The sequence below is a fragment of the Gnatocerus cornutus genome, chromosome 4 (genome assembly GCF_029298725.1).
Source record: "Gnatocerus cornutus isolate USDA-ARS CGAHR chromosome 4, icGnaCorn1.1, whole genome shotgun sequence".
In the NCBI taxonomy this organism is placed as follows: Eukaryota; Metazoa; Arthropoda; class Insecta; order Coleoptera; family Tenebrionidae; genus Gnatocerus; species Gnatocerus cornutus.
In genome coordinates this window covers 16,957,127-17,098,241 of record NC_142236.1, presented here as the reverse complement: position 1 = coordinate 17,098,241, position 141,115 = coordinate 16,957,127, and the positions used below count along the sequence as shown (strand labels likewise).

General features: G+C 32.9%; 16 protein-coding genes and 2 long non-coding RNA genes across 24 annotated transcripts; 5 read left to right on the top strand and 13 right to left on the bottom strand.

Moving 5' to 3' along the window:
- Positions 1-9,533: 9,533 nt before the first annotated feature.
- Positions 9,534-10,957, bottom strand: LOC148176489 (odorant receptor 10-like). The gene is made up of 5 exons (XM_088035116.1): positions 10,383-10,957; positions 10,230-10,329; positions 10,084-10,182; positions 9,886-10,041; positions 9,534-9,593 (listed from the first exon to the last, which is right to left on the bottom strand). The coding sequence occupies exons 1-5, from the start codon at positions 10,955-10,957 to the stop codon at positions 9,534-9,536; spliced, it is 990 nt and encodes a 329-aa protein (XP_087891242.1).
- Positions 10,958-19,213: 8,256 nt separating this feature from the next.
- On the bottom strand, positions 19,214-21,623 carry LOC148176488 (uncharacterized). 3 transcript variants are annotated; one of them, XR_015769954.1, is made up of 7 exons: positions 21,483-21,623; positions 21,107-21,411; positions 20,409-21,060; positions 20,147-20,328; positions 19,708-20,096; positions 19,355-19,648; positions 19,214-19,277 (listed from the first exon to the last, which is right to left on the bottom strand). It is a non-coding gene; the product is annotated as an uncharacterized LOC148176488 (long non-coding RNA). The 3 variants fall into 3 exon arrangements; XR_015769955.1 differs by having other exon boundaries at positions 21,487-21,623; XR_015769956.1 differs by having other exon boundaries at positions 21,491-21,623.
- A 17,393-nt stretch (positions 21,624-39,016) lies between these two features.
- Positions 39,017-50,674, bottom strand: LOC148176487 (uncharacterized). 2 transcript variants are annotated; one of them, XM_088033894.1, is made up of 4 exons: positions 50,590-50,674; positions 48,447-48,561; positions 43,760-48,196; positions 39,017-39,178 (listed from the first exon to the last, which is right to left on the bottom strand). In XM_088033894.1, exons 2-3 carry the CDS (start codon positions 48,477-48,479, stop codon positions 43,940-43,942), a joined length of 4,290 nt encoding a protein of 1,429 aa, XP_087890020.1. In that variant the 5' UTR covers positions 48,480-48,561; positions 50,590-50,674; the 3' UTR covers positions 39,017-39,178; positions 43,760-43,939. The 2 variants fall into 2 exon arrangements, with proteins under 2 accessions (XP_087890020.1, XP_087890021.1); XM_088033895.1 differs by lacking the exon at positions 50,590-50,674 and having other exon boundaries at positions 48,447-48,601.
- Positions 50,675-51,374: 700 nt separating this feature from the next.
- On the top strand, positions 51,375-53,202 carry LOC148176486 (uncharacterized). The gene is made up of 7 exons (XM_088033896.1): positions 51,375-51,892; positions 51,939-52,255; positions 52,304-52,447; positions 52,494-52,620; positions 52,665-52,822; positions 52,868-52,923; positions 52,974-53,202. Exons 1-7 carry the CDS (start codon positions 51,728-51,730, stop codon positions 53,162-53,164), a joined length of 1,158 nt encoding a protein of 385 aa, XP_087890022.1. The 5' UTR covers positions 51,375-51,727; the 3' UTR covers positions 53,165-53,202.
- Positions 53,203-56,010: 2,808 nt separating this feature from the next.
- aft (cap methyltransferase 2) lies at positions 56,011-61,854 on the bottom strand. The gene is made up of 5 exons (XM_088034398.1): positions 61,519-61,854; positions 61,304-61,462; positions 61,076-61,255; positions 57,173-57,293; positions 56,011-57,126 (listed from the first exon to the last, which is right to left on the bottom strand). The coding sequence occupies exons 1-5, from the start codon at positions 61,786-61,788 to the stop codon at positions 56,027-56,029; spliced, it is 1,830 nt and encodes a 609-aa protein (XP_087890524.1). The 5' UTR covers positions 61,789-61,854; the 3' UTR covers positions 56,011-56,026.
- A 4,114-nt stretch (positions 61,855-65,968) lies between these two features.
- LOC148176484 (retinol-binding protein pinta-like) lies at positions 65,969-68,116 on the top strand. 2 transcript variants are annotated; one of them, XM_088034655.1, is made up of 6 exons: positions 65,969-66,122; positions 66,168-66,327; positions 66,375-66,627; positions 66,698-66,784; positions 66,835-66,937; positions 66,984-68,116. In XM_088034655.1, exons 1-6 carry the CDS (start codon positions 65,981-65,983, stop codon positions 67,127-67,129), a joined length of 891 nt encoding a protein of 296 aa, XP_087890781.1. In that variant the 5' UTR covers positions 65,969-65,980; the 3' UTR covers positions 67,130-68,116. The 2 variants fall into 2 exon arrangements, with proteins under 2 accessions (XP_087890781.1, XP_087890780.1); XM_088034654.1 differs by having other exon boundaries at positions 66,674-66,784.
- LOC148176483 (uncharacterized) lies at positions 67,490-68,634 on the top strand. Its single transcript, XM_088034653.1, has 2 exons — positions 67,490-67,906; positions 67,966-68,634. Exons 1-2 carry the CDS (start codon positions 67,490-67,492, stop codon positions 68,611-68,613), a joined length of 1,065 nt encoding a protein of 354 aa, XP_087890779.1. The 3' UTR covers positions 68,614-68,634.
- Positions 67,894-68,725, bottom strand: LOC148176482 (uncharacterized). Of its 3 annotated transcripts, XR_015770023.1 has the most exons (4): positions 68,633-68,725; positions 68,474-68,573; positions 68,225-68,425; positions 67,894-68,071 (listed from the first exon to the last, which is right to left on the bottom strand). It is a non-coding gene; the product is annotated as an uncharacterized LOC148176482 (long non-coding RNA). The 3 variants fall into 3 exon arrangements; XR_015770021.1 differs by having other exon boundaries at positions 68,225-68,573; XR_015770022.1 differs by having other exon boundaries at positions 68,225-68,594; positions 68,633-68,724.
- A 6,964-nt stretch (positions 68,726-75,689) lies between these two features.
- LOC148176481 (acyl-CoA Delta-9 desaturase-like) lies at positions 75,690-81,924 on the top strand. The gene is made up of 6 exons (XM_088034159.1): positions 75,690-75,761; positions 79,819-80,043; positions 80,102-80,232; positions 80,326-80,531; positions 80,624-80,806; positions 80,947-81,924. The coding sequence occupies exons 2-6, from the start codon at positions 79,827-79,829 to the stop codon at positions 81,194-81,196; spliced, it is 987 nt and encodes a 328-aa protein (XP_087890285.1). The 5' UTR covers positions 75,690-75,761; positions 79,819-79,826; the 3' UTR covers positions 81,197-81,924.
- Positions 81,925-84,657: 2,733 nt separating this feature from the next.
- Positions 84,658-85,765, bottom strand: LOC148176480 (acyl-CoA Delta-9 desaturase-like). Its single transcript, XM_088033893.1, has 2 exons — positions 85,552-85,765; positions 84,658-85,496 (listed from the first exon to the last, which is right to left on the bottom strand). The coding sequence occupies exons 1-2, from the start codon at positions 85,763-85,765 to the stop codon at positions 84,658-84,660; spliced, it is 1,053 nt and encodes a 350-aa protein (XP_087890019.1).
- Positions 85,766-89,745: 3,980 nt separating this feature from the next.
- On the bottom strand, positions 89,746-91,283 carry LOC148176479 (acyl-CoA Delta-9 desaturase-like). The gene is made up of 3 exons (XM_088033836.1): positions 91,196-91,283; positions 90,639-90,863; positions 89,746-90,584 (listed from the first exon to the last, which is right to left on the bottom strand). The coding sequence occupies exons 2-3, from the start codon at positions 90,850-90,852 to the stop codon at positions 89,746-89,748; spliced, it is 1,053 nt and encodes a 350-aa protein (XP_087889962.1). The 5' UTR covers positions 90,853-90,863; positions 91,196-91,283.
- A 3,997-nt stretch (positions 91,284-95,280) lies between these two features.
- On the bottom strand, positions 95,281-97,512 carry LOC148176478 (acyl-CoA Delta-9 desaturase-like). The gene is made up of 3 exons (XM_088034383.1): positions 97,405-97,512; positions 96,448-96,675; positions 95,281-96,393 (listed from the first exon to the last, which is right to left on the bottom strand). The coding sequence occupies exons 2-3, from the start codon at positions 96,659-96,661 to the stop codon at positions 95,555-95,557; spliced, it is 1,053 nt and encodes a 350-aa protein (XP_087890509.1). The 5' UTR covers positions 96,662-96,675; positions 97,405-97,512; the 3' UTR covers positions 95,281-95,554.
- Positions 97,513-101,614: 4,102 nt separating this feature from the next.
- Positions 101,615-103,166, bottom strand: LOC148176477 (acyl-CoA Delta-9 desaturase-like). The gene is made up of 3 exons (XM_088033842.1): positions 103,079-103,166; positions 102,522-102,746; positions 101,615-102,467 (listed from the first exon to the last, which is right to left on the bottom strand). Exons 2-3 carry the CDS (start codon positions 102,733-102,735, stop codon positions 101,629-101,631), a joined length of 1,053 nt encoding a protein of 350 aa, XP_087889968.1. The 5' UTR covers positions 102,736-102,746; positions 103,079-103,166; the 3' UTR covers positions 101,615-101,628.
- Positions 103,167-107,163: 3,997 nt separating this feature from the next.
- LOC148176476 (acyl-CoA Delta-9 desaturase-like) lies at positions 107,164-109,395 on the bottom strand. The gene is made up of 3 exons (XM_088034349.1): positions 109,288-109,395; positions 108,331-108,558; positions 107,164-108,276 (listed from the first exon to the last, which is right to left on the bottom strand). Exons 2-3 carry the CDS (start codon positions 108,542-108,544, stop codon positions 107,438-107,440), a joined length of 1,053 nt encoding a protein of 350 aa, XP_087890475.1. The 5' UTR covers positions 108,545-108,558; positions 109,288-109,395; the 3' UTR covers positions 107,164-107,437.
- Positions 109,396-113,500: 4,105 nt separating this feature from the next.
- On the bottom strand, positions 113,501-115,035 carry LOC148176475 (acyl-CoA Delta-9 desaturase-like). Its single transcript, XM_088033933.1, has 3 exons — positions 114,944-115,035; positions 114,394-114,618; positions 113,501-114,339 (listed from the first exon to the last, which is right to left on the bottom strand). The coding sequence occupies exons 2-3, from the start codon at positions 114,605-114,607 to the stop codon at positions 113,501-113,503; spliced, it is 1,053 nt and encodes a 350-aa protein (XP_087890059.1). The 5' UTR covers positions 114,608-114,618; positions 114,944-115,035.
- A 4,191-nt stretch (positions 115,036-119,226) lies between these two features.
- Positions 119,227-121,255, bottom strand: LOC148176474 (acyl-CoA Delta-9 desaturase-like). The gene is made up of 3 exons (XM_088033657.1): positions 121,147-121,255; positions 120,302-120,529; positions 119,227-120,247 (listed from the first exon to the last, which is right to left on the bottom strand). Exons 2-3 carry the CDS (start codon positions 120,513-120,515, stop codon positions 119,406-119,408), a joined length of 1,056 nt encoding a protein of 351 aa, XP_087889783.1. The 5' UTR covers positions 120,516-120,529; positions 121,147-121,255; the 3' UTR covers positions 119,227-119,405.
- Positions 121,256-122,542: 1,287 nt separating this feature from the next.
- Positions 122,543-124,499, top strand: LOC148176473 (acyl-CoA Delta-9 desaturase-like). Its single transcript, XM_088033680.1, has 3 exons — positions 122,543-122,889; positions 123,344-123,568; positions 123,623-124,499. Exons 2-3 carry the CDS (start codon positions 123,355-123,357, stop codon positions 124,459-124,461), a joined length of 1,053 nt encoding a protein of 350 aa, XP_087889806.1. The 5' UTR covers positions 122,543-122,889; positions 123,344-123,354; the 3' UTR covers positions 124,462-124,499.
- A 3,177-nt stretch (positions 124,500-127,676) lies between these two features.
- On the bottom strand, positions 127,677-131,937 carry LOC148176472 (acyl-CoA Delta-9 desaturase-like). The gene is made up of 3 exons (XM_088034311.1): positions 131,698-131,937; positions 128,801-129,025; positions 127,677-128,746 (listed from the first exon to the last, which is right to left on the bottom strand). The coding sequence occupies exons 2-3, from the start codon at positions 129,012-129,014 to the stop codon at positions 127,908-127,910; spliced, it is 1,053 nt and encodes a 350-aa protein (XP_087890437.1). The 5' UTR covers positions 129,015-129,025; positions 131,698-131,937; the 3' UTR covers positions 127,677-127,907.
- Between the last annotated feature and the right edge of the window lie 9,178 nt (positions 131,938-141,115).

Here is a 141,115-nt window from a genome sequence, read left to right as displayed (position 1 = left end):
GTTTTTACATCTGAAAAACTATGTTTGAAAAACTAAAACTCGAGAAAATGTATAAATTAATGCTTTAAAAATTATGAATGCTAGTTGTCTATAACTAGGTAGATGTAAACAGGTGGGCAAAATCAAGAAATTGCAAAAAAACGCATTTACCAACACTAATATTGTTTCCAAAATTTTAACAGCACTAAGATTGTTAAATGTGCCTTTATACTATCTACTGCAAAAGTGATACTCTTACTCTTTACAATTTAGAATAAAATGAAATATTTAACATTATTTTAAAGTGACATAAGTAAATTGCCGGCCTATACTTAGTTACTTACTATTGATCAGAATTAAAAATCGATTGTTCTAAAATTTACTTTTTTAGCAATGAAAGTGAATTGTATAAAGAAAAATGAACGTTAAAATTATCAATAATTTTAAGAAATAAATTAAAATTAAAAATTACATCTATAATTAAAATTAATATTTAATTCCATCAAATGTCAGCAATCAAACTTAATTGCAATCAACTCATAGAAGGATTGGGGTCATTGATTAGGAATACAAACATTGATTCTAAATTTCTTTCAATATTTCTCAAACCATGTCGTTTTGTCGACTCAATCTGCATGAGTTGTCGAGTGAGTTGTAAATAAAATTTGGTTGTCTGACGCACCTCTGTACGAAAACTGACCGCTCAGATCTAAAGCAGACCAACCCAAAAGTTCTAGGGGTAAAATGTATTGTTGGGTGCATATTCTGTTCATACCCTAGTGCATTATTTTTGGACGCAATTGTACTATCGAAACGGCTAACGTCGCTCTATTCTACTTTGCAGTAAGAGAGTTTTATTAGATTTTTAGGTCCTACATATAGGTTTTAAATATTGTTTGAGAATTATTATTATTATTTTGACTAGTTTGCCATCATTTTTTCGAAACCTACTAAAAAATAATACGTTTTTACATTATGTAATAAAATGGTAGTTTTCACAACTAGTATCGAAAGTGAGACATATCATATAAGTGTGAAGTTTGCCGAAGGAGGCAACTCGATTATAGCTTCATACATAAAAGCGATTTTGGGGTGACCTGTATACTAAATTATCTTCAGTTTGAAGACTCACTATCATCGCAGTACTTTCGTCTAGCAACTTTAGCCTTGGTCACTTTTCTAACACTGGGAGGATTTACAGTCAGCGGACAAGAAATTGAAAATATTGTAGTACTCAATGACTTCTTCTATTATTTTCCAAAGTCTGTCCGAGTTTTAGATGCTCTGCTTCAAGTGAAATGGTATCACTGGAACATAACGAGTAGGAAAATGTATGTGATCTTCTTAATGAATGCGGCTCCAGTATGGAAAATTAAATATTCTGACAATATTTCGCTTAACTATGGTATGGTAGTAAAGGTAAACTTACAGAAGCTCGTTGTACTTAACTTTTTAGGGTGTTTTTATTTTAGGTCATTAAACATTTTTTTCTACGGTTTCCATCCTGTATAAGTTAAACAAAGGCTGAAATGGAGCAATGCCAGTTTTACAATAAAACGTGTAAAATACAGACTTAGATGATCTTAAATAAACGTTTTTTTCTTAAATTGTTCCCTTTCTAGAGGTTCTTTTTTTTCGTCGTTTAACCTTTATTCTTAATTTGGGATTGATTTTTATGTTACTTTTATCTGTTTTTGTGGTTTTTCCTGTTTCTAAAAATGTTCTTCAGTCTTCTTGATTTTTAATCGTTTTGTTGTTCTCTTTAACTAATATTTAACCGGGCAATTTGTAGATAACTACAAGGACAGTATATATTCTAAATTTCAGTTTTCTAAAACTTGTATAAAGAGATTATTTTATACATATTCCTATTGTTATTCTTTAAAGAATATAATAAATAAATAAATAAATAAATTACAAACTGTTGTTTGATTCGTCCTCACATAAACAGAAATTTTCTAAATTCAGGAAGAAAGTACAGGTACGATGTTGGTAAATTGAGCACTGCGTAGACGTAACTTACCAGATAAACCTTAATTTGATGATTACTAAAATATTTTAAAGCCGGTTCTGGTAAGTTCAGACAAACCATGATTTATTGATGTGACACGCGCTTGCCGATACGCGTACAAAAAAGATGATAATTAATAGTCAAAATTTCTATTAGTGCAACATAGCCTTATAGGTACAAGGGGTTTATAAATGTTTCTAGCATCAAAGGTGGCTATGAAATGTCAAATAAATTTGCCGCTCATTACAAATATGGATTTCGATTTTTTAACTGACATTTTCAGTTAACCTCAAACATGGAGCAAAGTAAATTTTGAGAAATAAACGGTTCTACTTGTGGTTTAAAACCTAAAAATCAAAAACTTAAACACAAAACTAACTGAAACGTCATGGACGTAAGTAACATTATACATAATTTTCAAGATAGTTATATTCACTATGAAAACAAAGCGGCAAAATAGTGCACAGCAGGAATTACAGAGCTACCCATTGATGCTAGAAACATTTATAAACACCTTGTATAATGGTTTAAGGTTACTTTACCTACGCGTAGTTTTTATGTATTTATTTCATAAATATGCGTTAGAATAACTGATGAACTAATGAGCAATCGTCTTTCGTATTCTATATTATGTAGAAAATATTATTTCTCCAAAGCGCGAGTAATTGTTTCAATCAATAAATATTGATATTGATGAAAGAAAATATCGTATTGTAATGGTACGACTTTGCGATCGCGAACGGAATTTTTTCGGACATAATTTTGTTAAAACTGTACATTTTTGTCACCGCGACAAGTGTTGCAGTTAACACGTGTTTCCCATCTGGAGACGCTGTCCGAACCTTTTTGTTTTGGCCTGCATTCCTCTTGTCCCTTCCGGGAGCAGGTAGAACTGGAAGACGCTCTTTGCGTCCAGCCAGATGTGGTAACTTTCCATTCAATCGCGCTTCGATGACGCGTTAATTGAAATAAGCAAACTAAATGATTTAAGTTTTCAAAGACATGTAAAGCAATTGGAGTCGTAGAAGAACTACTTGCATGTAGAGCGTAGCATGACCTTCTCTTCCTTCGGATTGGCGATTAATTAATTAAATTAATTATTTAATCGTTTATTCTAGTAGTTCTAATAGTGCTTGCATTGAAACCAGTAGGAAAACAGCATGGAAACAAAAGAGTACTAAGCGTGACATAAATTGCATCAGTGTAGTGCGATTACTAATTAATTAATTAGTAATTAATTCTCGTCGAATGCTTCGAAAGCTCCATTGCTGCAGGATGTATCTTTCTTATTACAGGTTCGCGACAAATTGTTTCGTTTGGTACGACCGTACCTCAATTGATGTCACAAATTCTTTGTAATTAATTTAATTAGATAAGCAGGGAGATCTGAGTTGAAATGTTAATTCATAAACCACAGATTGATCGTGTTGCCATTGTGGTACTCGGAGAAGATCTAATTAAGTTTAAACCTTTTTTTTTTTTTTGTAATTTTTGAGCATTGGTCGATCATTGTCAATCAATCAAAAATCAATCGAACAATTTGAAAGAGACACCAACAACACATAAGTAAATTCGGGAGAACTTGAACAGCCAATAGGGAACAGCGTCCCCTTTGGAAGGGTAGTGCTGATTGGTCGAAAGATAGCGTCGGGTACGACCGAGCTTTTAAAAGGGCATTTCGATTCGATTCTGTTTGCTATTTCGGGTCATTCGATTCGGATTCTAACTCGGGATTCTGAATTCGATGTTGGTTCCTTTTCACGATTCGAATTCTGATTCTTCTACACGATTCGATTCATTCGATTTCTTATTTGTGAAGTGTTTGTGCAATTTGCCACGTAAGTTTGATCACACTTCCTTTTCATTTTTGTTTGTTTATAAATCTTATCGCGAGGATGAGATTTTACCTGATTTGGGGTCTCCCATTTAAAGCGATAACGAAATGAAGTAATCAGTTAGGGTGAAGCCAACGCGAATATAATTCGTTAGATAGGGTGAAGCCTTCGAAGCTATAAAACAATAGATTTGCTAAAACCTCGAAGCGATCACAAAACCTTAGTTAGGGTGAAGCCTTCGGGAAAGTTAAATAAATTAGCTAGGGTGAAGCCTACGCGAAAGATTGAGTCAATTAGCGTGAAGCCTTCGGGAAATTCATTAGCTAGGAGAACATGCATTATCTTACGAGTACCGCCAGCTCGAGATGATGACGCCACGAATATTCGGCGCCATTTTGTACTTGCAGTGTGATGTTCTAATACTCGTTAATTAATTCATAGATTAATTAACACAATCATTTTAATTTCACAATTTTTGTGCAGTCGTCAGAACTATGAGTTCTGTGTTTTTTTTGATTCAACAATCAAAATTTATTCTGAGACTAATTTTTCTTGTCTCATTTTCATTGATTCCCTCCATTTTATGCTCCTTCTGAGTGCGAGGCGATCAATAATAAATGATCAGATTCTATTCTAGCGTTCACAAGAATTTCGATTCTAGCCTTTTTCTAACAATGCATCTGACGCTATGAATATTTTGATTTGTCAAACAATCGTACGCTAAGGCGTTTGGCTTGAGCTTGCTCGTCAATTTTACTCGATTCTATTGACTTCTGACCAACTACAATAGAGAGAATTAATCGATTACCATGTAATTCCAATCAAAGACAATTTTTCCTAGAACTTGTCACCAAGGTGCAATTCTAGATGCATTAATTGAGACCGGACTAATCAGCGCTGCTTAGCAAGTCCGATCGTCTCCATGTTAAAACGCATTCATAGTCAAAATATTTGACTGCAACTTTATTTTGTGCATTTTGATCCTGAATCAAACAACACCTAAACCTAATGGCACTAAAAGGTTTTGCACAGTTGTGAGCGTACAGGTCCGAGCCTCTGATTGCCGCCTTACGTACCTTCTGGCCAACCGTTTACTCTTTAGCCGCCTCTGATTGCCGCCACTGGCCGCCTCAGACTGCCGCTACTGGCCGCCGCTTATTGCCGCCGCCACACCGTGTCGCTTTGCCAGGCGAAAAACTGAACATCCCAATAATCAGTACCTTAATGTTACGCGAAAGCTGTAACTCCTTTGCACATCCACAAAATGCGAAACTTTCCAAAACTCTATTGTAGTACAATTTCAAATTTATTCTATTTGGATTCTAATTAATAATCAAGTTCAAGTGTCTTTCTGACACGGCCATTTTCCACGACTGTACACGTGATTAATTTAATTTAATCTAATTTTGACTTTCGAAGTCCGATTCTGTTTGAGTCTCATGCAAATCCATTTGCAGATTTAATTCCATTCGAGACCAAACCAAATTCTATTTTTTTTTCAAAGTTTTAATTTAACTTCATATACTTTGAGGATTGAACATTGCAAGTCACACGATGCTCTGATATTCCAGAGAAGGCGATTGCGACTGAAAACACACGCAGAACGAGAAAAAAAAAGGGCTAAATGAGCTATAATCCAAAACTCTTAAGTTCCGAACCGTTCCAAATTTTCTAAGAATTGCGACAGAGTGGTGTCTCCGACAAAGCGTTTGATTTGAAACAATTCAAATAATTGACGGCCAAAACTCAAATCATTTTGATTTGATTTTGTTAATAAACAATAATTGAAAGAATTTCTTTGTGTTTCATTCGTCTTGTAAACTGCGGCCTCACTGAATTTGGGGTTACACAACATAAATGATTTAGAATTTGATTCTAAATATTTCTTTTCTTTCTTTCTGAGCAAAAAACACAACGTACAATTTGGGTCCATTTCAACCATCATTTCAACCAACGTTATATCATCGTTTACCATAAACCACCTCATCATAAACCACACCAACATCATCGTCCAAGGAGAGCATTTCAATTCTCTTCATTTGGTGCCGTGACCAGGATTTCAAAGGGTCACAAGTTAGGGCATCATAGATAACACAATCCATTTTTGATGACGTCAAAAACTTAAAGGAAGCAGCTACAATTCTCTTCATTTGGTGCCGTGACCAGGATTTCAAAGGGTCACAAGTTAGGGCATCATAGATAACACAACCCATTTTTGATGACGTCAAAAACTTAAAGGAAGCAGCTACAATTCTCTTCAGTATGATCAATATTGTTTGTAATCCAGTCATCCATGAAAATTAATCCGTATGTCTATCAACAATTCTGACAACTGCGCGATCTGACATTGAATGTTGGTAATCGAAACTGTGAAAATAGCGGCAAAAGAGGTTTCAAAAGAAATTCTGAAAGGTGTTAGACACAGAATGGAAAAACACTTTCAACGTTGATTCGCTATTTGTCGACTTTTGGCATTGCAGTTGACAACTATTTGACAGCTGTCAGTACAAATCTATCAAAGACATAGCAACAAATTAATTTGCAAGGCTGACTCGATTACAAACAATATTGACCCATGATAGTTGGTTCCGCAGTTCATACGACTATGGAAGGTATTTTACTTCTCTCAATCAAATAATTGCTAATCTTAATTTTTAGATACTAATTTCATGAAGTTGTGTGAGTTCTTAATAGTGGATTTTTACCATACACAATTTTTTAAGTGTCTGTTTTTTACAACGGTCTTGGCAACTGCTATGTTTGTGACAATACAATCCCCAATTCTCTTTCTAAAAAAATTTGGGTTGGACTATTTTGTTCAATACAGCACCATATTTACGTTAAATATCTATGTAAGTTGTGTCGAAAATCAACCTTATGCTTTTAGAGTGTTTATTCCATAGATGCTTGTCTGTGCTTTGTTTCAACCACTTACCGAAAGCATTACCATAAAACATTTACCGAACGCTGCAGTTTGGAAAATTAACGAAGCACAACCAAAACACCAACGCGAGATTCAGAAGTTTGTCCTTTGGATGAATGGGTACATAGTGAGTTCTCTTGGATGTGGTCTTCTTCTTGTAATTTCATTATGCATACCCTCGAAAGAAAATTACAACATTTTCTTTATGATACCCATAATAGATGCGGTCTTCAAAGGATTAGTAAAAACTAAGACGTTTTTAAATACTGACTTTTTTATATTTCTAGGGAGGATTTGTGTTTTGGTTCGAAAAACTGGTTGTGCTACCGATGGCGGCATTCACTGCAGTTGGTACCCCTACTTTTATCATCCTCTATTATTAGGCCAGTCAACAAGAACATCGGGTATACGTGAAAAATAAACAAAATTCCAAAAGTTTTGAAATTTTCATCAAATATGTATTAAGTAAGAAGAATGATAAATCTCAATTTGCAGCATCGTAGGAGGTCCGGAAGTTACTTAAAAAAATTGAAACGCGTTATTTTCTTTAACTATGCGAACAAAATTACAAAAGTCTTGCAAACTTAATACAATGAAAAACAGTATTCTTTTTGTATCTTGTATTAAATTTGCAGCTATTTTTGACATCCGGAACTTGATGATTTAGTAAAAATTAATGTTTCTTTTAATAACTCAGAGAAAAAAATTGCAAAAGTTTTGCAAATTTGTTAAATTGTGCTTAAAGTGGCTTTGGATATTGACGTAAATTTGCAGCATTGCATTCGATATTAACAATTTTCGATCGAAATAGCCGAACAAAATTCCAAAAGTTTTGCTAACAAGTTGCAAATGACAAGAATTCAATTACAAACACATTCTCAAATTTGCAGCTTCCTATGAGCTCCGGAACATTGTTATATCACAATAAACATTAAATTTTTAACGAATTTACAAGCGGTGTCGCTCGTTACGAGAGTGCAACAAAAACAACAATACATATTTACTCACCTCAGTAACATAAATTACCTATTTCAATTTTTCGTTTCTTTCGCCCAATAATGGGTGGTTTTTTTCGCATAGTTAAAGAAAATAACGCGTTTCAATTTTTTTAAGTAACTTCCGGACCTCCTACGATGCTGCAAATTGAGATTTATCATTCTTCTTACTTAATACACATTTGACGAAAATTTCAAAACTTTTGGAATTTTGTTTATTTTTCACGTATACCCGATGTTCTTGTTGACTGGCCTAGACTGCTGCAATGAGAAGCACGATTTTCGATGTCAAACAAAAAAAAAATCTATCAAATTGGTTGAAAATGTCAACATAGATGCTGTCGAAATGCACGCTGTAATACAGAAAATAGTATCGAAAACTCATTGCAAAGCCCGATTTCAGCACTCGCTTTGCCCAAAACTTGTGCAAGAATATAGGCTATTCTTCAACTTGCTTTATAATATGATTTTTTTAAACATACAATTTCCTTAATTTACTAATTATTGTATGCCAATTGAGAGAGACACGAAATCAGCAATGTGAATTTGCGCTCGAAATAGACACATATTTTTTTTATTTTATCCTCAATTGTAATAGTAACAATAACACGTTAGCAACGAATTGCGTTAAGGCTCATTTAACAACACTAGTAACGTAAAAAAAAACTTTACAACACTGCTTTTTTATTTGTCACAATTCTGAGTCAACAGCATTACTAACACTAACGTTGTCAAGTTCTTCTCGCCTGCAACGTCCAAGAATTCAAAAAATTACAGCTACTTTTACAGCCAAATAGTCTTCGGGGGCATCTTTCAAAAATGTATTGATCTCTTCGCGTGTGAATATACGAGATATAGCTTTAGTGAGTATTTTGAACGATTTCACTTCAAAGGAAGAAATGTCCACATTTTCATGGGAGAGCAACATTTTTGTCAACATGGAGATTTTTGTCCACAGAAGACGGTTTGAACTTTCCTGACTAAAAAAAGTCTTCAATTAAGCATCTTCTGAATAATTAGCACAGAAAAACTTACCAGTTTCCAAACATAGGCCAACATTACATGTTCGGTAATTCCTGTTGCTCTGTTGGTTTGCTGCCACTGTTTAGATATATCCAGTTCTTTTTTATATCTGTCTACAAACTCGTTGGTTATCAATTTTAAGCAGGCTGCATCAGCTTTTTCTTTAATGCTCAATTTACTGCTGTTACTGACACTCATATTGGATTTTTTTTTTCGAATAAACAAACAATGAGTGTCATGGATACTACTTTACACAAGGCCGACTGAAGTATTTACAAACAATTTTTATATAATTTTTTGCCTTTTTTGAGTTTTGAGGATAAAATAAAATGTGTTACGAGACACGTAACGTTATGAGGTTTTACATTACTCGGAAACTTTAAAAAACTCGTGCTATCGCATTCGTTTTTCAAACATATTTCCTCGTAATGTAAAAACCCTAATAACGTTACTTGTTTCGTAAATATCTATTTTGAAAAATACAAATTTACGAAAGAACCCAAGTTTTTATTGGTAGCATGAAAATTTATCACTAATCTGTCTTCTTTTTCTACCAAGATAATAAAACCATTGAGCAAATGAACAAAAAGGATCTTCAAGAGTACAAGTAAATCTAAAATTCTACTTGTTTTAGATAGTCAAGATAATCTAAAAAGTATAAATACATATATTGAGGCAGATGGACTATAATAATATACAAATGCACCTTAAATGAGCACAAAAATTAACGATTTCAGCAACACGAAACTAACAAACAAAATGTGATGTTAATTTTTTGCGTTGACTTGACGCAGCACCGCAAAGTAAGACCAAGAAGACCTCAAAATCTGAAACAAACTACATTTAGTAGAAAATTAAGCTTTGAAATTTGGTATAAACGTGATTCTAACACTCTTTTAATTTTCCTAGTTCATCACAATATGGTACAACAGTTGTGACGTCACATAAGGCGCAAATTTTTAAAATACTCTCGTATTTAGAAAACTCTTATACTATTAGCTACTTCCATTTTTAATCTGTCGTTGATTGGTTATCGTACTATCAATGCCGCTTGCTCGAAATTTTTAATTTTAAATTTGGCACTTTGTAAGTCGTCACACTCTTGAACCTTCCACTTACTGTAGTAAAAGTGGTCAATGAGAGCGAAAACAGACCCACAGCCGACATCCGAATAGGTTTCTGTGCCCTCATTATAAAAATGACTAAATTCTTCTTGGCTTCTATTGGTACTGAGGTCCATTGCGACCCAAAGGCACAATATGGGATCTCATTACTCTAAAACTCTAATTAGTTGTGTCTAAACAAGCAAAAACTCACCTTAAGTTCGACCTCGTTTCCAAACCAACAGTAGAGGAAAATTTGTAGAGCCATTCCAAAGACGTAGTTTAGCAGAGGAACGCTCTCCATCGGCTCCACCTCAAAAAAAAAGACAAAACTCAAAAAGTACCAAAAAGAGAACTCACCAGCGTCAGTAGAAACATGCTCAGAGCCAACACCAAAGAGCTGGTGAAGAACTGAGTTAGCACTATAAAGTTGTACGAAACGTTGCTCTCCTGAGCGAATCTACAAAACTCCACTTTTATACTCCTATAACACAAAAAGAGAGTTTTTCTTACCTCAAAATCTTCTTGTGGTGGACAATTCTCTGAATCAACTTGTTCTGGTAGTCTCTCTCTTCCAACTGACTCAAATCGTCACATAAAATATCACACTGAGAGGTAATAAACGTCATTAAAGCCGCAATGAACGAGTCCATGTTCATATTCGCCGTTGCCAGAACCCAAATACTGACCACCTGGTAAAAATAGGTAATTTCGTACAACGGCGACTTTGTGGCATCGTAAGGATACCACGCAGGCACTGGTAACTCTCTGGTTTTCACCATTAACGGCGAAACAGTCCACATAGACAAACACGTAACTACCAGCCCCCAAAACAACCTGTACGCCACTGTCCACGTCTTCATCCTTTCTTCAACCAACTTCTTCTGTTTTTCGTTCTTCGGTTGGAAAACCTCGCAGTTTAGCGTCTCTATCAAACCGTTGATAGTTTTGATATTTTTGATAAAAATGCAGCTTTTGATAGAAACTGCCACTTCTGAGACTGTTAAGTAAATGGTTGCTGTTAACACCTTTAAGTCGTTATAAACGAAGAAGATGTTGATGACGCGGAAACAGTTGTACACACCCATGATGAAGACCGTGACAAAGAAAGTGTAGAGTTTGTAACAACAAGAAGTTGAGGGCCACAACCCCAACAACTTTAAGAAGAGCAAGTTTTGTTTAAAAGTGAGATTGTAGTTGAATTTTTCCATGACAGTTGCACGAATGAGAAAAAACGGAGATGCTATCACTTTTATCGACTTGTTGAGGGGTATAATTTTCCGGTTTTTTATTATTCATTAGATACTAATTAATGATGTAATTAATTATGGTGGTGCTGTTGTTTATGGAAAACGAAGAATTTTTATTTAGTGGAACGTGGAGGTATTTATTATTTTTAATGAAGGGGTTGAAATCGAAGGGTGGCTTTTAAAAATGTGTGAATTATTTAAAGGGGTGGTTGTTTTAATTGTTTTTTGGGAGCTACGCTTTTAATTATAGTTCTGTTGAATGAAACTTTTTATTTCGTTTGTGGAGAAGTGAATATATAAAGTTTTTCGAAAATTTTAAGACTTTTGGAATCTGGCACAATATGTTAAGGTAATTTTATTAATTGATTAATAAATTTAAGTATCGTAATGTACTATTGACGATAACGAAATGTGTACGACAAAATTGTCTAGCATAGATTTCACTTTAAATCATAGGCGCACTTCTAATTGTCATTTATGACAATTGATTACAGTAGTTACTTAAAATCGGCTAAACATTGAATTAAAATCGAAAAACCAAGAGCCATTTAAACAAAACAAAAACAAAACAAAATTTAATACCATATTACCAATTTACGTGTAATCTATAATGAGCCTCACCTTCCCAAGTGATCACAAGCTGTAATAAGGAAGTTACCAATGTTTTTGATCAGAAAGCTAACCGCTCGCAAGTAGAAGTGCCAAGCCATCGAATTGCCCCATTTGGCTACCTTTTGACACCGTTTTAATCCACAGCAGATCCTCCAAAAGTTTAAGATATATTCTTGTTTTGAGCCGTTGTTGTGAGGTTTTAATAAATAATTTTGAAAAAGATGCTATACAAGATGATCGAAGTGGTAACCACGACGTTGAGGCTGATAATATCATTCTATTGCAAAGATTTGAATTATATATTTTCTTTTATTTTGTTGGTAACAATTTATTACTTATTCTCTTGCCCAGTCACATTCTCAATTTAATTTCAAACCTCACTAGTTCTACTAGTAATAAACTGAACGTAGATTTTTTTTCTGGAAATACTATCTATTCTCTATTCAATCGCTAAAATCAAAGTGTACAATTCGGATTATTTTTTTCGACTTTGGCATGGCTTCAAGAAAACACTGGGTAACAAACTTAAAAAAATTCGAATTTTGTATTGAAATAAAGACAGTGGCATTAGAATGAAGTAAGTTCTTCTGTGCTAACTCAAAAAAAATCTAGTTCTTGCTTGTAGAAAATTGGCATATGAAACTGTTCAGAGTTGTTGGTTTTTACTAGACTTAGCCACTCTGGCTTCTAAATATTTTGGTTTCAAATGGACACCAACGCCTTGAATAAAAAATTTTACATTTTATAATTATTCCAAAGATAAAACAAGTAGCAAACTCCTTTGTATGGACATTAATTTAAGATTTTGGAACAATCCATCAAAAAGGAAAGAAAAATCAGTCTTTGCTGTCCAGTTAATTTTTTACACACAATGTTCATGTTTCATCTAAATAATGAAAAACTAACCTTAGATATAAATATAATACATTCCTGCATTTAGCCATCGTCGCATTTCTCAACTGATTTATGTTAATAAACGTTAATTTGTAATTTTGCTTGTCTTTTGTAGTAAATAAACAAACTGTTGAGGTTATGTACTACCGAAAACATCTTTTCGTCTGGGTTCAGGCTGACGAGAAGTTTTTTGTTGCAGTACCGATAATAGCTGCGTAAGTAACGAAAACTATAACGTCAGTACTGTCAACTAGGATGACGTCATTGACTTGTACACTGACTTGGACAAAAGTTAGATAAGAAATACATGTTCTATGGTACGAACTGTCAAGAAAATATTTGGTTATAATGTTCTAAAGGCTTTCTTATGGTTTTGTTCCGTCCAGACCATGGGGCGGACTTACTCATTTACTTCGTAGTGCCCTTAGACAACATCAATTCGAACCATTTTGCATGTTTTTTAAAAATTTTGGATCGGTTGAAAACAAGGGTGAAATTATCGTCACCTCGAATAATAAACTTTTATTACCAATAAAAGGTCCCAATTTTAGTGGCGGAAGGTGTACTCCTTGTTAAGAACCTATACCTCCGTGCAAATTTTAGTGGCGGAAGGTGTATGTGAGCGCGCAGTGTATGTAGACTTTAGGGTAATTAGCGGCCGTTGGCAATACGTTTAAACTGGGGGTGGAGTGGGGCACTGTCAAAATAAATTTGTTTACTATAACCTGAAAAGTTTTTAATTTTATGTAATTTCACGTAGACTTCGCGTATTCACTCTGATAAGTTGGTTCAAAAACAATCCACGGTAGAGCCATTCCACATCCCGAGTTTAACTACAAGTAGAAAAAATACAGTCAAGGCAAGTGCGCCTAAAGAAAAGCATTATTTTTCATTTATTGTTGTACTGAACCCATCATCTATTGACACTGGCGATGTCTTTTACAAAAACGAGGACTGTTTTTTGAAATTACGACCAAGGTACTGCTGGTACTATCTTCATTACGAACAACGAACTAGAAGAACTTGCTGATGATGATAACCATTTCGTATATCGAGCTACTTTACACTTTCTAGATTTAACAAAAAACTATGCAACTATTCAAGTTTTTGTCAAAATTCAGAACTTCCTAATTTGTATTAACAGGCATTATCACATTTCAAACTGTTCATTGTAAACAATAGCATCACTACATTTGTATCCTTAATAAATGTCTCGTCTACCTAATTTGTTGTGAAGTTAAAGTCCTAAACTTTTAATCACAATGGAATAAAACGCAATACCACTTTATTTGTAATGCAATTCATCGAAAATTGATAAACTTCATCGTTGTTATTATTTCTGTCAAGTGTCTGTCATCTGATGACAAGATGATGACAAACACCAGTGCCAACATACAGTCGTAAAACTACCCTTTCACAGTACAACCCAATACATAAATTCTGTCAAATTTCGTGTACAGTCCCAAAATTTGGACGAATAATGACCTTGAAATGTGGTATTCAAAATAAATGAGGTGTATATGAGAGCTGAGTGTATACGCTGTTTATTTTGAACGTGAGGTCCAAAGTCCAACATGTGCCCAAATTTTGGGACTGTACGCAAAATTGTGCATTGGGTTGTATAGTTTGAGGACTGAAATACTATGTTTATGACTTAATTGGGGTACTCACTGCACAAAGAGACGAAACCCACCACCGTTGTTGATCCCTTTATCTTGTGGTTTTGCCTCTTTGTGGAGTGAGTACCCCAATTAAGTCATAAACACGGTATTTCAGTCCCCGAACTATACCTCCTAGTGATATTTTTTGGTTTATTAGGTCGCCTGCATTGTCTTGTTGACAGATGACTTTGTTTACATTTAACTGAAATGGCAGAAACAATATTAGCAATTTTGAGAAATTATTTAATTTTCTCAAAATTTAGACAAAAATCGTCAATGTTTTTGTTCGTTATGTGTAGAACTTGTTTTGATTGAAAGATAGATCTCCATAGCGCACAGTGAGATTGCAGTGGGTGCAAGTAATGTTGAGTTTATGGCTTAAATGATTCTTAAATTAAAACCGTCACTTTGATTTAAATTAAAACCGTCACCGTCATTAAAATTACCCGATTGTTCCACAAGAAAAAAGAAAAAATTATAATCTTCGAGGATCTAAACGTTGATAAAATAGTCTTTTCTTGCTCATTGAACCTCAATGGTTTCACTTGCTTCGATTCTAAACCCAGATTTGATTAAAAGAATGCAAAATGTTCGCCCAAAGGTTCAATTCGGAAAAATAGGCGATTTGTTTACAAACATGTTTACTAGTCGGAAAAACATCCACATAACGTAGTACAAATCTTTTATTATCCACTTTTCATCAAATTAGACTTAAATCTTTTTGTATTTTCAATAAATTCCTGATTTAACCAAAAGTGTCAATCAAAATGTAAACAAACTTATGTTGACACCCCCCACGCTAAATTAGTACCAACTTTGATGAAAACCCCTAACTTGCCAAAGTTGGTAACATACTAATTTAGCGTGGGGGTGTCAAAATAAGTTTGTTTACATTTTGATTGACCCTTATGGTTAAATCAAGAATTTATTGAAAATACAAAAAGATTTAAGTCTAATTTGATGAAAAGTGCATAATAAAAAATTTGTACTGCGTGATGTGGATGTTTTCTTGACTACTAAACATGTTTGTAAACAAATCGCCTATTTTTTCAAATTAAACCTTTGAGTGAACATTTTGCATTTTTTTAATCGAATTTGGGTTCAGATTTAAAGCAAGTGCAACTATTGACGTTCAGTGAGAACGAACGAAGTTATCATCGTTTAGATTCTCGAAAGTTATATTTTTCTCCTTTTTTTTCTCAAAGGTCTCAAAGTTAAGGTTTTAATTTGAGGATCTAAACATTTTAAACCATAAACTAAACATAACTTGCACCCACTGCACCCTCTCATGTTAATTACAGTTAAAAACTAGCACGATAGGTTATGTTTAATTACAACCCTTATTTTTCAGTCTCACTGGGAATTATGGATATCCATCTTTTCATCAAAACAAGTTCTACACCTAACGAACAAAAACATTGATGATTTTTGTCTAAATTTTGAGAAAATGAAATAATTTCTCATGATTGCTAATATTGTTTCTGTCATTTCAGTTAATTGTAAACAAAGTTAACTGTCAACAAGACAATGCATGCGACCTAATAAACCAAAAAATATCACTAGGAGGTACAACCCAATGCACAATTTTGCGTACAGTCCCAAAATTTGGACACATGTTAGACTTTGGACCTCACGTTCACAATAAATAGCGTACCTACTCCTCATTTATTTTGAATACCGCATTTCAAGGTCATAATTTGTGAAAATTGTGGAGCTCTATGGCAAATTTGAGAAGATTTATCCATTGAATTGAACATAAACGAGTACTGGAACACCCAAAGACCTGTTCGTGATTGTTTTCAATACATAAATCCTCTTAAATTTGTCGTAAAGCTCCACAACTGTCACAAATTATGACCTTGAAATGCGGTATTCAAAATAAATGAGGAGTATATGTGGCGCTTCAATTTTTACGGTTGGTGAAAATCGAAAAAGTAACCAAATGAAATGCTCGGTACCGATAATTTTCATTAGGAGAACCAAAATCGCACCCTATGATTGATGTTTTAGAACTTCAAAGTTTATTTTACATTTGACGGTTGACATTGTCCAAAATTCTGTGACCAAAAGTGTACAAAAATTGAAAGTAATATCACGAATAAACCGATTGCTAAAAATGTCTAAAAATATAACATTTGTTAATATTCATGTTCAATATGTAGAAAATGCTATACGTCATTTTGCCTGCATAGAATTTACCGATTTACAAGAGCAAATCCGCTGAATTTGAAAAGTATAAATTAAATCCCTTTAGTGAATACCTGCCAATTTTGTTTAACAGATGGCTCTACAACTAACTGTCAAAATTTTTACTAACCGTAAAATAAACAAAAACAAATGTGACAGTTTTATTTGACGTTCCGCAGGAACTGCATGAGTTTAAAAACTCAACATTTTGCGTATTAATTTTTCATTTGTATGAGCACACTAATTGAGACATTTTCCGTTATTTTAATTTTGAGATTCTGCATGAATGCTAGTAGTACGTTCAGGTATATTTTCTTGTTCTCCGCGTTCCACATGTACCAATTTAAGTTGTATATAGTATTATAAATGTCGTCATCCTGAGTCAATATTGATCACATAAAGAATATAAAATTTTAATGACTTACGGTATCTTCAAGTCTTTGACCATAGACCATAATCATTGTTGCCAGTACTATGCTGGTGCCACAAAGTGGAATTATTCTATAGACCATTTCCGTTTCTTCTCCTTTAAACTGATGCGGATTGTATTAAAATTTCGTATCGATTCACTTACCATAAATAAAAAAAATACTAGACTTATGATATACAGACCTCCGGCAACTATGTAAAATAACATTAACCACCAACTTTTTTCCATGGAGATATTTCCGTATCTTGTTAAAATTGATTAATTTAGGGAATTCTAAAATATTGCACGTTTACCTAAGAAGCTGACAATGGCGTTGTATCACTGCTTTAAGTATCTTTATAATTTCTTCATGGTGTTCATAATTTAGTTCATCAGAAGTCTTGCTTGGGACTTTTCTCGATGCTAGCGCCACCTCTTCAACAATCGAGAAAGTAGAATATCGAGGATAATAAGTGTCAGCACCATTGAAACTGTGTATGTTCCGCAGTTATTAACTATAAATTTAATCATTGTGTTATGCATTTAGTGCTTGATTTAATATAAACAATAGAGAATAAACCATAAAAATGACGAGTATGTGTATGTTATTGTTCAGTGCCCCAGTGTAGCACATACAAATCCCCTGATGTATCCATACATTTGTTTCCAAATGACACGAAATTATTGAAAAAATGGAAGGACGCTTTAAAAATAGAAAAGCCCATCACTAAAGGAATGTCTGTGTGCAGCAAGCAATTTTTAGAAACTGATTTTACAATTTGTAAGTATCTACCTATGTAAAAAAGAACTTAAGAAGTTTATTTAATTTATATAGTTTCTACCTAAAAGTTTGATCTTTGTAATTAATATCATTTCTGTCTCATTTATTGGTACAATTAATTTTAGCAACAGCTCATACCAAAAGAAGAAGATTGAAAAAAGGAGTTATTCCTTCCCAAAACATCCCTACCAGTAGTTTTCAAAACATGAAAATTAAAATTAATAGAGGAAAACGCAAGTGGTAATGGACAAGACATCGTCGTTACAAATAAAATAATTATATTTGTTTTAGTTTAAAACCTATGGAACAAATGGAAGTAAATGAAGATGAGACAAATAGTATAATCACTGGTTCTGCCCATGAAGATATTGTACCAGATGGCCAAAACGTAAATGAGACTCATCCACTATTAATAATAAATGCTATCAGATCTACTAATATTCCATCAAGTTCATCATATGGGGAATTTAAAGTTCCGTTGGCAAATGCTAATTTTATGGCTGACAAATCTACTCAAACTGATTACCAAAATTTCCAGTTCGATGAACTACTTGATTCTGACAAAAAATTGAATGCTTTCACTGGAACAGATAGTAACATAATTAAAGCTAGTGAAGAGGCCATTGTAAATATTTTAAAATATAACAATAAGCAGCCCAACAGTGATCTCCGGATGAAAATAATTTTAACTTTGATTAAGTTAAAACTGAATATTCCATTAGTTTGCCTTGCAATCATGTTTAGTATTTCATTATCAACTTGTAGTAGATATTTTGAATCCACTTTAGAATTAATGGCTCTTGCTTTAAAACCCCTTGTATACTGGCCATCAAAGGATGAAATTATTGCAAATTTGCCAAAATGTTTTAATAAATTCAGAAGTACTCGAGTAGTTCTTGATTGTACAGAAATTAGTGTGCAAAAGTGCAAATGCTTAACATGCAGATTAAAAACCTGGTCTAATTACAAAGGAACACATACATACAAATTTTTGGTAGGTATAACTCCTTCTGGTTTCATTTCTTTTATTACTCCCGCTTATGGTGGCAGAGCAAGTGATAAAGCAATATTTATAAAGGAAAATATAATAAGTAAGTGTGATTGGCATGATTCTATTATGGTGGATAGAGGATTTGCAATAGAGAAGGAATGTGAAGAAAATTACTTGAAGCTAATTAGGCCACCATTTTTTAAAAAAACACAAAAACAATTTTCAAAAAAAGAAGCAGAAATGACAGCAGATATAGCTCGAGCCAGAGTTCATGTGGAAAGGTCAATTCAAAGAATAAAAATGTTTGCTATTGTTAACAATAAAATTTCGTGGAATATAGTGCCATATGTAAACAATATAATGATAGTGGTAACTGGTCTGGTAAATTTATCTGCTCCAATTTTGGCTGATGATAAATTCGAAAAAAATTATCACTGTCAAGAGGAAGCACAACAAAGTGAAGAGTGTGAAGAAGAAGAATATACGTAAAAATCATGAAAAATTATTTTTATTTATACAATAATGATGGATCATTTTTTCCTTAAATGTACAGTCTAAAATAGGAAACAGCAGGCCATCTTTAGTTGTTACGTATTCCAATTCCTGGACTTGTACATCTCTATCTAAAAAATAAATAAAATAAATTCAATATTTGTTTATTTATACGTAATTACTGTTTTGAACAATAAATTAAACTTACAAGGACACTTGATTTCTATGAGCGTTGTTAATTCGCCGTCTTCAAAAATTAGGCCGTCGGGAGAATATGCAAACCAGGGATATTTCTCACAAATCAATAAACCACATGTTTGTAATTTATAAGAGGGGTTTGCTGCAGCAAAGGCATCCAATGCATCCTTCTCATATGTTTGGCCATGAGTGGTTGCTTTTCCAGTAAAGCTTTTTGGCCAAAAATATGAAATAGCTTTTCTCTCCCAATCTTCTTCATTGTGACTACTCTCACTATATGCATATAATGCATAACATCTTGAGCCTTAAAAAAATTTGTTAATACTTATAAATATATTTATTATAAAATTTAAATTTTCCAACCTGTAACACGCAATTGTCTCAATTTCTTCCACTTCTCTGATCCCTGTGCTGTATCCAATGCGGATTCTAGGCGATCATCAGCTTTTAATTGCTGCAAAAGTTTCACGCAACAAGGATCATTTGGTCTAGTATCTAATTGTAGCTTGTTTAAAAAGGAATTATCACAATTTTCCAATATTTTGTGATAAATATCTGGACAAGATGCATTCCTAAAAACAACAAAAAAACGCACACAGAAAAAGAAACTACAAAGTTAAAATGGTGCAGTTGTCACCATCAATTGCAAAGGCTTGATAATGCCATTAAAAATAAGGAAATGAACAACCTTGAAGAAGTATTGTCGATTCTATTCCTCTTCTTCAACTTCCATAGAGCCGAGTCAAATTTGCCTACAGAAATATTGTTACTTCTATTAAAGTGAATAAATTAAAGGCCTTACAGTTCAAGAAAATTTTAAAATTTTGTTGGTCCACCGATTTACAACTGACAAATTTTGCTTGCTTTTTACGATGTGAAAAGGCTGCACTCGGTTCTGCTTCATACTTCTCTTTAATCGACTTTTTTTCTCTGCCCCAGGCCTGTTTAACGTCTGTGCATGACAACTGGTCCAAGTCAGAAAATCTACAACCAAATGTTAGAATACAATATTTAAAATTTCATAGCCTCTGCAGTAACTTTCAATTTTACTACACCATACGTACTTGTTTATGTATATTTGAGTGGCAACCACATGCTTTCAGAACCCCGATTGTCCCGCCTTACAACTACAAGTGCACTGCCAATTTTTTGGCAAACCTTCTAGTTTTAAATTCACTTCATGTGGACTTGCTAGCAAAGCTGAAGTCTGGAGAACCTGCGAAAATATTTGACGATGTTCTATACATTTAACTTGGCACAAAATAACATGTCCCGCCCTAAAAACCCGATCTCCTTCCCTAATAGGGTTACTTCTATCTCCTACATAGTCCAAAATGTCACTTAAAAGCACTTCAACACTGTACATTTTGAAAATATAGCCGAAAACAAACCACACTGCACAACAGTCGATGACAGCTAAGTGACAGCTAAATATTATCCTCGATATTTCCACCATGTTGTCAAATACAGCGCCCTCTGTTGGAACGTGAAAAGTCCCAATAGGCCAATAAAACCTTTATTTGGTAAGTGATGTGAAAACATCCATATATCAGTTGATATATTGTAACGTTTCTAAAATGAGAACAAGGTCATTTATTAAGATTTTTATGAATTAGGGGATAAACGCGAGACACCGCTGGTATGGGAGGCGATTTAGGAGTCCCATAAATGCCTGGGTACTTTTCCACCGTTGACACGACAACATCAGTGTTCAACCTAAAATGAATAATAGTCTAGTAAGTCTCCACAGTTCAAAACTTACTATTATCGCGTTTATCTTCTTTATCTTTTCTTCGGCTCCAATCCTAGGGGAAGTTGGATCAAGCCTTTGCCCCAAAAAAATTTCGTGTGTTCGCCAGGAAGGGGTTGGTGAGGCGCAGACCACCCCTGAGCGTTTCAGACTGTCCCTCTGGAAGGTGTTGGCACCCTTCCAGTGAATTTCAGAGCCCACGTTCCTTCTTGTATCGTCGCACCGAACCCAGGGCGACTCGGTGTGGTTTAAAGCCCCTTTATGTTGTCCAGTCCAGGAATTCGTCATGACTGGTTCCCGTATCTTTATCTAAATCCCTACAAAAACCATTTTAGCTTTCAAGATCAACCCTCTCGCGACTACTATGTTAGATAACAGTATCACTTACCAACCTACGTTTATTGCGGACATTCACCAACAATAACAAACTAACATAACCTGTCAATCACGACTCTTTGACAAGTGCGACATTGAGAGCGCCCGCGGTACTCGCGCAGAGGTCAGAATCTTCTTATCATCCCTGAAATCACAGGTAGTGCCACCTACGATTCCTCGTGGTATTTTAACTCTCTTTTCCGTTTTGGGCTTCGAAGGAAGTAGACGTATTATTTTACCTTAAAGTACCGTATCTTTACCGTCTAAGCACTTCCTAGTACTATCTGAAGTCCTGTATTTGCGGCTAAGAACCCCAGAACCGCATTAAGTATCGTTCACCCTCAGAGAGGTAATATTTCACGTTTTTTCTTGACGATATACTAATTTAGAAAATTAGGGTCGCACGGACGCCTACAACTCTTGCTCGTAGGCCTACAACTCTCGCACATACGCCTACAATTCTCGCCCGTAAGTCTATCAACGACTACCAGACTCTCGCCGGTAACGCCTACAACACCCTTGCCCGTCGCCTTGAGTCCCCGATCGACCTCGTGGAGTAGTTGAGACTTTCTCGCCCGCTAACAACCACCCCGAGCGGCCACATACAGCCCGGACCAGACGACAGAGGCACCTGGAGCGTTCCCGACGGCGATAAGTACCTTTTTTGTGATAATATCGCTTCGTTGCGTCACCGCCTGAGTCGTACTATCGACGTCGCCGACAGCGTGCTTATATCGACTCCATCGAGAGTCTCGTTTGCCTGTAATTTGATTTTATTAATTTCTTGCGTTCAATTTTACTGATCATTACTATTTTTAATATTTAACCTTTTTTTAACATAGTCATTCTGTAAACCAATCACAGCTGTGACACGGTATCGAACCTGTCATTTAAATTCAACTAACCAACATCATCTCAAATTTCACCAATTGTCAATTTCACATTTTTTATTAAAGCCTATTTTTTTTTAAACCATTTATTTTACTTCCGCGTAGCATTGAGCGACTTGGCTACTTTTAAATCAAACTAAGTTCTTGGCGCCCAGACTCTCTGGCCTACGACACCAGCTCACCAAAGGCTATAAGAGCACCGGTGCGGTGTCACCTACCTTTGAAAGGTGTGACAATATGGAAGCCAGACATATAAAAGTCAAAAACGAACACGATAAACTAACAATAACCATCGATATACTTTGGAAAATCGAGGGAACGAAGTTGTTTAGTAAAGCAAATATGATAAACATATCTTCGTCATTTTTAAGTAAAATCAATCCACTGACAACTCCCAAAATCATGTTAAATATTATAATAATTGTGACTATCTTAGCCTCTTTTTTCATATGTTTTGTTAATTTATGGTGAGGGTCAGCAGGCATCCATATTTTAGTAATTTTTAAAGCATCCAATGTAAATGTGTCGGTAAATAAGATTCCAGCACATCCAAGAGTTCCCTAGTAAAGACAGAAAACTTGAACCACATCAAAAGGCTTTAGAATTTGAACTGCATAGTTGCTAGTATATTCTGAAGTCCTCTTAAAGCCTTATCGATGGCACAAACAGACAACACAAAAAACTTACGAATTGAAGAAGAAAGAACGTCGGAGCGTATTTAACAAAATAGTGGATATCAAACTTCTCCAAAAACAAACACATTTGAATAAAGGAAATTACTAAGCATGCCTGCATGGTCATCACTACGTCAAATTTAACAATTCTGAATTGAAATATGTCTATAATTAAAAACCTCACGAACCATAACAGGTCTCCTAAAAAGTCTTGTTTATATTTGTATTCATTTCTTGTTGTTAATTACGTTTTGGATAATCGGCAATTTCAACAGAAAAATTAGGACTAATCATTTCAATGAAATATTATAAACTAAATGATCTCTACAATAAAGATACGGTTTCGATGTTCTTAATAATTGCCCATAAAATAAATTGCGTCCTTAATTTCAGTAGACATTACAGTGCAATTTGTTTTAGTAGCATTAGGAGTTATTACAAAAGGTAAATTATTATTACAATGTTGTCTTATTTCCTGTAATTGAAAAACAATCATCTCCAAGAAGCATTTTATTTTTTGCCTTTTCAATAATTTTTTTCTATACTTTCGTGTATATCGTCTCATTTTAATCGTCATTTAAGCACTGTTAAATTCGGTTTTATACATACATAATTATGTACATTAAAATGTCTTCACAAAAAACTAGAAATATGTTTTTTAGTTTCCAACAACTTAAAGCAAACTTTGCAAACTTTGTTTCTTTAACCCGGTTTTATAAAGAACTAATAACTTCTTAAATAGCTATTCATGAAATAGATTTACTTTTGGAATAAATGAAAGAATAAAGAAATATCGGTATTATAAAGCAAATTTAGCAATTAAATAACTACACTCCAAGTAAATTATTTGAAGAATAAATCTGCTAACTGAGCGCAAGTTTTTTATAACGCCACTGGATAGCGCCACCAATTTATTGAAAAGTTTGGCAGTTCCTGCAGTCAAAAAAAATGGAAAAAAGTGCGAAAGAGGTAAAAACTATACCGAGCAAGAGAAGGAAGCATTGCTTGAAATCCTGAAACAATTTAAGAACATAATAGAAAATAAACAAACGGATAATTCAAGTTTTAAGATAAAATCAAAAACTTGGGAAATAATTGCTCTCCAATATAATTCTACGGCCCAAACAGGAGTACGCACTGCCGCACAGTTAAAGCTCTTGTACGAATGTATTAAGAAAAAGGCAAAAAAGACAAAAGCTGCAGAAAAGTTGCAATCTACAAAACAGGAGGAGGTCCATCTACAGCACAAGTGAGTGATAACATTGGGGAGAAATGTCTGGCATTGTCATGTGCAAATTTAGTTGAATTAAAAAATATTTATGACAATGATGCATCTTTCGATGACATACTCAAGAACCAAGGATCTGCAGACGAAGAGAGTAATCAAGAAAATCGGTCTGAAACAAATGCAAATCCATTACCGAGCCCTGTACCTACACCAATATCTCATCCTATGAATGGTAAATCGAAAACAACTTTTTTAAGATCTGGTATTCCTTACCACCCCAAGAAAAAGATTGTAAAAAGCAATCCGCGAGGCAATTCTTTTAAAGAAGACTTGAAATTGAATATTTTGAAAATACGGAAAGAAAAAGAAGAACTCAATCGTGATATCTTGCGATTGCAAAAAAGAAAGTTAGAACTAGAAATTCAAGAAAAAATGTTGCAGTTAAAAAAGGAATATGGATCTGAGTTCAATAATTATGATTGTGAATAGGTTTTATGTATAATGTTATCTTGTTTCAAATATACCTAGGTATAATAAAAAATACACATAATACATATGTTTACAATTTTTTATTGTTGAGCGAATATGGTCCGAATGACAGCATTTCGAACAGCAAAATTACTTTGCGCTATTTGAACCTGATTCAGATTATGTCGTTGAAGTTAGCTTGAGATTGGCTTTTTGGTTGCGCCGTAACATAGGCAACACAACGTGCACTCGGCTTTTTTTACAGTAAACCAGACAAATACTGAAATTTCATGGAAATTTTCATGTTTTCGCGTATAGTAAACCCAGTTGACATATACCTAGTAAATTTTATGGCCACATTATGAGAGGGCCGGGCAGTACTAATACTTGCGATTGGAGACCATAAATGAGCACGAAATGAGTCCGGGCCTATTCAACTATCGGTCAACCCTCTACCTAGTAGTTTGTCGGCTGCAGTTTACAACACCCAGTTTTATTTCTATGGATGGTTTGACTTAAGCCATAAAATGTTTACTAGGTATATGTCAACTGAGGTTACTATACTTTTCTTGCAAATTTATGGCAATTTGACTTTGGAATAATAACCTCCCATTGTGACAATCAATACTTTGGTGTAAAATATACAGAAAAGGGTTAATCAAAGGGGGTTGTGCTGCCGCCATTTTCATCACCGTTATCGTAAAAATCCAGCATCTACCCCGGTCGCAGTGATCCCAAAAAATAGAGAAAAATTCACTGATAAATCTCTCATATCAAGTTTGTCTACACCAGCCGTCAGAGGGTTGTAATCTCGCCTTATTTTAATTCACCCTCTAAAAATGTGAAAAATCGAAAATGTACCCCAATGGCATTAGTCTCAAAAAATAGAGAAAAATTCACTGATAAATCTCCCATATCAACTTTGCCTCCACCAGCCGTCAGAGGGTTGTAATCTCGCCCCGTTGTAATTCACCACGTAAAAATGTAAAAAATCGAAAATGTACCCCAATGGCATTAGTCTCAAAAAATAGCGAAAAATTTACTGATAAATCTCCCATATCAACTTTGCCTCCACCAGCCGTCAGAGGGTTGTAATCTCGCCCCGTTGTAATTCACCCCGTAAAAATGTAAAAAATCGAAAATGTACCCCAATGGCATTAGACCCAAAAAATTGAGAAAAATTCACTGATTAAGCTCCCATATCAAGTTTGTCTCCACTAGCCGTCAGAGGGTTGTAATCTTGCCCCATTTTAATTCACCCTCTAAAAATATGAAAAATCGAAAATGTACCCCAATGGCATTAGTCTCAAAAAATAGAAAAAAATTCACTGATAAATCTCCCATATCAAGTTTGTCTCCATCAGCCGTCAGAGGGTTGTAATCTCGCCCCGTTGTAATTCACCCCGTAAAAATGTAAAAAATCGAAAATGTACCCCAATGGCATTAGTCTCAAAAAATAGCGAAAAATTTACTGATAAATCTCCCATATTAACTTTGCCTCCACCAGCCGTCAGAGGGTTGTAATCTCGCCCCGTTGTAATTCACCCCGTAAAAATTTAAAAAATCGAAAATGTACCCCAATGGCATTATACCCAAAAAATAGAGAAAAATTCACTGATAAAGCTGCCATATCAAGTTTGTCTCCACCAGCCGTCAGAGGGTTGTAATCTTGCCCCATTTTAATTCACCCTCTAAAAATATAAAAAATCAAAAATGTACCCCAATGGCATTAAACCCAAAAAATAGAGAAAAATTCACTGATAAATCTCCCATATCAAGTTTGTCTCCACCAGCCGTCAGAGGGTTGTAATCTTGCCCCATTTTAATTCACCCTCTAAAAATATAAAAAATCGAAAATGTACCCCAATGGCATTAGACCCAAAAAATAGAGAAAAATTCACTGATAAATCTCCTATATCAAGTTTGTCTCCACCAGCCGTCAGAGGGTTGTAATCTTGCCCCATTGTAATTCACCCTCTAAAAATATAAAAAATCGAAAATGTAGCCCAATGGCATTAGACCCAAAAAATAGAGAAAAATTCACTGATAAATCTCCCATATCAAGTTTGTCTCCACCAGCCGTCAGAGGGTTGTAATCTCGCCCCATTTTAATTCACCCTCTAAAAATGTGAAAATTTGAAAATGTACCCTAATGGCATTAGACCCAAAAAATAGAGAAAAAATCACTGACAAATCTCCCATATCAAGTTTCCCTCCACCAGCCGTCAGAGGGTTGTAATTTCGCCCCATTGTACTTCACCCTCTAAAAATGTAAAAAATCGAAAATGTACCCCAATGGAATTAATGTCAAAAAATAGAAAAAAAAATCCTAATTAATTCCATTATTCACATTTGCTTCCAAAAACTATCAGATTGTAATGTTTAATTATTTCACCTTTAAAACAAAAGAGAGAATGTTTTTCTGGCAACCCAGAATACACCTTTCTTTGTAATAAGTTGCAGTGTCATTTTTTTTAAGTTTGAATTTACCGGCAAATTGTTTTTTCTTTAGGATAGAGTAACACCAATTTATCAGAAAAATTACATATTTGGTTGAAAACTTTAAAAAAAAAAATCACAAATGAGGGGTTTAAAACTGAGATGAACCAAATTTATTTTAGGTGAGTCCAATTCGAGGATCGCAAAATAAGTTTAAACTTCATAATTTTGTGTAAATTTGAGGTACGATTTCCAATTTCTGTTCAGTTTTTATTTTCAAAAAATGTATTTCAAAAATTAAATTCAAAATTACGCCAGGTATGAGTTTCATGCATCACAAAACACAATCAATTAGTGATAAGTGACAAGCCATAATTTTATGCTAATGTTGTACTGAGTTTTACTGTATTTTCTAAACTTTGTGTTTTTTACGTTTTCCAGTTATTTTAGAAAACACAGAGCTAAGATGACTGAAACGGCCTCCTCCGAGAAAAAAACAGAATATGTACACATTTTACTGATTCTGAATTAAAAAAAAATATGCTTAGATGCCTAACTTTATCTACTTGTGAGATAATTTAAAAATTCTAAATTTAATTAATAGAAAATAACGATGTGCCGGTAAATTCAAAATTCCGAAAATCTAAATAAGCACTATACAATACAGATAGTGTATTATGGGTTGCCAAAAAAAAAAATTAATTTATTATAAGCCTGACAACTCCCTAACGGCTGATGGAAACAAATATGATATAGAAGATTATTCGATAAATTGTTCTCTATTTTTTGAGTCTAATGCCATTAGAGTACATTTTCGATTTTTTACATTTTTACAGGGTGAATTTAAACGGGGCGAGATTACAACTCTCTGACGGTTGGTGAAAACAAACTTGATATGGGAGCTTCATCACTGAATTTTTCTCTATTTTTTGGGTCTAATGCCATTGGGGTACATTTTCAAATTTTCATATTTTTAGAGGGTGAATTAAAATGGGGCGAGATTACAACCCTCTGACGGCTGGTGGAGACAAACTTGATATGGGAGCTTTATCAGTGAATTTTTCTCTATTTTTTGAGACTAATGCCATTAGGGTACATTTTCGATTTTTTACATTTTTCAGGGTGAATTAAAATGGGGCGAGATTACAACCCTCTGACGGCTGGTGGAAACAAAGTTGATATGGGAGATTTATCAGTGAATTTTTCTCTATTTTTTGAGACTAATGTCATTGGGGTACATTTTCGATTTTTTACATTTTTCAGGGTGAATTAAAATGGGGCGAGATTACAACCCTCTGACGGCCGGTGGAGACAAAGTTGATATGGGAGATTTATCAGTGAATTTTTCTCTATTTTTTGAGACTAATGCCATTGGGGTACATTTTCGATTTTTTACATTTTTCAGGGTGAATTAAAATGGGGCAAGATTACAACCCTCTGACGGCTGGTGGAGACAAACTTGATATGGGAGCTTTATCAGTGAATTTTTCTCTATTTTTTGGGTCCAATGCCATTGGGGTACATTTTCGATTTTTCATATTTTTAGAGGGTGAATTAAAATGGGGCGAGATTACAACCCTCTGACGGCTGGTGGGGACAAACTTGATATGGGAGATTTATCAGTGAATTTTTCTCTATTTTTTGGGTCTAATGCCATTGGGGTCCATTTTAAAATTTTCACATTTTTAGAGGGTGAATTAAAATGGGGCAAGATTACAACCCTCTGACGGCTGGTGGAGACAAACTTGATATGGGAGCTTTATCAGTGAATTTTTCTCTATTTTTTGGGTATAATGCCATTGGGGTACATTTTCAAATTTTCACATTTTTAGAGGGTGAATTAAAATGGGGCAAGATTACAACCCTCTGACGGCTGGTGGAGACAAACTTGATATGGGAGATTTATCAGTGAATTTTTCTCTATTTTTTGGGTTTAATGCCATTGGGGTACATTTTCAAATTTTCACATTTTTAGAGGGTGAATTAAAATGGGGCAAGATTACAACCCTCTGACGGCTAGTGGAGACAAACTTGATATGGGAGATTCATCAGTGAATTTTGCTCTATTTTTTGGGTCTAATGCCATTGGGGTACATTTTCGATTTTTCATATTTTTAGAGGGTGAATTAAAATGGGGCAAGATTACAACCCTCTGACGGCTGGTGGAGACAAACTTGATATGGGAGCTTTATCAGTGAATTTTTCTCTATTTTTTGGGTCTAATGCCATTGGGGTACATTTTCGATTTTTCATATTTTTAAAGGGTGAATTAAAATGGGGCGAGATTACAACCCTCTGACGGCTGGTGGAGACAAACTTGATATGGGAGATTTATCAGTGAATTTTTCTCTATTTTTTGGGTTTAATGCCATTGGGGTACATTTTTGATTTTTCATATTTTTAGAGGGTGAATTAAAATGGGGCAAGATTACAACCCTCTGACGGCTGGTGGAGACAAACTTGATATGGCAGCTTTATCAGTGAATTTTTCTCTATTTTTTGGGTATAATGCCATTGGGGTACATTTTCGATTTTTTACATTTTTACGGGGTGAATTACAACGGGGCGAGATTACAACCCTCTGACGGCTGGTGGAGGCAAAGTTAATATGGGAGATTTATCAGTAAATTTTTCGCTATTTTTTGAGACTAATGCCATTGGGGTACATTTTCGATTTTTTACATTTTTACGGGGTGAATTACAACGGGGCGAGATTACAACCCTCTGACGGCTGGTGTAGACAAACTTGATATGGGAGATTTATCAGTGAATTTTTCTCTATTTTTTGGGATCACTGCGACCGGGATAGATGCTGGATTTTTACGATAACGGTGATGAAAATGGCGGCAGCACAACCCCCTTTGATTAACCCTTTTCTGTATATTTTACACCAAAGTATTGATTGTCACAATGGGAGGTTATTATTCCAAAGTCAAATTGCCATAAATTTGCAAGAAAAGTACGCTAAAACATGAAAATTTCCATGAAATTTCAGTATTTGTCTGGTTTACTGTAAAAAAAGCCGAGTGCACGTTGTGTTGCCTATGTTACGGCGCAACCAAAAAGCCAATCCCAAGCTAACTTCAACGACATATTCAGATTCATATTACGGTTCTCCTCTTCTGGATCAAAGTCATTCAGATCGTCCTCTAGGTTGTCATTCCTATTTCTGCATATGTTGTGTAGTACGCATGTAGCAATTATTATCGGGATGATTTTTTCTATTGACACCCTTAGCCCAATAGACAAACACGGAAATCTTCTTTTTAATACTCCAAAAGTTCTCTCAACTGTGTTTCTAGTTCTTATATGAGCAGTGTTGTATCGATTTTCTGGGTTGGTTATTGGATTACTCAATGGTGTTAAAAGGTAAGATCGACAAGGATATCCACTGTCACCTAATAAATAGGTATCGCCAAATTCCTGATTTTCAAACCTCGCTCTTGCTAAGGAATTATCGAAAATGAAACTGTCATGACAAGATCAGGGCCATCTTGCTACAACATCCATTATTTTTAAATCGGCGTCGCATTGGCTATTCAAAGAAAAGTATCCTTTTCTATTTCTGAAATTTTCTGCATGAGGTCCTCCTGGAGACTGTATCCGAATATGTGTTCCATCTAGTGCACCAAGAACATTTGGAAATCCAGCGATACCATAAAATTGTGCGCAAACTTCACGTCTTTCACGTAGTGATTTCGGCATATTAATGAATCTCTTTCTTAGTCTTGCTATACAATGACTAACTTTATGCACAATTCTCGAAACTGTAGCTTTAGTAACATTAAAATGGTCACCAATGTTAATTAGAAATGAACCACTTGCATAAAACCTAAGTGCTATAAGAACTTGGTTCATTGCAGAAATGGAATTGTTCCTTTGAGTAAGCGGTCTTAGTTCTTCCTCTATTAAACTCAACACAAAATTAAATGTATTTTTCGATAGTCTGAATCTGCTCTTAAATTCTTCTTCTCTATAGATGTAAAATGGATGTCTTCTAGTGCGGAAGACACGAGGTCTACGACGACGACGTATTGCATTTGCATATGGTTCATCCAAGTCACTTTCATCGGTAGATACAGACGGAGAATTTACTTCCGAAACAGTTGAGATGGACGAGATGGACGACATTTTAACAATAATGAAAGAATAAAAAATGAATCATACAAATGTCATTTTTGTCAATTTATTCCCAAACTAAAGTTTACTTGCTGGAAAATTGTAGTAATAGTTTATTTGGTTGATTTAATCCCTAAATAAATCTATTTGGCTTTTATAATACGCAAAATAACAGAATAATTAAATCTATTCCTGGAATAATTTTTATTTAAGAAATAAAAAGGTTTATGTCTTACCGTTTAATTATTGGTTCCTTATGGCTCGGATTTGCGGTACGTTAGAGGTACAATTACGCCCTAGGGCATTAAGGTGTCATAGCAACCTCACAACAAACAGCGACTGGCTACGAATCGACTTGCTTTCTTTGTCCGCCAGATTCAAATTGCATTTAAACTTAATTATCATCAAACAGTCAAATTCAAAAGGTACCTTTTAAATAAACTGGTTGTAATGTTTCTTTTCGTCCTTAAATCTCCGTTTTGAGGCTGTAACACATTCGTGCTTTGCAATTCGCTGCGTTGCATAGCCATGCTCCATTCGGCGCGCGTGTTTTTTGAGGTTATGTCAAATGGGTTATCCACGTTGTGACTTTTTCGTATTCTTTATCGTATAAATCTTTAGATTTTGTTGGCAAGAAACTTTCAGTGGCGTTTGCAGCGTTTTCAACAATTTCAGATGGAATTTTACCTGTCATCTTGATACGCTTTCAATTGTTTTGCAAAGCGTTCTCAGATTAATTTCATTGACATGACATTAGATTATTTTAATAACAATAATAAAAATGTTAATAATATAGTTCCTAGTAATTAACGAATTAACTAATGATTAATCATGATTAATTAATAATAATAAATTATAAATCAACTGCAATAGTATTTTGTGGTTTCAATTATCGCAAATAAACAGTGTAGAAATCAGAAATTGTATATAAAGCCAGTAGTAATTAAAATGATTAAATCTTTAAACTAACACAAAACGACATGTGAAGTACTTTTTATAGTCTTTATGTAGATTCAAGAACAGAAATTTGTATTTGTGGAGAAATTATTTATTTTTGAAAAATCAAAATTTATTAGTAAGACAAAACGTTGTATGTACCACGGGCATAACTTGATGTTTATGTATCTCGGGCAACTTACAAAGTCTCGGGCCAAAGGCCCTCGACCTTGTAATCTAGTTGCCCTCGAACATAAACATCCACATTATGCCCTTAATACATAAATAACTATTATAATACCGAGCATAAAGCATATTAAATCGACATTGCTAGAAAAAATATATATTCCCCTGCGTTATCACAAACTTATCCTTGCCTATAGCATATCACCCACTCCCATCAAATGCCGTAATTGATTAGACGTATTGCACAAAAAACCGATTTCTCTGTTCTCTGTACACCTTTGCATAGGCGAACACAATGAACAGAAATACGAGATTTGAAAGTAAAAAGTGTTTTCCTCAGGTGGGTTCATGTAATCTCAACTCCGCTTACTGAAAAATTCGGATATTGGTAAAAAGTGTCTCAAGTCTAGTCATCCTTTAACAGTTTATTCTATCCAGTCTGATTCAATAAATTGTGTTTTTAGGCGATTTAAACTGAAAATGGAATTTTTAGGCCTTAACAGCGGCCTCTTTTTGGTCTTTTTTGGCCGCAACATTTTTGGCCGATCTATGGTGGCGCCATCTATCCATAGTTTTGCATATTACATCAAGATACCGAGAATACCCTTAATTTTATAAATATTTGGGAAAAATCAAATCTACAAACTGCTGTAAAGAAAAGAAAAGTTCTTAATTTAACAAAAAATTGGTATAGACCGATAAAAAATTAAAACGTCTTCAAATTTTTTAAAATTCTAAATTCTAAAAACAGTCAAGTCAAAATACATTTTATTCAAGTATACTAATGGTGTTTACATCGAGTACTTAAGATATTACAGTTTATTTGGCCGCTGGTGAGGCTTTTGGCCTATTCGGCGGACCTGGTTTTTTAGTGAACAATACTAAGGCTTATTCTATAATTCTATAATATAATCTAAAAACAGCTGCTGCATAGATAAAAAACGAAACTGAAGAATCTGAAGAATTGAAAGAATTGGAGAAATATAAAAATTCTAGAAATGTGAGGAATTCAAGAAATAAAAAATAAAAATTCCAGAAATCCAGAGCATCGTAGAAATTCTCTAAATTAAAAAATCGCTTCTAGAAATCCAAGAAATCGAAAGAAGTAAATAAATACTTTTAGATAAATTCTATTGAAAATTTCAGCCATAAAATTCAACATTTTTAAAAAATTTCCAGTAAATGTGAAAAAATTGGAATAAGAAGATGTAAAAAAGGAAAACGTGTGCTAAAATTCTTTCTAATAGTAATTTAGAATTTAGGAGTAAGTATTAAAAAAAATTACGATAATATGTTCCATCCCAATCAGTTTAAAATTGGTTTTGAAAATTTGAAAAAATTTTGATTCTTTTAAAAACGAACATTTACAAAATACATTCCATCTTTTTAATAATATTTTCGCAATTTTACTGAGCAGAATGATAGTTATAGATTAATAAATAACCGAATAAAGATAACAATTAAAATTAAAAAAAAAACCATTTCTTTAAAAAATAAAATACTAAAATAATATTAATTTCCTTTGTTTAATACATAAACTTCATAATTTGTAAAATTATAGAAAGAAGAACGAATATTTATTTAGAAATTTATTTTTAAGATTTTCAAAATTTTTTCAATATTCTAAAATTGTTTTAACAAAATTTTTGCAAAATTTCAAGAAAAAGTCTAGTTTCTTTTAAGTTTCCAGCAAAATTTTACTGAATGATGGTGCCATCTCTGTTGCAAGTCCAGAACTTTAAATATGCCCAAAAATAACAAAATTTTAGAAAAATATTACATTTCTTTGCAAAATTTAACTTCAAAGTGGCGCCACCTTTGTGTCAAATCTAGAACTTTAAATATGTCAAAAATGACCGGACTTTAACGAAAATTGAAGGTTTTTTTAAATTTGTTACAAAATTTGACAAAAAAGAGGCACCATCTATGGGTCTAAAACTTTAAATATGTCAAAAATGACAAATATCAGGTTACTTTTTAAATTTCCCGCAAAATTTTACTGACAAGTGGTGTCATCTCTGTGGCAAGTCTAGAACTTCAAATAATCTACAATTTTTTTGTAAAACGTCAACAAACTAATTTATTTTCTGAAACTTTCATTTTAAACTTGGGTTTACATAATTTGTCCCGTTTTTTAAAAATCTGCAATTTGAAAAGGTAAAAGTTGTAATTTTCCTACATGTCAAAATAACTTTCAACTTATCAAGTTTAAGCCAGTAATTTCCACTTATTTGGGCTCATATTTCAGTTATTAATTCTCAAAATTTAAAAAATCGACGCTCTAAATGTCCAAATGATAAAAATTTCTAAAATCTACCTTGCTCTTTAAAAAAATCTAATACTATTAATCTAATACTGGTGCTAGAAAGAGCAAGTGCTTTTCAAATAAGTTTTTTGTGCTATTTTTTTAATTTTCTTATTAAATTAATTTTTTTACAATATTGTCTGACGCAACAAAGCTATTAACGCATCCTGTGCTGAAATAGTTATTTAACCAACAGGTTGTGTAACGTATATACAGGGTGATTTTGAAATACAGGCAGAAAAAAAATCCATTACAGCTTATTGTAAATGAAGGAACTCGGCAGGTTTCGTTTTTTAAATTGCTGTCTCAGTTTTAAGAAAACAATTAAATAAATTGATTCCAATTTTCATGCTACGCCAATGATTACTAAAGTTACTAAAGTTACAATGCATAGGTACATTATTGACGAACAAAAACGCGGAGGCGTTGTTAAGATTATTTTGTGCATATCAGTTGACATTTTTGACATTTTTTTCATAAACTACAAAAGACGAGAATTTGAAATTTTGGGAACAAAAATAAGCGAATAAGACAAATCGAATGACAATATTCACATATACGAGACACTTCCGGTTATTCCGGAAGTAGTAGTCAACTTGCTCATTTAAAGTAAAACACTCTATATATTATTGCATTTTCAAGTTGTACATCCAAATTAAGGATGACTTTATGTACAATGTACTTAAGTTGAATCATTTCAGAGATATTTTCATTTTTCTAAAAAAAATTGCACAACAAAGGTGAATTTTTTTTCCGAGGTAAGTAGCCTATAATCTATTTCAAAATCGCCACGTTAATTGGAAAATAATCACAATACAAACGTAGAATAAAATTTTGCGTTAAGTTTATGTATTGAACACCTTTTTCCACTAAAAATACGAAAAAAAGAAGTGTTTTTACTCATTTGTTTTCAAGTTTTTTAAGCATGCTTTGGAATAATAACATTTCAATTTTATATAGATCTTTTATAAACAATTATAAACAACTTTGGTGGTCTAATAGCAATAAAAAATTCTCAAAAATGTTTGTAGAAATATATTTATTTTTGAAATGCAAATTTTAATTTTTTTTTTGAAAAATCAAGATATTTCAGAAATTTAACAATTTAGGTATAGCACATTATACAAAAACTGATCTTCAATTTGCATATAAAATTCAAAAATGCAATACAATACAGCGTGTCCCAAAACTCGCGCCCATTCCATTTAAAATAAGTAAGTTGGCTGCTACTTCCCGCAAAACCGGAAGTGTTACGTAAATGTGGATTTATTTATTCGATTCGTCTTATCTGTTTACTTTTGTCTCCAAAATTTCAAATTCCTATCATTTGCATTTTCTGAGAAAAATGGCAAAACGTATACGACAGTAAAAAGATTAATTACACGAGCGACTCTAAGGAACGAGTAGAATTAAAAATTGCCGAGATTGTTAGTCGCCATTACAGCACGTGTTGTTTAGAATATTTTTCCGACGATCCTCCACAATCGTCAAAAGCTATTTAGAACAATATTAATGAGATTGATAATGCAACCAAACAAACCCAAACTTTCAATTTCTTTGACCTTCCAAATTCACTGCCATATTGCATAACTGTCACATTACTTGCAGTCTCCTACATCTCAGGAGGAGTCAGAGCTCCGGTGGACATTGTGTGTCAACATTGAAATGTCAAAATATGCGTGGAAGAAGGTGGATTCGTATTTACATTTAGATCAAGATTTGCATTTGACATTTCTATTGACTTTGTTTTAATTGAACTTTAATGACGCACATTAACGTTCAAATTTGTTGTTAATTTAAACATTAATAAACGATCGTCGATTAACACACTCAAAACAGTATTTAAAGGTGAGAGAATTTGTTCTCTTTAATCAGAAATTTTATACGTTTATTAAACGATTTATTATTTTGCAAAATAATTACAAACTAAAACTAAATTTTGTGCTTCATTATTTAATTTTGTTAATCTTTTTGTCAATAAATAATCTTATACTTTTATTGCGTCGTCCTGTTCTTTTTTTTTAATCAAAACCATAAATTTTATAGAAAAACGTACAATTACAGTAAAATCTTTTTTTTTTAACAAACAGCAACGGTGCTCAAAATGTTATCCCTTTAATCTTCTCTTGTGAAAGATGATTGTCTGATGTACGCATTTGATCCGTTAAGCACAGTATTAGGTGCAGTAAACTGGATCATAATTACCAAATACGAAAGAACCCAAGTAATGATCTAAAAAAAAATAAAAAGAAAATAGAAAAAAAAATTAGTACAAGACGTACCACCACAATATTTGACGGATCGATATTGAACATCCCCGCAATGTTCACCTCAAAACTAGATTTTTCCATCAATAAGAAAAATTTCAGCATCTAAAATTAGCAACTTTACTTTTAATATGTAGGTTTTTTCCTTACCCGTTTGTTTCCCCACCTCACCTGTAGCAACTGCGGTGCCAATGAAACTATATTTTTTACCTGAAACCAAAGTCAGAAGCATGAATCGACTCAAATGAATCAACCAATGAAACGAGTTACAAAACGTTTGAAAGAAAACGTTAAATTTAAAAATCGTGCGTTAATGATCGTCATTAATAAACGATAATGTTTACCTTTGATTTGAGGTGGTGTTGTATTACAATGATCACCAAGACTTGGATAATATACACAGAGGCGAAATTAATCAAAATAAGATACTCGTCTGTGGTGAATAGCCCCATCGTGATGAAATACACACTGTTTGTTACGGTAATACACGTGATAAAATAGAGAGAGAAGATACGAGATGAAAATTGCGAAGATAAAGACAGAGCGACTTTTTTCAAAACGTACAGTTGGTCGATTACAGTTTGGGTCAGCGTCACATGTTTGGTGCCAAAATGGAGCCTCGAGTGTAAAATGTTCTTCAAAATAAACTCTAAAAGTGCATATCTGGGATATAAGAAGGAAAAAGTAACAAAGATGAAACAAGAAGAAAAGTAGATGACGATGAAAGGAATGTAGTAGCTCAACCACAGAAAAATCGAGCTGTTATCAAAGAGTAGATCAACAATAAAAATGTAAAGAAAAAAAAGAAACGATAAAACTAAAAAAATATAAAAATTCCGTTCAATCACTTTCTTTCGGAGTAAAAAACCGCGTTCAGTCCACACGTCATCAAACTCAATTAATTCGTTCAAGCTCTGAATCAGCTTCTTTGAGTTCCTCCACGAAGAGAGAATATTCAGGAAGAATCCAAGCCCGAAAATTGTCGTCTGGATTATCAATCCGATGATGTTGATCAACTGGAAAGATCGTATTTCCGGTTGATACACAAATCTGAGAGTTAGAGTAGACAGGTAGATTATGATCAGAATCACGTTGTAAACAATTAAGGGTCCACTTAAATTTTTTCCGGATTTTCCGGAGCAGAAAAAGAAGAGATTGGTCAGAAGGATCAACTTTTCGTGTAGTTTTTTCATGGTATGACAGGAACTGAAAGCTGAAAGGTTGTGAAAATTGATTTGGAATTATTGGAAAACGATTTTGTAAAAACGGCTTGTGAAATTTCTTGGGAGTTTTTAAGGGTTATTAAACTGAAACTTGGGGTTGCGTAATTCTGATAATAATGGATATTGACGCAAGGAAAAAAACAGAATATTTTTGTTAATTTTGTAGTAGTTTTAAAAACATTTTTTGAACAGTTTTGTTGAAAATTTGCAAGTTTTAATTGTTCTACAAAATTCTGAAAAATTTTCAAAGTAAGGACAAAAAAATTCGAAGCTTTGAAAAATTTGGAAAATCAATATGATGTTAAGATTCTGATAGAAAATGATTGATGGCATAGATGCTATTTATGCCAGTCCCTTCTTTCAGATGACAATAACCTTTAAAATACATCCTTGTTTTTTATGCGACAGACAAATCCTCATCCAAAATTTCGTACTCACAACTGTACATGATTTGTATTGCCCACTAAGTAATATAAAAATCAAAAAGAGTGAAAGAAAAAGATTAGAGATCTAAAAAATACAAATCAAGCGTGTCAAACTGCAGCTACAAAAATTATAAACATGCATGTATTGCATTCGACTGAAACAGCTATGGTCGGCGGAAAAGTATAGTATATCACACGAGCTAAAAGTTGGAAATTTCACACCATTGCATTGTGACTACGCCACGTATGTGTGAAATATTCAACTTTCAAAACTACCCACGTTTTTCTTTGAGTTACAACACATCAATTCTTAAGAATATAATTAGTTAGATAAAGTATATAGTTTATTTTTACATATTGACATTTCGTCACCAATTACAACCATGTTTGCTTCATAATAATCCATTTTTTCTTAAAGCCGCATGATGTCCAAATTACTCTAGTAATAGATAAAACCAGAAATGTTTCTCCATCTTTTCCAGTGATGAATGATAATAACGTTAGGAGTTCCTCTGCAACAAAATTATTGCATGCTCAAACCATAGGTACCTGAAACTCGCAAACATAATATTATGTGAACATACATATGGGGTATTCCATACCAAATCGACTACTTTTAACCCCAACCTTTTCGATTAAGCTTCATCTTTTTCTACTCTATGAAAAACGGTACTCAGAATTTTTTCAAATTTTTGTTCCCAACTCAAAAAAGTTATGAATTTTTCCAAAAAAAGGCTGTTATATTTTCAAATAGCTATAGAACTTTTTGTAAAATTAACTTATTGGAACGTTTTTTTTAAGGTTCGCCATTTTTTATTAATTTTTTTATTTTCTTAATAAAAACTTCATTTATTCTGCGTCATTCCCGCAAGTCTCAAACTGGGCCGATTTTTTTTCTATTTTTTTTATTTAAATTAAAAATTTTTTAAATTCTTAAGTTTTTTAATTTTTTTTTTAAGTTATACAATAAAATGAATTAAATTCAACGATTTTCAGGATTATATACTCATTCTATAGTTTCATTCCACAACTAGGTATAATAAGTAGGATTCAAATTTAATGTATTAATTAGATCGATAAGTTAGGGCATGACAATTACAGACTTACCTACAGACAGTTTACTAGACCCAGGCGAATATGTTTTATGTTATAAGTTTACGGCCCTTTTATATTGTGGACACGAAATATGTAAAATATTTAAACGCCAGAGAAGAAACTAATAAATGATTTGATGCATTATTTTTAAAATCATTGAATGTTAATAATTATATTCAACATAAATCCTAGTTATTATAGTTGTAGAATGAAACTTTGAATTGAGTATAGTATATTCCTGTAAAAGCTTAAAAAAAAAACAAAAATTAAAATTTATTTTTTTCAATTAAATAAAAAAATAGAAAAAAAATCGGCCCACTCTCAGATATGCGGAAATAATCGGTTTTTTTTGTTTTTTGAGAAAATAAAATAAAACATAAAAAATGGCGAATTTCGAGAAAATAGCGGTTTTTCTTAAAAAGGTAAAATTTCATTGAGGTTATCATCATAGATTTAATTTTGTATTTCTTAAAAAAAACGTCCCAATATGTTAATTTTTGAAAAAGTTATAGCTATTTCAAAATGAAAATAACATTTTTTAGAAAAATTCATAACTTTTTTTGAGTTAGATAAAGAAATTTTGAAAAAAACTGTTTTCATGAGGTACAAAAAAATGAAAAACTTTCAACCAAATCGAAATAGATCGGGGTCAACAGTAGTCGATTTGGTATGAAAAACCCCATATACAGGTCCGGAAAGTCGCGCACCACCGTGATCGGACAATGCCATAGATCACCGGAAAAATGTTAAAAAAATCCATGTCTTCAATTTTTTGAGATATGTTGATTGAAAAGTAAAAGTTTAATGCTAAAATTTACGATTTCTGAGCAATAATTTTACGTTCAACTTAATGTATTACATAAAGAACATTTTGCGTAAAGGCATGGCTAAAAACTGTTGAAAAGATTTTTGAATCAACAATGTCAACAAATTCAAAATGGACTTAGCAACTTAACAATCTAAGCCGACGAAATGTCAAACGCGACAGATTGAAACAAATGTCACAGATGTCCAAAATTGATATTCATTTCATTCATTTGTAGTTTGTACAAATATTGGTTTTGTTTTTGCTTTTTTTTTTTAAATTGTACATGTTGGACGGATGATTTTCAGCGAACGCCTGTTATTATTGCCGTTTTATAAGATAAGAGCTTAAGACAATTAAGAGAAATAAAATCAATCTGCAATGACACACACATCAATGTTTACCTCTTCAATAGGGAGAACGCAAAAAATGTAACCTATATGTTTTTGTACCAAATTTTATAGAATATTGTTCAAATAACGCAGTGGTGAAAATTTTTTTGAAAAATACATGACGGTTTTGCCAAAATTGGGTAAAGAAATTTAAATATTCAGGCGGGAGCTAAAACACTTTTTCATTGGTTTGACGTCACATTTCAGCTGCACGCTCCGCCCACTGATAGAATTCCGTATGCAAAACATTTGTTTACCACCAGCGTTGCGATTTATGGTTGTTTTTGCAAAAGAATTTATACACAATGGAAACGGGATTTCAAAAAGCCGACACACAAAATTTGAGACACGTAGATATGCGAATGATATGGGATTTTTTATCAAGATATCCTAAGTTTGCGGTGAAAGTGTCGCGGTAACTACATCTTTCTTTAACTTGATATGTCAGTTTACAATGAATGGTTGGATTTTTATTATCCAAGAGAAATACAACTACATATAATTATTATGTTGATGTTTCTTATTCAACCGGTCTACTTTCACAGTTTATTCACATTTAACGATAATTTCTACAAATACACAGTCAGATTTATTATTTCTTTCTCATGACACCTTTGTAGAAAAAATATGGTTCTTACATTTTGATCTATTCTGATTTAATTGAATTTTATTTATGTATAATAACCATCTATTTTTTTTCTTATATTATAATTAAATAATATTATATATTTTTATATACGGGTGTCCCAGAACTCATGCCTAGCCGAAAACCGGGGATATCGGGAAAAGGTGTGAACGTGTAAATTGCTGAAAAAAAAGTTCCAGCTCCAACAGAAACTGAGAAAAGACATGACAAAGTTGACCAATCACAAGGCCGCGTGGAGATGGTCTGGAGGATACACTGGCGTGTTGCTAAGAAACCAGTTTAAATTTTCTCCTTTGAATTTTGTATGAACAATCTGGTCCACTATAAATTTCACTGACGTTAGAATGACAGGCTTCAATAAATCTAACTCATATTGAACTTAGTGTGCAGAAACGGCTCAGCGTACTTTAGAAATTGACTAGAGGGTTGAAGACTACTGGTTGACGAGCGTTGAATGACAAGAGACACACCTGGAGGACAACTGACACAGTTGAAAATCGAAGTGGAGTGTGAAACGGCGTTTCTTTTGGTTTCCCTTGCTTGCTGGTTTCCTAGTTGGTGTTTGGTGTCAACAAATATCCTAAAACGGTTCAGAAGTACTCGGCGGCAGAATGCCTCGAAATGCGTCTTATTTTTGAAAAGTGCTATCGAAATTAGTATTAGCAGCAAGAACGTACCGAGGACGTTTTCCAGGTCGTGATTATTATCCGGACAACAAAACGATTCTTAGTGTTGTTTCTCGGGCTGGACACACTGATCAGTTATTAACAGATCGGCGCGAAGTTGGTGGAGCACCAAGACAGGCCAGAACTGATGAAAATAAAGAAGCCGTTTTGGAAGCGGTTGATGAACACTCCACGCAAAGTATCTGAACTGTGGCACGCCAGTTAGAAATCGGAAAATCTTCTGTACAAAAAATTCTCGCGACAGATCACCGGCACCCGTACCATGTCAAAGTTTGGTTAGAAGAGCTCATCTGTGTGTCCAAAATAATGGTGGTTTGTTCAAGCATTTGATTTAACCATTACATCATGTGCCTTGTTCTGTTTCTTGTTGAAATAAAAGGGTTCTTTTTAGAACCGTCATTGTGTGGTTTTTATCTGTCAAATTGACATTAGATGTCAGTTATAAAAATGTAGTGGACCAAATCAATTTTCCTTTTTAGGATTTAATTATGAAACCTAGCAACGTTAATATTATTTGTGCTTGAGCGTCTGGGATTGGTCAGTTTCGTTAAGCAATTTCTCAATTTTAATGCACATCAGGACAAAATAAATTGCATTTTTGGCGTCCTGATTGCTGTCGGCATCCGCCCTTTTTCAGCTAGGCGTGAGTTCTGGGACACCCTGTATATATAATTATAAATTTATCATTCAATAATTTGGTAGAAATTAAATAGGAGGTTTACTGTATTGGATTTTTTATAATCATACCAAATTAATAACAATAATTGATCCAAAGCTTTTGTTGTTTTTTTAATTATTAATTTCTATACAATCCACTATACAGTATGTCCCCAGATTGAGTTCACAAAAAAGAAAAAAAATTCCATTTTACAAAAAAATGACAACGGAATAACATTTTTGCTTAATTCAAAACAGAAAAATCTGCAATTAAAATTTCAAAATTATTAGTTTGTACTCTTAAAATTAATTTGTTCATATTTCTATTTATTGAATTTTCTAATCGTAAATACATAATAGTAGGCTGTGGATTCAAACTATCAAATAGTGCATTAAAGATTAAAAAAAAATTACCCAATTAATGGGTAAGTATTAAAAACTCGGATAATAAAAATACATACATGCAAAACTGCAGTTTGCTTGCTGACCGATGTATTCAAACTTCGCGCCAAAAGGCGAACCGTTTTGACGTCATCAACATGGAAACGCGATTAGTGAATTCGCTCAGACTTATAGATTAGGGACTTTGGGCTCTGCTAAGAGCTGAGATCTGATGTCACAAAGCTAGCATCGCTGATAGGTATGTTTTCCAATCTCGCTCGAAACGGACTCTTAACAACGCTTAAAAAATTATAAGCAATTTTTTTGCAATTTTTCCACTAACGACATCATATTATACAACAAGAAAACTATCGATTTTCGTCAAAATTCAAAAATGTGAATTCTCTATATTTGGTTAGACCATGTTAAGACTACTTTTAAATTAAACCCAAATAAATAAATACTTACCCAAAAATGGTTGAAACAAAGTTGTAAGGACGAAAAGTTCAATGCAGAGATTCTTTTTGACGACTCCCTGTTTTAGTACAAATGACGAATGCTTTTGTAAAAATATATTAGATTTTTTGTAGTAAAACACGAAAGCGTACTTCAAGTAAAACAACCACAAAAACAAACTCTTTAAAAATGTTAGTTGACCCCTGCGTTGATAAGCAACTCCACTATTTTATCGTACTCTTTATCACAAGCTATAAGTAAAGGCGTCATTCCATCGTGATTGAAAGCATCGATATTAGCCCCTGCTTTAATAAGCAGTTCTACGATTTTCTCGTTACCACTAAAACTCGCGCGAATTAGTGCCGTATCGCCATTTTTGATAGAAGCATTGATGCTGCATCCCGCATTGATTAGCATTTCCGCTATATTTTCGTTCCCGTTATCACAAGCGATAATTAAAGGAGTGATTCCCTTATGATTTAAGACATTCATGTTAGCCCCTGCATTGACTAACAATTCTACTACATTTTCTTTTCCTTTGGCACAAGCAAAGGTTAATGGTGTCGTACCAAAATCATTAGAAATATTAACATCGGCCCCTGCTTTGATTAACATTGATACTATTTTTTGGTTTCCACTTCCGCAAACTCTTAACAAAGGTGTATTACCGGTTTCACTGCGTGTGTTAATGTTAACCCCTGCGGTAATTAACAATTGTACAACTTTTTCGTTTCCATTAAAACACGCTCGACTTAAGGGTGTATCACCATTTCTACTACGTACATGGATATTGGCCCCTAAGTTGATCAACAGTTCTACAATTTTTTCGTTTCCTTTGAAACAAGCTCGGATCAAAGGCATCTCACCAAATATGTTGGAAGCATTAATGTTGGCACCTTCATTAATTAACAATCTTATAATTTTTTCATTTGCATGACTGAAAGCATGTATTAGAGGTGTATCGCCACTTTTATTGGAAGCATTGACATTGGCCCCGGCACCAATCAACAGTTCAATTATTCTTTCGTTTGTCTTCAAACAAGCAACGATTAAAGGTGTATCCCCATCTTCACTGACGGCATCAATTTTGATACCGAGGCTTATTAAGAATTCGACCATGGTTTGACTACCTTTTTCACAAGCTACATGAAGTAAAGTTTTTCCGAAAGAACCAATTGTAAAACAGTTTAAATACAATTGAAACAAATTTCTGAATCTTGGAACCTCTAGAAGAACAGAAAAATACAAAATGTTGCACTGAATGCTGTAATTATCGGAATTAAACAACTTGACGTGACAGTTTTCTTCAATAGCGGCGAGAGCAAACAAATTATCAGTTGCTTCAGCGTAATTTATCGCGTTCATCTGAAAGATCTGATCGTTTTCATAAACATCGCACTTTGCTGTTAACATGTCGATCATATTCAAATTGTCAAAAGGTGTATCAATGATCTTTTTGTTTCCCAATTCTAAATGAAAGTTGGCAGTGTCTTCTTCATCCTCGTCTTTGACTAATTCTAGAATTTCGTATCTTTGCCCCCAAGAACACGCCAATTGTAAAGGATTTCTTCCAGCTGCGTCTTTGATATCAAGTTTGTCCTCATGCTCTTTTAGTTGCGATAAATTGTTACACAAAACTGCGCAGTGGACAGGACAGTTTTTAGCTAATATAAAATCAAAAAAGTAACGGATATTCGTGTATTTTTCTTTGAAAATAAAAATCTTTGCTTTGGAATTTCTTCGTCGGCTAAAGTACCGTGCGACGAAATACTCCGCGTACGAAATATGAGCAAATTTAATGAAACTTTCAGAATTTGGTTCATCTACTTTAGTCACAAAGCCAAACTTAAATTCATTTCCTTTCTCAATAATATTGTCTGTGTTTATATTCAACTCTTTTAATACGTCCTCTGCAAGAATAGTTTTCAAGGAAAATGCCTCAAACTGTGTAATTAAAGCACTTTTTTCAAAATTGAGTTCATCGATATCTGACTCCTCAAATTTCGGATTTTTTTTGTAATAGAAGTTAATTTTTTCGTCGACAAAGTGCTCGTAAAGATCACCTAAAGGAAAAAGTCCTTCAGTAAATTCATAAATTTTGCTATTATTTTGGATGAAAATTTCTGTGAGCATGTAAATTTGCAAAGGAATGCTTAAAATATCTCTGTGCCGGTAAAGAGTGACATTGTTTACAATTTTTGTAATTATGAGATTAAGTTCGTCTTGACTCAAATTAACACACTGGAGACGCTCTTTACTATATTCGACTTGTTGGTCTTTATTAAACTCGATGACTGTTTTAGACAGAATAACGAATTTTGACTCTAAAGTACGTCTTAAATGTTGCCGACACGTTATCAATTGTACGATCCCTCGCTCCGATAATTTTTGAATAATTTGGATTATCACCTCGCGATTGTTGTCAGAAATAATTTCATCCAAAGCGTCCCAAAGAAAAACAACTTTAACACTTTTGGTTTCAATCAATGAATTGACGGCGTGGTAGTCAAAACGACTCCAATTTTTATATTTCAATTTTAGAATGTGTTCGTTTAAGTCATTAACGTTTTGATTCTTTTTAAAGAAAAGACAGATTTGTTTTATGTCGTAAGGAGTAATAAGTGTCGTTATTCTGTCTGAAAGAAGTCTGTTATTTAAGCTTTTCATCAATGACGACTTTCCTAGACCAGGATCACCGACAATTAGTTGAATATTATTCTCAAAATTTGTTTCGCTCAAGATTTCTTCATCAATGAAAGCGTTTTTTGACACCAATCGAAACCGCCATAAATCAGAAATGTCGCCAATACTTTTGACCCACTCTAATTGTTCATGACAAAAGTTGAAATGGTGCAACACTTTTTTGTTGCTTTTATCAGAAATTTCTTGGATTATTTCCGTCGTACAATTATTTTCACTAACAAGAAAAACTGGTTTCCGTCCAAATTGTCTTGAGATTGTCTTACTCTCTTTGAGATAATTGTTGACATGAACTGGGTTATGCTTGGCTAAAATATTTTCTCGTTTTTCGTCACAAACATTGGTAATTAGAACTAACGTATCGCCTTTTGCCTGGTTTAAAAACTCAAAGTCCACGAAATTTCTGGAAAGTTTTCTAGATATGTACGGAACTGGAAGTTTTTCAGTTTCTTGCCGAATCTCGCGGTCATTTGTTGTCATAAGTAGTAAGTCGTTCGTGGTAATTACATCTTCCATTTCGCTATTTTTAAGCAACTCTGCTAAATTAATTTCCGTCCCCGCAATCAATAATTTAAAATTTACGATCAACTCATTAAAAATTTCCTCATGAATTTTCAGATCGGACACTGTTTGAAACACTGTGGAATTTTCAAAATTTCGATGTAAGTCATTTGTCAGTAAAATGTAATTTTTGTTGCCGCACAAGTTAATTGCTTGTCGAACTTCCGGATTGTCATCCAGGATTAAAGGAAATTTATCCATCAGCCACAACAATTTTGAAGAAGCTTCGTTTGATAAGTCGCCAAGTTCACTCTTTGTCAACTGATAGTTTCGGTTTGTAACGCTCGCCTCTTTCGTATTGAAACAACTTTTGTATTCTTCTGATATTTTTTGTAAACATTCAACATGCTTTGTGTCAAAAATTGTGACGTTAAATTTAGAAATGGCTCTTTGTAAAATTTCATAATTTTTGTTTTCATTTGCGTCAAATGAAAGTGGATAAATAGAGCGTGACACTAAACACAAAGCAAGCAACTGTTTTATCATTGGCATGCACAATTTTTCTTTAGTTCCTTCAATAAGATTCCAGTCATCAAAAAATTTTACAAACTTTTCCGGGACCTCGTCTCTACAAGAAAATTTTTGTTTTATGCTTTTAAGAAGATCTTTTTCCAAAGTTTTCACATCCTTTTGATTTGGGTAAACAAAGAAATTTGCAAAAAAAGTTTGTCTGTCTTCAACTACATTTGAGCTTTCCGGAACAATTTGAAACTGGAAGCAATTTTGACCATTTACATTAATCCCCTTCAATGGGTCAGTATCCGGTTTAGAAATTATCACATCAATTTGTTGATCGTCATTCTTACCAAGAGAAACTGTAATTTTTTTCCCGACTTCAGGATGGAATGCGCGGTTTGTGAATAAAATTAATTTACAACCAGAAAGAGTTGCTTTTTTATCTTGAAATGACTGAAAATACTTTTGAATGCTAAAATCGCCTTTGTTAGCAAGAAATTGTTGTAAAGTTAATTGTCTCTCTTTTGTCATTGCATGCTTAAGCTGAAGTGCGCATTTCGTCTTACTAGTTTCAATAATAACATCGTCAAAGCTACCGAAATCATCGTCATTTGACCACACGTGGAAATCGTCAATGGAATTATCCTCCATCAGACTGAAAACGACATCTGCCATGAAGAGATTTTCGTATTCTTTGCCAACGTCGGTTGTACCCTTCCTCTTTTTAAAAGTCTGAAAAAACAATTTTGGTTTACTCTCCCAAAAATAGCTTTTTTACGGATTCTTATAAGTTCCTAAAATGAGTCGTTTTCGGACCCAAATAACACTGGTCAACAATGATTTTGTTGCCCTTGATGTAAGAGCGGTTTCGAATATTTCTTTGCCAACAATGCGTATCGCCTAAAAACCCCAAACTACTCTCAACAAGCTTTATAGGTGCAATATAGCCTTAGCTCAGTACAAAAGTATACTTAAGACTTACTAGTGTTCGAAGAGGGTCGTCAATTTTCTTCATTTTCTTTGAACAATTCTCAAAATAGGTGTTGTTAGATGCGCTTCTCAGGCAACAAGAATCAGGTAATTGGTTAGTATACAATCTGCAAACAAAGCATTATGCCCAATTTTTTAGATAATATTTTTACAAAACTTCTCAATGTTTTTTATTCATAATATCAAAACAAAAAAGCTTTAAAATAGGCGCATAAAATATGTGGTGTTCCAGTAAAATAAAAACAAGACAAAAAATTGATACATTTTGTACAGATAAAAGGACATCCAGTGCGGAAAGTGGTAAATTGTGCACGAGTGGAAACGTAGATGCACGTGGCGCCAACCGAGTATATATATATATATCACAAAAAAGCACTTTTTAACGAGTTCTACAGGGTGTACCTGAATAAAGTGCAAAGAGTTTAACTCCAATATCGGACACCGCTGTAGATAACAATTCTGCAAAAAAAAATCGAATTTCGAATGGGGCAAAACCTCCTCGGATTACCCGTTATTCGAAGCTTATGGCACCGAATTCAGCAACTGTTTCCCAAAGACTGCAAAAACCGTTCGAACAAAAAACGTATACGCTCGCTTTTATCATATTTGTTTAACTTTCACTTAATTAATGCTTTTAAAAACATCATTTTTGCATTAAAAATGAATTTGTTTGAAATTTTAGGTTAACCACACTTCTGAAAAAAACACTGACAAAGAATAAAAAAAATCTAACTCACAATAATCCAAAATTGAACAATTTGGTAATTAAAACCCACATTTCTCTACCACGATTAATGTTAAACTGATTGGAACTCCGATTAAGACATTTTTTGCCATTTGTTTATTGGGGGCTATTCGGGTGTCAACAGATGGCGCAACTAAACTAGAAAATGGCGGTTTTAACGGTGAACAACAGTATCTAACAAGCAACAAAAATTTGCATTTTTCTTTATTTTAAAATGCCATACGATGCAGATAATTGTCTTAAATATACAAGCATTCTTCGGACGTTTAATAGAAGGCTGCTGTGGACTTATTGGCGGTTCAAATCAATATTTCTTGGCGATTTCATTCTGTTATTCGGCTCTGGTTTTAAAAGAAAGTTACATATTTATATAATAGTCAAGGAAATGATGCACCTGTGGCTATTGAATGTTTTCCAACAATTTTTTTGCAAGTAAAACCTATAAACTAACATCAAAGTAGCTGTATTTGGCTTTTTTCAATTTTATATTTTTAGTGCGTGCGTTTCTGCCATTTTTTAGTATCTCATGATACAAATTGTAACTACAAGGCCTCTTTTAAAATTTAACAGCGTCAGTGAGCCTGATTCGTTGAATTATGTTAACATTTCTTGCCAATTTACTCTTGAACAATATGAGATATTTGACCATTGAAATATTAAACAAAACGACAAATCACTTTAGTCCTAAGCAGGGAAAAAGTCTAGACACAAAGTAGAAGTATTTTAAACTGTTAATTTGCAAAATGCAACAACGAAAACGGTTCAAAAACACTTTTCAAAGACAGGCCGTTTTTGTTGTTCACCGTTTCGGCGTTTTAGACAAACGACAATAGATGTCGCACCCTTCGCCAATTTTCCCAATTAGCGTTTTTATTCCCAACTTTTTGATGACCAGCTGGACTGACTGTGAACTTGAAGTTAGACTCTGCATTGACGCGCATTCATTTCTGCAAAAAGCTTTAATCATTTTTTTTTCGGAAACGGTGACGTTTTGAAACGCGAAATTAGGCTATTATGTCAAACTGTTTTGTCTGATATTGGGGTTAAAATCTTTGCACTTTATTTGGGTACACCTGTATAGATACAAACATTATTTTTTCTACGACCCTTCATTTTAATCAAACAGTGAGTCATGACTCATGACAATAGTCCATTTCTTACTTATTATTCTAAATGTCATTTTCCCACGACTCATGAAAGCTCCACACAATTATATGGCTTTGAAGGATGTTTTCGTACGTAGATCGTTTCTGACATAAGTCAATTTTGACAGGTCTGTGCGAACATATTTAATGAACGAAAACATCAATTTTTGGAGTCACTTTCGTTGAAAAAATATTTCTTAAGATTTTTGTATCATTTTTAATGCTTTTTAGTACTACATACTTACAAACTGAGCGAAAAATAATCCAAAAATTCACAAAAATTACTCGCAATCTGTTTTATTGTTAACTAAACGTTTTAAGCTATTCAGTACGTTATCTTATCATGTCAACTTATCAGTTCGAATGCTTAGTTGAGTTTATGCCATCTGTTATTCAAAATGCCAATTTTCTAGCGTTTTCTTCGTGTTTTTCCTAATATTTGATACTGTGGGCCCGGGGCGCTTTTCTCTAAATTCTTGCATTTTTACAGTTTGATATTTCGGGTTTTTAAAAATTTCAAGTCTAACCGCCAGTTTATGATTGCTATAGGTACTGTTCGTTATGGTTTGAAAAACTTATTTGCTCTTTTTTTCTACATATTCTTGCTTGTTTAAATGTATTTTGATGCACCATTTCGACTTTTCTATTATTTTTAATAACTACATTTATGCAGAGTTCCAGTTTAACTAAAAAAGAACATGCCTAAGGTACAGTTCAGCTCTTCCAGGTTCAAAATTCAATCTGAACGTTGTGGAGCACAAGAGATCTTCTTTCTTCAAATTGGTTGAGTTGTGCAACAGTTAATCCTTAAGAAAAAAACCTTTCAATTACGGCAAACACAAACAGCAAATGGACTCACACACTCGTCGTACTGCACCATGAATACATTTTGACCACAGAAAAGTCGCAATAATTAGTCTCAAATATCCGAAATAATTAACATATCTCGGATATTTCAATTCAAGGTGCAAAAAAAGGTATAAAAAACAAATAACAAAGACCATTTTTTGAAAGCGAATAGTGAAACTACTTGTATTTTCCTAAGATATTTTAGATGTGTTTAATGAATGTTCTTTGGATTTGCTAAAATTTCATCATAATTATCGAATTTTCTTTACAGAAGCAGGGATAAATCCCCCCGTAAGTATTTCGTTACATTCAAATCGTACCGCTATTTTAACGCCCTGTCATTCGTTCAAGCCCAACCAACCACAACAAACTCTGTTTCTGGTACCTCACAAGTGGCGTGGAACCCGAAATGCCGGTCAAAATTAAACCTGTCAAAACACATTATAAACTACAAAATTAACCCACTTTAAACAATGCTCAAATCCACCAAAACTGTGTGTTCTTAAATTTCTTTCAGCGCTTTCTCCCCCAATCATGGCCTCCTACATCAACATGTTTCTCAAATCCGAGCTAACCTTCATCCCCCGACTTCTGGACAAATACGTGGGGAATTACTACAACAACACCCTCTGCAACGGCGCCACATGGATGCTCTTCACTTGGTTCATCCTACACCTCATCTTCGACGATCTTCTAAACGTCTGTACTCACATAACCTCAATCTTTGCTGTCACTGTCATTGTAGGCTCTATTCAAAAAAATGAAATGTAAGGAGTACATTCGCAGCCGCCTCCGCCGCGCTTTATGGTACTCCGGATTTTACACCACCGCCTGCATTTACTCCCTCGCCACCCTCGTCCGCAACGACTTGAAAATCGTCAATTTTAGGGACCCCCTGGACGGGGCGAAGTCGCCTTCCGGCCACTTAATTCTCGGGTTTATCGTTTTGTTGACGTTCCACCTCCACAGCGCCGTGTGGGAGAAGCTGAAGAACAACGACGGAAAGCTCTGTTTGAACTACCTCACCCTGTCAGTTTTACTCTGTTTTTCATACTTCTTAAGGTAACACTCTGGAGGTGATGGCCGGTAGTTGGGATTCTATCATTTTAGATTTGTGGAGGGCGTCTTTAGACTAACAGTTTTCATGTCTTCAGCTCAGGTAGCTTTAGAGTTGTGCAGGTGCGCCGCGGTCCAGAACTGGGAGCACCGCCGACTAATCCTAGGAAGTTTCCTAGTTCTAACTTCAGCGGTGTAGTAAGTCATTAACACCCCCCAAAGACCATCTAAACCTCATTTTTAGTACCTTAAACTACCTCTTTCTAGTCCCGATTTTATTCGGTTTTCCTTTGGCCAGGAAACTAACAGTAGACGTGGGAATCCTCTTCTTGTGCTTGAAGGGATGGCTGCTTCTCGAACTCTCAAATTCTGTACGTCGCCCCCATGAATTTCCACCCTTTACATGCTTGTTCAGGTTTTAGTTAAAATAATCTCCCACTGGGTCTACCACCAGGAAGCTGAGAAATGCACGTGCGAGAAGGACATCTTCGAGTGCTCGCTGTTCTCGCCCCGATGCGACTCCATGTACAGTTTTCTAATTCTGCGCAAAGAGATGGAGGAGCGGGAGCACCAGTAAGACTTCCATTGGTAAAAATAAACGATTTCACTTTTTTGCAGGAGTATGGCGCTCAGGAAACCGAAAACGAGAAATGTCATGTTCCAAACTTTGAAATGTGAGGGCGTGGGGGTTGGTAGTAATGTTTTATACCACTGGTGGTTGCAGGCATGGTCGCTATTAAAAGGAAGTTGCATGATAAGAGACAGGAGAATAAACAGAAATTGGAGGAGAACAAACCACCGGAAAATAAGGAGAGTGTGTCTTCGGACGACTGTGATGAGAGTGAAGAGGTCGTGGGGGGTAAACTGGAGTTTAATATTAATAATAAGAACGATTCTAAGTTTAAACAAGAGTAATGTGAATTCTGTAATAAATTTTCTGTTTTTGATTTGAATTTCCCGCGAGGAGGTTGAATCACAAGCCCGGTGGAAAATTGTAAAGTCGGATCACAAGTCCGGTGGAAATGTATGTCATTCATAAAAATTAACATTTTGGTTGTTTGTAGGCAATCAATAATATAGTTTATCCGGTGAGAGATTGGGATATTTCGACAGTTGACATATAGGTTGGTAGCAAATTATGCTACAAAATACACTAAAAACACTAAATTCCTACGCGAAATGGGTTGACAGAGTTGTCAGTAACTGGGGTTATTTTGTTATTTTAAATTTCGCGCGTATGGTACACTTTTTATCGCGTAGATTTAGTGACTTTTCTGTCATTCAATCTCTCACCGTACAAACTATACAATTCTTGCAAATTCAGCGAAAACTTTTAGATATTACAAGTCAATGGTAAAAAATTGTGGGTTATATTGTGTTTACACGATAAACTTTGGGTATTTTTTGCAAACGAAGAAAGATGTTGGTAACCAACTTAGTTTAGAAAAATTTAGAAAATCTAGAAAATTTAAGCAAGGTTTGAGTTTCCTAGGAAAATATCAAGATTATGTATTAAAAAAATCAAAGATTCTCAAATGAATTTAAAGAATCTAAAGCCTAAAACCATATTAACTCTGAAATTATCTATTTTTAAACTTCCCGCATTGTAGTATGATGAGAAAATTGTAAAGTCGAATCACAAGTCTAGTGGAAATATCTGTGATCTTAACAAAAAAAATTAATGAAAATTTTGGTTGTTTGTAGGCCACCAACAATACAATTTATGCAAGCGCAGCAATTTAGTCCAGTGCTGCCAAAAATGTCCCCCGACTGTTTTGAGCGAGCAAAGCGAGCTATATTTTAAAACCTTCTCAAATGTTACAGTCGATGTTAAAAAATTTGGTCATCAGATTTACTTTTATAGATTATATTGTGCCTAATCAACAAATTTTATGGGAATTTCTTGCTCACGATTGTACCACGTTCTGTCTATTGGCAACCTATCCTGGTAAGCTAAAATTATTTTAAAACGATCTAAGGTATCATTTGGAGTCTAGAAAAATCTAGAAAATCCACAGAAAACCTAGAAAATATAAACAAATTTTAAGAATTCTAGGAAAATATCAATTTTCTGATCTAAAATGAATTTAGAGAATCTGAGGCAATCTGAAAAGCTTAAAAGAATTCAAGTTTTTAAAAGAATAAAATGATATGAATTGAATATCTATCGGAGTAGGGTCACAAGTCCGGTGGAATATCGTAAAGTCATATCACACTTCTAGTGGAAATATCTGTCAGCTTGATAAAAAAATTGAACATTTTGGTTGTTTTCAGGCAACCATGAACACACGCAGCGATCTGTACTTCCCCAAAATTGTCCCAATGATGCCAAAAATGTTTCTCAATTGTCTTAAACACGCGAACCGAGCTATATGTCCAAAACCAATGATATTTGTAGGTTATATCGTGTTTTATACAAAGTATTTATAAATGTTTCTAAGATCAAGGGGGGCTATGAAATGTCAAAGACATTTGCCGCTCTTTATAAATGTGGGTTTAGATTTTTGAACTGACATTTGTAGTTAACCTCAATCATAGAGCGAAGTAAGTTTTGAGACAAAAACTGTTCTAGTTGTGGTTTGAAACCTGAAAATTAAAAATTTGGACACAAAACCGTAACTGAAATGTCGTTGACGTAAGAAACATAAACAATTTTCAAGATAGTTATATTCACTATGAAAACAGTAAAAGTAGTGCACAACAGGAATTCCAGAGCCACCCTTGATGCTAGAAACATTTATAAACACCTTGCACTTCTCGGATTCGAGTATGAATGGGAATCTAGTGGAAAATTGTAAAGTTGAATCACAAGTCTAGTGGAAATAAATATCTTAATAAAAAATTGAACATTTTGGTACTTCGTGCTGCTAAAATCATCCTCTGACTGTTTTGAGCAAGCGCAGCGAGCTATATTTCATTTCGAAAACCTAACGGATGTTACAGTTGATAGCAAAACATTTTGGGTCAAATTTGTGGGTTATTTAAACGATAAACTTTATGGGTATTTTGGCTCACGGTTGTACCACAATCTAAAAACAATCTGAGAAAAGTTTAAAAAGAGATAATAAAAATTTTAAAATCACAATTAATTGCTAAATCAAATTTGAGATAAATTCAAAGAGAATTTAAAGAAAATTTATCGAATCTAAAGAAAATTCAATAAATTTGCAGCCTAGAAACATCTCGAGACTTCACAAAGAATCTAGAAAATAAAAACAAGTTTTAAGTGTCCTACAAAAATACATATAATTGACTATTGAAAGAATGAAATAAAAATATAAAATGAGTTTAGAGAATCTGAGGCAATCTGGAATAAAATACCTATGTATAATTTGAATTTCCCGTATCGAATTATGGTCAGAAGTCTAATGGAAACTTGTAAAGTCGAATTACAAGTCTAGTGGAAATATCTGACAAAATTTGAACATTTTGGTTGTAAGTAGGCTACCAAGAATACAAATCTTGCAAAGGCAACAATCTGTACTTCTCCAAAATTCGTTCAATAAGCGAACGAAGCGAGCTATATTTCAAAAACCTCTCAGATATTACAGTCGATAGGAAAAGTTTTTAAAACTTAAAATTCTACGCCTATCACTCTGTATATGAACAACAAGATATACATATTTTAGAATATTGGCTCAAAAGGTCTTTACTGTATTTCAACACACGTGCTGTAACATTTTATTACCGCACCTCGTATACCAGAAGACCTTACAATTTTTTACAAATTGGTACCTCTGTAAGTGTCAAATAACGCCAAATACAAAAGAAACGGGTTTATTTAAATTTCGACAAAACAATATTGTTGTAATTCCACACAAAATCAAAAAAACTATTATGATGGAGCAGCCCTGGCGCCACGAGCTGAACAATATCACAAGTAAAACCCCCAAATTCTGGTAACGTCCTGTACGCTTCATCAACACTCTGAAGAACCGATCGTACCAACTTAATTTTTTCTCCACTAAAATCGTACAGAACTAAAAACCCACTCTGGTGGAAATACACTTCTTCATATACAGATACTAAAATGTACAACAAACCCACTAAAAAACTAGTCACTAGGGGAATTTTTACTAAAACTAAATGATTTTTACTCGAGTTAAAAATAGTATAAAAAACACGTTTCTGGAACTCGTCGTTTGTTTCAATTTTACTGTCGTGTAAAGTGATCAAAGTCGAAGCTGTTAACCTGTTTTCGACCATGTGGAAGAGTGTGTTTTTCGGACCACCTGTATATCTGAATTTGAATAGGTGGTGCTTTAGACAGAAGAGCGAGGAGTTTACTTCCGAGATTCTCTCTCCGATTTTGATATCTAAGTGGAAAGAGTCGCTTCTGAGCACAGTGGTGGCGGGAAATTTGAAAACTCTCTCCTTGAAGTTCAATCTTTTGGAGTCGATTTGAAGATACCCCCCTTCGAAGCTCCCCAATTTCCTCCCCGGATCGATACTCTTCACTCTGAACCGATTTATGAAGCGATTAGCGACGTAGACTTTCACCTGGTGCACCTTCCCGGACTCCTCCGGAGTCTCCTTCTTGTACTTCGCAATGTTACCACGGATGGTCTCGACTTGTTTCGTCTTGAAGAACACGCAGATCTTCAACAACTGGTTGAGGAAGTCTCTGTTGAGACCACGAAGATCGAACATGGATCTCTCAGGATCGAATCTCCCGTTCTTGTACGGGAGAATGAGGGAGTCGAGGAATTCCGGGACGCCTTTATAGCCGACGCAGATGATGTAGACTTCTGAGTTGCCTCCTTTGGATGATGCGGGTTTGAAAGTGGAGACTTTCTCGAAGAGGGCGGTTAATAAGTAGAGGAGGCAGATCGTGGCGTCTTCGAAGGAGGTGAAGATCTTTAAGATGAAGGTTCCTCCTGGAAATGTAAGAATGAAGACAGGGGGTGGGGGAGTTGAAGGTACCTTTCTTAAGGAGTCGGAGGGCGGTCATTGTTTCGCAGTAGTGGAGGAATTCGACGAAGAGCTCTTGGTTGCCGGGGTCGGAGCTGCAGTCGACGCTGCCGTCGGCAGTCACCAGCCAGATCTGGAAAAGAGGAAATTTAATATTCAAGATTCTCAAATCAGATTTTGCCTAAATTTGAGTCTTAAATTCTTACTCAATGAAGTACAATCAAGATCAATCTTAGAATTTCTTCGATTCTCAGATGCTCAAATCTTCACGGATTCTCATGATTTCTCGTTTTCTCTCAGCTTCTGAGATTCTAAAAGTCTCAGATTCATAAATGCCCGAAACATTTTGAGACTCTAAAAATTCTCATTTTCTCACTAATTCTCAAATCGATTCGCAGATCGTCACAAATTCTCAAAGATTTCTATGCAAATTCTTAGATTCTCATCCCATATTCTTTTATTTATAGATCCTCAAATAGATGCTTAACTTTCACAGATGCTTATATTGTTAAATATTCTAAGATTCTCACAGGTTCTTCATCAATTCTAAAATACTGATTTTTCAAAATCGCCGGTTTCCAAATTCTAGGAATTCTAGAATTCTGACAAATTTCCAAAAAGATTTCGATATTCTCGTGTGTTTGCATTCTTAATTTCTCAGTTTCTAAAATCCTCCATTCTAAAATTCTCACAAATATTGATTTTTAGATTCTCCAATATTCAAAGATTCTCGGAATTAAGAATTTTTGGGATTTTCTAGGTTTCTGAAATTTTCTCAAATTCTCAGATTCAATAATCCTTGAATTTTTTAATTCAAGTTTTTCAGATTATTACAGATTTTCAATTAAATAGTTTTACACATGCACAAATATTAAAAATTCTAATAAATTCTGGAATTCTTGAGATTCCCACATCTTTATAAATGCGAAGATTTTAGAATTTTAAGATTCTACGACTCTCTCAAATTCGCAAATTTTAAGATTCTACGACTCCCTTAAATTCGCAAATTTCAAGATGCTAGAATTCTGAAATTCTTTGGTTTGCAATTTACCACATCTTGGGTTTCGAACAATTCAGAATCTTCCAACAAATATATTTTCCTGTTTATTCTTAGTTTCTCAAATTCTAAGGATTCCCAATTTGGTGATTCTGAGATTATACAATTCTCAAATTCTCAAATTCCCAATTTCTAAAATTCTCAAATACTCAGACTACCGAATTCCTGACAAATTTTCAAATGAATAAGAATTCTCAGAATTTTTGGATTTTCAGATTTTCATAAATTTGCAAATTCCCACATTTTGAGATTTCGAGATCTTAAGAATCATTAAATAAAATATGTTCTCAAGTTTATTCTCAGATTCTTAGGTTTCTCTGTTTTGAAGATTCTGAAACTCAACGATTCTTAAATTCTCAAATTTCCAGATCCTGGGGTTCTATAATTCTTAAGTTTGCAAATTTTCACATTTTAGGATTCCGAGAACTTTAATTTTTAGGATTCCCAGTTTTGGGCATTCTGAGACTACTATTCTTAAATTCTAAACATCCTAAATTCTCAAATACTCAGATTCCCGAATTCCTCACAAAGTGTCACTTGCTCAGATACTAAAAATTCTCAGAATCTTAGGATTCCCAAATCCTTCTTAAATTCTGAAGTTTGCAAATTCCCACATTTTGAGATTTAAAGGGCTTAAGAGTCTTCAAATAATTATATTCTCAAGTTTATTTCCAGATTCAGATTCATAGAACTTAAGGATCTTCAAATAAATTAATTCTCAAGTTTATTCTCAATTTTCGAATTTTTAGGATTCCCAGTTTTCGAGATTCTGGGACTCTACGATTCTCAAATTCGAAAATTCCCTAATTCTTCCGAATTCCTTAAAAATTTCTACTTGCTTAGTTATTAAAAATTCTCAGAATCTTAGGATTCCCAAATTACCATAAATTCGCAGATTTTGGAATTCTCAAATTCTCAAGTTTACAAATTCTTACATTTTGAGATTTCAAGATCTTAAAAATCTTCAAATAAATGTATCCTCGAGTTTATTCTCAGATTTTTAGAATTTCCAATTTTGGCATTCTGCAATTCTACGATTCTCTAATTTGCAAATTCCCAGAACTTGAGTTCTCAAATTCTTAACTTTGCACATTCCACATTTTGGAACTTCGAGATCATAAAAATCTTCAAATAAATGTATTCTAGTTTATTCTCAGATTCTTAGATTTCCAGTTTGGAATTCTACAATTCTACAATTCTTAAATACGTAAATTCTCACATCCTATTGTTATAATATTTCAAATTGACAGATTTCCACATTCCCGTACTCTAAAACTTCTCAGATTCTTGGACAAACTCATTTATTCTTAGATTGACAACTTCTAAGACCCTAAAATTATTTTTCAGATCATTAGATGCTCAAGATTCTTTCTCCACATCGCCATAGTCTTGGAAAAACTAGGACTTCTAATCCTAATTCAATGGAGAGCGGACACTACCGCCTGTAAAGTATGCAACCTCCCACTCTGGAGGATCAACAAACCGTGTCGGTCCATTTAAATACCATTGAGAGCGTTGTTTGGATGCAGTATTTAATTATTTTTGACTAAGTTTTTACTATGGTTGGGTTGAAATCTTTTAATATGTATTATCTATACTGCCACTGAGTAGTAATTGTTTATTTTAGGACACTTTTGGCGTAATTAGTGGCCCAAAAACGGCAACGAATGACGACTTTCCAAATTTGATATTTTAAAAATCGCAAAAAAAGTTACTGGCGTTTGTCGCTTAACGACGAAAATTAAAATAAAATTAAAATATCTGCAGATTAGACAAAAAAATAATACAGTGCTTTGTACTTTAAATGAATAAGCTTTTATCTTCCTTAGTTTTAGAAGAAAAAATTTGAAAATGATAGATTGTCCACGAGTTTTTGAATAAAGTGAACTTATCCTTGGTGTTGGACATCTTCGATTTTTAAGAAAAGTTGCTCAGAATACATTCGTTACAAAATTTTAACTTAAAATTCTTATTTAGTTTTTTAAAATACTGAAATCTTTAAATTCGATCGTTAATTATTGATAAAGAAATATTATTATTTTGTTCATTTCTGCTAAATAAATGATTTTGTTTATTTTTGAGTTCGCATACAATTATACTTAATGGGAACTCAAAATTTAAAGTTGAAAGTGGTTCAACATTGTATGTACTAAAGAATTCATGGCTCATTGTGGTTGGCCAATTCTTATTATACAATGTATCACTGCTTAAAAGAACTGTATGTGATAAAATAAAAATTGGAAATTTTTCGTTTTCGCAACTTCTTTTAGAATAACACCTAACTTTTAGAGATATTCCTAACGCGAAGCAAATTACAAGAAAATAGCGTTATTCAAAAAATCCTCATAGATTGAATTTGGCATATCTGCTGTATTTAGTATCGTCATGGATTATGCAAAGTTGCAAGTTGCATATAAATATCCCTAAAAAAGAAATTTACGATTTTATCAAAATTTAACAAAATATGCCAAAAATTAATAGAGATAGCAGCTTGTATTGTGGCTGAAATTAAACATTTATTATTCACTGATCAAAATTATCATTAAGGCAATACATTTTAAGTCGTTGCAACCCAACTACAATACAAAAAATAATTAAATACTGCATCTAAACAACTCTTTCAATGGTATTTAAATATACCGGCAGGGTTTGTTGATCCTCCAGAGTGGGAGGTTGCATACTTTACCGGCGGTAGTGCCCGCACTCCATGCGGAAAATTCAAATCATAGATATTTTATTAAGACGACCGATTCTCCCTAGACTTGTGATTACAAATTCAAATCACGTAATCAAAGCTCCAGAAAATCGATTACAGAAAAGGCAAGGAAAAGTATAGGAAAATAAAGAAAAAATTAAACCTTATCTTGAAGCTTCTTCACCAGATCCTCATGATTATGGTACTTTGTAATATCCCCCGTAAAATCTACCCCAAATTCCCAATTCTGGTAAGTATGCCTCAACAGTCTATCATCTGGAATCATCTCCTGGAGGGAGTTTCCTTCATGGTCTGGATTGAGGGTGTTAGCCCACCATTTCCACTAAAAACAAATCTGTTAAACCTACTCATAACCACCCCTTGCCATTACCTCCACCCCCAGCCCTTCACTAGCCAAAAAATGATTAAGAGCACTTATGAAAGCCCCAGGAGCCTCACACAAGTGCACACTGGTAAAAAGTCCGGATAAAACTGCCTCCTTTGGAACCACAGCGAAAGTCTTCAGACACTCATAAAATTTGCACCAAGCCTTTAAAAAAAATTCACAGGTTTTGGGGGTACAAAAAAAAGGGCTGTAATAAATACCTGCGTCACGAGCTCCGCATGAAACTTCTTTTTAACAATACGAGCGATGTAACTCGAAGCATCTCGATGTTTAGTGTGCTTAGACCACTCTTCCAGATTGAAATCATTGAGGAGGCTCTTCGTCCTGTTCAAATCCTCTTTCTCGTTTTGGAACGAAGGAGCCGACCACTTCGTTGCAACAAACGCTTCACTGGGAAGATGGAAAGTTTCGTTGTTTTCAAAATCGACGCGCTTTTCGAATAAGTGTTTAATTGCCGGAGACTTCTTCATCTTTGGTTGTTTACATTTCGAGGTTATGTAGTTTGACAGGTGATTCCACTGGAGTTGTGATACGAGTACTGTTTCCAGTGGTGTTGTCACTGCCGAAATAAATTCGGTTTTACCAAAAAAGTTTAATTGTCTTGTGAGATTGTAATTTTATTGTAACACACAATAAGCAAAATGAGATTTTTATTTTAGAGTTTGGGGTTTAGGGAGAATATTATGTGGAAGTTGGCACTATTGATTTCAGTTGGTTTAACAGTGCACATGTCAACATGTAAAAAATGTCTGTTTTTCTTATTTGTGGAACAAGGAAAAGAAGATTTGTTTAAAAGTGCAACATAGGAGAAAACGTTGTGTATAAGTTGGCAACACTAAGTACAGTTGGGTAATTACGTGATGCGCTAACAGTTAATTATGAATTAGAGGTAAAGTCCGTTGTTTTTTTTTTAAAACACCAACACCGCATTTTCACACCACTTTACAACCGGCAACGTCGTCGATAGTGACTTTTTGGTGATAAAATCAAATAGGTTAGTTGCCTAATTGACAATTTGATTACCAAAGCGGGCTTTTCACTATTAAATCCTTTGATTTGCAATCTGTAAAAGAGGCTGTAAAAGAAACGTTTTTAACGGAAACACTGCCTAATTTTCAGAAATGTCAAAAATTTGAAAATTATTTTCTCACCAAAAATCTCCCTAGGCAGCGTTGCCGGTTGTAATGCAGGGGAAGATTGCGGTGTTGGTGGTTTAAAAAAAAAACGGACTTTAGAAGTAATTTACTCGTATTTTATCAGTATAGTATATCCGGTGAGAGATTGAGAGATTTTGACAGTTGACATATAAGTTGGCAGCAAATTATGCTACAAAATACACTAAAAACACTAAATTCCTACGCGAACTGGGTTGACAGTAAGTGGGCTTATTTTGCTATTTTAAATTTTGCGCGTAAATTTAGTGACTTTTCTGTCATTCAATCTCTCACTGAACGAACTATAGACGTGATTATTGTCGATCTAATCGAAAGTGATAAAACACTTATTTATTGAAAATCTGCGAAATAATTCAAGGAATTTTCCGGAAAATATAAGAAACTAGGGAATATATGGAATAGTCTAGAAATAAGGGAGTAATCTAAGGAGTCTAGGAAATCTAGGGAGTTTCTAGGGAATAATTTAGGGTATTTAAATTTAAATTAATTCAAGGAATGTAATCAATCTAGGGATTCTAGTAAATGGTTCAGAAAATCTAGAGTTTGGAATAATCTAATGAATAATACGTAGATCATAATCTAGAAAATCTAGAAAATTGGGAACTCAAAAGGGTAAAAACGGAAATCTGGAAAATAATTTAGGAAATCTAAGGAAAAACTTGGGAAGTAATCTAAAAAATAAAAAAATCTAGGAATTTAAAAAAGTGGAAGGAATTTTCAAACTTTAGGGAATCTAAAGATTAATCTGCACACTCAAGGCACTAAACTATGTTATTTAGAAAACAATTTAGGCAATTTCAGTTAATCTAAGAAATGCAAAAAAAATAGGAATCTGCAACATAATCTAGAAAATCAAGGAAGTGGTCTAAGAATTCTAGGGAATAGTCTAGAATATCTAGGAAGTAATCTAGGGACACTAGGGCTTATGAAGAAATAATTACTTGTTATTTAGGAACTCTAGAGAATAGTTTAGGCCACCTAGAGGAAGTGAACTAGGAGTCTAGTGAAGGAATCTTGTGGGTAATAAAGAAATAATTTGGGTAATTTTGAAAATGTAGGAAACCCTTTTTGGATTCTAGGAAATAATTTAGAGAATAATCTAGGAATTCTACAAAGTAAACAAAGATTTACACGAAAACTTATGGGAAGTAAACTAGGAACTTTGATGCAGGAAATCTTGGGACTGATTTGGAGAATTCTTTGGAATAGTCTAGCGAATCTAGGAAGTATAGAGACTCCGGGGGAAACAGGAAATCTTGGCAATAATCAAAGGAATAATCAATGAATGTAGCGAGTAATCTAGGAACTAATTTAAGAAGTATCTCGGGAATATAAACAACAATCTAGGGAATCCATGGAATAATTAAGAGAATCTAGAGAATAGTCTATGAAATCTAGGGAATTTACGGAGTTAACCGAAGTCTACAAGAAAACCTTTAGAAAATCTAGTGAATTTTAAGGAATTTAAGGAATCTATATCATAATTTAGGAAATGTAAATATGTTGTCTAGAAACTTTAGGAAATTGTCTATACATTAGAGACTCTAAGGGGTAATAAAGATGGAAATCTTGGGAATAATCTGGGAATTTTAGAAAATCAGGAAAGTATCTAGGGAATCTTCCAAGTATCTAAAGAATTAACGGTAGAACTTAGGGAATAATAATTTAGGAATTAATAGTACATGAATAAGAATTAATACAGAAAATCAAGGAAGTAATTTAGGAAATTGTGACCTCCTTTGGGCTTCGGTGGCTGATTTTGGTTGAGAGCTGGGTCGTGAAGGAATGGGAAGAAGAAAAAAAGCAAATGAGCGCCACCATAATTTACGAAACCTAAATATGTAGTTTAGAGGCCCGATTTCAAGTTGGTGGCGCAAAATTGCGTTAACGCAGTGGCTAAGGTAGCATCAGTTTGATTGGGGTTGCTAAGGCGCAACTCTGATTTGCAATGCCGCAATTCAACATGAAATCGGACTGGGAAAGCTCGGGAATAAACTAGAGACTCCAAGGGGTAATGATGATGAGAATAATCTAGGAAATAATTCGAGAAGGAAAGAACCTAGTAAAAATTCTTGTTGATCTAGGGAATAACAATAATCTGGTGAATAAGAATTAAACCGGAAATTCTAAGAAATAGATAATTTAAAAAAATTAGGGAAGAATCTAGGAAGTAGTCTAAGGAATCTAGGAAATTGTCTATAGAAAACTTATTAGAATTAGAATTATTTAGAAAATTAACAAAAAAGACTTTAAGGAGGAATCTATCGAATAAATAACCTATTAAATTCATAGAATCTAGAGAATTGCGATAAAAGCGAAAACCTATGCAATAATCTAGAGAATCTATGGAAATAATCAAAGAATTAATCCAGGAAATCAAGTAATTTAGGAAAATTAGAGAAGAATCTATGGAATAGTGTAGGGAATGTAAGAAATTGTTCAAAAACCCAGAGGATAATCTAAAGAATTTAAGAAAAGAATTAGAGACCTTAAAAAAGACTAAGAAATAACCTAAAAAAATCTTAGCAATTATAAAGAATCTTATGAATGTAAATTCTGTTCTAAGATATTTAAAAGTAAACTTGAAACTCCAGAGAATTAACTAGGAAATCTAGGGAATGTCTATGGTATATAGCGAGGTTTCAGTGACAGACTGCTTTTAGAAGGTTTTCATAAGCAGAGACTTGTTTTTACTTTGTTTTTAACAATTCGAAACGATTGATGTGTGCACCAACAACTCAAAGTGCATTTTAAAAGCCATCCAGTCAATTTATGTTAATAAATGTTTACTCCTGTTTATTTATAAAAACCTATAAGGACAATATTTCAAATAATAAGAGTAGTATTTAACCAGGATATTTAGGACACCGATTATGTTTAAATGTTATTAATGTTATTATTACATTTATCTTTGTTTCTCTATTAATTGCATTTTGATATTTTTCATTCACTTCACTAGTTTTTTGTATAAATACGGTAAACGAGCAAAAAAACTAAAAAAGCTTCAAAACGTGTCATCGAAAGTACTAATCATATTACAGTGGATGTCAAAAGTTTTTGGACATCTAACTTTAGTCAATTTTCTAAAGTACAGTCAATTATAATTCAAGCTAATGCTAAGCTTCGGTGACGTTTACTAAATAAACTGAAAATATCAAAATGCCGTGTGATTGTTCTTCTGATTGCTTACAATTGTGACCTTAACAATTTGTTGACGTCCAAAAAGTTATGGCGGCAAGTGTATGTGAGTAAAATACAACATTTTATCTACGCGCAAATTTTTTAATTTCATTCATTGAAATAAGTGATCAATTTCATTTTTAGAACACGTTTAACGTGTTTACTTACAATGTTTTAATACGTACTTAATTTGTTCGACTTTACATCCAATGCGCATCATTAGAAATCAATTAAAAGAAATTACCTGCAAGGTTAGTGATAACATAAAAAAACTACTAGTTTTATACCAGTCAGCTCCAGAAGAACGATGGAGATTTTCCAAAGCAGTGACGAGCTTTGGGAAAAAGTCCTCCAAAAATTCTACAAAACCATGAAGTCGTTTGATGAAGACGTGACTTTACTAGACGAATGGTTAAAAAATCAACCTCACCTTCCTCAAAACGACTTAAGTGAGTGTTAAGTGCAGTCAGTACAAGAAGTAACGCACTTTTCAGATCGTAATTGTCTACGCAACTTTTTGGTTCTCAATAAGTTTAGTTTGGAAGTAGCCAAACAGAAGATTGATAATTATTTCACTTTGCGAGTCAAATTTCAAGAAGTGTATGGTAAATGTCATCCAAAGTTGGAATTCAATGAGGTTCTTAATAAAACATTGTAAGAAGTGTTCAAAAACTGAAAAAAGAGTTAAAGTGGTGTTGTAGGTTCTTGGTTCTTAGCTCAAAACTCACAAAGGAGATGTACAGAGTGTATTACTTTAAATTCAAAAATGAAGACTTGGTCGATTTTTACGAGCCTTTATCAGAAATTAAGAGACTCATGACAATACAAGATTTGAGGTTGCGAACAGACGTGATGTTGGGAGAGGTTGCTGTAATTGATTTCAAAGGACTCTCTCTTTCTGCTCTTCTGAAAGTAACGCCACTTCTAGTTTACAGAACTGTAAAACTGTATGAGGTATTACAAGCAGATAGTTTTGTTTTCTTTTGATATCATTTTCTAGAAAATTTATTCTATCCCTCTTAAGGAAGTCTATATCATCAATCTACCATCGTTTGGCGCCACTTTACTGCTACTTTTTAAAAAGGCCATGAAGCCGAAACTTTTTGAACGAGTAAGTAATTAAGTAAATAAGTAAATCATCACTATTTATTGTTACTTAAGATCCACGTTATTAAGGACGCGGAAGCTATTAAAAAACTGCTACCGTTAGATTTGCTGTCTAAAGACTTTGGAGGCGAAGGACCATCACTAGCCGATCTTGAAGGTAAACTTTGAGTTGCTTGATTACCTTTGTAAAAAACTGTCTTTAGAGGCTCTATATAAATTGGATGATCATCATTCAGAACTATTTTCAATTTTGGATGAAATGACTATAAACGAAACTCTTCGACCGGAGAAAGTGGATGAGGAGATCTTCGGTATTTACGGGAACTTCAAAAAGCTTGACGTCGACTAAATGTAATTGGACTTATAATATAAAATTTGCAAAAAAAATTGGTCTATCTCGTCCGCCACGAGTGCGATAATAGTATTTTACATGATTAGTGCGGGAATACAATTTTTGCAGATAAGTGCGACTCTTTCAACACGAGTGCGCCCCGCGCACGAGTGAAGGAATGTCGCACGAATCAGGCAAAATTATTCCCGCACGTCTCTTGTATAACATTTTTTGCACGAAGTTTGTAACAAATTTTCGCCATCATATATAGTTCGCATTTGTTGGTATAAAAAATCAAGTCGCTGAAGTTTCCAGTTGACAGTTGTCAATTCTGTCAAGCAAAAAGTTCAAAAATAAAGATTTGTATTGATTTGTACCATGTCTTCGGAAGAAGAGTTTGAATTCGAGTGTACACCACCCGAAGTGAAAAGTGCGGCAACTGCTGCAATAAACAATTTATTGCCGACAAAATCACGCCCCAGATATGAGAGTACGTTTTCTCAGTTTGTCAAATGGTGCGAAGATAAAAAGATCAAAAATTACTCTGAAAACGTCTTGGTGGCCTATTTTGAAGAAATAGCTTCTACTAAAAAAACATTGTGGCCAATTTATAGCATGATACGATCTTGCTTGAATATTAAGAAGAATATAGATATCTCGAAATATCCAAAATTGCTTGCCCTTCTTAAAAGGAAAACGGAACATCACATTCCAAAAAAGTCACAAATACTTGAAGGAGAACATATTACAAAATTTTTGACAGAGGCCCCTAACAAAGAATATTTTTTGATGAAAGTGAGTGGTTTGTCTTTATTCAGAAATTTACATTCAAAAATTTAACATTTATATTTTAGACGATTTTGATTATGGGAATTTCTGGAGCCTGCCGCCGAGAAGAAATTTGTAAGATGATGATTGGTGATGTTATCTTTAAAGATGACATAATTTTGGTTTCTATTCCTGAAACAAAAACTAAGGTTAAACGGGAATTTGCCATAACCAAAAGGGAATGGGTCGAAATAATAAAGCAATTTGTGAAATTAAGACTACAAGTTGTGACTGACAACAGGAGACTATTTCTAACTTATCGTGCAGGAAAATGTATAAATTTACCTATTGGTATAAACACCATTGGGAAAATTCCATCATTGATCGCCAAATATCTTGAACTTCCAAACCCTCATCAATATACTGGCCATTGTTTTCGTAGGAGCAGTGCTACTTTATTAGCAAACAAGGGGCTTGACTTTCTAGCCGTTAAAAGACATGGTGGTTGGAAATCTTCCGCAGTAGCGGAGGGATATATCCAAGATTCTTTAAAAAATAAAATAGAAGTAGCAGACACTTTGACAGACACGGAACCTGTAAGATCCAATTCCAACAATTCGTACAATATTAGTAACGCCGTGAGAACTGAAAACACTGCTGGAGTTTCTGGTGTGTCGTTTGCTTCGTGCAGCAACTGCACATTCAACATAAACATCTATAATAATAAAAATTAAAAGTACTGAGTATACTTACTTGATGACCAACATCGATTACTTGAGTATTTGTAAAATAAAACGTTTCACAAAAGCTTAATTTTATTAATCGTTAAAATCATAAAACTTGTTAATGTTATTTTGAGGTTATGTTTTTACAAAAGAGCAACAATTATTAAGTTGCTAATAGATGGCGCTTATGAACTTTTTCTCAAAAAATATTAATTTTCTTGTAATTTGTTAACTTATTTAAATAAATATTAGGGGAAGAGGATCCCAATGCGTGTTTCTTTAAATTTGTAGTAACTGATATTTTCTATATGGCTTCTATGGCAAAATTTTTGCGTGCATGTTCCCGCACTAGTGCTCGAAAGCCTTAGTTACCGGTGATGGTTGCTATGCGCGAAATCGTTGTTCCTGATCTATGAGTGAAAAAAACTTTATTTTGCGTTCTTGGTACATAGCTAAACCTTCAAGAATTGTTCGGATTATTGACTTATGCCATAAAATTCTCCCTGAAACTGAAATTATTGTTATTTACGAATTAAACGAGACTCTTTCTTCTCAAATAATAATCTCAATTGCTTTCGAATTACCCAATCAATTACAGTACTCTTAACAGTCGCAACGACTTGTTTATGTAACATCAAATTTAGAAAAGAAAGTGTGTAATAACACCGTTAAGCACAACCGAAAATTGAAATCGTTTTATTGAGCATTAAACAAGATAAACAAAACTAACAATTTTCACTCAATTCACAACAGTTCCAAAAGTCACAAAAACTGACTTGAAATTTGCGCAATCACTCCACACCTACGCTGCTGTTATTGCAAGTAACGATTTGAATATCCTCCATATTTAGAATTGAACCTACAATAAAGTTAAATACTCTTCTTGGCCTCTCGAGCGCAGAAAAATTCTTAATTGCTTACACAATGAAAATGAAACATTGTTGCATAAGCGTTATGTAAACAAAACTCTTTTTGGATGTCACTCTACATCAAAGCGGGGATTCTTGCAATTATTTTGAATCAGTGGCATTTATTGCATTATTATCTGCATAGAATTGATGAGAACTGTTGAATGGTTTCGAGTGGGTAATAAAGTAGTAAATAATGAGTAGATGCACACTGTCAGTAAAATGTCAATGATTTAATAAGAATTTATTGTCTTTTTCCGGTTTGTTACCCACAGGAGTACACTAGTCAACTAATTTTGAACTGGATAGGGAAAAAGACATTTTTTAAAGAATTTTTTTGAGTACTTTACGTAAACATTCGTTTTATTTTCTGTTTTAAATAAAAACTATCAAATTTTCACAACAGTAGACTCCTGATTAAACGAGTTAATGTGGACCAGCCCCTGCTCGGATAAGAAAATCGCGGATAATGCGAAGACTGTGTGGAATAAAAAATGTTACACAAAAAACCAACTTATTATTGTTTTTATTTGTTGTACAATTGACAAAAATTTCAAAACTTTTGGAATTATGTCGATTTCATTGTTTTTGTTGACTGTTCTACCAGTTTTATGGCAGTTATATTAGATTTTCATACATACACAGAACTGCAGTTCCAAGAACAATCAAGGCCCTAGACCAAATAATAATAAATACTAATAATAAATAATAAATCTTTATTTGTGGTCAAAAAAAAACAAAAACAAAAAACTTAGACAAAATAAAAATAAAGTATTTCAAAAAAAAACTTTTACCACAAAAAGGGCCAAAAGGCAGTAGAACTGATCAAGGTTTTGACCCTATGACATAATAGAAAATAAAAATTTCTTAATAATGAACATTCGATATACTTTTTTAAAAGTGCTGATTTTTAAGTTTTTTAGCACCGAAGGAACTTGATTATAGATTAGGCAGATATTATAAGAAAATCCACGACGAAATAAATAAAGCGTTTTTTGTGTAAATTATTCATTTTCTGGATAAACTCGGATAAAATTTTGGATTAGATCGGATAAGGCGGAGGGATATGTTTGTTATTTATTTGTGAACGGAATTTAATCTAATTTAACATTTAAAGAATCTAAAGAATCTAAAGAATCTAAAGAATCTAAAGAATCTAAAGAATCTAAAGAATCTAAAGAATCTAAAGAATCTAAAGAATCTAAAGAATCTAAAGAATCTAAAGAATCTAAAGAATCTAAAGAATCTAAAGAATCTAAAGAATCTAAAGAATCTAAAGAATCTAAAGAATCTAAAGAATCTAAAGAATCTAAAGAATCTAAAGAATCTAAAGAATCTAAAGAATCTAAAGAATCTAAAGAATCTAAAGAATCGAAAGAATCGAAAGAATCTAAAGAATCTAAAGAATCGAAAGAATCGAAAGAATCGAAAGAATCGAAAGAATCTAAAGAATCTAAAGAATCTAAAGAATCTAAAGAATCTAAAGAATCTAAAGAATCTAAAGAATCTAGAGAATCTAAAGAATCCAAAGAAAGAATCCAAAAATTAACAAATCTGAAAGATCGAAGAAATCTGAGAAATCTGACGAATCTGAAGATTCTAAAAAATCTAAGAAATCTAAGGAATGGAATCTAACGAGTTTTTTGTTTTGTGACCGCATCTCTTAAACTCATTGTCCTAGTAATATGAAATTTGGCCAAATAATAGATTTTAAGCTGCTCTTTTGATTGGTTTATAATTCGAACGTCCTTTTTGTTTTGGAAAAAGTTCTTGAAGATTATCCTAAGAAGATCTACCAAAAACCTATATCTTGTTTATTTGTAAAGCAAAGTTGCGTAACTGAGGCTCATTCTACGCAGAATTTTACGCTAAATTCAAATCTGTGTTTAAAATTTCGGTACGTCAACAAATAACTGAGTATTTTATCCTATAATCAATAGCTAGTCTAGTGATAAAATGAATCATTTCTATCTCTATTATCATAATTACTAAGCTATTTTTAGAAGTAGGTACGTAGAAACTTGACGAAAAAGACATGTTAAATAATGTATGATCCTTCATTAACAATTTTTAATGATTTTTCATTGCGACACCAAAAATAGTGGTGGAATGAGCCGTTATTAAACGATTTTAGTGACTTTTTATTCCAGCACGATTTTTGGTGTTGCACTGAAAATTGTTTAAGAATGAACCTTGTCCTTTTTTCTCACATTGCAACTATTATTGCAAATTATGTTGACTCCTCCATGCTTCCCCGAATTAGTAATTTTTTAGAATATACAAGAGTCCGATCTGATCAAGCAAAAAATTTTCCATTTCAAACCAAAACCTCGTTGACTAGTAATATTGTCAATTTCGCGAAAAACTTAATGCGAATGTCTACAAATTTCGCGACCAGTAGAAGTATTAAGTTTCACAGTAATTTGAATAGGCAATAAGGAAGATATTAATAAGATAGTATGTAGCTAAATAAATAAAGTTATTGTAGAGATTTTGTGCAACCATCCATTAAAAAAATTAAGATACAAATTTTCGTCAAATTTTTTATCATCTTTATCGATCGATTCTAGTTAAAAATTGCTAAAATGCTACATGTTTTCAAGTCGTTTCTTTTAAACAATTTACGCAATTTACTTTCACTTGTTCCAAAAAATTGTCAAATATGTACAGCAAAATCACAACAGAAATGTAATTTTTTTCAGCGGACATCTTAATCTCAGACAATTTTCAATTTTTTTATGACACTAATGCGAATGTCAACTTGATTTTAGTGACCATATTATTCAAGCATTTTGCTAACGGGAAATCGTCTTAATTTCTTAATCGAAATAATTTAAAAGTTGGAAAGTCTAAAACAGCAATTAAAAAAAAAAAACAGAAAACATCTAGATTTTGGCTTAGAAGAAAAATGTGCTGATAAAGAGTAAAGTTATTTCTGACAGAAAATTATCCTTTGGTTGTGAATCTGAAATTTGTTTTTCTCCATGAGGTCCGAATTCATAGATATTCTTTAAAGAAGATTTTTAAGATTCTACTGTACAAATTAATTTTCATCACGTTTTCTTGAAAACCTGCAAAGTTATGGAGTTGGTCGATAGTGTTTTGGAATAGTATATTGTATAACAGGTGTTGAAAATGGAAGATTTCACACGAGTTTTGCAAAACTGAGCCACGAGCCGTAGGCGAGTGGCTTAAGCAAACGAGTGTGAAATCGAATTTTCAACACGTGTTGTACACAATATTTTTCCGACGACCACAAAAATCGCAGAGTTAATATTTTTTTTTTTTTAATAAAGTTTATGGCTTACGCTCTTTCACTTGCTTATAATGGTGCAAAAACACCTAAAGTTATCTCTGGTCAAGTTAAAACTTAAAATGTCATTCGGCAGAGCACCTAGCCGCGGACAAAATAATTATGCCGTTGCGCCGAAAGTTAGATACCGATAATGCCCGATCTGTGTCAACCAGTGTGCAATGTAAAAACACACAGCTGTTGGCCAATCAGAGATCTCAAATTTTTCATTGCACACGGGTATGCGCTTCGTTCGTCTTCGCGCTGAAATTGTTTGCAATTTTAAATTTTCACTACGAGAAAACTGTATGAAATGTAGCATATTTTATAGTGGTCGTCGGAAAACCAATTTATTAAGCTTTCCAACGACGTATAAAACTCATAGTTACAGTTAGTACTGTCCAAGATAATTTAGAAAAATCTTATGTCCAAAAAAAACGCCTTTTTTAATTATTATCATACACAATTTTGCATATAATTCAAGAATTATTACATCAATTTTCCATTGTAATGCATTATTGACGCTCCAATAAATTCTTATTCATTATTATCTCTTATTGTTTAGAAGTTGCAAGACAAAAAACATTGAGAAGTTTAAAAAAAAAATTATCTGCTTGTAAATTTTAGAGTTTTTTTTTTTAAATCAATGGCATTGTTTACAAAATTGTAATTTCTATACAGCTTGTGCGTTTTAAGATGGCGAGAGTTGGCGCAGCCGGAAAGTGACGAATTGTGCTTCGGTCACCGTTCGGAACTCAACGTTTCGAATTCATCGCTCATGATTGGCCAAACATTCAAAAATTGTGAGCGCGATTTTACTGCGCATCCATCGCTCTCGACATCCTAAAACGTACGGGCTGTATTAAGTTTTAAAGTGACTTCAACGCAAAAACAGGCCAGAATAATACATTTCAGAAAACTTTTTAGTGACAAAATGTTTATTAATTATAATTTATGTAATTTGAGTGTGGAAATTGATTTTTTTAGAAAACACAACTGGAAATTATTTAACACAAATACTCACCAATCTGTTGGAAAACTAGCACAAAATAGGAGGTAGATTGCATCTTGACTTGAATTTTTTTCCGAACAATCGGCTTTTATACATTTTTAAAAATTCACTATTCACAACTTTAAACGCTTTTAATTCAGTTATGTATTGACGTTCATGAATCATTTTCTTTTAGATTTTTCCTAAAATTCTGCGTAAAATGAGCAGCAATAATTTAAGATTGCTCCGTAAATAAGCGCGAAATTGACCTCATTGTATTTAGAAACATATTAAAAAATAGCTTTGTTTCCATAACAACTTTAAATATACAAATTAGGAAAAATAATTTTTAAACTCGAGATATGTGTCATATGATTTTTATTGACAAAAGAACGGAAAAAATGTGAAAACCGCATCTTTTTATCTGTCATAGTTTCGGAGATATTTAGGTTCAAAAATTGGAAAAAATCCAAAGATATCTTCTACCTTCATCTTTCGAAGTTAAAACTAAAGTCAAAATATTTGAAAAAATTTGGAATTTTAAGATTGGATTCTTAGGTAGAAGTGCGCGAAGAAAACAATAGTAAAAGTCGCATCTTTCGCTCGGTTTTAGTTTCGCAATTATAGAAGTTAACTAAAAATTTACAATCTGCAATTTTAAACACTTCCATTGACCATGTGAAAAATTCGTACAATTTTCAATTTTGCGTGAAATTCGGCGTAAAATGAACACAAATAGTTTAAATTTGCTGTATAAATAAGCAAATTAGATTGAGAAAACTTATTATTTCAAAAATTTTGAAACTTTAAATTTGGGATATGTAACAGTTGCGGCATAACTTTTATCTTTGATCTTCCATTTTAAAAATCTAAAAAATAAAAAAATAAAATCTACAATTTCGTGGGCATTCAAATTACAATTTTTATAAAATCTTAGAAAGTTAACAAAATGTTTTTTTTTTAAATTACTCCAAATTCTTTGTCATGCAATTTCGAAATAACCAGAGATAACAACGAGTTTAACACCGCGTTAGAAAGCAGATATTTCAAACTTTATAATGACGCTTCACATTAAAAAATCAAAGTACCAATTTAGAAGTTCCATGCAAATACGTATCAAAAAGTTTTTACAACTGTTTGTTTTTCAAAATGTTTATCAGTTTTTTGCAAATATTTTGCCGACTTCTATAGTTTGTTGGGAAGCTTATTTAATTAGTAATTACTTTTTTAATGATAAATTATAAAGTTTCATGATTTTGCACGTTGTTAAACAAAAGTGAACGCGGTGTACTAAATAAATCGCCCAGTCCTGTCCTGGTGGAACAAAATAGGCTTCGAATTTATTGTTCCAAAAGTGCAAAAAACGTAACAAGCACCACGCAGTGTTCCGTTTAAAATTAGTCTCCAATTAGGTATCAATTCCCATTCAATAGAACCTAATTTCGCGTGATTTTTACTTTCTTACACCTTTCGATTATCACAGTAAACAATATTTAAGAGCCGTAAAAATATCCATTTCAACACTTTCTTATGCAATGATACATCAAGAAGACAAACAGTACATGCTTCACAATGACGAGTGTCAATCTCTGAAAAGTAACAGAGAAGAGGTTGGGCAATTCGTTCTTAAATAATTTCTTAACAGTTATTGTTCTTTTATATATGTCACCTTTTTTTATGCCACTTTCTCGATTTCAGAGCCGATTTTTCAGTTCTTGTAGAGTTTGACCCCAAACTCGAGATTTTCTCCTATTGTTAGCTCCCGGATTCATTTTATTAAGCGAAATTATTGCCTTTTTAGCCCTGAAATTCTAGTGACACAAAATTTAAATACAGAAAAGCGCATGTGCGTTTCGCAATGCACATCTTCAATATATTAAGTAACTTTGAAGAACTTCGCCACATTGTGAACTTCTTTGGCGGGATATAGTTTGGTGAGAGTGGTACGACTGAAATTGAAGGTTGGGTAAGTTTTGATGAATTTTTGTTCCTCCGCTTTTATATTTACATTTTTTTACTTCCTATGAAAATAGGTGTGCTATTTATTACACGTGTGATCGCAATTTTCAAGTACTTTCACGATGACTCATTTTATTGTTGGGTAAATAAACATTTAATTGCTGATGTTAAAAAAAAATTGTTTCGTTAACAATATTTTCGACGTTCTTATTAATAATATAATTAAATGGATACAGTCGTATTAATTATAGAATCATATTTTGTGATTTTAGATGTGCTTTCTCGCAGTGAATCGTAAATCTTAAATGTCACAATCGTAAAATGTAATGAGAAGGTAGTAAAGCTTCATAGTTGTGTAGTTTAATTCTCTATTGTTCTTCTAATCGTGTGATGATTCTGGGAAATTTCTGTAGATTTAGATTTTATGGTTTCACCGATTTAATTTATTTTTTTCTACACTAATAAAAGTTTTTAAATTTTTAATTCATAAGAATGAAATTTGAAGATGTAGCTACTTTCAACTTGCTTATTTTGTCCGAATTTTAAAGTAAACTCTAAAATTTTAGAACTAAAAATAGTATTTTACATTAAAACGAACCAAAATTTTTCAAAATGTATGTATTTTTTGCAGTTTTAGTTCTGCTACAGTGAAATCTGCAAGTTTTACTAATTTTGGGCCTGTTTGGCAACTGTGATAAATTCTAAAACGTTAAAGCAAAAGACAATTAAAAAAATGTGCTTTAAAAACAAACAAATTTTTACAACTATCGATTAAATTTCGTAACTTTGGTTGTTTTAATTCTAATACATATAGTGAAAATTTGAGTTTTTACTATTTATGACCTAATTGTTAACTGTGCTAAATTTCAAAATTTTAGAGCAAAAAACAGATCTGTTTTAGAACATTTTGCTTTTAAACGAATCAAAATTTTTCAAAAAGTATTAATTTTCACAGTTTTGGTCCCGCAACAGTGAAATATGCATATTTTACTAATTTTGACCTGTTTGTGAGTTGTGTTTATTTCCAAAATTTTAGAACAAAAATTTTCATTTTGAAGACAAATCTAAAGTTTTCATTACTTTCTGTCACATTCTGTAACTTTGACAGTTATTATACTAAAACCAGTAAAAAGACAAAATTTTAAAAAAATTTCTACCACTTTCTGTAACTTTGGCTGTTTTATTTCCAAAGCAATTCAATTAAAATAATAATAGAATTTTTAGAATATCTTACTTTGAAGCAAACCAAAATGTTTTTTAAAAAAATATTCGACGGATTTTTCTAATTTTGATAGTTTTAACTCCAAAACAATAGAATTTTGACATCTTTGATTTGATATTTTTGAGCAAGAAACATAATTTTCAGAAATTTTTATTCTGACGGGGAACCAAAAATCTCCACCAATTTGTATTAAATTGCGTAACTTTGGAAGTTTTAATCCTAAATCAGTGAAATTCAGAGGTTTTACTGTCTTTGATTTATTTATTAACTGTGCTAAATTTGAAATATTTAGAGCAAGAGACAGAATTTGGAGAATTTTTTCTTTTGAAGACGAATCAAGAATTTCCAATGCTTTTTATTCAATACCGTAATTTTGGCAATTTTAATCCTAAAATAATAAAATTTGCACGTTTTCCCACTTTTGACCTAAATTTCAACATTTTAGAGATCCAGAATTTTTAAAAAATTTTATTTTCGACAAAAACAAATTTCCATAACTTTCTATTCAATTCCGTAACTTTGACAGTTTTGATCTTTAAATAACAAAATTTAGTGTTTGCTATTTTATACTATATTCTAAAATTTTTGAGCTAAAATAAAAACTTTTAGAACTATTTTTTTTGAAACAATAGAACATTTTTTAAAATGTTTAAATTTTTCCAATACTAATAGTGATTTTTCAAAATTATAATATTTTTGACTTGATTACCAAACAAGCTAAATCCAAAATTTTGGAGCAAGAAACACAATTTTCGAAATTTTTATTTAGAAGACGAACCAAAAATGTCTACAACTTTCTATTAAATTGTGGCAAAACTTTGGCAGTTTTATTCTCAAAAGATTAAATTTGGGGGTTTTTCCACTTTTGACCTATTTATTAATTGAGCTAAATACATTTTACATCGAAACTAGCCAAAGTTTTTCAAAATATTGCAATACTTTCTGGAATGTTGTTTTTTACGTTTTACTCAACTGTGTTTTTCAAAAATTTTAGGATAAAAGACAGAATTTTTAGAACATTTTACATCGAAACTAGCCAAAGTTTTTCAAAATATTGCAATACTTTCTGGAATGTTGTTTTTTACGTTTTACTCAACTGTTTTTCAAAAATTTTAGGATAAAAGACAGAATTTTTAGAAATTTTTATTTTGAAAACAAACCTAATATTTTATGTTAAATTGTGTACTTTTGGCAGTTTGATTCCTAAAACAATAAAATTTGGCTCTTTTACTATTTTTGCCTTGTTTATCAACTGTGCTAAATTACAAAATTTTGGACCAAAAGATAGAATTTTTAATAATTTTTGTCATTAAGACGAACCAAAATTTTCTACTACTTTCTTCCGTAATTTTGACAGTTTGATTCACGAAATTGTAAAATTTGAAATTTTTGCTACCTATACTTTTGACCTGCTGATTAACTGTGCTAAATTCCAAAATTTTAGAACAAAAAACTGAATTTTTAGAACATTTTTCAATGAAATGAACCAACATTTTTCATAATTATGAATTTTTGTAATTTTTACAGTTTTAATTTCCCAGCAGTAAAATATACACGATTTACTACAATTGAAATTTCAAAATTTTAAAACAAAAAACAAAAGTTTTAATAATTTTTATTTTGAAATGAACCAAAAAATGTGTACATACTACTACTTAATACAATTCAAATTCGTAACATTGACAGTATTAATAACAAAACTTTGGAGGTTTAACTATTTTTAATCTGTTTATCAATTGTGCGAAATTCTTAAATTTTGGAGCAAAACACAGAATTTCTAGAAATTTTCATTTTGAAGACGACGAACTATAGTGTACCAATTTCTACTAATTTTTGATAAATTCGGTAACTTTGGCAGTTTCAGATATCAAACCATCAAAATTTTGGAATTTTATTACCTCTGATTTGTTTCTCAAACTGTGCTAAATTTCAAAATTTTAGAGCAAAATAGTTATTTGTGTACCAAGGCCAAAAAGTGTTTCTTTTATGGCGGAGCTTTATTTTAATGGCCGTGACGACACAATAGATTTTTTAGGCGACATAATTAAATTTACAAGCTAATTAAGTTGTATTTATGATTTATTGATCTAATTATTTATAACAACTGAATTATTGTAAATACACTGAGATTAAAAAAAATTAACCACCCTGAAGGAGTAAACACATAACTTTGTTTTTTTCAATACATCTTTGTACCAAATTTGATGATTTTACGTCAACTCCTTCAGGATGTTTTTTCTTTTTAAACGCAATGTATTTATGAATCCTTAAGAAAAGTTTATTAGTTGAAACCTGTTTATCAACTGTGTTAAATTTAAAAATTTTAGAGTTAAAGACAAAATTTTTAGAAAGTCTGTTTTGAAGACAAACCGAAAATTTCTACCACAAATTTGAAGTTTTGTAATTCTTATTCCTGTAATTAGTTCATTAAACAACTAATATGTATGTACAAGGTGTTTATAAATGTTTCTAGCATCAAGGGTGACTCTGGAATTCCTGCCGTGCACTATTTTGCCGCTTTGTTTTCATAGTGAATATAACTATCTTGAAAATTATTTATAATGTAACTTACATTCATGATTTTTCAGTTACAGTTTTATGTCCAAGTTTTTGATTTTCTGGTTTTAATACGCAACTAGAACAGTTTATTTCTCAAAATTAACTTTGCTTCATGTTTGAGGTTAACTGAAAATGTCAGTTGAAAAATCGAAACCCACATTTGTAATGAGCGGCAAATTTCTTTGACATTTCATAGCCATGCTAGAAACATTTATAAACACCTTGTATATGTACATTGTTTAAAGTATTCAAAATCGTATTTTTAAAATTTCTAATTTTTCAGGTTCTAAAATGGCGCCTAACAGCACCATATCTCCAACTCTAACAGAAGAAATTCCGCAAAACCAAAAATCCCCACAAATTGACACCAGTTATAGAACAATTTGGGGATATTTTAAAACACCACTAATATGGCCCAACATTATAGGAATTTTTTTAGTACATTTTATTGGTTTATATGGTTTCCTCACATTTCCTTATTTCTATCATTTGAAGACATTTTGTTGGTGTAATATCTAAAAAAACACTTAATTTTTCAGTTTATTTTCCTTTTTATTATTTTTTAGGTTTTTTAGTTGGATGGGCAGCAGGTTTAGGGGTGACAGCAGGAGCCCATAGACTATGGACCCACAGAGCTTACAAAGCCAGACTGCCGATGAGGATTGTTTTAGCCATATTCTACGCCATGGCAGGACAGGTATTACAATATTACCTACAATTGCGACGAAAAAATATCTGCTAACCAAAATTTTTCGCCCGCGATTGTAGAACTCGTGTCACTTTTTTTTAGAACAGTCTCTACGATTGGGTCCGAGACCACCGAGTCCACCACAAATTCAGCGAAACCGACGCTGACCCCCACAATGTCAACCGAGGCTTCTTTTTCGCACACGTCGGCTGGCTCATGATGAAAAAGCACCCGGAAGTACTCAAACATGGCCGCCAGGTCGACTGTAGCGACATCTTTGAAGATCCAGTTGTAGTGTTTTTTCAAAAGTATGTCACGTTTATAATTGGTTGGCACCATTGACTACAACCGACAGTGCTACCAACCGTAACTTCGCTTTAATAAAACTGTTGGTTTTTAGATATTTTTCCCCTTTGAAACTCTTCTTCTGCTTCGTTTTGCCCACGATGGTTCCTTACTTCTGTTGGAACGAAACACTTTATTGGTGTGTTATGAGTTCCATTGCCAGATATATTTCAACTTTGAATTGTACTTGGTCAGTAAATAGCGCCGCGCATATGTTTGGCAACAAACCCTACAATAAGTGAGTATTTTGTTTTAATACGACCTTGACAACAGTTTAATACAGTAGCGACCACTTTAGGGATTTGGTGACGCTACTGAACTATACTGTGGTACGACAGTCCCACCAACAAAAAAACAAACAATTTGCTAATTTTTTAGGAACATTAACCCTGCTGAAAATTTGACAGTTGCAATTTGTGCAATGGGCGAAGGTTGGCACAATTACCACCACACTTTTCCTTGGGACTACAAAGCAGCGGAATTGGGAAACTACAGAGCGAATGTGTCAACTCTACTGATAGATTTGTGCGCAAAGTTGGGATTGGCCTACGATTTGAAAAGTCCGTCGAAGGAATTGGTGCAGAAAACTGTTTTAATGAATGGCGATGGGTCGCATAAAAATCAGTAAAATTAATTTATTTCAGTTGTCTAGTCATTTTATTTATATTTTTTTGATAAATCTCTAGATTAAGTTAACTTGGGAAATAAACGTGGGATTGTGTTGGTTGAAAATTAGAGTTAGGTTGGTAGCCCTGCTTTGAAGTGTGAAGTTAAATGTCATAATGATTTGAAATGTCAATGGAGGAGTCAAATTGTCACCATTTGCTTGCTTGATGGCTAGATTTAATAGGTTTTTTTTACAACAAGAAATAAAAAAAGAGAAGAAAAAACTGCGCAACAGAATGAAGTTAAAAAAGAATAAAGTCATGTACAGTACAACCTCGATTATCCGTGCTTCTCGCGACTGGATAATCGAAAAATACGGATAATCGAGTTGTTAAATAGACAAACGTATTAAAGCTACAGAATTATTTGGAACGTTTTTTTAATTCAAAATACAGTAAACTCTCGAACGATACACGAAAAATCAACAAGTTGGTTTTATTATTTGTACAAGTGCCAAAAATTCTAAAATTTTTAAAATCATGTCGATTTTATTGTCTTTGTTGACTGGGCTACCAGTTACACTCGAATCGAGAGTCTACTGTATATAAAAACTAACAAAAATTACCAACCTCTTAACAATAACAATTTTTAATATTGAAAGAAATTGAAACAATTAACTTTTAGGTATCAGACATATTACATAAAAGTAACTATGTTGTGATAAAAAAAATCTGGTACTTTTATTTAGGTATTTCTTTTTTGGACGCAAAATTTTCTGTCGCTTGAGTTTTCAGTTTACTTAATTATAAAAGTTTTCATTGCCAAAAAATTTATATCAAGCATTTTTGTTAATGTCTGCAAACACTAACTACTATTCAAAGACAAATATTTTAACTCATAATTTTGTTTTTGCTCTCTGCACTGACCTAAATCTCATTAAACCACACCAACTGTTGTTATTCGTGAAATTCCAAATTTTAAGTTTGCTAATATTGCAAGTAAAAATACGAAGTACAGTAGAACCTCGATTATCCGGACCTCTATTAGCCGGATGCGCGATTATTCGGATCCCCGATTAAAAAAAATACGTAGCAAAAGGTTTTCTGTTATCGCTTCGAATTATTGGTCTCACGCCAATAAAAAATTAGTACCAAAGAGTTTCCAGTTATTGAAGGATTGCGTATTTTTAAAGCATTTCGTTTTTATGGCCGCAAGTAGTTCGAAAGACAACCGAGTACGACACTGTCGCTTTGCTAAACCTCAAGCGAATTCGAGACTTGGCCGCCATCAAGAGAAAAAAATTGTACCAATCAAACAGCAATTACAAAATATTTAAAAAAAACTTAATACGTAGGTACTGTAGTAAATCTTGTTACCATTGGTATTTCTATAGTAATAAAAATCTTGTCAATAACATTTTTATTAGAACATCTCATTCCTTCATGCCCCATTAATTTATAATAGTACATATAGAACATTTGTGTTTATTTAACTTTTAAAATAATCTAAGTTTTGCATCAATTTTTATGTTTTTTCCATATATTCTATTATACAGATTTTCGATTATCCGGATAATCTTTGCAACAATTAGTCCGGCTAATCGAGGTTCTACTGTAGTTTGTTTTCGATTTGTGTGTTTTTTTGTAATGCACGGATAACACTGGTCAACAGTGATTTTGTTGCCCTTGATGAAAGAGTGGTTTCGAATACTTCTTTGTCAACAATTCACGAAACTACAGGGTGATTTTTTTAAAACGGCAGGCGTTGTAGAATTTTTATTTATGAACCGATTTCAAAAATTTAAAAAACAAATTAAATGGTTTTTAATTTACTATAAACTGATGGTTTTAAGATTTTTCTAAATGTCTTAGTATCTTTTGGGCGATACTCAACTTTTTTATTTTAAATTGGAACCCATATTTTTTTTTTCATAATTTGAAAGATATTAATTTTCTTGATTCAAAAATGTGTAATATGTTCTACTTTTAACCAAAAATAATTAAAAAAATATATCAAAATTGAAAAAAAAAGCAATAAAAGTTAATAAAATCTAGGTGCATGGTGTCAAATAAAAGAATGCCGTTTTTGTAATGTCAAATAACAGAAAGGATCGGCATTTTTATTTGAAATTATTAATAACAAAAGACAATAATAATTACAAATCAGAAAAAACAACTACCTAATTTAATTAAAATACTGTTGAAACGCCATCTCGTTTTTTTATTGCACAATTGACACCTACGAGAAATGCATTGTGCATTGTAAGGTGTAGCCCCATCTTGTTGAAAGAAAATTTGTTCTTTCTGTTATTTGCTGCTTTTTGACATTACAATAACGATATTGTGTTATTTGACACCACGCACCTAGATTTTATTAACTTTTATTGCCTACATTGTTTCATTTTTGATATTTTTTTTTTTAAATATTTTTTGTAAAATTAGAACATATTACACATTTCCGAATCAAGAAAATTAATATCTTCTAAATTATGAAAAAAAAAAAAATGGGTGTCAATTTAAAATAAGAAAGTTGAGAATCGCCCAAAAGATACTAAGACATTTAGAAAAATTTTAAAATCACCAGTTTATAGGAAATTAAAAACCATTTAATTTGTTTTTTGAATTTTTAAAATCGGATCATAAATAAAAATTCTACAACGCCTGCCGTTTTTAAAAAATCACCCTGTATGAATGGTTTTGGAAAATTGGCTCTGATTTTTTTTCAATCTTAACTTTTATATTTTACGAAAAATCTGTAAAATTGAGAAGGAAATAGCAAGTATATTCTCAAATATCTTTTTTTTGAAATGACAAATTGTTTCGTTTGAATGGATAATTAATGTACACAGAAGTTGAAAAAGAAAAAAAAATATAAAACTTATGTTAAACTTTAATGAAACTCATTTTATAAACGCGTCTTTTATATTTTTTATGTCCTTATTTACTGAAAATTTTGAAGCATTCCAACTTTTGTTGGTTACGTGTTGGTCACAAAAGCGAATTTTAACATGATAATAAACACTATAATTATAATTCGTGTTCTGAAGAGCTGACTCTAAGTCTAAATTATTAAAAATATAAAATACGCCAAAATCATAAAAACCAGAGCCAATTCAGTACTTTTAAAAATACATTCGAAAACTATGGTCTTAAAAACATAGAAATCCGCAGAGACATTCAGGGCAACAAAAAAAATTGAGCTGTGTAATCGAGGCTTGGATAATCGAACGAATACCGCGCCCAGATAATTGAGGTTCTACTGTATTTGCTTAGATTGAACTATCCAATCAGAAATGCGCGCCATGACTAGTATAAACGATCTTTGTTTTTTGAACCTATTAAAACAATACCAAATTTTATACAAAATTTTATTAAACATACGCCATTCTTTACAAAAGATCTCACTTCTAGTTAAAGTAAATTTTAGACTTTAACTTAAACTTAACACCCAAGTAATAAATTAGTGAGTTAAATACCCAACACTTTATAGGTTCTTTTGGTGCGTGATGATGGCATCCCGATAGTCTTCCTTGGTCTGATCTTTATCTCCCCATCCCCAGATCTCATGGGTGCCATCACCCGTTCTCTCCACCCTCTTCTTAATCATCTCTTCTGACTCCGTCTTCAAGTCATACGCCCATCCAATCAAGGCAAAGAAGTCGATTAAAGCTGCGGAGAAGTTCACGCTGTACTTCCCTAACTCTGAAGTTTTGTAATCCCAAGGGAATGTGTGGTGGTAGTTGTGCCATCCTTCTCCAAGAGCAAGCACAGCAACAGACAGATTCTCCGTAGGATTGATGAACTTGTCGTACGGCTTGTCCCCCCACATGTGCGCCGCTGAGTTCACCAACCAAGTCGCGTTGAGAGTTAAAGCGTATCTGAAGAGATTTACGAAAAAGGCGTTCCTGAAGGTTTCATTCCAGAAGTGCATGGGGATGAGGACAGGCATGATGAAACACACTAATGGCATTAGGACGCGGTAGTACTTCTTCTGGAAGCGCAAAATCGGATCGGCGTAGAGGTCCGAGAGGTCGATTCCTTTTCCTTTTTCTTTGACTTGGGGGTGCTTGCGACAGAGCAACCATCCGATGTGGGAGAAGAAGAAACCGCGTTTGGCGTTGTGAGGATCCGCGTCGGTTTCACTGAACTTGTGGTGGACGCGGTGGTCCCTCGACCAGTCAATTACTGAGTCTTCGAACGCCAAAGTGTTGCAAAAGGTCAAAATGAGCCTCAAAGGCCATTTTGCTTTGTACGACCGATGGGACCAGAGTCTGTGGGCGCCAGCGGTGATGCCAAAAGCTCCAATTTGATACATAAGAATCCCTATAAAAATCGGGTTATCACACTGATAATAGACACATTGGGGTTCACTCCTTACCAAACACAGAAGTCGCTACTTTGGCAGAGGTGAACATGAGCCAGACACCGTAGAGAGCGGCGACGTGGAGATAAGCGAAGAGGATGATGTTGCGCCATACCAACTCTAGCTTGCGGTTGTCGGGTTTGCTCACGTCTTCAGGGATGTTGGCGGCGGCGACTTCCATGTCGCTCTCGTGGAGGACGCCGGTCGGAACAGAAATCTTGGAACTCATTGCAAATCGAACTAAAAATGAAAATTTTAAATTGCGTAATTCTGCTATTCTCGAAGCTAAAGTTATAACGACTATCAATTTCAGAAATTTTGCTTTTAAGACTCTTTGACTTTAAAGTCTTAAAATTATAAAACAAAAATATGTTATAGGTTTAGTTAATTAAACCATTTTTTTAAGTTATAGGTAAGTTCACATGTAGAAATTTCAAAAACTTTATGTGTATTTTAGAACCAAGAAAATTTCTTTCAAATTTAAAATAATTAATTTTGTCAATTATGAAGCTATATAATTAAGGTATTATTTTTTTGGTAATAAATCGACAGATTTTCTGAATCAAAAATTTACAAAAAAAAAAGAATGAATTTAATAAAAAAAAATTAACAGCAGATATTTAGACAAAAAAATGAGAAAAACGGAAAAATAGACCCACCTTTTTAAAATAACCACACAGTCACAACTGACTTCAATTTCACAAAAAAATAATAATTTTTCACAATTCGGCACACTTTAGCACCTGTCGCGATTTGTTTGATTGGAGCTAATTTCCGAATATCTGTTTATATACCTAAGGCAGGTATTGATGAATGATTAGTTTGATTAGATACAACTCGGCTGAAAAGCTGAGGTTCAAAGATTATAACCGATATCTGTTTTGGGCGAATTTGCCGGCATTTGTGGTCTTACGGTCTAAATATCACGCGATATCTTTATAGTTCGTGAGCAAATGGCTCGGTGGCGTGATCCAATTTTCAGAGATTTCCGAATTTTCCAATTTTGTGATCTTAGATTTCCATTTCTTCAGATTTTTAGATTTATTTTTAGATTTTTAAATCCCCACGTGATCGAATTTTTGAATTTTTTTTTATTTTTAGATTTTTATAGGTTTTTCGAATTCTTTGTATTCCAATACGTTCGTTTATCTTTTTTATTCATTCCCATAAATTTCTCCAGAATCATAACATTTCGACAGATTTCAGGTTCTCAAAGTGTTACTTCAAAATTATTTTTGAGTCGTCAGATTTTGTTAAATTCTTGGACACATAGACAGATTGGTTCATTAAGAGTTTATTTGACATTGTTTTCAAAAACTACAAATTTTATAAATTTTAACTTTAAACAAAGTAAGCGAATAAGACAAATCAAATGACAATATTTACATTTTCGTGACACTTTCGGTTATACCAAAAGCAGTGGCCTACTAGGTTATTTTAAATAGAAAAAAAACAAGTAAAATATAATCTAGTCAATACCGCGATTTTTATTTGAAAATAATATGCAGATTGTGATTTGCACGCAGTTAATTTCGGGTTACTTTTAAAAAAATTACTTTTTTCTTCAAACGTCACCAAAGTCACTATTTTTTAGTCGTTTTTAGACAGTAAAATACGCAATTTTGTCATAAGTAATGAAAAGCGTTTGTTGACATGGAAACACTTTGTCTGCTTAGGCAGAAAAAGTACTTTTTGTGACGGTTACTATTTGAGACTTACGTTTTGTATGGCCCTTGCACGATCTTAACTTTGAAACTAATATGTTTCGCAATTTTGCATACGCTATGCTTCGCCTTGCTACTGCAATTCAATTGCTCGACAAAAAGTACCACTTTTCTATCGTATAACAAAATCTACTATTTTATTGCAAATAGAGCACCTATAATTTTTATAGTAGATCGACGTAAAATTAAAATTTGCGTTATCTTTAGATAATGTTGTCTTTCCAAGGCAAATTTGTAGAAATTGGAATTAAACTATTTTTTTACGGTCCCAAAAAAAGTGTTGTATTGCACCGGTTAAAAGGCTCCAAAAGTTTATGTTCTTATACGTCTATGTACGAAAGTCCCCACAAACTTGTCAAAATTCACTTATGTCAGTGAAAACCTTACATAGCCTAAAAATGAACCGAAACTATGTGGACTTTTCATATCGGGTTGTAGGAAAATGACATTTGAAATAAGAAAGAAAAAAATAATCGTGGGAAAAATAGTGTACATAACTCGTTAGAAAGTGTCGAAATTGGCACTTTCCGCAATTGTTATGTAAAAAATTATTTTCTAAAATTATACTCTAAAATAAGTGGTCTCTATGCAAAATTTAATTTCGTTCGTTTTATTAGAGAATATCTCTAGATTCTCTGTAGAAGTTTTGTTTGATTCTTGTTACATTTTCTCGATTATATATGTTTGTATTATTATTCTTCTTTATATTGTTTCAAATTTTTCTAATCGTTCTTTAGACACTTTATTTTTATTACATTCCTTCGATTTTTTTTGCTATATTTGTCTCAGATTTGATAGGTACTTAATTTTCCAATTCTGTTTAAATCTTCTAGGTTTTGTTTTGATTTTCTACTTTTTTATAGAACAAACATTAAGTCTGTCATTGATTTTTTAATTTTTAGCTGCTTCTCACATTGCCAACGTTTTGCAATTACATTTTTAATTTTTACACTTAAAAATTTCTAAATTCCAATGATTTTTTGCAGATTTTTAGATTTTCAGATTCTCCAAAATATTTAAGTTTTCAGGTTAGCAATTTAGCAAATTAAAACATTAATTCAAAAAGAAGAAAAAAGAAAGAACAAGAATAAGTTGTAAGTAAAAATCTTACTTGAAAGAAGTGCAAGATAAGCTGAACTGAAAGCAAAAACAGCCAAAAAAATAAATCAAGAACTAAAATTAATATCAAAAATAAAACAAAAAAGAAATTGGAAGGAACTAAAACACACCAGGATTGGGAAATTATAGTATATTAAAACACCGAGTTTCATAAGGCAACTTTTAAGGCACAAATCCAAGTTTATGGATGAGTGACTTAATAGCCTTATGAACGAGGTTTTTATACTATTTTTCCTAATTTGTTCTTGTAACAGAACTATTTTCGCTATTTCCTCATTCGTTTTCAGTGCTATAATATCCCATTTTGATACGCGATGCTATAATAGCTTTGTTTCCATAGCAACATGCGAATTTTTAAAATACAAATTAGGAAATAGTATATTATGAAACGCGTTTCATAATGAACATTTTGCCGCACGCACGACGAGCGCAGCGAAGAGTGTCATAAAGTAGTAAGTGCGGCAAAATGCATTATGAACAAGTATCAAACGCTATTTTTTCCATTTCGCCTTATTTTAAACGAAAAAACTTGATTTCGAAATCTAGGGAATTTTAAGGTAGTTGGCAATTGGGAAAAAAAACGAAGTAGCCAAATCTAATTTCAGTCAGTTTGACAGGTGTAACGTTTTGAGGTTACCGGAGCGCAAGAGAGCCAAGAGAGCGCAGATGTTGATCATGATCATGATCATGATGGTTCTCTTGCATCCAAAGAGTTTTTCTCTGATAAGTTATTAAGCTAAGTGCAACAAGAAATAATAGTGTATTGATCGATTTATCATGGTTTTTTAAAACCAAAATCTAAATTGTCAACGTTGACGGTAGGGTGACGCTTTGTCTACTGCAAATCTAAGAAAAATATAAGTTCCTGGAAATATTGGCACAAAATTGGTCCATTACGATACCGAAATACGCTCAAACGCGTATCGAAATATCTTCATTATGAACGCGAAATAGAAAAAAATCTTTTTGAAGCACTAATTTGTATTGTCTGCTCAAATAAGCACAACTCCTATCATCAGAGGCTCTACAGAAATCAACTTTGGAACCATTTCTTTTGATCTGACTGCTTTTTTGACTCCAAGTAGGCAAGCAACCATTTAATCGTTTTGTTCATAGAACTTATAAAAATAAGACTAAATACCATTTTTTCTTTAATTTATTATGTACTGTTTTTTACAAAAGATCTTAATTATAGTTATTTAAAAAATACCTTTGGTTCTTAACATTACCACTCAGTTGTGTTTTATCACCTCAATGTATTATATCTACTTTATAAATAAGACAAAAGTGCCTACTATATACAAGAAATAACAGCTAAGAAATAAATAAATTACGTAGTTAAATATTCAGTCAGTTTTAACAACACTTATAAGTTTTTCCTATGCGTGATGATGGCATCCCGATAGTCTTCCTTGGTCTGATCTTTATCTCCCCATCCCCAGATCTCATGGGTGCCATCACCCGTCCTCTCTACCCTCTTCTTAATCATCTCTTCGGACACCGTCTTCAAGTCATACGCCCATCCAATCAAGGCAAAGAAGTCGATGAAAGCCGCAGAGACGTTCACGCTGTACTTCCCCAACTCGGAAGTTTTGTAATCCCACGGGAACGTGTGATGGTAGTTGTGCCATCCTTCCCCAAGAGCGAGTAAAGCAACAGACAGATTCTCCGTAGGACTGATGAACTTGTCGTACGGCTTGTCCCCCCACATGTGCGCCACTGAGTTCACCAACCAAGTCGCGTTGAGAGTCAAGGCGTATCTGAAGAGATTCACGAAGAAGGCGTTCTTGAAGGTCTCGTTCCAGAAGAGCATGGGTATGACGACAGGCATGATGAAACACACTAATGGCATTAGGACACGGTAGAACTTCTTCTGGAAGCGCAAAATCGGGTCGGCGTAGAGGTCCGAGAGGTCGATCTGTTTCCCCTTTTCTTTGACCAAGGGATGCTTGCGGCAGAGCAACCATCCGATGTGGGAGAAGAAGAAACCGCGTTTGGCGTTGTGAGGATCCGCGTCAGTCTCACTGAACTTGTGGTGGACGCGGTGGTCCCTCGACCAGTCAATCACCGAGTCTTCAAACGCCAAAGTGTTGCAAAAAGTCAAAATGAGCCTCAAGGGCCATTTCGCTTTGTACGACCGATGGGACCAAAGTCTGTGCGCGCCAGCGGTGATGCCAAAAGCTCCAATTTGATACATAAGAATCCCTATAAAAAATGGGTTATCACACTGATAAGAGACACGAGGTGCTCACTCCTTACCAAACACAGAAGTCGCTAGTTTGGCCGAGGTAAAGATGAGCCAGATACCATAAAGAGCGGCGACGTGAAGATAAGCGAAGAGGATGATGTTGCGCCATACCAACTCTAGCTTGCGGTTGTCGGGTTTGCTGACTTCTTCGGGGATGTTGGCGGCGGCGACTTCCGTGTCGCTCTCGTGGAGGACGCCGGTCGGGACAGAAATTTTGGGGGTCATTGTAAGTAGAACTAAAAATAAAAATTTGAAATTGCGTAATTCTGCTATTCTACAAATATTGTTTTCAGAAATTTTGCTTCTAGGACTTCTGGCTTTACAGTCCTAAAAATGTAAAACTGAAATTTCCGGGAGTTTTTGTTATCGATTTATTTAATTTAAAGTTATAGATAAGTTCACGTGAAGATATTTCTAAAAGTTTATATTTTAGGACCAAGAATTTTTTTTTCAAATTAAAAAATTTAAAAAAAATTTAGGAACAATAAATTAATTTTTTTTAAGTTAAAACAATTTTTAACGCCGAATGTTTATATAGAAAAAAGTAAAAACGGAATAATAGACTCACCTAGTTAAACAATCCCACAATCACAGTTAACTTCAATTTTACAAAAAAATAATTTTTCACAAGTCGGTACACTTTAGCACCTGTCGCGATTTGTTAGAATGAAGTTAAAATCCGAATATCCGTTTATATACCTGTGGCAGGTATTGATGAATCATTAGTTTGATTAGATATAACTCGACGAAAATCTCAGGTTCAAAGTTCGCAACCGATATCTATTTTGGGCAAATTTGCCGGCGTTTGTAGTCTTACGGTCTAAATATCACGCGATATCTTCATAGTTCATGAGCAAATGGCTCGGTGGCGTGATCCGATTTTCAGAGATTTCCAAATTTTCCAATTTGTGATGTTCTGGTGCCCATTTCTTCAGAATTTTGGATTCATTTTTGGATTTTCGTATGTCCAAATGATCGAATTGTTGAGTTGTTCGTATTCTCACTTTCTTAAATTTTTACATATTTTTTAGATTTTTTGATTTTCAAAAAGTTTATAACATAATTTATTTCTATTTATTCTCACAGATTCCACCAGATTCTCACATAATTCGAAAAATTTTTACATATTCTTACACATTCTTATAGGATTCCAAAAATTCTAAAATTTTCAAAATTTTTAAACATTTACAGATAGTCCACGATACTAAAAAAATACTGAATGTGATCTATAAATATTTATTAGTAAACAGTTTATATTTGATATTATAGATTGATGTAAAATTAAATTTTGTAATTTCATGATAAAAATTTCGAAAAATTTAAATCAAATTTTTTTTTACAAAATTAAACTATGCGGAATGTCAAACAACTGTCGCATTTGTCAGATTGTCACCTAAACGTAGAAACATCAGCAAGAACTTTGCTTTTGTTATAAATAATGCAAATTAGCAAATAATTTATTGTAACTTTATGTTTTTTACTAAGGTGAATTGGAGCAAATTCGAATGTAGTTTAGACTAGTTGATAATTCTCAGTCTCCACTGTATAGAATTATGCATCAATTTTAACAAAATTTAGGGTTTCATAACTTTGATATGTTCTTACATAAATTAAAATGATGTTTCGTTGAATTTCGAATTTATCTCTACGTACTGTCGAGTCAAAGTTTATAAAATAAATTGAAAGTTTTTATTATTTAAAAGTCGGTGCAAATTCAAAGTTAGTACACATTAGACTTAACACTGCTACCTGGGGCAAGTTCGAATTTTTTTTTGCAACAGAAAAACAACAAAATATTAATTCTGACGCAAAGAACTTTCCAGCGGAATAGCAGTTAAGAGGGTGACTGCCAAAGACAATTTCAAGTGTGGACAATCCGCTACAACTATGTTGCTGTCTGCATGTGGCTGCAACTAGCTTCGATCGGTCTTGCCCCACGTTCGGACTTACCCCAAGTCACATAATTATATTTTGTGTTTAGTAAAATACTTGACAGTTGCTTGTGACGCCATCTATTAATCAAAAATAACATGTATCCATTACAGGTATCTAACTTATCTCTTTTAAATCCTGCTGATTTCTAAAACTGCTCCTTTATAAGTCGCAACCTCTCTGCAGGAAAAATGACGTATAGGTTCCAGTTAATTCTATTTAGATTATTTTGAATGTGGATCAAATATAATCAAATATTCTCTTCATTTTAAAGTAACTGTTTTTTTTTGTTGTAAGGATTTTTTAGAATTTTTTGAATTTTTGCTTTTATGAGATACCTCGTTTTTCATTCAGCTCGTATAAGTACTTCTCTTTTGCTATACAGGGTGTTTAAAAAATGACGGAAGAACTCTTTTATACGTTCTTTAGAGTATTTGTTTGAAATTTGATAGACAATTTCTTGGTAAATCTTACCTCATTTTAATATTGCCAAATTCTTTGGGAAAAAGTGAAACAAAGTTTACAATTTACAAGGTATTTAGAAAATCAAAAAAGATAACATAAAGAATTTCGTCTGAATTTAAATTTAATCAAAAGTAAGATGTAAAAATCTACAAAATCTAAAGAAAAATAAAGGAAATCTCAAAAATAACATAAAAATTTAAAGTCGAAGTCAAAAATTGACCGAACACGACAGAAGAAGCAGAACTGAATAAAAAAAAATTAATCACACAGAAAAAAACAAAGAATCTTATAGTAAAATCAAAAGGAAAAAAAGAGATACCACTCATAGTTAAGAAATTTTACATGAAAAAAGAAGCAAGAAGAAGAAGGATTACGAAAACCAAGCTCTAGTACCAGCATTAATTTGAGTTCTCAACTTTGTCCAAGACAGCCCAACTTTTGATAACATCCGGAGTACCTCAAGTTTGAACTTTGGGACCATTTCTTTTCATCTGACCTGTTCCTTTGACTCTAAATAGGCAATCACGAATGAGTATTAACAAATTTGGTTTATAGAAGTTATAAAAAGAAGACAAAATATTATAAAACATATTGCATTTAATATGTACCATTCTTTACAAAAGATCTTACTTCTTAAAAATATTTCAAAACTTTTACCAAAATTTCGAACAGAAGCGAGCTAAAGTTTAAAAACTTTTAAATTAAAAATAAATTTGCTAATAAACAAGTGGAAAAAAATGTCTTTATTGGAGATTCAGTCAGTTTAACATTAATCGTTTTCAATGTCAAATTGTTCAAATTTGGATTATTTTGAGTTTGATGTTTTTATTCTTTGGTTTTTCAAAAGTATTGTGAATAACCTAAAGTTTTAAAAACAGTTTTTTTACGGATTAAACTAAATTGGATCGTCCAATGGAGGGCATTTGATCATTTTTCGTAATTACTTCAGGTAACTTTTTTATTATTTCGTTTCTAATTAATTTCAGTCTGATCCACAAAGTGAATCGGGAAAAAACATTTTCCACACCAATCAAAATAAAGATCGGCCCTTTTGAGAGCCCAATTTATTTTAAACAAATTAATTTTTCGCTATAGGCATTTTTAAAAATGATATTTTTAAAACCCTTAATTAATTAAACTGTTATCATATTAAACAAGTATGATACTTTGAGGGAGCGTAAACGTTTTTTGTTCGAACGGTTTTTGCAATCGTTGGGAAACAATTGCTGAATTCGATTCTATCTCTAGGTGTTTCTTTCGATTCTTTTTACATTTTCTCTATGTTATATTATTTTTAAATGATCTTTATATTTTCTCTAATTTCCATTTTTCCTGCAAACATTTTTTTTAGGCGTCAAATTTAAAATTTGGCTCTGTGATAAGTTGTCCAGCAAATCGAGTCTGACAATGGTAATTTTTTTACTTTTTTTATTCCTGCAAAACGTCAAACCACAATTGTCGCCTTTGTCAGATTGTTATCAAAACGTAGGGCATCAACAATAAACTTGTTTTTGTTTATATCCAGTGCGGATTGGCGGGTATCTTATTATATCTTTTTATCATTATATTTAGCGTTTGTTTAGTAAAAAACTTGATAATTGCTTGTGGAGCCATCTATTAATCAAAATTGACATGTATTCATTACAGATCTAACTTATCTCTTTCAAATTCTGATAATTTCTAAAATTGCTCTTTTGTAAGTTGGTAAATTCTCTGCAAGAAAAATGATGTATAAGTTTCTATTAATTTTGTTTAGATTATTTTGAATGTGGATCAAATTTAATCAAATACTGTTTTTCGACTCTATTTTTATTTTGTTTATTTTAAACTAACTGAATTTTTTATTGTAAAAATTCTTAAAATTTTTTGGAATTTTTGCTTTCCTGTGATTTCTCGTTTTTTATTAAACTCGTATACATCTAATTTGCTATATTTGTCTCGAGTTTGATAGGCAATTTCTTGGTTCTGTTAAAATTTTCTAAATTCTTTTTTTATTTTCTACATTTTTTGTAAGTTATACGATTTGTTTGCATTGTATAAATTGTTTTTAAATTCGACCTAATTAAATACTCAACTTTTGAGAAAAATAACATAAAGTTAAAAATATAACATTAAAAATAGCAGCGAAAATTGATAAAACCAACAAATTTTGAATATGTTGTGTTAAATATTTTTGCAAAATTGATGGTTTTGATGAATGAATCCTTAAAACATGTTTAAACTAGTAGGTATATTTAAACGGAAAATAAGATCAAATAAAAAGGAACAAACTTTTAATGCACTGTGTAATTGATTAAACTACAGAGATTCTAAACCATTATGTTAATTCCCCTAATAAACAACTAAAGTGTTTTGCTACCCCTGACCAAGTAACCCGGTTATGTCACGCCTGCTGATTCTGCTGCTTATGCAAAAATCTTAAGCAACTGCTGTAACATTTTCCGGGTTACTTGGCCCTCATAGATTTCCAAAATAATTTGTTTAACTCATGGTTAAACATAATCGAATATTCAATCTGTTTTATCAAAACTTAGAAATTCGTCTTATGCGTGATGATGGCATCCCGGTAGTCTTCCTTGGACTGATCCTTATCACCCCATCCCCAAATCTCATGGGTGCCATCACCAGTCCTCTCCACTCTCTTCTTAATCATCTCTTCAGAGACCGTCTTCAAGTCATACGCCCATCCAACTTTGGCAAAAAAGTCGATGAAAGCCGCGGAGAAATTCACGCTGTACTTCCCCAACTCGGACGTTTTGTAATCCCACGGGAACGTGTGATGGTAGTTGTGCCATCCTTCCCCAAGAGCCAGTACAGCAACAGACAGATTCTCTGCAGGGTTGATGAAGTGGTCGTACGGCTTGTCCCCCCACATGTGCGCCGCTGAGTTCACCAACCAAGTCGCGTTGAGAGTCCAAGCGTATCTGAAGAGATTCACAAACAAGGCGTTTTTGAAGTTTTCGTTCCAAAAGTACATAGGGATGACGACGGGGATGACGAAGCACACCAATGGCATTAGCACAAGGTAGAACTTCTTCTGGAAACGCAAAATCGGGTCGGCGTAGAGGTCCGAAAGGTCGATTCCTTTCCCTTTTTCTTTGACTTGAGGGTGCTTGCGGCAGAGCAACCATCCGATGTGGGAGAAGAAGAAACCGCGTTTGGCGTTGTGAGGATCCGCATCGGTCTCGCTGAACTTATGGTGGACGCGGTGGTCCCTCGCCCAGTCAATCACGGCGTCTTCAAACGCCAAAGTGTTGCAAAGAGTCAAAATGAGCCTCAAAGGCCATTTTGCTTTGTACGATCGATGGGCCCAAAGTCTGTGGGCGCCGGCGGTAATGCCAAGACCTCCAAGTTGATACATAAAGATCGCTGTAAAGATTGTGTTATCACACTGATAAGAAACATGAGGTGGTCACTCTTTACCAAAAACAGAAGTCGCCACTTTGGCAGAGGTGAACATGAGCCAGAGACCATAGAGGGCGGCGACGTGGAGATAAGCAAAGAGGATGATGTTGCGCCATACCAACTCTAGCTTGCGGTTGTCGGGTTTGCTCACGTCTTTGGGGATGTTGGCGGCGGCGACTTCCATGTCGTTCTCGTGGAGGACGCCGGTAGGAACAAAAATGTTGGGAGCCATTGCAAAAATTAGAACTGAAAGTTAAAATCCATAATTAAATATTCGAATTCGGTTCAATCAGTATAAAACTATTCATAGGAAAATTAAATTATTACAAGGTGAAGCTTAAATATTTTGTTATTCATTTTTTGAAAACTATAGAAGTAGGTATTTGATCAAGTCATAAATTTTTATTATTCATAATCTATAATAGCTAAATTCGCAGACAATGTTCTTCTCAATATTTGCATTAAATGTGTCATTGAACTACAAAAATGAATTTTAAAGTATTAATAAAATATTTCACTAATGTTTTCTAAAAGTCTACATACAATTCTGTTATTTCTGAAGTTATAAAAGTTTAAAAAAATGATCTCATTTATGTGTAGATTTTAGTTCTGAATTTTGTTTAAATTCAGCTTGCCTAGTTTCAAATTTTGTAAAACTGTAACGATGAATATCTCAGCAACCCTGGATTATGAAGAAAATTTAAAAACATCACCAAATTTCTCGCGAAATTCCGCGTAAAATGAGACAACTAAAAAAAAACAAATTCGCGGAGTTAAAGTAAAATGTGCCTATGGACGAACACTCATATTAGTCTAATTGTAAATTGTGTCTTTCCGAATAAAAATCAATAGTCCATTGTGGCTATTGAACTAGACCTTGCCCTTGAACATGACACACATTCGTACTTCTAACTACACACGGAAAACACAAAAAAATAGAAAATGAAAAAAAGTAAATTGTGGAAATAGACCCACCTGGTTAAAACAATTTCACAATGACACTCACATTAAACAGTTTTTCACAAATTAGCACACTTGATTAACTGTCGCGATTTGTTTGACTGAAGCTAATTTCCGAAAATCCGTTTATATAGCAGTGGCAGATATTGACACATGATCAGAAACAACTATTCAAAATTTCAAGTTCAAAGATCACGACCGGTATCTGTATTGGCAGAATTTACCGGCAACGTGGTCTTATCACGCGTTATTTTCATAGTTCACGAGCACTAACAATCTAGTGGTTTGTTTAGTGGCGCGATCCCATTTTTCCAAATTTTTTAAATTTCAAATATTTGTGATGCTCAGATTCTCAATTATTCAGATTATTGGAATTATTTACAGATTTTAGGGTGGATGGCATTTTTGAAATTTTACCGATTCCCATATTCTACGATTCGCACAGATTCTTCAAATTCTTAGTTTTTAAAAGGTGATATTTCGGGTTTATTAAATTTTACGATTCCAGTCTTAAATTTATACAGGGTGGCCCATCTAAGACTTTCGGGCTCAATATCTTAGTTATTTATGAACGGATTTTTCCAAAATTTAAAATATAATTTCTTGAATAGGTAAGGATGAATGTGAGATTACCAACGCCATCCTGGTCTTAAAAATGTAAATTTGACTTGTCTTATTTTAAATTTCAGTTAGTTAAGAGTTATGTAGTTTTATAAAACATCAATAATTATACGCGTGTGCCAAAAATCAACCGTCTAGCAAGTCAAGTTGGCGAGAAAACGACAAAAAAGAACCTCAACATTTCCAAAAGATACAAACTGATAGTCGGCTATGAAATAATCGACTTCTACAGCAAGTTTAGATTTTGGACATCCCTGACTTGTTGATTAATCCGTGACGTTCTTGACATTTGTGACATTCATTTGAGGTTATGTTTATTTTTGAGTATTATGATCAGTACGATTGATTTAAACTTGCACATTCACGATATGTTATCTCGATCTTTTGGTAACTAATCACAATGCATTGTACCGAGCATCGTTTCTCAACATTTTTGATTTTTCTCATTTGAGGTTATGTTTACTTTTGAGCATGATGATGAATATCATTGATTTAAACTTGCGCAGAACGATTTATCTCGATCTTTTGAAATTGGAAACTAATCACAATGCATCAGGCAACGTTTTGGTGCAAAAAATCCAAGTAAACATAACCTCAAATGAGAAATATTACAAATGTCAAGAACGTCAGATTATTGACAGACCGAACGCAGGGATGTCCAAAATTGGGCGTGGGAAATTATTTTTTTCATAGCCGACTATGATTTTGCATCTTTTGGAAATGTTGAGGGTCTTTTTTCTCTTTTTCTCGGAAACTTGACTAGCTAGACGGTTGAGTTTTGGCACACTCGGATAATTATTGATGTTTTATAAAATGACATAAATCTTAACTAATTAAAATTTAAAATAAGACAAGTAAAATTAACATTTTTAAGACAACGATGACGCTGGTAATGTCACATCATCCTTACCTATTCAAGAAATTATATTTTAAATTTTGGAAAAATCCGTTCAAAAATAACAAAGATATTGAGCCCGAAAGTCTTAGATGGGCCACCCTGTATAACATACATTTTTGGATCGTTTGATTTGGTCAAATTCTCATAGATTCTAAATTATTCCTACACAATCTTAATAGATTTTCAAGAAAATTTAAACAACGATTTTTAAACATTCTCAAATTTTTAGAAACCTAATTCCATAGAGAGAATCTAAAGTTTATCTAGAAAGAAGTGGAGACTTCGGAGAAAAATTGGAGATGAATTTAAAAGAAGTTATTGACAAAACTCATTTGAGTAAACTTGAAAGTAAGTTTACACGAATTTACACCGGCTACACTACTTATGAAAACCCTCAAAATAGCCTTTAATTTTAAAGATAAAAATTTCCAAGTTTGCATACGTTTAATAGTTGTTAATTATGTCCCAGAGTCCGATGCAAAAATTTGTTTTTTATTGTTAGTTTGGCATCGCGACGTCTAAGAAGTGGCATGAAGGTCATTTTTGATTGGACACAAGAAATTGTTAATTAACATCAAAAAAGCGACAATTTCACCAAATAATACTTTAGTGGCAATCTAAAACGAATTAAAGATAGATGAGATTTGTGTCTTAATGAGATTTAATTTGTTTTGGTCACAGAGCTATTTTCGCTTCCTGAATTTGATCCAGTCGTCATTGTTGGACTAAGGAAAAATTGTCAACAACCTAAATTTGCAACACAAAACGTGCACAAAACACAATGAGTGATAGCGAAACAGATTTTTCTTGTACTCCTCCTGAAATTAGACAATAAGCAAATGATGCATCCCTCGATTTATTATCAAGAATGTCACGTATTTTATACGAAAAAGAGTATGAAGGATTTAAGCAGTGGTGCGAACAGAAGACCGCAAGCAAAATATTGGAATCCGTTCTTCTAGCGTACTTGAGTGAAAAGTCGAAAACGAAAGCCACTTTTCGGCCAAATAACAAATACTACTTTTTCTCCAAACGTTAAATTCAGTTCCACGACCGATAATGAGTGAACGCAAATTGAACTATAAACATGGATGGCTATGCACGTAGTTGTCATTGATGACATTTACTGTGAAAAATATTGGTTTCAAAGAGTGTCAAAGTTAAGATCGTGCAACTGTCATACAAAATGTAAGTCTCAAATAGTAACCGTCACAAAAAGTACTTTTTCTGCCTAGTTAACGAGCGCTTTTCATTACTTATAACAAAATTGCCTACTTCACTGTCTAAAAACGACTAAAAAATAGTGACTTTTTCTATACGGCCCCAAAAAAAGTGTCGTATTGCACCGGTTAAAAGGCTCCAAAAGTTTATGTTCTTATAAGTCTATGTTCAAAAGTAAATCTTACACATGCCATATGAATAAAGCTCCACAAACTTGTCAAAATTTACTTATGTCAGAGACAACCTTACCTAGCCTAAAAATGAACCGAAACTATGTGGACTTTTGATATCGGGTTGTAGGAAAATGAAATTTGAAATAAGTAAGAAATAAATGGTCGTGAGAAAATAGTGTACATAACTTGCTAGAAAGTGTCTTTTTTGCACTCGTGTGTCTCTACATTCCTCACTTGTGCGAAATTTGGCATTTTCCGCAATTGTTATGTAAAAAATTATTTTCTAAAATTATAGTCAAAAATAAATGGCTGTTATGCAAAATTTAATTTCGTTCATTTTAGTAGAGAATATCTCTAGATTCTCTGAAGAAGTTTCGTTCGATTCTTGTGACATTTTCTCGATCCTATATGTACCTATTATTATTCTTCTTTATAGTGTTTCAAATTTTTCTAATCTCTCTTTAGACACTTATAAAAATTCTCCCAAATTTGATAGGTACTTAATTTTCCGATTCTGTTTACATCTTCTAGGTTTTGTTTTAATTTTCTACATTTTTTGTAGAACAAACATTAAGTCTGTTACTGATTTTTTAATTCTTAACTCCTTCTCACATTGCCAACTTTTTACACACAAAAATTTCTAATTTCTAATGATTTTTTGCAGATTTTTAGATTTTCATATTCTCTAAAATATTTAAGTTTTCAGGTTAGCAAATTAGCAAATTAAAACATTAATTATTCAAAAAAAAAAAAAAAGAAAAAGTTGTAAGCAAAAATCTTACGTGAAAGAAGTGCATGATAAGCAGAACTGAAAGCAAAAACAAGGAATCAAGAACTAAAATTAACATCAAAAATTGAACAAAAAAAAACTTGAAAAGAACTAAAAGACACCAGGGTTGGGAAAATTAAAATTTTTTTGAAGCACTAATTTTTATTGTCTGGTCAAATTAGCACAACTCCTATCATCAGAGGCTCTACAGGAATCAATTTTGGAACCATTTCTTTTGATTTGAACTGTTTTTTTTTACTCCGAAATAGGCAAGCAACCATCCTATAGTTTTGTCTATAGAACTTATAAAAATAAGACTAAATATCATATTTTTTTTAATTTATTATGTACCGTTTTTTACAAAAGATCTTAATTATAGTTATTTAAAAAATACTTTTGGTTCTTAACATTAGCACTCAGTTATGTTTTATGACCTCAATCTATTATATCTACTTTATAAAGAAGACAGAAGTGCCTACTATATACAAGAAATACAACTTAACAGCTAAGAAATAAATAAATGAGAAAGTTAAATATTCAGTCAGTTTTAACAACACTTATAAGTTTTTCCTATGGGTGATGATAGCATCTCGGTAATCATCCTTGGTCTGATCTTTATCTCCCCATCCCCAGATCTCATGGGTGCCATCACCCGTCCTCTCTACCCTCTTCTTAATCATCTCTTCGGACACCGTCTTCAAGTCATACGCCCATCCAATCAAGGCAAAGAAGTCGATGAAAGCCGCAGAGACGTTCACGCTGTACTTCCCCAACTCGGAAGTTTTGTAATCCCACGGGAACGTGTGATGGTAGTTGTGCCATCCTTCCCCAAGAGCGAGTAAAGCAACAGACAGATTCTCCGTAGGACTGATGAACTTGTCGTACGGCTTGTCCCCCCACATGTGCGCCACTGAGTTCACCAACCAAGTCGCGTTGAGAGTCAAGGCGTATCTGAAGAGATTCACGAAGAAGGCGTTCTTGAAGGTCTCGTTCCAGAAGAGCATGGGTATGACGACAGGCATGATGAAACACACTAATGGCATTAGGACACGGTAGAACTTCTTCTGGAAGCGCAAAATCGGGTCGGCGTAGAGGTCCGAGAGGTCGATCTGTTTCCCCTTTTCTTTGACCAAGGGATGCTTGCGGCAGAGCAACCATCCGATGTGGGAGAAGAAGAAACCGCGTTTGGCGTTGTGAGGATCCGCGTCAGTCTCACTGAACTTGTGGTGGACGCGGTGGTCCCTCGACCAGTCAATCACCGAGTCTTCAAACGCCAAAGTGTTGCAAAAAGTCAAAATGAGCCTCAAGGGCCATTTCGCTTTGTACGACCGATGGGACCAAAGTCTGTGCGCGCCAGCGGTGATGCCAAAAGCTCCAATTTGATACATAAGAATCCCTATAAAAAATGGGTTATCACACTGATAAGAGACACGAGGTGCTCACTCCTTACCAAACACAGAAGTCGCTAGTTTGGCCGAGGTAAAGATGAGCCAGATACCATAAAGAGCGGCGACGTGAAGATAAGCGAAGAGGATGATGTTGCGCCATACCAACTCTAGCTTGCGGTTGTCGGGTTTGCTGACTTCTTCGGGGATGTTGGCGGCGGCGACTTCCGTGTCGCTCTCGTGGAGGACGCCGGTCGGGACAGAAATTTTGGGGGTCATTGTAAGTAGAACTAAAAATAAAAATTTGAAATTGCGTAATTCTGCTATTCTACAAATATTGTTTTCAGAAATTTTGCTTCTAGGACTTCTGGCTTTACAGTCCTAAAAATGTAAAACTGAAATTTCCGGGAGTTTTTGTTATCGATTTATTTAATTTAAAGTTATAGATAAGTTCACGTGAAGATATTTCTAAAAGTTTATATTTTAGGACCAAGAATTTTTTTTTCAAATTAAAAAATTTAAAAAAAATTTAGGAACAATAAATTAATTTTTTTTAAGTTAAAACAATTTTTAACGCCGAATGTTTATATAGAAAAAAGTAAAAACGGAATAATAGACTCACCTAGTTAAACAATCCCACAATCACAGTTAACTTCAATTTTACAAAAAAATAATTTTTCACAAGTCGGTACACTTTAGCACCTGTCGCGATTTGTTAGAATGAAGTTAAAATCCGAATATCCGTTTATATACCTGTGGCAGGTATTGATGAATCATTAGTTTGATTAGATATAACTCGACGAAAATCTCAGGTTCAAAGTTCGCAACCGATATCTATTTTGGGCAAATTTGCCGGCGTTTGTAGTCTTACGGTCTAAATATCACGCGATATCTTCATAGTTCATGAGCAAATGGCTCGGTGGCGTGATCCGATTTTCAGAGATTTCCAAATTTTCCAATTTGTGATGTTCTGGTGCCCATTTCTTCAGAATTTTGGATTCATTTTTGGATTTTCGTATGTCCAAATGATCGAATTGTTGAGTTGTTCGTATTCTCACTTTCTTAAATTTTTACATATTTTTTAGATTTTTTGATTTTCAAAAAGTTTATAACATAATTTATTTCTATTTATTCTCACAGATTCCACCAGATTCTCACATAATTCGAAAAATTTTTACATATTCTTACACATTCTTATAGGATTCCAAAAATTCTAAAATTTTCAAAATTTTTAAACATTTACAGATAGTCCACGATACTAAAAAAATACTGAATGTGATCTATAAATATTTATTAGTAAACAGTTTATATTTGATATTATAGATTGATGTAAAATTAAATTTTGTAATTTCATGATAAAAATTTCGAAAAATTTAAATCAAATTTTTTTTTACAAAATTAAACTATGCGGAATGTCAAACAACTGTCGCATTTGTCAGATTGTCACCTAAACGTAGAAACATCAGCAAGAACTTTGCTTTTGTTATAAATAATGCAAATTAGCAAATAATTTATTGTAACTTTATGTTTTTTACTAAGGTGAATTGGAGCAAATTCGAATGTAGTTTAGACTAGTTGATAATTCTCAGTCTCCACTGTATAGAATTATGCATCAATTTTAACAAAATTTAGGGTTTCATAACTTTGATATGTTCTTACATAAATTAAAATGATGTTTCGTTGAATTTCGAATTTATCTCTACGTACTGTCGAGTCAAAGTTTATAAAATAAATTGAAAGTTTTTATTATTTAAAAGTCGGTGCAAATTCAAAGTTAGTACACATTAGACTTAACACTGCTACCTGGGGCAAGTTCGAATTTTTTTTTGCAACAGAAAAACAACAAAATATTAATTCTGACGCAAAGAACTTTCCAGCGGAATAGCAGTTAAGAGGGTGACTGCCAAAGACAATTTCAAGTGTGGACAATCCGCTACAACTATGTTGCTGTCTGCATGTGGCTGCAACTAGCTTCGATCGGTCTTGCCCCACGTTCGGACTTACCCCAAGTCACATAATTATATTTTGTGTTTAGTAAAATACTTGACAGTTGCTTGTGACGCCATCTATTAATCAAAAATAACATGTATCCATTACAGGTATCTAACTTATCTCTTTTAAATCCTGCTGATTTCTAAAACTGCTCCTTTATAAGTCGCAACCTCTCTGCAGGAAAAATGACGTATAGGTTCCAGTTAATTCTATTTAGATTATTTTGAATGTGGATCAAATATAATCAAATATTCTCTTCATTTTAAAGTAACTGTTTTTTTTTGTTGTAAGGATTTTTTAGAATTTTTTGAATTTTTGCTTTTATGAGATACCTCGTTTTTCATTCAGCTCGTATAAGTACTTCTCTTTTGCTATACAGGGTGTTTAAAAAATGACGGAAGAACTCTTTTATACGTTCTTTAGAGTATTTGTTTGAAATTTGATAGACAATTTCTTGGTAAATCTTACCTCATTTTAATATTGCCAAATTCTTTGGGAAAAAGTGAAACAAAGTTTACAATTTACAAGGTATTTAGAAAATCAAAAAAGATAACATAAAGAATTTCGTCTGAATTTAAATTTAATCAAAAGTAAGATGTAAAAATCTACAAAATCTAAAGAAAAATAAAGGAAATCTCAAAAATAACATAAAAATTTAAAGTCGAAGTCAAAAATTGACCGAACACGACAGAAGAAGCAGAACTGAATAAAAAAAAATTAATCACACAGAAAAAAACAAAGAATCTTATAGTAAAATCAAAAGGAAAAAAAGAGATACCACTCATAGTTAAGAAATTTTACATGAAAAAAGAAGCAAGAAGAAGAAGGATTACGAAAACCAAGCTCTAGTACCAGCATTAATTTGAGTTCTCAACTTTGTCCAAGACAGCCCAACTTTTGATAACATCCGGAGTACCTCAAGTTTGAACTTTGGGACCATTTCTTTTCATCTGACCTGTTCCTTTGACTCTAAATAGGCAATCACGAATGAGTATTAACAAATTTGGTTTATAGAAGTTATAAAAAGAAGACAAAATATTATAAAACATATTGCATTTAATATGTACCATTCTTTACAAAAGATCTTACTTCTTAAAAATATTTCAAAACTTTTACCAAAATTTCGAACAGAAGCGAGCTAAAGTTTAAAAACTTTTAAATTAAAAATAAATTTGCTAATAAACAAGTGGAAAAAAATGTCTTTATTGGAGATTCAGTCAGTTTAACATTAATCGTTTTCAATGTCAAATTGTTCAAATTTGGATTATTTTGAGTTTGATGTTTTTATTCTTTGGTTTTTCAAAAGTATTGTGAATAACCTAAAGTTTTAAAAACAGTTTTTTTACGGATTAAACTAAATTGGATCGTCCAATGGAGGGCATTTGATCATTTTTCGTAATTACTTCAGGTAACTTTTTTATTATTTCGTTTCTAATTAATTTCAGTCTGATCCACAAAGTGAATCGGGAAAAAACATTTTCCACACCAATCAAAATAAAGATCGGCCCTTTTGAGAGCCCAATTTATTTTAAACAAATTAATTTTTCGCTATAGGCATTTTTAAAAATGATATTTTTAAAACCCTTAATTAATTAAACTGTTATCATATTAAACAAGTATGATACTTTGAGGGAGCGTAAACGTTTTTTGTTCGAACGGTTTTTGCAATCGTTGGGAAACAATTGCTGAATTCGATTCTATCTCTAGGTGTTTCTTTCGATTCTTTTTACATTTTCTCTATGTTATATTATTTTTAAATGATCTTTATATTTTCTCTAATTTCCATTTTTCCTGCAAACATTTTTTTTAGGCGTCAAATTTAAAATTTGGCTCTGTGATAAGTTGTCCAGCAAATCGAGTCTGACAATGGTAATTTTTTTACTTTTTTTATTCCTGCAAAACGTCAAACCACAATTGTCGCCTTTGTCAGATTGTTATCAAAACGTAGGGCATCAACAATAAACTTGTTTTTGTTTATATCCAGTGCGGATTGGCGGGTATCTTATTATATCTTTTTATCATTATATTTAGCGTTTGTTTAGTAAAAAACTTGATAATTGCTTGTGGAGCCATCTATTAATCAAAATTGACATGTATTCATTACAGATCTAACTTATCTCTTTCAAATTCTGATAATTTCTAAAATTGCTCTTTTGTAAGTTGGTAAATTCTCTGCAAGAAAAATGATGTATAAGTTTCTATTAATTTTGTTTAGATTATTTTGAATGTGGATCAAATTTAATCAAATACTGTTTTTCGACTCTATTTTTATTTTGTTTATTTTAAACTAACTGAATTTTTTATTGTAAAAATTCTTAAAATTTTTTGGAATTTTTGCTTTCCTGTGATTTCTCGTTTTTTATTAAACTCGTATACATCTAATTTGCTATATTTGTCTCGAGTTTGATAGGCAATTTCTTGGTTCTGTTAAAATTTTCTAAATTCTTTTTTTATTTTCTACATTTTTTGTAAGTTATACGATTTGTTTGCATTGTATAAATTGTTTTTAAATTCGACCTAATTAAATACTCAACTTTTGAGAAAAATAACATAAAGTTAAAAATATAACATTAAAAATAGCAGCGAAAATTGATAAAACCAACAAATTTTGAATATGTTGTGTTAAATATTTTTGCAAAATTGATGGTTTTGATGAATGAATCCTTAAAACATGTTTAAACTAGTAGGTATATTTAAACGGAAAATAAGATCAAATAAAAAGGAACAAACTTTTAATGCACTGTGTAATTGATTAAACTACAGAGATTCTAAACCATTATGTTAATTCCCCTAATAAACAACTAAAGTGTTTTGCTACCCCTGACCAAGTAACCCGGTTATGTCACGCCTGCTGATTCTGCTGCTTATGCAAAAATCTTAAGCAACTGCTGTAACATTTTCCGGGTTACTTGGCCCTCATAGATTTCCAAAATAATTTGTTTAACTCATGGTTAAACATAATCGAATATTCAATCTGTTTTATCAAAACTTAGAAATTCGTCTTATGCGTGATGATGGCATCCCGGTAGTCTTCCTTGGACTGATCCTTATCACCCCATCCCCAAATCTCATGGGTGCCATCACCAGTCCTCTCCACTCTCTTCTTAATCATCTCTTCAGAGACCGTCTTCAAGTCATACGCCCATCCAACTTTGGCAAAAAAGTCGATGAAAGCCGCGGAGAAATTCACGCTGTACTTCCCCAACTCGGACGTTTTGTAATCCCACGGGAACGTGTGATGGTAGTTGTGCCATCCTTCCCCAAGAGCCAGTACAGCAACAGACAGATTCTCTGCAGGGTTGATGAAGTGGTCGTACGGCTTGTCCCCCCACATGTGCGCCGCTGAGTTCACCAACCAAGTCGCGTTGAGAGTCCAAGCGTATCTGAAGAGATTCACAAACAAGGCGTTTTTGAAGTTTTCGTTCCAAAAGTACATAGGGATGACGACGGGGATGACGAAGCACACCAATGGCATTAGCACAAGGTAGAACTTCTTCTGGAAACGCAAAATCGGGTCGGCGTAGAGGTCCGAAAGGTCGATTCCTTTCCCTTTTTCTTTGACTTGAGGGTGCTTGCGGCAGAGCAACCATCCGATGTGGGAGAAGAAGAAACCGCGTTTGGCGTTGTGAGGATCCGCATCGGTCTCGCTGAACTTATGGTGGACGCGGTGGTCCCTCGCCCAGTCAATCACGGCGTCTTCAAACGCCAAAGTGTTGCAAAGAGTCAAAATGAGCCTCAAAGGCCATTTTGCTTTGTACGATCGATGGGCCCAAAGTCTGTGGGCGCCGGCGGTAATGCCAAGACCTCCAAGTTGATACATAAAGATCGCTGTAAAGATTGTGTTATCACACTGATAAGAAACATGAGGTGGTCACTCTTTACCAAAAACAGAAGTCGCCACTTTGGCAGAGGTGAACATGAGCCAGAGACCATAGAGGGCGGCGACGTGGAGATAAGCAAAGAGGATGATGTTGCGCCATACCAACTCTAGCTTGCGGTTGTCGGGTTTGCTCACGTCTTTGGGGATGTTGGCGGCGGCGACTTCCATGTCGTTCTCGTGGAGGACGCCGGTAGGAACAAAAATGTTGGGAGCCATTGCAAAAATTAGAACTGAAAGTTAAAATCCATAATTAAATATTCGAATTCGGTTCAATCAGTATAAAACTATTCATAGGAAAATTAAATTATTACAAGGTGAAGCTTAAATATTTTGTTATTCATTTTTTGAAAACTATAGAAGTAGGTATTTGATCAAGTCATAAATTTTTATTATTCATAATCTATAATAGCTAAATTCGCAGACAATGTTCTTCTCAATATTTGCATTAAATGTGTCATTGAACTACAAAAATGAATTTTAAAGTATTAATAAAATATTTCACTAATGTTTTCTAAAAGTCTACATACAATTCTGTTATTTCTGAAGTTATAAAAGTTTAAAAAAATGATCTCATTTATGTGTAGATTTTAGTTCTGAATTTTGTTTAAATTCAGCTTGCCTAGTTTCAAATTTTGTAAAACTGTAACGATGAATATCTCAGCAACCCTGGATTATGAAGAAAATTTAAAAACATCACCAAATTTCTCGCGAAATTCCGCGTAAAATGAGACAACTAAAAAAAAACAAATTCGCGGAGTTAAAGTAAAATGTGCCTATGGACGAACACTCATATTAGTCTAATTGTAAATTGTGTCTTTCCGAATAAAAATCAATAGTCCATTGTGGCTATTGAACTAGACCTTGCCCTTGAACATGACACACATTCGTACTTCTAACTACACACGGAAAACACAAAAAAATAGAAAATGAAAAAAAGTAAATTGTGGAAATAGACCCACCTGGTTAAAACAATTTCACAATGACACTCACATTAAACAGTTTTTCACAAATTAGCACACTTGATTAACTGTCGCGATTTGTTTGACTGAAGCTAATTTCCGAAAATCCGTTTATATAGCAGTGGCAGATATTGACACATGATCAGAAACAACTATTCAAAATTTCAAGTTCAAAGATCACGACCGGTATCTGTATTGGCAGAATTTACCGGCAACGTGGTCTTATCACGCGTTATTTTCATAGTTCACGAGCACTAACAATCTAGTGGTTCAGTGGCGCGATCCCATTTTTCCAAATTTTTTAAATTTCAAATATTTGTGATGCTCAGATTCTCAATTATTCAGATTATTGGAATTATTTACAGATTTTAGGGTGGATGGCATTTTTGAAATTTTACCGATTCCCATATTCTACGATTCGCACAGATTCTTCAAATTCTTAGTTTTTAAAAGGTGATATTTCGGGTTTATTAAATTTTACGATTCCAGTCTTAAATTTATACAGGGTGGCCCATCTAAGACTTTCGGGCTCAATATCTTAGTTATTTATGAACGGATTTTTCCAAAATTTAAAATATAATTTCTTGAATAGGTAAGGATGAATGTGAGATTACCAACGCCATCCTGGTCTTAAAAATGTAAATTTGACTTGTCTTATTTTAAATTTCAGTTAGTTAAGAGTTATGTAGTTTTATAAAACATCAATAATTATACGCGTGTGCCAAAAATCAACCGTCTAGCAAGTCAAGTTGGCGAGAAAACGACAAAAAAGAACCTCAACATTTCCAAAAGATACAAACTGATAGTCGGCTATGAAATAATCGACTTCTACAGCAAGTTTAGATTTTGGACATCCCTGACTTGTTGATTAATCCGTGACGTTCTTGACATTTGTGACATTCATTTGAGGTTATGTTTATTTTTGAGTATTATGATCAGTACGATTGATTTAAACTTGCACATTCACGATATGTTATCTCGATCTTTTGGTAACTAATCACAATGCATTGTACCGAGCATCGTTTCTCAACATTTTTGATTTTTCTCATTTGAGGTTATGTTTACTTTTGAGCATGATGATGAATATCATTGATTTAAACTTGCGCAGAACGATTTATCTCGATCTTTTGAAATTGGAAACTAATCACAATGCATCAGGCAACGTTTTGGTGCAAAAAATCCAAGTAAACATAACCTCAAATGAGAAATATTACAAATGTCAAGAACGTCAGATTATTGACAGACCGAACGCAGGGATGTCCAAAATTGGGCGTGGGAAATTATTTTTTTCATAGCCGACTATGATTTTGCATCTTTTGGAAATGTTGAGGGTCTTTTTTCTCTTTTTCTCGGAAACTTGACTAGCTAGACGGTTGAGTTTTGGCACACTCGGATAATTATTGATGTTTTATAAAATGACATAAATCTTAACTAATTAAAATTTAAAATAAGACAAGTAAAATTAACATTTTTAAGACAACGATGACGCTGGTAATGTCACATCATCCTTACCTATTCAAGAAATTATATTTTAAATTTTGGAAAAATCCGTTCAAAAATAACAAAGATATTGAGCCCGAAAGTCTTAGATGGGCCACCCTGTATAACATACATTTTTGGATCGTTTGATTTGGTCAAATTCTCATAGATTCTAAATTATTCCTACACAATCTTAATAGATTTTCAAGAAAATTTAAACAACGATTTTTAAACATTCTCAAATTTTTAGAAACCTAATTCCATAGAGAGAATCTAAAGTTTATCTAGAAAGAAGTGGAGACTTCGGAGAAAAATTGGAGATGAATTTAAAAGAAGTTATTGACAAAACTCATTTGAGTAAACTTGAAAGTAAGTTTACACGAATTTACACCGGCTACACTACTTATGAAAACCCTCAAAATAGCCTTTAATTTTAAAGATAAAAATTTCCAAGTTTGCATACGTTTAATAGTTGTTAATTATGTCCCAGAGTCCGATGCAAAAATTTGTTTTTTATTGTTAGTTTGGCATCGCGACGTCTAAGAAGTGGCATGAAGGTCATTTTTGATTGGACACAAGAAATTGTTAATTAACATCAAAAAAGCGACAATTTCACCAAATAATACTTTAGTGGCAATCTAAAACGAATTAAAGATAGATGAGATTTGTGTCTTAATGAGATTTAATTTGTTTTGGTCACAGAGCTATTTTCGCTTCCTGAATTTGATCCAGTCGTCATTGTTAGACTAAGGAAAAATTGTCAACAACCTAAATTTGCAACACAAAACGTGCACAAAACACAATGAGTGATAGCGAAACAGATTTTTCTTGTACTCCTCCTGAAATTAGACAATAAGCAAATGATGCATCCCTCGATTTATTATCAAGAATGTCACGTATTTTATACGAAAAAGAGTATGAAGGATTTAAGCAGTGGTGCGAACAGAAGACCGCAAGCAAAATATTGGAATCCGTTCTTCTAGCGTACTTGAGTGAAAAGTCGAAAACGAAAGCCACTTTTCGGCCAAATAACAAATACTACTTTTTCTCCAAACGTTAAATTCAGTTCCACGACCGATAATGAGTGAACGCAAATTGAACTATAAACATGGATGGCTATGCACGTAGTTGTCATTGATGACATTTACTGTGAAAAATATTGGTTTCAAAGAGTGTCAAAGTTAAGATCGTGCAACTGTCATACAAAATGTAAGTCTCAAATAGTAACCGTCACAAAAAGTACTTTTTCTGCCTAGTTAACGAGCGCTTTTCATTACTTATAACAAAATTGCCTACTTCACTGTCTAAAAACGACTAAAAAATAGTGACTTTTTGTATACGGCCCCAAAAAAAGTGTCGTATTGCACCGGTTAAAAGGCTCCAAAAGTTTATGTTCTTATAAGTCTATGTTCAAAAGTAAATCTTACACATGCCATATGAATAAAGCCCCACAAACTTGTCAAAATTTACTTATGTCAGAGACAACCTTACCTAGCCTAAAAATGAACCGAAACTATGTGGACTTTTTATATCGGGTTGTAGGAAAATGAAATTTGAAATAAGTAAGAAATAAATGGTCGTGAGAAAAATAGTGTACATAACTTGCTAGAAAGTGTCTTTTTTGCACTCGTGTGTCTCTACATTCCTCACTTGTGCGAAATTTGGCATTTTCCGCAATTGTTATGTAAAAAATTATTTTCTAAAATTATAGTCAAAAATAAATGGCTGTTATGCAAAATTTAATTTCGTTCGTTTTAGTAGAAAATATCTCTAGATTCTTTGAAGAAGTTTCGTTCGATTCTTGTGACATTTTCTCGATCCTATATGTACCTATTATTATTCTTCTTTATAGTGTTTCAAATTTTTCTAATCTCTCTTTAGACACTTATAAAAATTCTCCCAAATTTGATAGGTACTTAATTTTCCGATTCTGTTTACATCTTCTAGGTTTTGTTTTAATTTTCTACATTTTTTGTAGAACAAATTTTTTAATTCTTAACTCCTTCTCACATTGCCAACTTTTTACACACAAAAATTTCTAATTTCTAATGATCTTTTGCAGATTTTTAGATTTACAAATTCTCTAAAATATTTAAGTTTTCAGGTTAGCAAATTAGCAAATTAAAACATGAATTATTCAAAAAAAAAGAAAAAAAAAGAAAAAGAAAAAGTTGTAAGTAAAAATCTTACGTGAAAGAAGTGCATGATAAGCAGAACTGAAAGCAAAAACAAGGAATCAAGAACTAAAATTAACATCAAAAATAGAACAAAAAAAAAACTTGAAAAGAACTAAAAGACACCAGGGTTGGGAAAATTAAAATTTTTTTGAAGCACTAATTTTTATTGTCTGGTCAAATTAGCACAACTCCTATCATCAGAGGCTCTACAGGAATCAATTTTGGAACCATTTCTTTTGATTTGAACTGTTTTTTTTTACTCCGAAATAGGCAAGCAACCATCTTATAGTTTTGTCTATAGAACTTATAAAAATAAGACTAAATATGATATTTTTTTTATTTTATTATGTACCGTTTTTACAAAAGATCTTAATTATAGTTATTTAAAAAATACTTTTGGTTCTTAACATTAGCACTCAGTTGTGTTTTATGACCTCAATCTATTATATCTACTTTATAAATAAGACAGAAGTGCCTACTATATACAAGAAATACAACTTAACAGCTAAGAAATAAATAAATGAGAAAGTTAAATATTCAGTCAGTTTTAACAACACTTATAAGTTTTTCCTATGGGTGATGATGGCATCTCGGTAATCATCCTTGGTCTGATCTTTATCTCCCCATCCCCAGATCTCATGGGTGCCATCACCCGTCCTCTCCACCCTCTTCTTAATCATCTCTTCGGACACCGTCTTCAAGTCATACGCCCATCCAATCAAGGCAAAGAAGTCGATTAAAGCCGCAGAGACGTTCACGCTGTACTTCCCCAACTCTGAAGTTTTGTAATCCCATGGAAACGTGTGGTGGAAGTTGTGCCATCCTTCCCCAAGAGCGAGTAGAGCAACAGACAGATTCTCCGTAGGACTGATGAACTTGTCATACGGCTTGTCCCCCCACATGTGCGCCACTGAGTTCACCAACCAAGTTGCGTTGAGTGTCAAGGCGTATCTGAAGAGATTAACGAAGAAGGCGTTCTTGAAGGTCTCGTTCCAGAAGTGCATAGGGATGACAACAGGCATGATGAAGGACACTAATGGCATTAGGATTCGGTAGTACTTCTTCTGATAGCGCAAAATCGGATCAGCGTAAAGGTCCGAAAGGTCGATTCCTTTTCCTTTTTCTTTGACTTGGGGGTGCTTGCGACAGAGCAACCATCCAATGTGGGAGAAGAAGAAACCGCGTTTGGCGTTGTGAGGATCCGCGTCGGTTTCACTGAACTTGTGGTGGACGCGGTGGTCCCTCGACCAGTCAATTACTGAATCTTCGAACGCCAAAGTGTTGCAGAAGGTCAAGATGAGCCTCAAAGGCCATTTCGCTTTGTATGACCGATGGGACCAGAGTCTGTGCGCGCCAGCGGTGATGCCAAAAGCTCCAATTTGATACATAAGAAGCCCTTTAAAAAATGGGTTATCACACTGATAAAAGACACGAAGTGCTCACTCCTTACCAAACACAGAAGTCGCTAGTTTGGCAGAGGTGAAAATGAGCCAGAAACCATAAAGAGCGGCGACGTGAAGATAAGCGAAGAGGATGATGTTGCGCCATACCAACTCTAGCTTGCGGTTGTCGGGTTTGCTCACTTCTTCGGGGATGTTGGCGGCGGCGACTTCCGTGTCACTCTCGTGGAGGACGCCGGTCGGGACAGAAATTTTAGGGGTCATTGTAAGTGGAACTAAAAATAAAAATTTGAAATTGCGGAATTTTGCTATTTTACAAATACTGTTTTCAGAAATTTTGCTTTTAGGACTTTTGGCTTTACAGTCCTAAAATTGTAAAACTGATATTTCTAGAAGTTTTTTACATCGATTTATTTGATTTGATCAATTTTCTGAGTCATTGATAAGTCCCATGTAGAAATTTAAAAAAAAAAATGTTTTTCAAATTAAAAAATAAAAAAAAATTGGAGCAATGAATATATTTTTTTTAATTATGAAAATGTTTAACGCCGAATATTAATATAAAAAAAAAGAAAAGTAAAAACGGAATAATAAACCCACCTAGTTAAACAATGCCACAACCAGAGTTAACTTCAATTTCACAAAGAAATAATTTTTTACAACTCGATGCACTTTAGCACCTGTCGCGGTTTGTTTGACTGAAGCTAATTTTCAAATATCCGTTTATATACCTGTGGCAGGTATTGATGAATGATTAGTTTGATTAGATATAACTCGACGAAAATCTCAGGTTCAAAGTTCGCAACAGATATCTGTTTTGGGCGAATTTGCAGGCATTTGTGGTCTTACGGTCTAAATATCACGCGATAGCGTTATAGTTCATAAGCAAATAGCTCGGTGGCGTGATCCGATTTTAAAAGGCTTCCAAATTTTCCAATTTTATGATGCTCTGGTGCTCATTTCTTCTGATTTTTGGATTCATTTTTGGATTTTTGTATGCTCAAATGATCGAATTTTTGCGTTTTTCATATTCTCAAATTCTAAAATTTTTATATATTTTTTTGATTTTTTAATTTTTAAAAAGTTTATAACAAAATAATTTATTTTTATTTATTCTGACAGATTCCACCAGATTCTCACATAACTCGACAAATTCAAGGCTTTCAAATTCTCACAAATTTTTACATATTTTTACACATTTTATAGGATTCCAAAAATTCTAAAGTTTTCAAAATTTTTAAGCATTTACAGGATAGTCTACGATGTCGATGAGTATATTTGTCATAACAAAAAAAAAATACTGTATGATCTACAGACATTTATTAGTAAACAACTTAAGATATTTGATATTATAAATTGACGTAAAATTAAATTTTATTTTATGATAAAAATTTAAATCAAAATCAAATCTCTGCGAAATGTGAAACAAAACTTAGGAGCATCAGCAAGAATTTTGCTTTTGGTTATAGTAATGCAGATTAGCAAATATTTTATTGTAACTTTATGTTTTTTATTAAGGCGAATTGGAGCAAATTCGAATGTAATTTAAACTAGTTGATAATTCTCAGTCTCTACTGAATAGAATTATGAATCAATTTTAACTAAATTTAAGCAATGTTAACTTTGATATGTACAAAGATTAATTAAGTTACTAATATGATGCACCCATTTATATAAATCCAATCAGACGGGAAAAAATCAAAAACATTGCGTTTCGAACTAGCTCGTTAGACGGGGGAACATCGAATTCACGAAACAACTCGTACAAAGTTCTTACATAAATTAAAATGAGGCTTCATTGAATTTCGAATTTATCTCTACGTACTGTCGAATTAAAGTTTATAAAATAAATTGAAAGTTTTTATTATTTAAAAGTCGGTGCAAATTCGACCTTAGTGCACATTAGACTTAACACTGCTACCTGGGGCAAGTTTAAATTTATTTTTGCAACAGAAAAACAACAAAATATTAATTCTAACGCAAAGAACTTTCCAGTAGAATAGCAGTTAAGAGGGTGACTGCCAAAGACAATTTCAAATGTGAACAACCCGCTACAACTCTGTTGCTGTCTGCATGTGGCTGCAACTTGACAGTTGTTTATGACGCCATCTATTAATCAAAATTGACATGTATCCATTACAGGTATCTAACTTATCTCTTTTAAATCCTGTTGATTTCTAAAATTGCTCTTTTGTATATCGGTAAATTCTCTACAGGAAAAATGACGTATCGGTTTCAATTAATTCTCTTTAAATTATTTTGTATGTGGATCAAATATGTATAATCAAATAAATATTCTCTTTATTTTAAAAAACTTAACTGATTTGTTTTATTGTAAGGATTCTTTAGAATGTTTGGAATTTTTGCTTTTCTGAGATTTCTCATTTTTCATTCAACTCGTATAAGTAGTTCTCGTTTTTCTATACAGGGTGTTTAAAAAATGACGAATAAACTCTTAATCAAAAGAAAAATCCTTCTCACATTTTAGTGGATACAATTGACCTAAAAGGTCAGTTTTTTCGCCCTATTTAACAACAATATGAATCGTATACCTGCATTATAATCCTAAATTAAAACACGCAAAAGCGTGCAAAAAGGGGTTTTTAAAACACTAAAGCTTTAAAGTTGTCTCGGTAACAAGAAATAGTGAAATATCAGGGCAAATTTTTATTTATAATATAAATAAACATGAAATTTACAATTACTATTGTTTGAAATTTTAAAGCCCGCCGCTTTAAGCGTGTTACTGTTGTTTGTTGCTTCTAATTCATAACTAGTAGAAGCTTTTTCATTTTCATTCCTCTGTTGGACGTCCATAGCTCTTGATGAAGTTGATTTAGCAACCAATGTGTTCAGAACACCAGCAATGCGTTTGGAAACAACTATTTTATTTGAAGTTGATTCTTCAATATAGCCACTAGCCACACTCGAAGATTTCTATTTCACCTGACGTTTCAACTCATCGATGCTCATACTAATGCTTGCCATAATCGTATGGAGTTCGTCGGAAAGCATGACCAGTATATTTCTCAGCGTCGGGTAGATTCAGAATTAATCGCAGTTTTGCATGTTCTGCTAGCGTTTTAATATCTTCACTCATTTTTTGAATGGATTTTTACAAACGTGAAAAAATGTGGAAATAAACAATTGCTAATCGTCTCTACGAAAACGATTCACAAACAACCTTTGATAATTTTATTGTGTAAATTCACATTTTTTCAATGCTCCTAAAGGATTGTAAATGGATAGGTATAATAAAAAATAGCGTATAACACTCGTTTATAAGCGTCTTTAAAACACTTACAACGTTAAAAGCACTCCGCTGACGCGTAGTGCTCTTAAACACGTCGTGCGTGTTTTAAAGGCTTGCTTATAAACTTGTATTATAATATACTATTTTCTACTTTGCGTTAACAATAAAGACAATAGTTCTTATTATAGCACGCAAAACAGTAACTTTTTTAGGATATGTTGGCTATGTTAATATGCCGACACTCGGATGTTGAATCAAAATCTCAATGCTGATCATCATCATGATTACGAAAATATGCGTTTAGGGATAATGAACCAGAACAAAGGTGTAAACGTTGTAATACCCAATTTTGCAAAATTAAGCAGAAAACGTCAGTAATTATTTGAATTGAAATTTTGTTAGACAAATGTAATTGTATTATATATCATTAACCGAAAATCCCTAATCCAAAATAAACTCTTTCAAATATTTTTTAAATTTATTTACAATGCAAAGTAGAAAAAATAGTATATTACACTCATTTCATAAGACGACTTGTAGCACTCATTCTATTTGACCACTCCTCGCTGCGCTCGTCGTGGTCAAAACTCATTCGTGCTACAATACTCGCCTTATGAAATACGTGTAATAATGTACTATCAGTAAAACGTAAAGTTAATTTGTATGCATTCATTGGCAATGTAGAATTGTTGTTTTATTTGTAATTTATAAAGTAATGAGTGTCTCATTTTGAAATAATTTGTTAAAATTTATTTAGCAACAATGTTGACTGATACTAAGGAAACGTTTCTATTAGGAAAAATTGCGCGTCCATCCTTCCATGCATTATACATTTTAGGGCATTGCAGAAACGCTCAAAGTTGCCAAATTTATTGTAATAAATGAATAATTTTCTTGTATTCCACAACGTAAAGAATTTTTTTATTATTTTTTTTTTAATTTCTTAGACGCTTCTTTACAACGTATACCTGTATCGTATTTGTCTCAAATTTGATAAACAATTTCTTGATAAACAATTTTTACCTCATTTTCATCTTGACAAATTCTTTGGGAAAAAGTAAAAGACAGTTTTGAAACAACTTACAAAGTATTTAGACAATCCAAAAGAAAGTAACATAAAGAATTTGATCTGAATTAAAATTTAATCAAAAGTTAGATGTAAATCTACAAAATATAAAGAAAAATAAAGGAAATTTCAAAAATACCACAAAAATTTGAAGTCATAGTCAAAAATTGACAGAACACGGCAAAAGAAGCAGAACTGAAAACTAAGAATAAAAAAAACAATCACCCACAGAAAAAAAAAACGAAGAATCTTAAAATAAAATCAAAAGGAAAAAAAGGAAATTTTACATGCCAAAAAAAGCAAAAAGAAGAAGAAGGGTTACGAAAACCAAACTCTTGTACCAACATAAATTTGAGTTCTCAACTTTGTCCAAGACAGCACAACTTTTGCTAACATCCCGAGTACCTCAAGTTTGAACTTTTTTAGAACCATTTCATTTCATCTGATCTGTTCTTCTGACCATAAATTGGCAATCAAATATATTATCACAAATGAGTATCAACAAAGTTTGTTTATAGAAGTTATAAAAAGAAGACTAAATATTATCAAAAATATTGTATTTAATATGTACCATTCTTTACAAAAGATCTTACTTTTAGTTATTTAAATAAATATCTTACTTCTTAACAGTAGTACTTTTATCACATGAATCTACTAAATCTACGCTATAAATAAGAGAGAAATGTCAACTTTATACAAGTAATACTACCAAAACTTAACAGTAAAAAAATAAATTAATAAAATTAATAAAAGTCTTTTCGATGCGTGATGATGGCATCTCGGTAGTCTTCCTTGGACTGATCCTTATCACCCCATCCCCAAATCTCATGGGTGCCATCACCAGTCCTCTCCACTCTCTTCTTAATCATCTCTTCGGACACCGTCTTCAAGTCATACGCCCATCCAATCTTGGCAAAGAAGTCGATGAAAGCCGCGGAGAAGTTCACGCTGTACTTCCCCAACTCGGAAGTTTTGTAATCCCACGGAAACGTGTGATGATAGTTGTGCCATCCCTCCCCAAGAGCCAGCAAAGCAACAGAGAGATTCTCCGCAGGATTGATGAACTGGTCGTACGGCTTGTCTCCCCACATGTGCGCCGCTGAGTTCACTAACCAAGTCGCGTTGAGAGTCAAAGCGTATCTGAAGAGATTAACGAAGAAGGCGTTCTTGAAGGTTTCGTTCCAGAAGTGCATGGGGATGGCGACGGGGATGACGAAGCACACTAGCGGCATTAGCACGAGGTAGAATTTCTTCTGGAAGCGTAAAATCGGGTCGGCGTAGAGGTCCGAAAGATCGATTCCTTTCCCTTTTTCTTTGACTTGGGGGTGCTTGCGACAGAGCAACCATCCGATGTGGGAGAAGAAGAAGCCGCGTTTGGCGTTATGAGGATCCGCGTCGGTCTCGCTGAACTTGTGGTGGACGCGATGGTCTCTCGACCAGTCAATCACGGAGTCTTCAAACGCCAAAGTGTTGCAGAAGGTCAAGATGAGCCTCAAAGGCCATTTCGCTTTATAAGACCGATGGGACCAAAGTCTGTGCGCACCGGCGGTGATGCCGAGACCTCCAAGTTGATACATAAGAATTCCTGTAAAGATCGTGTTATCACACTGATAAGAGACACGCGGTGGTCACTCCTTACCAAAAACAGAAGTCGCCACTTTCGCAGAGGTGAACATGAGCCAGAGACCATAGAGAGCGGCGACGTGGAGATAAGCGAAGAGGATGATGTTGCGCCATACCAACTCTAGCTTGCGATTGTCGGGTTTGCTAACATCTTCAGGGATGTTGGCAGCGGCGACTTCCGTGTCGTTCTCGTGGAGGACGCCGGTGGGGACAGAAATGTTGGGGGTCATTGCAATAATTTGAACTGAAAGTAAAGATTTTCAATTAAAATTTTGAATTCAGTTTAATCAATATGAAACCATTCATAGAAAATTAATGAATTAAGTAAATTATTATTAATTGGGGATTTAAGAGAAATTTTGACGAAGTGAAGATCAAAAATGTTATTCATGATACTATATAATCGCTAAATTTGCAGAGATTATACTTCCTAATATTTGCATTAAATGTACCAGTACTAATAAAATAAAAAATTAAAAAAAAAAATTTTTGTACTTCAGCTCACTTTTGTGCGAAATTTTGGAAAAAGTTTTGACGGCGAATATCTCAACATCTTTTTATCGTAGAGAAAATGTAATACGTCACCGAATTCTGCGTAAAATGAGACTATTAAAAAAAAGTGAAATGAAAGTTAAATGTGGAGAGAGACACTCAATGTATGTACACACATATTAGTCTAATTGTAAATTGTGTCCTTGCCAATAACAATCAATAGCCCATTATGTGACTGTTGAACTAGACCTTGCCCTTGAACATGACACACAATTGAACTTCTAGCTACATATTGAAAACAATAGTAGGCTTAAGAGAAATCAAATAAAGAATAGAAAGAAAAGAGATAAAACAGGCAAATAGACCTACCTGGTTAAAACAATCTCACAATGACAACTATGTTTGATCACACTAAACAGTTTTTAACAAATTAGCACACTTGATTAACTATCGCGATTTGTTTGACTGAAGCTAATTTCAGAAAATCCGTTTATATAGCAGTGGCAGAAATTGATAAATGATTAGATACAACTACTCAAAATCTCCAGTTCAAAGATCATGAGCGGTATCTGTATTGGGAGACTTTACCGGCAACATGGTCTTATCACGCGTTGTTTTCATAGTTCACGAGTATCAACAATCTAGTGGTTTAGTGGCGTGATCTCATTTTTCCAAATTTTCGAAACTTCAAATATCTGTAATGTTCAATTTTTTATTTTTTCAGATTATTTTAATTATTATATGCATATTTTCAGGTGGATGGCATTTTTTAAATTTTACCGATTCTCATATCCTACGATTTGCACAGGTTCTTCAAATTCTTAGTTTTTCAAAAAGGATATTTCGGCATTATTAAATTATTTTATTCCAGTCTCAAATTTATATAGATTTTTGGATCGTTAGATTTTGTTAAATTCTCATAGATTCTAAATTATTCCTACACAATCTTATAGATTTTATTGACAAAATTCATTTGAGTAGAATTGAAAGTAAAACACGAACTTACACCGGCTATTTTAAAGATAAATATTTGCAAATTTGCCTACGTTTAAAAATATGAAGTTAATCATGCTTCTGAATCCGACGCAAAAATGTGTTTCTTATCACCGTCTGGTGTCGCGATGTCTAAGAAGTCGTATGAAGTTCAGTGTTGATTAACACGGGCGTGTTTCACTTTTTGGGCACAAGAAATCGTTAAATAACATCAAAAACCGACAATTTTATCAAATAAGACTTTAGTTGCATTCTAAACCAAAAAGATGAAATTTGTGATACAAAATGTTGACCTTTCGGTGTAAACGTTTCTAATTTTGATATTATAAACAGCATTTTTTCCTCACATTTTAAACCCAATTTACATAAAATCTATAATTAAAACTGAGATATTTTTTAAACATTACCTATAATGAAAAATAAATAAATTAGCAATTAGTTTTTACGAACCTTCTCAAATCGCTAAATTTAACATTTTTAAGGCGTCGCGACGTCAAAACTATTAGTGTTAAAAAACAAATTTTTGTGTGTCAGATTCTAGGGCTTTGTCAACTTAAAGCGTACGCAAATTTTCAAAATTTAATCTTTAAAATTAGGGACGATTTTGGGGATGACAACAAATGTTGCTAAAACCTGTATAAAAATTATTTGGTCAAAAATCCAAAAAAATCTCAGATAGTTCTGCATTGAAGAAGAATAAATAATCTAATACATATGTACTTCTAAAAATAATAATTAAGGAAAAAAGAATATAAAAATTTGGAGAATCAGAGCATCACAAAATTCGCAAAATGGCAAATATGTGAAAATCGGATCACGCCACCCAACCACTAAATCTATTATTATTATCAATGTTCGTGAACTGTGAAAATAACGCGTGATATCCAGACAGTAAGACGACAATGTCGGGAAAATCGCCCAATATAGATACCGGTCGTGATCTTTGAACTGGAGATTTTGAGTAGTTGTATCTAATCATTCATCAAATCTGCCACCGATATATAAACGGATTTTCAGAAATTAGTTTCAGTCAAACAAATCGCGACAGTTAATCAAGTGACAGTTAATCAATTTGTGAAAAATTTGTTTAGTGTGATTAAAAGTAGCTGTTTTAACCAGGTGGGTCCAATTCCCTGTTTTACCTTTTTTTTTGTGTTTGCTTTCCCTTGAAACTACGTTTGACATTCTCTTTATAACCTAAGCCAACTTGTGTAGTTGGGTATATAGTTGTAGGTACGAATGTGTGTCAAGTTCAAGGACAAGGTCTAGTTCAACAGTCAGATAATTAGTGGGTTATTGATTTTTTGTTGGTCCACAACAGTTGTTCGGTTCGCAAAGACAAAGATTTTACAGTTATTAGTGTAACAGACTTGCTTTCATTAGCAAATTCTGTTTCCAATTTACGAGAATAGTCTCAATTTAATCAAAATTTTTCGCGAAATTCAGTGTCTTTAAATTTTTTTTTGAACAAGTGGGGTGTCGAAATATTCAAAATTTTACAGTAAAACGAGCTAAACTGAAAAATTACAGAATTTTACTCAGCCGAATTTTAATTGAATCTTTTAACTTTCAGTTCTAATTGCAATGGCACCTAACATTTCTATTCCCACCGGCGTCCTCCACGAGAACGACGCGGAAGTCGCCGCCGCCAACATCCCCAAAGACGTGAGCAAACCTGACAATCGCAAGCTAGAGTTGGTATGGCGCAACATCATCCTCTTCGCTTATCTCCACGTCGCCGCCCTCTATGGTCTCTGGCTCATGTTCACCTCTGCGAAAGTGGCGACTTCTGTTTTTGGTAAGGAGTGACCACCTCGTGTCTCTTATCACTGTAATAACACGATCTTTACAGGAATTCTTATGTATCAACTTGGAGGTCTCGGCATCACCGCCGGTGCGCACAGACTTTGGTCCCATCGGTCGTACAAAGCGAAATGGCCTTTGAGGCTCATCTTGACCTTCTGCAACACTTTGGCGTTCGAAGACTCTGTGATTGACTGGTCGAGAGACCACCGCGTCCATCATAAGTTCAGTGAGACCGACGCCGATCCACATAACGCCAAACGCGGTTTCTTCTTTTCTCACATCGGATGGTTGCTCTGTCGCAAGCACCCCCAAGTCAAAGAAAAAGGGAAAGGAATCGATCTTTCGGACCTCTACGCCGACCCGATTTTACGCTTCCAGAAGAAGTTCTACCTCGTGCTAATGCCGTTGGTGTGTTTTGTCATCCCCGTCGCCATCCCCATGCACTTCTGGAACGAAACCTTCAAGAACGCCTTCTTCGTGAATCTCTTCAGATACGCCTTGACTCTCAACGCAACTTGGTTGGTGAACTCAGCGGCGCACATGTGGGGAGACAAGCCGTACGACCAGTTCATCAATCCTGCAGAGAATCTCTCGGTTGCTTTGCTGGCTCTTGGGGAAGGATGGCACAACTACCATCACACGTTCCCGTGGGATTACAAAACTTCCGAGTTGGGAAAGTACAGCGTGAACTTCTCCGCGGCTTTCATCGACTTCTTTGCCAAGATTGGATGGGCGTATGACTTGAAGACAGTGTCCGAAGAGATGATTAAGAAGAGGGTGGAGAGGACGGGTGATGGCACCCATGAAATTTGGGGATGGGGTGATAAAGATCAGTCCAAAGAAGACTACCGGGATGCCATCATCACGCATCAAAAAGACTTATAAGTGATGATAAAACAGACTGAATTTTATTTATTTATTTTTTAACTGTTAAGTTTTGGTAGAATTACTTGTATAAAGTTGGCATTTCTGTCTTATTTATTGCGTAGATTTAGTAGATGCAAGTGATAAAATACTAGTGCGTACTACTATTAAGGTCTGAGATTTTTTTTTAAATAACTAGAAGTAAGGTCTTTTGTAAACAATTATACAAAACTAAATAAAATATTTTTTATAATGGTAATCTTCCATTTATAATTTTAATGATCAACCTTGTTAATACCCATTCGTAATTAAATAGGTAGTTGTCTATTTAAAATAAGTGGAACAAGTCAAATATTTTTTTTATTGAGCACCTAGGTGTACATTACATTGCAGTCTGGTCACTAAAATTAATAAACAATTTGTATTTGACTTAACTACCTCTTAGGGCCAGTTTCATAATCTAATTTAAAAGCTCGTTTAGCTTAAAGAGAGTTTTCAAAAATTTCGATTCATAATCATTTAAGATCGACCATTTAACTGCAAAAAGGCGTCTTTAAAGCAATTCTAACCTCAAAAAGGTCACATCTGTGGGTTCAAATCTATAAGTTCTTCGATACACCTACGTAAATTGGATTTTTAGATAGTACCTACAAATTGAACATTTAATATATATAATTTCTAGAACTAACCGGTTGGTACAATTCATTAAATTTATTTAAAAATGTATTGAATAGAAAATACTGTTTCCTTCAACACAAAACGAAAATCATTGTAAAAAGTATGGCATTTGTTGGCTATGCTAAAATTTTCTGATTCATGAGATAATCGAAATCCTAAAACTAGCCTCAAATACCTAAAAACATTCCTTGCATTTTTGTTCCAAATGTTGAAATACCAAAAATTAAAAACAAGTACCATAAATTTATAAATGTTTCTAGCATCAAGGAAGGCTCTGGAATTCCTGTCGTACACCATTTTGCCGCTTTGTTTTCATAGTGAATATGACTATCTTGAAAATTATTTATGTTATTTACGTCAATGACGTTTCATTACAGTTTTGTGTCCAATTTTTTGATTTTCAGGTTTTAAACCACAACTAGAGCAGTTTATTTCTCAAAACTTACTTTGCTCCATGTTTGAGGTTAACTGCAAATATCAGTTAAAAAGTCGAAACCCACATTTGTAATGAGCGGCAAATTTCTTTGACATTTCATATCCACCCGTGATACTAAAAACATTTATAAACACCTTGTACTTAGTAGCTATGTAAAAAATATTTCACTTAAGTATACTTGACACTACCTACTATCCAAATTCAGACAAAATTTTCAAAATTCCCGGTTGATTATACGAACATTAATACGAAACTCCTTATTTTTAGTGAAGTTTAGAAGGTGATTTCCACTAAAGGCGCTTTTAGTTAAAAATTCGTCTGTCACTGTTTATGAAATAGCAAGCCGCTTTAAAGGAACTGTTAACGTAAAGGTGCCTTTTGTTAAAGGCGCTTTTAAGGATTGATTATGAAACTGGCCCTAACTTATGTAGACAAAAAAAAAGATAGACTTATTAGTGTTCTCAGTGTCTTAACATTTTAATTATATCTGGTACACTATACAATTAACGTGTACACTTCCGCATTTCCGCACTTCCGCACTTTACTTTGCTTTGGATACACGCACTGCATCAAATCAAGTGGTTTAGTTCTTTTTAGTCTTCTAATTACATTTGTTGTTACATTTGTATTTAAAATTAAAAATTAAAATAGCTGTCAATTTTGACAGGTCTGTGCGGATATATTCATATCACTAGTGACTTTTACTTTTTTAAATAGCTGTACAAAAACATCAACCATCTATCTATGTGAAATACGTCACTTTTATATGAGGTCGTAAAAAATGACATTTAGAATAGATAAGAAATGAACTATTGTCGAGACTTATGGTTTCTTTCTGATGATTGAAGGTCGTAGAAAAAATAGTGTACATAATAACTCTTCGGAAAGCGTCTTTCTTGCACTCGTGTGAAATTGGTCACTTTTGCACTTGTTATGTAAATATCTATTTCAGAAAAAAAAAACAAAAGACAAAATTTTTTTTCAATTAAATAAAAAAATAAAAAAAAACTGCCCACTCTCGGATATGCTGGAACAATCGCAGAATTGATGTTTATCTCAAGAAAATAAAATAAAAAATGGCAAACTTCGAAAAAATAACGCATTTTCTCAAAAAAGGCGAAAATTTTATTGAGTTTAACATACAAATTTTTTTCTTTATTTTTTTCGAAAAAGTACATTTCAAAACAAAAATTAAAAAAAAACAATAAGTTAATTTTTAAAAAAGTTATAGCTATTTGAAAATAAAAAAACATTTTTTGATAAAATTTATAACTTTTTGGAATTGGGTAAAGAAATTTGAAAAAATTCGTAGAACTTTTTTTCATAGGGTAGAAAAAGATGGAAAACTTTCAGCCAAATAGAAAGAGGTCGGGTTTTCAAGAGTGCTCGATTTGATATGAAAAACCCCAAATGTATTCGGTTTTTAGTATTCTGTAGGTTTTTCTAATTTTGCGAGAACCTATCGAACTTTGAATCACTTCCTAGGCGATTAAACAAAATTCAGTAAAACTGTACAGAACTATAGAATTCAAAATTCTGTAGCAATTGCTAGAATTCTAAGAATTTTAAGAGAACACGAAGAAAAAATATAGCAAAAAAAAAACAAAAAACACCAAAAAAAAGAGCCAACTAAAAAGAAGGCAAAGAAGATTCCTAGATTTTCATATTCCCCAAAATTTGTACCAAAATCTTAGATTCGCAAAAATTCTGAAATTGTTGTAATGAGAAAAAATTAAAAATAAGAAACAATCGTAGACAAAAACTGAAAAAGACAACGAAGCAAAAGAAAGTCACTCAATGATTAAAGGTTCAAAAGAAAAACAAAAAAATTGAATTGAGTAGCAAAAAAGCAAGAAGAAGATGAAGAAGGAGAAGAAGAGAAAGAAGAGGAAGAAGAAGAAGGGTTGCAAAAATTAAACTGTTTGAAAAGAACTAATTTTAATGCATAACTCTACCCAAATCAACACGACTTCCGCTAACTTCCGGGATACCTCAAAGATCAACTTTGGGACCATTATTTTTTCATCTAAGCTGCTTTATATATTCCGAAACGCTTGTTTTTGCGTTGCAGCATGTAGGCAACCAACTATTTAATCAATTTGTTTACAAAAACGAGAGTAAATATTGTAAAAAAATATTTTAATTATGTACCATGGTACTTACTTTACAAAAGATCTTACTTCTAGTTATTTAAAAAAATATTTTAGTCCTTAACATAAGCACTCACTAGTATTTTATCACCTGAATCTACTAAATGTAAGCTATAAATAAGGCAGAGATGCCAATTCAACCAAAAACTTAACAGCCAAGAAATAAATTAGATAGTTAAATATTCAGTTTGTTTAATCAACACTTAAAAGTTCTTCCTATGCATGATGATGGCATCCCGGTAGTCTTCCTTAGTTTGGTCTTTATCTCCCCATCCCCAGATCTCATGGGTGCCATCACCCGTCCTCTCCACCCTCTTCTTAATCATCTCTTCGGACACCGTCTTCAAGTCATACGCCCATCCAATCTTGGCAAAGAAGTCGATGAAAGCCGCGGAGAAATTCACGTTGTACTTTCCCAATTCGGCAGTCTTGTAATCCCACGGGAACGTGTGATGGTAGTTGTGCCATCCTTCTCCCTGAGCAAGTATAGAGACCGACAGATTCTCAGCAGGATTGATGAACTTGTCGTACGGCTTGTCCCCCCACATGTGCGCCGCTGAGTTCACCAACCAAGTCACGTTGAGAGTCCAAGCGTATCTGAAGAGATTCACGAAGAAGGCGTTCTTGAAGGTCTCGTTCCAGAAGTGCATGGGTATGACGACGGGCATGATGAAGCACACCAACGGCATGAGTACGAGGTAGAACTTCTTCTGGTAGCGCAAAATCGGGTCGGCGTAGAGGTCCGAGAGGTCGATCTGTTTCCCCTTTTCTTTGACCAAGGGATGCTTGCGACAGAGCAACCATCCGACGTGGGAGAAGAAGAAACCGCGTTTGGCATTATGAGGATCCGCGTCGGTCTCACTGAACTTGTGGTGGACGCGGTGGTCCCTCGCCCAGTCAATTACTGAGTCTTCGAACGCCAAAGTGTTGCAGAAGGTTAAGATGAGCCTCAAAGGCCATTTCGCTTTGTACGACCGATGGGCCCAAAGTCTGTGCGCGCCGGCGGTGATCCCAAAACCGCTGAGTTGATACATAAGAATCGCTGTAAAGATCGTGTTATCACACTGATAAGGGACATGAGGTGGTCACTCCTTACCAAAAACAGAAGTCACCAGTTTAGCAGAACTGAACATGAGCCAGAGACCATAGAGGGCGGCCATGTGAAGATAAGCGAAGAGAATGATGTTGCGCCATACCAACTGAAGCTTGCGGTTGTCAGGTTTGCTCACGTCTTCAGGAATGTTGGTGGCGGCGACTTCCGTGTCGTTCTCGTGGAGGACGCCGGTAGGAATAGAAATGTTGGGAGCCATTGCAATTAGAACTGAAAACAGAAAAAAAACAATTAGAATTCCGAATTCGGATCAATTAACATGAGACAATACGTAATTTTATTACGTCTACCATTGTCTATTCACAGGAAAATTGAATTTTTAATTGAAGGATTACGTAACATATCAATGTATATGCAGGGTAAGTCGGCTCTAATTGTCCGTTTCTATCCCAAATGTCTTGTAGCGCAGCTGAGGGCAACTCAAAACGGGAAAGTTACGTCTCTCACGCGAAAGCCAAAAGTCCGAAAAGGACGAAACTCTCAAGAGTATTTGCCCGAAATTATATTTTTGAAAGAGCAGGTCAAAAAAACGAAAAGACACGTTTTGTTCACTTCATTAGAGCGAAGCGGACTGTGCAAAAATTAATAGTAATTAATTGAATAAAAATAAAAAAAAAATAGAAATTTATTTATTTAAAAATAACGCAAAATTTTCTGTGATTCATGAGGTTATAAAAGCTGAATTTGCAGACAATTTTGTATTTCCACTTTTGTATTAAATGCGACTGGTCATAAACTACACATAAAAATTCCCAAAATTTTTACTTTTAGGGCTAAAAAAAAATTGCTAAAATTTCAGTTCAATTGTGTAATTCGGTTAGTCAAAACTATAGAAATAATGTTTAGAAAAAATATGCCATTTGAGCCCAAAAATTTAGGAAGTCATAGAACTTTACAGACTTAAAATTTTTAAAAACTACTTTTTGAATTATCCAAAAATTGACAATAAAATTCTAAAGACATAAAAATTTGTCATAGAACGAGTCATAAAACTGCCGACATAATTTTCAAAAAATTTTAATTTCATGACTAACAAAAAATTGCCAATAACAAGTTTAAAATCTTGTATTTCTGTCAATTATCAAGACATAAAAATGTAGTTATAAAATCTAACAATTTATGGAGTCATAGAACTGCACATACGACTTTTAGGCCTAAATAAAACGTGGAAAATTCGGTAATTCATGACCATATAATTATAAAATTTAGAGAAACTGTTTCTTTTTAGTTCTCCATAAGGTCAATCAATCAAAAATTGGCAATAAAATTCTATAATTATGTCATAAAACCATAAAAATTTGTCATAGAACGAATAATACAACTGCAGACATGATTTTCAGACAATTTAAATTTTATCACTAACAAAAAATTGCCAATAACAAGTTTAAAATTTTGTCTTTCTGTCAATTATGGAAACATAAAAACATAGTTATAAAATCCAACAATTTATAGAGTCATAGAACTGCACCCACGACTTTTAGGGCTAACCAGAAAGTGGTAAATGATGATTATGACAATTGAATTATAAAATTTACCAAAACTGTTCATTTTTAGTTCTCCATAAAGTGTCCTAATTTTCAGTTATAAAACTCAAATATGTTTGGTCAATCAAAAATTGACTATAAAATTATATAATTATGTTATAAAAGCAAAAACATTCGTCATAGACTAAGTCGTACAACTGCCGACATAATTTTCAGAAAATTTTAATTTTATGACTAACAAAAACTTGCCAATTTCAAGTTTAAAATCTTGTCTTTCTGTCAATTATCAAAACATAAAAACATAGTTAACAATTTATTGAGTACTAGAACGACACGACACTCACAACTTTTAGGTCGAACCAGAAAATGGTAAGTTCGATATTTTTATTATTCATGACGATAGAATTATAAAATTTAGAAAAACTGTTCCATTTTGGTTCTTTCTCCATATAGTGTCCTAATTTTCAGTCATAAAACTCAAACAACAGTGTTTGATCAATCAATCAAAAATTGTCAATAAAATTCTATAATTATGTTAAAAAAGCATAAAAATTTGTCATAGAATAAGTCATTCAACTACCCACAAAATTTTTTAGAAATTTAATTAAAAAAATTGCCAATAACAAGTTTAAAATCTTGTCACTCTGTCAATTATTAAGAAATAAAAATAGTTATAAAATCCAACAATTTATGAAGTCATAAAACTGCATGTATGACTATTAGGTCTAACCAGAAAATGAGAAATTAGGCAATTTAATTATCTATGACGATATAATTATGAAATTCAGAGAAACTGTTTGAACTTTTGAGTTCTCCATAAAGTGTTCTAATTTTCAGTCATAAAACTCAAACAAAAAATTTTGGTCCGATAAAAAATTCCAACATTTTTATCCTAAATCTAATTAATATAATAAGTTAACTAATTTCCTAAATCAATTTTACAATTTTTACGACTAAACCTGCAGTTTTCTTAAAATTTCGCTCGTTTTAGTTAAAGATTTAAATTTCGCTTGTTTTAGTTAAATATTTGGAAAACTTTGCCGGCCAATATCTCGGCAACCGGTGGCCATAGAAAAAATTTGAGCACAGCGCCGAATTCCTCGGGAAATTCTGGGTCAGATGAAACCAACGATTAAAGGAAACAAAATTCGTGGCTTGAAAGTGTATCTTTGAAGTGGGCCAATAAAAATCAATAGCCGATTTATCTGAATATTGAACTAGACCTTGCCCTTGAACGTGACACAAATTTGTACTTCTAATAACTGCACACGTAAAACAACAGTTTACGTAAGAACAAAGAGAATGTTAATTGTAGTTGGAAGAGAAAGTAAAAAAATAAATAGTTGGAAAATTTAAAAAAAAAATAATTAATAGGGTACACCGGAGAATTAGACCCACCTGGTTAAAAAATCCCACAACAGTCACAGCTAGCTTCGACCACACTAAACAATTCACCAGTCAGCACACTTGATCAACTGTCGCTAATTTCCGAATATGCGCTTATATATCGGCCGCAGGTGTTGATGAATGATTAGATCCAACTCGACTGAAAAGCTCAAGTTCAAAGATCACGCCCGATGTCTGCAGTGAACGAATTTGCCGGCATCGTACGGTCTGAATATCACGCGATATCTTCATAGTTCGCGGGCACCGGTGATTTGGCGGTTCGGTGGCGTGATCGGATTCCCCCCCTGGGAGCTGTCATGCTCCGTTCCAAAGTTGCGACCGTCGCACGTTTGTTGTTGCGGTTTGTTATGAAATTGTTTGGAAATGTAGCAATCAGGAGAGGTTGAGACGAACTTGGATCGATCGGTGTGCTGTTAATTAATTAACTAGTTAATTAATCAAACAATTGATTAATAATGAGGGGATATTGACGGGAATTTGTGTTGAGTGGAGTCGTTAAAATTTTATGGGATTCGAGGATTGTTGTGAAATTTTTCCGTTTCGCTGGTAAAACTAGGAAGTTGACGACGGGGAAGCTGGATAATTTGGCGCAATTAAGAGAAAGTTTGCGGAAAAATTGTTAATTTCTTCACTTTTTTCTCTTTATAGATGTAATACTTTAACGTCTTTTTCTACTTAAAGGAAGAACTAGTGAATTCTGCTTACAAAATGTATTCTAGAGCAGTGGAAAGTCATTTCTAAAGTTAAATTGTCTGAATCCGAAGCCCGTTTTGCTCTATCAGGTCAGGACTCAGAGATATTAGTAAAATAAGTTTTTAGGCGACTTAAACTGAAAATGGAATTTTTAGGTCTCAAAAGGGGCCTAAAAGTAAGTCTTTTCTGGCCGCAAACATTTTTGTTCGATGTATGATGGCGCCATCTATCCATAGTTTTGCATATTACATCAAGATACCGACATTACCCCCAATTTTATAATTATTTGGGTAAAATCAAATTGACAAACTGTTGTAAAGTGCAACAAGTGCAAGTGAGTTTTATAACTGAAAATTAGGACACTTTAAGGGGAACTAAAAAGGAACAGTTTTGGTAAATTTTATAATTCAATTGTCATGATCATCATTTACCACTTTCTGGTTAGCCCTAAAAGTCGTGGGTGCAGTTCTATGACTCTATAATTTGTTGGATTTTATAACTATGTCTTTATGTTTTTATAATTAACAGAAAGACACAATTTTAAACTTGTTATTGGCAATTTTTTGTTAGTGATAAAATTTAAATTTTCTGAAAATCATGTCTGCAGTTGTATGAACACCTTATGGCGAACTAAAAAAAAACAGTTTCTCTAAATTTTATAATTAAATCGTCACGAATTTTCCACGTTTTGGTTAGGCCTAAAAGTCGTATCTGCAGTTCTATGACTCCATAAATTGTTAGATTTTATTACTACATTTTTATGTCTTGATAATTGACAGAAATACAAGATTTTAAACTTGTTATTGGCAATTTTTTGTTAGTCATGAAATTAAATTTTTTTGATTTATGTCGGCACTTTTATGACCCGTTCTATGTCAAATTTTTGGGCTCAAATGGCATATTTTTCCTAAACATTATTTCTATAGTTTTATGACTAACCGAATTACACAATTAAACTAAAATTTTAGCAGTTTTTCCTTAGTCCTAAAAGTAAAAATTTTGGAAATTTGTATGTGTAGTTTATGACTTGTCACATTTAATACAAAAGTGGAAATACAACATTGTCTGCAAATTCAGTTTTTATAACCTCATGAATAATTGACAAAATTTTAAACTTGTTATTGGCAATTGTTTGTTAGGGATAAAATTTAAATTTTTTGAAAATCATGTCTGCAGTTGTATGATTCGTTCTATGACAAATTTTTATGCCTAATATTACATAATTATAGAATTTTATTGCCAATTTTTGATAGATTGATCAAACATTTTTGTTCGAGTTTGATGACTGAAAATTAGGACACCTTATGGAGAACTAAAAAGAAACAGTTTTTCTAAATTTTATAATTATATCGTCATGAATTACCGAATTTTCCACGTTTTAATTAGGCCTAAAAGTCGTGTCTGCAGTTCTATGACTCCATAAATTCTTAGATATTATAACTACATTTTTATGTCTTAATAATTGACAAAAATACAACATTTTTAACTTGATATTGGCAAGTTTTTGTTAGTCATAAAATTAAAATTTTCTGAAAATTATGTCGACAGCTGTATGATTTAGTCTAAGACAAATGTGTTTGCTTTTATAACATAATTATACAATTTTATAGTCAATTTTTGATTGACCAAACATATTTGAGTTTTATAACTGAAAATTAGGACACTTTATGAGGAACTAAAAAGGAACAGTTTTGGTAAATTTTATAATTCAGTTGTCATGATCATCATTTACCACTTTCTGGTTAGCCCTAAAAGTCGTGGGTGCAGTTCTATGACTCTATAAATTGTTGGATTTTATAACTATGTTTTTATGTTTTCATAATTGACAGAAAGACACAATTTTAAACTTTTTATTGGCAATTTTTTGTTAGTGATAAAATTTAAATTTTCTGAAAATCATGTCTGCAGTTGTATGATTCGTTCTATGACAAATTTTTATGGTTTTATAATTTAATTATAGAATTTTATTGCCAATTTTTGATTGATTGATCAAACATTTTCGTTTGAGTTTGATGACTGAAAATTAGGACACCTTATGGAGAACTAAAAAGAAACAGTTTCTCTAAATTTTATAATTATATCGTCATGAATTACCGAATTTTCCACGTTTTGGTTAGGCCTAAAAGTCGTATCTGCAGTTCTATGACTCCATAAATTGTTAGATTTTACAAAATACAAGATTTTAAACTTGTTATTGGCAATTTTTTGTTAGTCATGAAATTAACATTTTTTGATAATTATGTCGGCAGTTTTATGACCCATTCTATGACAAATTTTTGGGCTAAAACAGCATATTTTTCCTAAACATTATTTCTATAGTTTTATGACAAACCGAATTACACAATTAAACTAAAATTTTAGCAATTTTTTCTCTTAGACCTAAAAGCAAAAATTGTGGAAATTGGTATGTGTAGTTTATGACTCGTCGCATTTAATACAAAAGTGGAAATACAACATTGTCTGCAAATTCAGTTTTTATAACCTCATGAATAATTGACAAAATTTTAAACTTGTTATTGGCAATTGTTTGTTAGGGATAAAATTTAAATTTTCTGAAAATCATGTCTAGTTGAATGATTCGTTCTATGACAAATTTTTATGCCTAATATTACATAATTATAGAATTTTATTGCCAATTTTTGATAGATTGATCAAACATTTTTGTTCGAGTTTGATGACTGAAAATTTGGACATCTTATGAAGATCTAAAAATTAACAATTTTTCTAAATTTTATAATTCTATCCTCTTGATTTACCGAATTTTCCACGTTTTGGTTAGGTTTTATAAAGTCGTATATGCAGTTCTATGACTCCATAAATTGTTAGATATTATAACTACATTCTTACGTCTTGATACTTGACAAAAATACAAGATTTTTAACTTGATATTGGCAAGTTTTTGTTAGTCATAAAATTAAAATTATCTGAAAATTATGTCGACAGCTGTATGACTTAGTCTATGACAAATGTTTTTGCTTTTATAACATAATTATACAATTTTATAGTCAATTTTTGATTGACCAAACATATTTGAGTTTTATAACTGAAAATTAGGACACTTTATGGGGAACTAAAAAGGAACAGTTTTGGTAAATTTTATAATTCAATTGTCATGATCATCATTTACCACTTTCTGGTTAGCCCTAAAAGTCGTGGGTGCAGTTCTATGACTCTATAAATTGTTAGATTTTATAACTACATTTTTATGTCTTGATAATTGACAGAAATACAATATTTTAAACTTGTTGTTGGCAATTTTTTATTAGTCATGAAATTAAATTTTTTTGATAATTATGTCGGCAGTTTTATGACCCGTTCTATGACAAATTTTTGGGCTCAAATGGCATATTTTTCCTAAACATTATTTCTATAGTTTTATGACTAACCGAATTACACAATTAAACTAAAATTTTAGCAATTTTTCCTCTTAGTCCTAAAAGTAAAAATTTTGGAAACTTGTATGTGTAGTTTATGACTCGTCGCATTTAATACAAAAGTGAAAATACAACATTGTCTGCAAATTTAACTTTTATAACCTCATGAATGACAAAAAATTTTGCGTTAGTCCTAAATAGATATTTGTTTGGAGGTTTAAATATCTTCAGAAATTTTTGTATGTAATTAGTATTTTTTTTATTTTTATTTAATTGATTATTATTTTTGCATAGTCCGCTTCGCTCTAATGAAGTGAGCAAAACGTGTCTTCTCGACAGTGTCTATTCTGTTTTTTTGACCTGCTCTTTGAAAAATATAATGTCGAGCAAAAACTTTTGAGAGTTTCGTCGTTTTCAGACTTTTGGCTTTCAAATTTTTATGATTTTATATTATAAGACGTGTTGAATTATTGAAAATGATCATGTCTAGCAGTGCTGCTGCAACACCAAAAAGCACATCAAACAATTTATACCAATTGTGAAGCTACACACGCTTAAACTGGAAATGTAAATAAAAAAAAATATGAACTTTTCTGAAAGATTCGTAAATATTTACAATCATTCAGTTGTTATAAATGATTAAATCAATAAATCATAAATAAAAATTAATTAACTTGTAAATTTAGTGATGTCGCCTAAAAAATCTTGTGTGTATCACGACCAAAAAAGAAACACTTTTTGGTCTTGTTACACAAATAACTATTTTAGGCATACGCCGTGGTCACTTTCGTGTTTTTTTTTTAAGTTTTGCTTCCAACGAACTATAAAAGTCGCAGGAAAACTTAGTTTTTGCCGAGATATTTTAGAAAAATTAACGAAAATTTCGAAAATCGAACGGTTTTTAAAAACTTTTTCATGCTTTTTTGTAGAGAATTTTTGAAGTGGTACTTCAATTTTTTAATGTGACATGTCGTTGCAAAGGTTGAGATCTCTGCTTCCTAACGCGGTGTTAAACACATTGTTATCTCTTGTCATTTAAAAGTTGCATGACAAAGAAAATTGAGTGATTTTTAGAAAAAAAAAAAACAAGTTTTGTTAAATTTCGAAGATTTTGTGAAAATTTTGATTTGATAAATCACACGTTTCTAAATAATTTCATTGGTAATTAAATTATTAATTAGAATAGAAAATCATAGACAAAAAATTTGCAGCAACTATTAAAAAGTTGTAGGTCGAGTTTTTTATAACTGACTTAAATACATTTGAAGATGTTTTCGTATAAATCTAGATCATTTTTTAGTCTCAGATTGATAACTTCATCGTTTACGGCCACCAGATTGTCCGGAAAAAATGTTCAAGTGAAAACACAAAATTAGTTATTTAACCAACAAGTTGTGTAATGATAGCGATTAAGGATCAAGGCATTTCTATTAATTACACTGGCGACTGACTGGAAGGAGCGCGTGGAATTGAAAAATTGCCGATAACGTTAGTCGCCATTACAGCACAACACGTGTTGCTTACAATATTTTTTCGACGATCCTAGACAATCGCCAAAACCTATTTAATTTTTTTTTAATGAAATTGATTATGCAACCAAACATACTTAAACTTTTATTTTTTTGACCTTCAAAATTTACTGCCAAGCTAGCTGTCACGTTGTCAAAGTAATATCATAACAGTCGCATTACTTCCCGTCTCCTATACATCTCAGGAGGAATCAAAATATGCGTAGAAGAAGGTGGATTCGTATTTACATTTAGATCGAGATTTACATTTGACATTTTAATTGACTTTGCTTTAATTGAACGGTAATGACGGACATTAACGTTCATTTTTTAAAAATGAATTTGTTGTTAATTTAGAGATTAATAAACGATCGTCGAAAAAATACATTTTCAGTAAAATCCAAATCCCCATTTTGTACTAAATTTCCAACAGATTAGCTAGTATAATATGTGTTTTATGATTTTCCATTGTGTTTTTAAGAAAATTCAGAACAATTTCGTTCAAATATTTTCCTGTTTTTTAGTCTATAAGCAAACTAAGAACTGTTCATCATCAAGAAGTTTTGTGAAATGAAGTATTCTGTTCTGCGTTAGCATTGAAGTCATTTTAAAACCAAATATTTGCTTAAAAATTATGATTTTGTAAACGATTGATTTTTTAATAAAATCACTAAAACATAACAAAATCGTTTAGGGTCAGTTTCAAAATCACTTAAAAGTTCTTTTAAAATGTTAAGTAGAAACAGATTGTTGTAACAATGCTTTAAAGGAACTTTAGTTAATGCCGCCTTTAAGCCATGATTATGACTATAAAAGTGGCTCTTTTTTTGAATAATTTTTAAACGTTTTTTGTAACCGCGTCAAAAAGACAAAATCTTAGTCTTTTCAATGATGCATTACAATAAAAAATCGATGTATTAATTTTTGAGTCAGATATGTAGGTATATGCAAAATTGTGAATGAAAATCTTTAACAAAGGTTTTTTTGAGGAAATGAGATCAATTTTTCAAAAACATCATGAATAGTACCAACCCTAGCAACTCAAGAAAAACTGAAGAAAATTAATGTTTGTACCAGTAAAACATAATAAAAACATTTTTCAAAAATATCTCTGAATTCAGACAGAATGGGGAAAAATGGATTTCTGATTCTGAATCAGGGAACCATTCCACTTTGGAAATATTTTTTTTCCTCTTCAGTCAATAAATGAATGTTTTCTTTTATTTGAAATAAGAATTGCAATTTCTAACTTTCCAACTTCCAGATTATCTCGCAAAAATGCAACGTTGGAATCTAAAAAAATTGCATAAAAAAGAAAATGGATGTAAAAACAATCAAAAGGAGAAGCAGTAGAAAGAAACTATAAAAAACAAAAAAAAAATGAGAGTTTAATGAAAGTTTGATGAAATTGTGGAGAAAATTTAGATTCAAACTAAAAATTTATAAAGAATTTAGAAAATATAAGTCTAAAGAAAACTTTTAATTTCCGTTTGACAGTTTTGGTTAATAAAACAGTGAAATTTGCAGGTTTTACTACGTTCGGCTTTATCAACTGTGTTAAATTCAAAAATTTTGAAACAAGAAACTGAATTTTTAGAAGTTTTCATTTTGAAACAAGCTAAAACTTTTAAAAAATTTCTATAAATTTCCGCAGTTTTGACAGTTTCGATCTCAAAACAGTGAAATTTGCAGGTTTTACTACATTCTAGCGAATTATTATTTTTGCTAAAATCCAAAATTTTGGAATGAAAAACTTGATTAATAGAAATTGTTACTTTGAAGCGAACCAAAACTTTTCACGATTTTTTATAAATACAGTGACCATTAGATATAGTCAACTAGACTGAAAACAAAATTTAAAAAAAAATGCGTTTATCAAAAATGTTGTTGACATCTTTAACACGGTATTTTAACGACTGATAGTTGATTGTAATTATATCAAATGACCAAAACAAAATTTGTTGACAATACGAAAGGATGTTTATATCAAATGTTCTTATATCATAGGTGACTAAATAATATCGAATGTTCACTGTATCTGTAATGTTCACAATTTTAATCTCAAAACAGTAAAATTTGCAGGTTCTCCCAAGTTTGACCCAATTGTAACTGTGCTAAATTCCAAAATTTTGAAATAAAAAACCAAATTTTTAGAAATGTTCACTTTGAAACAAAGCAAAACTTTGCACGATTTTTATAAAATGCCACGTTTTTGACAGTCTTGATTGTAAGCCAGTGACATTGACAGATTTTACTACGGTTGATTTGATTACAAACTGTTTTAGAAATTTTGACTTTGAAACGAACTAAAATTTTCTATAATTTTTTGTAAGTTTGACCGTTTCAACCCTTAAACAGTAAAATTTGCACGTTTTACTACTTTCGATCTGATTAAACCTGTCTAAAATTTCGACATTTAAGAATAAAAAATTGATTTTTTAGAACTTTTGATTTGAAGACAAACTGTAAATTTTCTTATTACTTTCTTTTAAGTTTGGTACATTTTTAACCGTAAAATGATAAAATTTAGAGGTTTTACAAAAATTAACTGTAAAAATTTCTATTTTCAAAATTTTAGAGCAAAAATCAAAATTTTAGAAATTTTTAATTTTAAACGACGTTAAAATTTTCGTCACATTCTGTTAAATTTCGTAACTTTGGCAGTTACGATCGTCAGTAAAGTTTGGACATTTTATCACCACGTGTTTATTAACTGTACTAAATTCCAAAATTTTTGTGAAAAAACCTGAATTAAAAAAAAAAATTGTTTTGAAAATTCTTTCATTTTTTATTAAATTCCGTAACAATTTTGCAGTAAAATTTGAGTACTTTATTATCTCTGACTTGTAAAAAAATTGTATTTTAAAATGAAATTAACATTTCTATCAATTAAAAAACCAAGAAAAAAAATCCGTCGACCGTTGATTAATGATTATGATTAACGCACGATTTTTGATGTAAGAATATTGACCATTTTGCGTTAATTAAATAATACAATTTTTTGCCGACTTTCCCAGCGCAGACAGTTCATTAATTTAATATGTTTGCCGAAGAAGAAAAACTTTGTGTATTCTGAAAATTTAAAGTTTCTTACTCTAAAAATGTCAAATTTATAGCAACTTTCGTGGGAGAATTCTAATTTTGCGTTGATCCAAAAAGAAAGATACTTACAAACGAAAGCGGCATTTGCTGGAGAACCGGGATTTGGATAACATTTTTTGAGCAATAAACCAGAATTTACAATTTTAGAAAATAATTTTTATTTTAATTTTAAAAGTGGAAAAATTATCTTGAATAATAAAATAACTTGTGGAAATAATATTTTAGTGTTCAATCTTTATTATGGCTTTCCCTCTAAATGCCTCTGAGGGGTCAATGTAATTTGAAATTTTTTCCGCACTGTTAGAGCATTTTACGCACTATTACAATTATTACAGTTTTGAGAAAATTTTGTATTAAATTTTGTATACTTTTTGTAGTTTTTGCAAATGAAAATGCAAATTTTAACACACATTTTATCGTAAAACATGTTTTCGGACTTTCCTTAACATTTTCATTTCCAACATATCTAATCATTTTATGCTTTTTAAACCGCAAAACACTAGTAATAAAATAATGGAAGTCATTAGTTGATACTGTTGGAATTTTAGTACACTTATCTTCTTTGAAAACTAGTCACGTGTTTTTAATTTCTATTTACTACATATTTTTGACCTTTCCATTTACAGAAATTTTCCAAGATCCAAAATCGTTCGGAAATTTCTATTGGCACTATCTATTGGTACAAATCACCCAACAACACGAAAATGTTATCACAAGCAACAAATTTGCAAT

Bases quoted from the DNA above. Each gene is read 5' to 3' on its own strand.
- LOC148176478 (XM_088034383.1), bottom strand. From the start codon at position 96,661: ATGGCTCCCAACATTTTTGTTCCTACCGGCGTCCTCCACGAGAACGAC. The intron at 96,394-96,447 runs GTAAAGAGTGAC...CAATCTTTACAG, and splicing joins AGTGGCGACTTCTGTTTTTG to CGATCTTTATGTATCAACTT.
- LOC148176479 (XM_088033836.1), bottom strand. From the start codon at position 90,852: ATGACCCCCAAAATTTCTGTCCCGACCGGCGTCCTCCACGAGAGCGAC. The intron at 90,585-90,638 runs GTAAGGAGTGAG...CATTTTTTATAG, and splicing joins ACTAGCGACTTCTGTGTTTG to GGATTCTTATGTATCAAATT.
- LOC148176472 (XM_088034311.1), bottom strand. From the start codon at position 129,014: ATGGCTCCCAACATTTCTATTCCTACCGGCGTCCTCCACGAGAACGAC. The intron at 128,747-128,800 runs GTAAGGAGTGAC...CGATCTTTACAG, and splicing joins ACTGGTGACTTCTGTTTTTG to CGATTCTTATGTATCAACTC.
- LOC148176483 (XM_088034653.1), top strand. From the start codon at position 67,490: ATGTCTTCGGAAGAAGAGTTTGAATTCGAGTGTACACCACCCGAAGTG. The intron at 67,907-67,965 runs GTGAGTGGTTTG...TTTATATTTTAG, and splicing joins AAGAATATTTTTTGATGAAA to ACGATTTTGATTATGGGAAT.
- LOC148176477 (XM_088033842.1), bottom strand. From the start codon at position 102,735: ATGACCCCCAAAATTTCTGTCCCGACCGGCGTCCTCCACGAGAGCGAC. The intron at 102,468-102,521 runs GTAAGGAGTGAG...CATTTTTTATAG, and splicing joins ACTAGCGACTTCTGTGTTTG to GGATTCTTATGTATCAAATT.
- LOC148176486 (XM_088033896.1), top strand. From the start codon at position 51,728: ATGGCCTCCTACATCAACATGTTTCTCAAATCCGAGCTAACCTTCATC. The intron at 52,448-52,493 runs GTAAGTCATTAA...CCTCATTTTTAG, and splicing joins GTTCTAACTTCAGCGGTGTA to TACCTTAAACTACCTCTTTC. The intron at 52,621-52,664 runs GTACGTCGCCCC...ATGCTTGTTCAG, and splicing joins TTCTCGAACTCTCAAATTCT to GTTTTAGTTAAAATAATCTC.
- LOC148176475 (XM_088033933.1), bottom strand. From the start codon at position 114,607: ATGACCCCTAAAATTTCTGTCCCGACCGGCGTCCTCCACGAGAGTGAC. The intron at 114,340-114,393 runs GTAAGGAGTGAG...CATTTTTTAAAG, and splicing joins ACTAGCGACTTCTGTGTTTG to GGCTTCTTATGTATCAAATT.
- LOC148176489 (XM_088035116.1), bottom strand. From the start codon at position 10,957: ATGGGTGTGTACAACTGTTTCCGCGTCATCAACATCTTCTTCGTTTAT. The intron at 10,183-10,229 runs GTGAGTTCTCTT...TTTTTTTTTGAG, and splicing joins GCATGTTTCTACTGACGCTG to GTGGAGCCGATGGAGAGCGT. The intron at 9,594-9,885 runs GTAAGTGGAAGG...AGTTTGTTTCAG, and splicing joins CATTGACCACTTTTACTACA to ATTTTGAGGTCTTCTTGGTC.
- LOC148176480 (XM_088033893.1), bottom strand. From the start codon at position 85,765: ATGAGTTCCAAGATTTCTGTTCCGACCGGCGTCCTCCACGAGAGCGAC. The intron at 85,497-85,551 runs GTAAGGAGTGAA...CGATTTTTATAG, and splicing joins AGTAGCGACTTCTGTGTTTG to GGATTCTTATGTATCAAATT.
- LOC148176481 (XM_088034159.1), top strand. From the start codon at position 79,827: ATGGCGCCTAACAGCACCATATCTCCAACTCTAACAGAAGAAATTCCG. The intron at 80,532-80,623 runs GTATGTCACGTT...GTTGGTTTTTAG, and splicing joins GTTGTAGTGTTTTTTCAAAA to ATATTTTTCCCCTTTGAAAC. The intron at 80,807-80,946 runs GTGAGTATTTTG...CTAATTTTTTAG, and splicing joins GGCAACAAACCCTACAATAA to GAACATTAACCCTGCTGAAA.
- LOC148176473 (XM_088033680.1), top strand. From the start codon at position 123,355: ATGGCACCTAACATTTCTATTCCCACCGGCGTCCTCCACGAGAACGAC. The intron at 123,569-123,622 runs GTAAGGAGTGAC...CGATCTTTACAG, and splicing joins AGTGGCGACTTCTGTTTTTG to GAATTCTTATGTATCAACTT.
- LOC148176474 (XM_088033657.1), bottom strand. From the start codon at position 120,515: ATGACCCCCAACATTTCTGTCCCCACCGGCGTCCTCCACGAGAACGAC. The intron at 120,248-120,301 runs GTAAGGAGTGAC...CGATCTTTACAG, and splicing joins AGTGGCGACTTCTGTTTTTG to GAATTCTTATGTATCAACTT.
- LOC148176487 (XM_088033894.1), bottom strand. From the start codon at position 48,479: ATGAAGAAAATTGACGACCCTCTTCGAACACTA. The intron at 48,197-48,446 runs GTAAGTCTTAAG...TTGTTTTTTCAG, and splicing joins ACGACCCTCTTCGAACACTA to ACTTTTAAAAAGAGGAAGGG.
- aft (XM_088034398.1), bottom strand. From the start codon at position 61,788: ATGAAGAAGTCTCCGGCAATTAAACACTTATTCGAAAAGCGCGTCGAT. The intron at 61,463-61,518 runs GTATTTATTACA...TTTTTTTTAAAG, and splicing joins ATGCGGAGCTCGTGACGCAG to GCTTGGTGCAAATTTTATGA. The intron at 61,256-61,303 runs GTAATGGCAAGG...ATTTGTTTTTAG, and splicing joins GTGAAGGGCTGGGGGTGGAG to TGGAAATGGTGGGCTAACAC.
- LOC148176476 (XM_088034349.1), bottom strand. From the start codon at position 108,544: ATGGCTCCCAACATTTTTGTTCCTACCGGCGTCCTCCACGAGAACGAC. The intron at 108,277-108,330 runs GTAAAGAGTGAC...CAATCTTTACAG, and splicing joins AGTGGCGACTTCTGTTTTTG to CGATCTTTATGTATCAACTT.
- LOC148176484 (XM_088034654.1), top strand. From the start codon at position 65,981: ATGGAGATTTTCCAAAGCAGTGACGAGCTTTGGGAAAAAGTCCTCCAA. The intron at 66,328-66,374 runs GTAAGAAGTGTT...GTGGTGTTGTAG, and splicing joins GAGGTTCTTAATAAAACATT to GTTCTTGGTTCTTAGCTCAA. The intron at 66,938-66,983 runs GTAAACTTTGAG...AACTGTCTTTAG, and splicing joins ATCACTAGCCGATCTTGAAG to AGGCTCTATATAAATTGGAT.